This window comes from Diuraphis noxia, unplaced genomic scaffold, assembly GCF_037042655.1.
Source record: "Diuraphis noxia isolate RWA-SAM2 unplaced genomic scaffold, SU_Dnox_SAM2 contig0003, whole genome shotgun sequence".
Lineage (NCBI taxonomy): Eukaryota > Metazoa > Arthropoda > Insecta > Hemiptera > Aphididae > Diuraphis > Diuraphis noxia.
This window is the reverse complement of record NW_028301713.1, coordinates 80,135,739-80,257,556: the sequence shown is the minus strand read 5'-3', so window position 1 is coordinate 80,257,556 and position 121,818 is coordinate 80,135,739. Positions and strand designations below refer to the sequence as shown.

Genomic DNA, 121,818 nt, shown 5'->3' with positions numbered 1-121,818 from the left:
GATAAAATAATATATTCTATGCATTATTCACAGCATTGGTACATCTCACTAGTCGACACAAATATTTTTGAAAATCTAATAAAAATATATTTTATAACTAGATAGCTATTTATCCAATTCGAAAGAGATTTTAACTACTTAAGCTTGTTAAACATTAAAGATTGTTATTTCGAGTAGATAAAATAAAGGTACCTATTAATATATATATATATATATTTTAATATACAAATTAATTTCTTAATTTAAAATTATTAAATGCCTTCATCTTAATTTAGTAGTTGCCCTGCCTATATTTATTTATATTTACTATATTTACCCTACTCACTTATTGATTAAGATGTACTAGAAAATCGTAGAAATGTTATATGATAAAATTTACAAACAACGTGTAATATAAAAATGCAACATAATTGTAACGGAAGATAAGCTGACTTACTCTCCAAAATATGGCATTACCTAATTGGTTACACACATTACAACCGACTCGTTCGGAGGATACGCGCGATGGTTGCAAGCATCGCAGTCAACAGATAAAAGTGAGTATATAGCGATAAGTGGCATCCGAAAGTATGGTGATGCCGCGGAAGAAGGGGCTTTTAAGAAAACCCATTAATATGATAAAAAGGGTTCGGTCCGTTCCGTCGAGCTTAATCAATTCCCCCTCAGAAACAGAACACCCGAAACACTGCTACACTCCCCGGGCAGCGGCTGGCGCGTCTTCAATTAATTACTGTACGGCCGCCGACATACACACAGCTATAACACTACACAACACGCTGCACGCGAATAAATATTGCATTAACAGCGGATAGAGGTTGCGTTTATTTTCGACAAGTGCAGCCAAGTGTGGGTGAGGGATTATGATAGGGGTAAGTACATTATATGAGGTTAGTATTATTATGCAGGTTGCCCGGCACCACTTCGTGTACGAGAACGAGGGAATTATAATGCTTATACGCATAATTCATGATGGAATTGTAGGCGCGATAGAAAACGGATAACACGTACAATCTACATAATAAAATCGTATCCGATACCCGTGGTTGTAGTTGTAAGTGCTTCGTTTTTGTTTCAGTTTTTCGAAGAGTCGAATGTATAGTACGATTTCGTAGTAAAACAATAACAATATACAATATATACCCAACTTATTTTTTCAATTTTGTTTGAGTCCACACCCACTATGACCGTAAATATCTCTTAACTATTTTAAATATAGGGAAATTTTTACGTGCCATTATAATTATTATGTTTTTACCCACTCAAATTATTAAGTAAGATCCTTCAAGGTCTTTGTCGATACTTACAAGTCGGTAGTCGTTATCTATTTATCTACGTATATATCACTGGGCATGTCCGTTTTCGATCAAAAACGTACCCTTCCCTTTTCCCCCAATTCACTTTTCGACCAAATTTAAAATAGATCGAATCACTTTTCGACCAAAATCGTACCCTTCTCTTTTCAGCAAATTCACTTTTCGACCAAATTTAAAATAGTTTGATTACCTTTTCAACCAAAACAAAAATGTATATAATAAATTTAAAATAAAATGTAGAAAATTATTTAAAATACTATAAGAATATCTATTTATTAATATTATTTTTTGTGTTAATATGTCATAATATTGTAATGTATGATATTATATTAAAAAAAAGTAGTCATACATATGCAATAATAATGGCATATGTTAGTAATAATGATTAATATTATATACTTTATGCTATACCTACTTATGGAAAATTATTAAAATTATTATAAGTTACATAAAATGTTATAAAATGAAATAAATAAAATTATTTAAAATGTAAAAATACCTGTTTATTAACATTGTTTTTATACTAATATTATACTTAATAATAATAATTATTGACAGTAATTGTATTTCATTATTTTATTATTTTGAATTTATTATATAAATTTTTGTTTTAGTCGAAAAGTGAATTGGAAAAAAGGGAAGGGTACGATTTTGGTCGAAAACGGACTCGCCCATATCACTATTCACGTGATACTGCCCCTTTCTTTAAGAGGTGACATGTGAAGTCTTCGTCCCTCTCCACTAGAGTTGTATCTAGTTAGAAACCGGATGACATAATCGAACGACAACACTAGGAATTCGTGCTAGCGTAGAACCACACAATGTTTTGCACCTTGCTATAATATTCCGTTCAACTAAAGATGATAAATGTTAATTTTTTGAAACGCGAATTATAGTCCTAATGGAAAAAAAAACTTTAATTTCGATTTTATATTTATGTATTTGTTTAAACGTATTTGAATTATAAATAATTCATCACAATACCATTGATGTTAATTAAGATAAATCGAGTCTGTCATTAGTTTCGAATAAGTAGTTCGTGATCGTGTTTTTTACACTCCCAATTAGTATTATGTCATAAAATATAAACAAAAATACATTGTAATTATGTTAATTTGTTTTCCACTTTTCCGATTATTTTTGTGGATCCAAATTTCAAATTATGACTTTGATCATTTATAATTATGATAATATTTAGATACTTGAGTCAATATTCCCCGAATAAAATACCAGTAAACAAAACTTGTTTTTTAAGTGCTAAATGTAATACCTACTTAAAAAATAATCACGAATAATAAATTGGTTAGAACGCATTTGTTTTCACCCATTAATTTTGGATTTTCAAGAATTACAAGATATGAATATAATACAAAGCCTCGAATACAAAGAGCATTTGCCACTATTGGTGTGTTATATGATAATTATATATAATATTTATATATTAATCTATTTGTATAAAAATGATAGTTGGCTTAATCGAAATGAATAGACTAACAATTACTGGACCATTTTCAATAAAATTTATTTAAATTGATTCCTGAGACTCGAGGCTCGAGCTCGTAATTTTTGCTTTTAAACCCTCATATAGGAACTTATAAGTAATTCACACAGTCATACATGAATTTTATTTCAGTTTACGAAAATCGAATATTTTTTTGTTTATATAATATCTATATGGGTGCCCATGTTGATCATGAATAATAAAATAGTTATTATGATTGGATATAATTTTCTGTGTAGAAATATATTTTCAATAAAGCTATTTTATATAAATGTAAAAATGAGTAAACTTCAATGAAGCTAGGAAACACTTCGACATCCCCGACAGCCTGTACGAAGCAATTGGTCCATATTCCAACTACCATAATATAATCTAATATTTTAGTTGATGCTTAACTATAAAAAAAAAAGGGTAACAACTACTAACAAGTATTATATATTTGAAAAATGAAAATGCTGGGTAATACAACTATTATAATCACTTTGTGATACCTATAATATACCACAAATTATGGGTAGCAGTTATTAAAAAAATATATTAATACATTTATATTGCTAAGGAAAAAATAAGAAAGTATTATAGAGCTCTAAAATATATTTTTCATGATTAAAAACTTAATTAAACTTAATGTTTGCTTAAATAAACTATGTTGGTGGATCACTATCTGTATCATTTAATTAATTCAAATTTAAAAAAAATATCTTTTATTTATACATGAAATTGTATTTTTAACTTGTTGAAGTATCTTAGATATTTGAATAGTGGTTGTAATAAACATAACACTATGTTTAATTGATATCGATTTATTATGGATCGTATAAATAATTATTTATTTATGGGTTTCAAAAACAGATATGAAAATCAGAATGACAAATTAAAAATTTTCTAATGGACTGATCAATGCGTGAACCAACATTTACCGCTTTTATGGGCGATAATGTATTCCACAACCAGCTTAGGGATAAATTAATTTTACTGAGTGGGTAATATTACCAAGAATGTAAAATTTTTCATTGAAAACATTTTAACGTTGTATGCGGAATTAACATTCTTTAATCCTATCATAACTTTAAGTAACCTATTATAATCAAGAATATACTTAAAACTATTCATAACCCACAAGAGCATTAATTTATTGGTCATCGAGTAACTATAATATGGTACTACAAGTAACTTTTTACATATATTTATAATACTTAATATTTTAATTATAATACTATTTCCAAAACATTATGCATTACAATACTATAAAATAATACGTTGATGATTTTCAATAAATAAATAAATAAATAAATAAATTCAATAAACCAAGAAGTGTAATGAGTGTATGAAGTATGAACAATTATAATAACTATTTATATTATTACTAATATCGTGTATATTATTTTTTAAGCTTACAGTATTATAGAACATAAAATACCATAATATATTAAATTTAAATTGAATAATTTTGTCTATATATATAATAATGTAATCCCTGTTTAACCAAATAAATTCTATAAGCAATATAAATAAATACATTTTTTTAAATTGAATTAATTTACTTTATTTATTTCTGTTATACATAACAATCATGAATAAATTTTCATCCCCTACCATATTTTATACGTTATTTGCTCTGTAGTCTATATACTCGTAACAGACTCCAGTGGCATTTCTATTAACTATGTCTGTTCATGTTTTTTTCTATACATATATAACTCATTAAAATTTACTTCACTTAAGATCATCTCTAATCTATGGTTTTAAAACGAATATTTACAGTAATAGTTTAATATAATTATAATTGTACCAAATTATAACGATTATTTGGTCGTTCAAAACTTACAGAATGACTAATAATAAACACACATTTAGCAAAAAATAGCTACAAAAAACTATTTTATATTAACTTGGTAATAGGGGCTTGGGTAGTTATTTAAATTATTCGCATTTTTCAACAGAGTCTTCATGAACGGTACACTTCCTTGTGCAAACGTCTGGGAAAATGAAATACCAACGTTTCACTTAACTCAGCGTCTCAGCCAATAATTTGTATTGTTAGATGGGTATTTTTATCTTTCTACTGTCTTCCAATATTTTTATCATATTACGAGTATTTGCTTACAAAATACAATCATGATTACTGGTGTATGTTTTTAATTTAAAGTAACGTTCTGTTAAAACTTAATAGCATGTGACACAGTCAAACACAATATAGACATTTGTTGCAGGCTTGGTGTACAATTAATTAATAGTAATAGGTTGAACTGTTCAAAAATCGAACTTGAAAATATTTATAATCAAACAATATTTAAAGTTAACTATCCCTGGTTTATAATAATTGATTTGTAAGTAAATGATAGTATTGAACTATTTACTATTATTTTTATCTTATTACGACGTTACTTAACATTCAGTTAGGTTCAGGTTCGCATTATACTCTAACAATGTTCGGTTCAACACCAAAAAATCAGGTTCGACCTATCATTATTTTAATTAGCTATAAAAGGACTAGATAATATATAACTACGATACATTACACACAGTGGCGTCGAACCCTATTATGTTAAGGTCGGGCCATGGCCCAACATATTTTGAAAATTTAGGATAGGGCCGCTTCATATTCACCACTTGGCACTTTCTTCTCCTCGGTACGCCATTTTTGCCGATATTAAGATATTGGGCCTCTTTAATTATTTTTCACCCTACTAGATTTTTAGGACTTCGGTGCCACTAATGATACGGATTTATTTTTCTTGATTTGATTTTTTTGTGTTTTCTCATTAATTTTGCATTTAAGCAATTCTCCTTTTAACACGGTATTTATATAGTATTTATATAAACGTCGCGAATAAGATGTGGTGTAGAGAAACGAGGACACTTCGTTATTTGATTTCATTTAGTAGGTAGAGTGTGTGCGTGTGTGCGGGTGCAAAGTCAGATTATGACAACGATAATGATACGAAGTTGCAGCAGTGAAAGTGGTAGTGGGTGTATCGCTGATGACGGTAATAGTCATATATATATATATACACTTTATAGAAAAGTGGTAGTAGTGGTGGTGTGAACCGCAAAAACCATAAAACGCACACGTGCAATTTCGCTGTATAATATTGGTTGAGGGCGGCGACGGTGAAACTGTGTGGTCTACGGAGGTTGTCGAGAGGGTAAACTATGTGTTAATCGCTCGGTTGGCCAGCAAATGGCAACGGTGACGCGTGTTCATATATATATATATAAAGTTCCGGAACCACACGACGGCGACCGAACGCCACTGCAGTTTTACGGCGGGTTACAATTAACGCCACTAACACACACGCGAACTAGACGCGTACACACGTGCAAACGCACACTTTGGATACAATAATTCGACTCCAGAATGTATACACGGCGCAAGCATTATTATTAACATTCACCTCGCATAAATGCCAAATACCAGTCGAGGATATAGTTGTTTCCGTTTTGCATATAATTTGCATGTCTCCGGCGGAAGACAAAGTTTAATCGCCGATTTATGTGCTCCCCCAGCCACGACCCGATTACACCCACCCACAGCCACACGCCCACTCCCATGGCTACTAAGGCCTGCATGACGAGAGAGTGGCTACATTATATTCTTTAAACGCGCACTCATTATACCTGTACGCTGCAACGCATAATATCACCTCACAGCGACCTATACACAACTATTTATGTATAGTACAATATATATTAATGTGGTGAGGGGTGCACAACTTTACGCCCATCACATTACCGCCGACTGATCTGCCGCAGTAACCACTATTACACAACCACTATAGTGTAGGTATACACATACACACACACACACACGTAAACAACGCCACGGAAAGCAGCCGCCGTAAACTGTCGTGTGTCGCTATATATATTACATGTGCATATACATAGATGTATTATATAGTTTTGTATCTTATATTGTAATAGAGGAACACGCGTAATTAGTCGCACGTGCGTATGATAAATAGGATCAACCAAACAAATCGGTTTTTATTTCAGATTCAAAGTAACCGAGAAATATATTTGGTTTACAATGGTTTACTTATATTATTTTTACTCAATTTACGGGGCGATCAAAAAACGCCAAGAGTTTCATTTATATGCCTGTTTATTGATTCGAAATCGATTCCATAAGGTGCATGGTTCTTTGAAGTGCTAATGTAGCGAATTTCTCTAAGCGCGAAGAAAAACGAAATACGCGTAGGTTGAACCGTTGAAACATATCGAACAAACCTCAAAAAGAATGATTTCAACAGTATAAATTTCGCTCAGAATAGGTTTTTGAATACTTCAGGGATAATCGTATTATTGCATATTCAAATGTTCGACGATAATATAAACATCATACGCAGATAATATAAACGATTGTATCTATAACGTATAATTTATATGCATCTATTCTGTTTTCAATTCGTTGGCCATTAATTTAAATGAAAATCGTTTCTTCTACAGTATAATTAGCGTTTACTTATATCTACGTTCTATATTTCTACTTCTAAAAGTCTAATAGTTTTTCACCGCGATAATAGTTTTGTTGAACTGCTGCCTTGTCTATTAAAAATACGCCTACATAACTATAGTTGTTAAGAATTTATAACTTATAATTTGTAGGTTTGTGATTTTTTTCTGTAATCTAGTTTCCCATAACGTATGTTATAATTACTCATCTAATTATATATACATATATGTATTTTATATATACCATGTGGAAAAGCAATTGATGGCTGTTCGTTGTGGTAACACCGACGACTATATGACCCACACGGATACACAATTTATGCGCAAACCCCACAGCACCAGTGGCGTTGATATCACGCAATTAATTAATTTCCGTTTGTTTGAGCCGAGATTGGATTGTAGGTATAGGCAAATTACATTAACGGGCAGCAGTTTCGAAAACGCCTATTCGACAATTTATAGCCGACGAATAACATAAATAACTATAGGTACTCTCTGTCTGTCAACCGTCCAAATCGTATACTTTGCAGTTATAACTTATTTGAGGAAGTTTTAACGGTATATAATATTATAATACATAGCAAATAATTTTTAAAAAAAAACATGTTATAGTAAATAAAGCATCAAAGACCTAGGTAATACGAATTTTCAGGCAGCATGACATGTTACTTCAATAAATTTTTAATGTTAAGACTCTGCTGCAAGTCGATTGGAATTGACGAAATAATCAAAATGAATACAATATTTACGAGCATTATTAGCTTTTTTTTTTTTTAAATTATGTGTGAAAATAAAATTCAAATAGCAATTCATCATGTCTATAGTCTATGAAATGTATAAAAAGAGAGATCAAAAGAAACTGAGGTACCTATAATAATTATATCGTAGATTAGATACACCGTAATATATTATGATAATGATAATGATAATGAAGGAAGAATGCTGATAGGGATATTTTTAGAGTGGGAAAATAGCTCGAGATGATTCGGTTATATTATTATGAATAAAGGTGACTGTGACTCGTAGGCATTTAGAGTAGCTATTGAAATTTATATAGAGAAAAGAAAGGGTGAGGAAGAACGAAAAATAAATAGATAGACAAAATATTATAGAATGAAATAGAAATAGGTAAAGAAGTGAGGAAAGAAAAATTAACGAATAGAGTCCTATGGAAATGTATTGGTCAAAAGAAGTCAGCCCCACATATTTAGGTGGAAAAGGCAAAACAAAAATAAGAAGATATAGCGTGTATACGACAAGCATTTATAAGTAACAACTAATAGCAATCACTCGAAGTAATTTTTTTAAGTATAAAATAATAATTATATATATACCACCATTACTTATTTATTAGGAAGTTAAACCGAGTAAGGTTAGTGATTAGAAATGAAACAACGTTTCATTTCAAGGGTTATTATAAGAAAATAGTATCGACATAGCTATAATTCGTGAGTGGGTATAGTTACCTACTGGATTTATTTAGATAAAATTAATTTACACAGATAAACCATTTTAATATTTTATCATTACAAACAATGAAAAAAAAAAACCCGAGGAATTCGATCTGCTGTATAGAATGTGTCAAATATGAGATACCTACCTATATGCATTGAGTTGGCCACTATAATAATGAATATGTCAAATTTTAATCCAAAAAGAAATCGATTTCATGCGAGAAATGATTTTGAGCGAAGACGGTCGTCAGCCTATATTCCTAAGTATATTTTACTATAAGTAATACTATAATAAGTTGAATTAATAATATTAATTATAATAATAGTATAATAATATTATGCTTAAAAAGTGAAAATAATGAATTTAATATAAAGTTAATGATTAGTTATTATTATAGTACAGTAAGATAACTATAATTGATATAATGTTATTAACTTTTGAGTCAATACCGGCTTGCAGCAGATCAATAAGAATATATTTGAGGTACATATAAAGGCAATAAGTTATTACGTAAAGTGTATAAAAAAAGCAAGGACGTATTTACTCTGATGCTATAATATATTAATATGTGCAGTAAAACTCAAAGCAATATATTAAAGAAAAGTTCGTAATATGAGTCTTATATATGTTTTTTTAGCTCGTTCTACTATTTTAATTTATATTGAATAATAGGTATTTTCTTTAACTAATGAATATGCATAAAAACATTTTTTGTTAACATTAAATTAGGCATATCAAAAAAAAAAAAAGCAATACTAATCTACAACTGCGCAATGCCACAACCATAATGTACATTAATCATTATAATGTTAAATTATTACAATTATTATGTGCTTAAATTTTTGTTACTTTATATTATTTAAGTTATATTATACAATATTAGACAGAATGATTAACCATCTTTTTAATAATTTAATTATTCAAAATCAGATTTTTAGAATTTATATATAAATTTTATAAATTTGAGATATTACTTATCCTGTGAATATAAAAACTTTTGTTTTTCTAATTTTTAAATAGAACTCATTTTTATACTGTATAATTTACAGTATAAAAATCGAAATTCATACTAAGTATAATGGTGTATAGAAAAATTTTTTTTTAAATATAGGAATTTTAAAATATAAGTAATTAATATTAATCCATCATAACTTATAAAAATGATCAAAGCTTAATAAATACTAGATCCAATATTAATCTTTATTACCTATTATTTTATATTTTTGAAAAAAAAATTTTTTAAGAACTATATTATTCTTAGAATAAATATTTCAGTAATTGAAAAAACATTCTTTCGAATTTTAAACTAGGTAGTAGGTACACCAATATTTTCAAATAAATTATCCATTAAATAATTTACCGTAACAACAGGGGTTCTCGTTGAAAAAAATATGTTTGCGTCGCCGCGAGATATTCTTTAGTAGTAAAAAAAATTACAAGAATTTGAAAATGTCGTCTTGAGTAAATTTCAGAATCTTAAAAATCAGAATTTGAATAAATTCATTATTAACGAAAATATGTGGTACCGAGTGAATCGACCTGAATAAATATGTATTAATTGGTTAAATTGGGAAAGAAGTTACAAACTACAAATTGATAGAATATCTTTTAGAAGTAGAGAGACATCGAAAACCATTAGCACTGGGTGGCTTCATGCCTAAAATACGTCATTGATATTGTGGCTTTGTCTTTTTTCACAGCTTTTCAGACTCGAATGTTTCAACAGACAAATATCATTGTCATATGACTTCTATACATTTTATGTCGTCGGTCAACGCAAACTTTTTCTATTCTAAAGTCTAACCTGCGAAATCCGCTCGCAAAAGAATAAACGATCCATACAAAAGCAATGAAAGAAACGCAAAGAAACAAACAAAACAACACAATACAAACTATTTTACGATTGTTACCGTCGTGAGATTTTACAGCCGTACTCTTGTATAGTTGAAATTGTATATATTATATTCATCATAATATTTTAAATAAATGTATAACAATACTAACTATTATAATAATAATGATAAAATTCTAATTCTAATAGATACCTATTAGTCCTATTATATTATAATATATACCTGCCTCACATATTATAATATAGTATATTAATTAATTTTTTTCAATTGTTATGGTCATGTAATTTCTGTGCCTACATATATTTATTAACGATTCGGGGGACAAGTATAATATGTACTGTATAATTTTATATAGCTATAATACTATAGGTACACATTTTATTCGATAGATACATATCCTCCCATACTGTTGTAATGACTAATTAGTAATTAATAATGACGTTCACACACAATATTATTGGTAAACAATGAAAAATTGTAAAAATATTGATTACATAAATATTTGAATTGATATTTTAGGATGAAAACTCGTTAAACGTTTTTTTATTAATTTTAATAATTTACTACTACCTACTAAAGAATTTGGTTAATGTTTTATCAATTCTTAATGGAACGCTCTATTATATATATTTTTTTAGGTTCCTTTCTTTCAATGAACAAAAAAATATATATAATAACTATTAACAATGATTGGTTTTCAAATGATTTTAAAAATGATATTTCACTACATTTATTTTATAGTAATATTTTTACGATACATTAATTTTGTAAAGTAATGATGCAATTATAATTCCAATCTCTTCATTAAAACCAATCTACACCTTATTATTGGTTTCGTGAGGTAAAATCTTACAGTGAACTATTTTGTATAACAAAATGCATTTATTTTGTCACTGGCCATTTATACGAAGGAAATGTCACGTACGTGAAACGAAAAGTCTGTTAAAGTGGAAAAGCACAGCCAGAAGCTTTAAAAATGATTTATTTTTAATAAGTATTTACTCTCCGTATGTCCATTTTTGGTGTAAATGAATCAATAGTCTTAAATATAAATCCACAGACATTTAGAGAAAACTAACTTTCAGTTAATTTTAATTGATAAATAATTACCCGATTGTTAGCATAAATATAATGCTATCAGTAATACACTAATATATATACATATTAATTAATTTAGATAAAAACTATAGAAGTAGGTAGGTACATATTAAAGTTATGAGATGGCCAATATATATTCGTGAACATAAGATTCAACGTATATTTTATTGTTAATTTAGATCCAAGGTTTGAAGTTAGCAATGTTTTTAAAATAATATTTATTTTTCCCAAATTTTTTTTGTACATGAATACATTTTCACATTTCTTGAACTAGATCAGAGGTAGGTATACAAGTAAATAATTAAAAAAACATTAATTAAATGATCAAATATTTTCATAGTGATTTATTATTTATTAGCTTTGGAATGTAACACACATATTAACAATAGACCATCTACATTCTACATTATTGTAAAATGAATTAAAAGTATCCATTGCATATTACTAAAGCTATATAATGTGCCTATATGTATAGAACTCATTCCCATATCCCATGTGAATATTTGAAGATACATTTTTAAGCTTCAATTTTATATGTTTTAATTATTGAGAGTAATACCAATAAACCTATAACTTTCAATTAAATGTATAAATTACAAATTTATATAATCAAAATTATATAAATATATTATATTATAAAAAATATTTAGACATGACTGATGAGTAAATTATATTGTAACTTGAAAAAACTTTGAAGTGCAAGATTTAAGATAATAACTACGTACTTAAAAAATGTAATAAACAAAATAAAATACGCCTTTATTATTAAAGTAGTAAGCAGATTTAAAATTACTGAAGACATTGCTAAAGTAGGTCCCTGTGTAACTCATGTTACCTTTGATGTTAATAAATTCATCATAGATGTATAATTTTTAGAATAAATTATAGACATAAGTTTATGAGTGTATATTATTTAGGTTAAATTATTATCATCTCGTAAATAATGTCACTTATGAACTTTAAAATATGACATGTAGAAATGTTCACTTAGGCTTTTTTATGTTTTTCAATTGATAAATTTGATGTGTTCAAATTGTTACTAAATATTTCTGAATCTTAAATTCTTATCCGAAATATAATCAATTCTCTATCAGTCGCTGTCATTATCTTATAAACATGCGATACTCATAATATGTACAATCGTATACATATTTATATGTATGTTTTTTACTAAACAAATAATAATAGTAATATTACAATGTGTTAATTGTTACTTACATTTAATTAATTATCATATTTCAATAATCTCCGATAAGTTTCATTTAGTTACAGACATATAGGACATAGGAATATTATATACGTAATAATAAAATTCAAACGTAAATTTTGTGAGACATGAGTCGTTGTATAGAAAGTGGGTCACTTAGTCTATAAAATTTCACACTTTGAGCAGAATTGATGTGATCGAAGAAGTTTATTGCTAAATTTTTTTATGTACTCAGTTATTGTGGGTAGCTGGAAGTCTTTGTGAAGTGCATCTTTACGTACAAACCATGAAGCATTGGATATGGTCTCAGAACTTTTGGTTGGAAAATTGGTATTTTGTGTATGTGGGTCTTAGCACAATTTCCCCACACAGGGGCTGCGTATAGAAAAACGGTTATAGGATTTGCTTGTATAGCATAACAGAACATCTCCAGGTTAGTGTAGTTTGTCGATTGATCAATGGGTATAGAACTTTTAGCCTTTGGTAGCCTTGTTGTATTTTGGAGGTGATATGTGGATTCCATGTTAGTTTTCTATCCAAAATTATACCGAGGTACCTATTTGATATTATGTGCCCAAGGAATACCTATATTACCGAAAATTTTAAATTACCAGGGGTTTTGGGGATACGATTAGTGAAAAGTACCGCTATACTTTTTGAGGGTTTAATGTTATTTTCCATTTTCTCCCCATTTTTGAATTTCGTTCAGACAAGCTTGAATATTTTGGATGTTTGTTTCGGCGTCTTTAGAGATTGGATATATAGCACTGTCATCAGCGTATAGTGCTACTTCAGTATTATTCGTTGTAGGGAAGTCGGAAACGTATAAGTTAAAGAGTAAAGATGAGAGTTTTGAACCTTGAGATACTCCTGCGTTAATTTGTTATATTTCAGATGTAGTATCGTTGATTCGAACTTTAAAGCAACGATCGGAGAGGAAGGATTTAATTAGTTTATATATTGTAGTTGGAGTGCTTAATGTTTTTAATTTATATAAAAGTCCGTCGTGCTAGACCCGATCAAATGCTTGGCTTTTATCTATGAAGGCTGCACCTATATTAGTTTTTTTTTTCAAATCTATGATTTATATGCTCCGTTAGGTTCAAAAATCTTGGAATAGAAACATTCGCATTTACTGCCACCTATCTTCAGAAGGTTCAGTGGTAACTTCAAATTTGATTTTTACCAAAGGCATACGTATTTTTTTCAATTCAATTTAAAAGTTTTCGATTTCTATATTTGTGGAGAATATAATATCCCGCAGAAATATGTAAAAACCTACTTTGAACACATAAAAGTCTTAAACGTACTACGATAATAGTATAGATTTTTTCATTTATAAATAATATAGTTGTATAGTGTATTGTTGTAACAGTATTTTTAAAATATAATATTAGGTATTATTTATTTTATATTTATGGTTATAGTCATCAAGAAGCCATTTCTTAAATTTTCTATCAATTAATAGGAATAGCCAAGAATTTATGTGTAATCAATTTCTATCAAAAACATTGTTTCAGATTGTATTTATTATTGCTTCTAAATTTTAATATAACCCATTTATAATGATAATCAGTTTTAATACTTTTCATATTTTTTTTTTTTTAATATTAATTTTATATTTTAAACACACATTACTTAAGTATAATACATGCCTATCTATATTTATAGTTAACAAAAAGTAAGTAGTTACAAAATTAGATAGAAAAGAAAGAGTAACTTTTTTATAAGGAACTTTACCACCACTTTACTAGTAGATATATAAGTATACATATTACATAAAAGCAACGAACCCGCATACGTGAATATTGTTTTAAATTTAAATAATACACATTTGAATATATTGAATTTGATATTATATTTCGCTTTGAGTTCAAATAATACATTATACATGGATGTAGATTCAAGGTAGTACTATGCAAAAGATAACGTACATTTTTATTAACATCCATCAACCATGATCAAAATACTATAAAAACCAACAAACCTATTATTGTTAATTCTGTTAGATTATTAATGAAGTTATGTATACTAATGGATTTATATGGTTTAAAATAATGGGGATTTTAATTGACACCTTTTGGAGCAGAAAAATACTTCAATCTCCGATTATTAAGATATACCTAAAATATACAGAACCTAAACGAAAACGTCATCAAAAGCCAGTATTAACTTAAGAGTTAATAACAATAAGATAATATTATATGGCATTAATTAAGTGTTATACGAGTATATTATAATATGTATACAGTTAAATATGAAATATGTATATATAGTAATATTAATCAATTATAAAAAAAAAAAAACCTTAGAATTAGAGACAGACCAAACGTTCAACTTAAAATAATTTTTCATCTGCAATTATTTATCATTCAATTAAAATTTAACCCACCCATTGCACTGATGTATTCAAAAACAAAGAACACAAAAAACCAGCATTCAGTCTTGGGTAGTAATCCAAATACTTTTCAAATACTTTTCCCGAAAATATTCTGAACAACTGTTTAGAATATTTTTTTAAAGTATTTTATTCCTATAAAAAAAACTTTTTATTTAGAATAATAATTATTTTTCTTTTTCAGGATATTTGTACAATACCACACATTTTAAATCAAATATCAACAACTTAAATTATATTATTTTTAGAATTATTAAATTATAAATAATGGCACTAATTTAAAATATTCTTCAAGAGAAGTATCATTGGTTTAATATTTAAATCAAAAACTAAAAAGTATTTTAAAAATATTTTAATTGATATTCTAAATACTATTTTTCATAATTATTATATTATGCATATAACATATTCCAATTTCCCTCATATAAGTTTGTTGGAAATTAAAAACATGTAATACACTAGTAATTCTACATATTTTCTAAACAGATAATTTAAATATTGAAATAATTGTTTTTTTCATATACATATGAATTTTAATTTAGAAATAATTACTAGCATTTGTATTGATTTTTTAGTGTAATATATTGAAATATTATAAAAAAAAGTTAATTAATTTAACCAAACAAAAATTGTTTTAGATATCCAAAACATTAAAAATAATTATATTTTATTATTTTATGACAAAAAAACTTCATTATACAGAGTAATAAATTTAAGTGTCTTACGATAAATTGTTATGCAATATCTAAAAATAGATAAACATTCAAGGTCAGTGAATAAGAAACCAATAACACAAATTCAAACGTTCAACAGCTCTTAACAAGTAAAAAAATTTAATTTTCCATATGATTTATGTGAAGCGTTGATGTTAAGTAATTTTTTGTTACATACAATAAGCTACATTCATTTCCGACTATTATTGGAAAAGCTCACATTCAAAGAAATTCCAACTGTCTCTACTTTACGTAAAACATTAAGTTAGTGATTTTTAGTCTTAAAACATGTCATGGTAATCCGTTACTGTTACACTTGTGAGTTGTAATCGTCATGAATAATGATTAATGGTACCTACTACTAAATTTAAACACCAATGTATACATAGTTATGTGGAAAATACTGTATGATACTCATTTTATACATATTATACCTACATCATAATACTGTACTAATATTATATTTTGTAATAATCTGATAAGTATTTTATATTTTATATCATATGATAACATACTATATAATTAGTTCAAATATGAATGAAATTCACAAAATATACAACCTTGAAAAATTCAAAAACACTGCAATTTAGCCGATGGGGGGGGGGGGGGACTGGGATGACGTAGTTTTTTAAGTACCTATTTGTGATTGACATCGAACGATGGTCGAACAAATTTTGAAAATAACTATTCAAATTCATACAAATTACATATTAAATATTGGTAAAGAAAATTTTCAAAAATTTTAAATAGGTGAGGCTGGGGTGGTATTTGTTTTTCTACGAAGACGTTATGGAAATTATTAAAAATGTTGTAACTGATAAAAACTATGGGTGTCCATTGATGAGTCAGCAGACTCAAAACGCCGTTTTATAAGTAACGTTATTATTTGAACCCTAGAATTTGATCAGTAACCTGGTAAAATATTTTTACTCACAACAGAATTTCTAAAAAAATCAAACTACTCGATCTACAATAGTTCAAGTTTGAAAAATCCATGCTTATTTTATGGCTGAAAGTAATGTAATACGCCATGACAACGTTTTTTCGTTTTTATCAGAGTAAGCCCCTTATAAGGTAAAATTTACTACCACAATAAAGTTTTCACTTGACTAGCTCACGGTATTCATAGAATTGCGGAAAGCATAAGAAACAATTTAACAACCTAAACTTACCAAAGTAAAAAAAAAAAAAGCTAAAACAAATATTTTTAAAGGCACCCTCTCATATTTTACTTTTTAAATAAGAAGCTCCGGATGTTAATTTACCATCTCAGCCTAGTCCTCATGGGCCCATGGATAAATGCCGATTCTTACTGTTGTGAACGTTTTGTAGAAATAAAATGAGTAATACAATATTATTAAATTCAAATGATGATATTTCTATTAAAGAAAACTATTTCAGATAATTACTCAATGGGGACCAATTTAGTACTCATTAATTTCAATTAAAAATTTATAACAGCAGAAATTACGAAGCTCGAATCACAACATGTTCCATTAATTTAAGTTTTATCTATAGAAGACCTATAGTTAATAAAATCGAAACTCATATATTTTAATAAATCAGAAATTCAAATTACTTTACATAAATATTCTATTGATTGACTGATAGTATTTTAGCTGAAGAAAATTTCAACATAATTAATATCTTAACCCAACTATTAACTAGTCAAACAGACAACGGAAGACTGTACATGCATAAATAAATATTATATTGTATACCTACTAAAGAAGTGTCGAGTAAAGTGCACCCATTTCTTACACAATAATATATTAATTATTCTTCATTTCTTCTTATTATTTCGTGTAAAAAATCGTAATATCATCGAAATATAATATAAACGCTTATAGAAGGGTCACAAAAGTCTATATGTAGAGGTAAGGATAATATATTATGTAATAATGTGTATGTATAGATATATAGTGAATTTACACGTATGTGTGTACTAAAATATTTTTTTTCGCTCTCACCATATCCGAATGAAAGAAATTGTTTTCTTGTTGCGTTTTTGTGTAGTCCGATAAGACGATTTATAAGAACGGCATAAAAGAGGGGGGAGCTCTATAATGCTGTTGAGCTGAAGACTTGCGCCTTGATACAAGAGACCTGACGATAGGGTGAGAGAAATTGTAGTTTTGTGCACACTACCTACGATACCGATATACTTGCACATACGGCCTGCTGCGAGACAATGAGAAATGTGAAGTTCGGAAAAACGCCCGCATAAATCGTTTTTCTCTCTCTTCTTTCGTTTTTCTTATTTTCTGCACATAGAAAAACGTATTGTTGTAATGGATAAATCGAATGTTTTATTACTATTTTACACTATCAAAAAGGTTATGCCGTGCGTTGTCGTTATTTCTGTCGTAAATATCAAAGATAATTCAAACGACAAACTGCAGTGGATAATATTATTAATGTTTTTTTTAATAAAAGAACTGCCGATATCGCGTTTCGTCACAATACCTAATAAAACTATTTGACTTTTTAACTTTCAAATAACGCGACTGAGTTTGAAATAAACAACAACGGTGGACTGCATACCGTCTTTAGCCGATCATAATTCCATATTTAATTAAACTAAAAAGGATAAATACTTACTACACAACTAAACGTACGCAACGCGTTTTAAGAGTTTCACGACAAACTAACGTTTTTGAGCTAATAAGGAAAACAAATTTAAGTTTTTTATAATAACTTTGTTTTGTACGATTTATTCGTATCAGTACAGTTTTCCGCATCTTATGTATGCACCAGCACGGCAACACTTATATAAACAATGCACGTATACACGTACTATATGTAAACTACAACAAATAATACATTTTCGAAATGTTAGATAAGTAAACTGAGAGACTGCCTATTTGTGATTTTGTGGTGGCTTGTATCACAAGCATAATATTGGCACCGACTATTTTGAAATTGCCGTGAAATAAATTTAAAAAAATATAACAACACTTTTATAGTTTATCTATCTATAAATGGCCGTACGTTTGTAACTACTCGTTAAGCTTAGAAACCATAAAAACTTTCAAAACTATATTCGAATATTAAATTCATTTGTCACAAAAAAACATTTTTAGTTATATAACACATATTTTAACCTTTATGTAATGTATAATGGGTGACACATCGATAAAATCTTCTACTAGAAGAACATAGGGATATGGGAAACCAAGATTTTTATCTCAACGCTTTTCATTAAGATTCATTTGTTTAACTAAAACTATATCATCAGATATCGACATTATTGATTTTGTCAAAAGTGAAGCCTCCTCAGTAATATTAGTAGAGCATATAATAGTATAAACCCTAATATCATTTTGCCTACCGATATAATTCTATATCATAAATATACCTCCTACAATCTACATTCTACATTATTGTATAAACGTAATATAAAAACATTAAATGTTACCTGTATAACCGTTAAGTCAAGACGAATCTTATTACAGTAATTATTATTTCTCCTTACGCATGTGCACATCAAGCATCTCTGTTAGAGACTAGTCGCTTTAAGTTATCGGGATGAAATATGGCCATATGGGTCCACCCATTATATATCATCCGGCAAAACTAAACAGTATCTGGTGATTGGTATAGTCATAACATAAAACTCATGATAATTATGAAGAAGACGATGACGATGGACGACTTCCCAAAATTGTTTAAACATTTTTAAAGTGACGTGCCTACTATTTTTATTTTTACAAATGCTAATTAACCTGTTAATACCTAATCAATTCAATCAAAGATATTATTATTGCGTGAATGACATACGTTCGATATTCATTATTCAATAAAATATTTTTATATTTATATTGACATAGGGAAATCCACAAGAATTTGTCACGGGAAGTTTTGATCATGGCTGACCATATAAACGACGAATTAGACAAAAATGTTGAATCCTATAGAGCTGATATTTTTAACGGGCAACGAAGTGCACGGTGATCAGCTAATTTTATGATATAAGTACCATAAACTGTTCAAGAGGAAAAAATGGCAAAGCTATAGCGTTTATCGACAACTGTAGTAATGCAAAGAAAATGTATTTCTATATATCTACCTACCTTATATAATTATTGATTTCACTCAAGTAATTTAGTTAATTTTGAGAATTTCAGTGATAGTTATTGCCTATTGCATAGTCTCGGACTAGTAAAGTTATTGTTTCGTAGTAGCATGATTACCAACCACTGAGTAGAATCAAAATATTATATCACTAGGGTGCACAGTGTCATGTATTTTATACGTAAAAAAATGTTCGGTATTGGTAAGGATATTATTGTACACACGAAGTACAACTTTTTATTTTACAGCTATTTCAATTCATAACAGAAAAAAGAAAGTTATCCCCTATTTATTTAAAAATAAAAATTTTAAATCTTAAAAAATAAAGTTTTTAACCACCAAGGTATCAAAAATATGAAAACAATCATGTAAATAAATTAATTGATTCGTTTATAATGAATTTTATACTAACTATAGACATTGGTTATCTTATCATTAAATATAATTCCAAAATTCGTATGTACACTCAATTATGACTCAAAAATGATCAAATTATAAACATCTATTTTTCAATCCAATAAATAACATATTTTAGATTCTGAGCGGAGCGATGAATGTATTGATTTTACCATGATGTGTGTTTTTTTTTTTTTTGTCTGTCATCACGTTTTGGGGCAGTAAAAATGCTTCGAGTTTTGACTTCAGTACCTCTTTCGATCAGAAAGTGAATCTAGTTGGTACTTTGGGGGGTCAAAAGTAAAAAATTCTTAATACTTTTCTAAATAATTGAGAAAAACAAACTAAAAATTAAGGGAAAAACGGGAAATTTTACGCACACTCATTTTTCGACAAAATCGATTTTGGTTTTTGATGTAACTTTAAAACAAATGACCATAGATACATGAAATTTTCACCTAATGTTTATATAAGTATATTCTATCCACCATGCAATTTTCAAAAAATTTCGACTTAAGTTGAACTATTCATAGACATTTCAAATTTTCGATCATTATTAGTTTTTTTTAAATTAATATCGATAAAAATTTATTTGAAAAGCTTGAAAATTTAATACAAGGCTCTTAACATATTGTTACAATAGCAGTTGAAAAATAAAAGAAATTCATAGTCACAATTTTTTTTTATAAGCATTCAAAGTTTGAATTTTGTCAAAATACGTAAAAATCACGAAAATTCACAAATTATTTTAAGCTAGAAATTCATAAAAAATTTTCTTTTTAAATCTAAGATTTAAAAATTTAATACAAGATTCCTTACAAGTTTTTCAATGTTTATCACAAATAAAAATTCCACCTGAAATTCAAATTAAATTTTTATGAGCATTTGAAATTTAAATTTTTACAACATTGGATTTTCACTTTTAGCGATTTCCTTATTTTGGTGTAACTCTAAAACAAATTACCGCAGATACTTGAAATTTTGACTGAATGTTTATATAGGCGTTTTATATATTTGATAAAATTTTAAAAATATTTAGATTTGTTTTGAGCTGTTTACTGACATTTTAATTTTTCAACTTTTTTATTTTTTTTTTCTATAAATATCGATAAAAATTTATTTGTTCGGTAGAAAAGCTTGAAAATTTAATACAAGGCTTCTAACACATTGTAACAATAGAAGTTAAAAAAATATTAAAAATTCGTAGGCACGACTTTTTTTTATAAGCATTTAAAGTTCAAATTTTGACTAAATACGTAAAAATTACGGCAATTCTAAGATTTGAAAATTTAATACAAGTCTCCTAACATATTTTTACAATAGAAGTTGAAAAATAAAAGAAATACATAGTCACAATTTTTTTTTATAAGCATTCAAAGTTTGAATTTTTACAGCATATTATGTAAAAATCACGAAAATTCGTAAATTATTTTATGCTAGAAATTCATAAGCGAAAAATAAGCGAGACAGGTATGTTTACCTGGAAACCGTTATCACTCGGGATTTTAGAACTTAGGCATATATTGCCGTTGGTGATCGAATTGAAAGTAATTTTAACTTTTTTTGAGCCGACTGGTTTAATATTGGTAATGCCAGTGAAGTTGGTAGAAAAGAATTTTGCTATTTTAAACGGATGCAAATTCCCTAAATTTTTGTTTTGATCGGTGCATTCGGCGAGTATAACTATAGGACCATTATAATCCGGCGAAAAATATCTGAGACGAGTGTTAATGTTATTATTATCGATAGCTGGATTTTGGTTTGTTAATGGCATAGTGATATCTGTAGATAACGTGGTGGCTGAGGCAGACTCATTAGAACGGTCGTAGCCGTTAATAGCATCATCGACCATAATTGGCTCGTGCGCGTTATCGGGAATGTTATAATTGAAAGTAGTGTTTGATGTATCAAGAACCGGTGGATTATCCATAATTTGTTGTAAACCTGGAGAGACGGGACTGGTTGGGTTTGGTTTAGTTTTAGACTTACGTTGGTACGAGACGAGTGTAAATTCGGAGCCGAGCCCCGAACTTCCATTTTGAGAAGTCGATTTTAGTCTGTTCGTAGACGAATTCCGGCCGCCGCCCGAAGACGACGACATAGATAAAACGAACTAACTAGCAATATACGAAATATATTACACAGAGCAGGCCTTATCAGCAATGCACTAAAAACAACACACGACCGTTCACCACGGCGAGAGAACGCAGATGGAACCTAACCTAACCTATACTTGATAACATTTTCAAAATATTTTTACTTGTTTTGAGTTATTTAATGGCATTTTTTTTATGTCCACAACAAGTATTATCAACATCATCAACTAGACTACTAGACAGCGTGTGTGGATTTCAACACGGATTTCATCGTCTGACTTGTGGATCGGAGCAATATCTACTTTTACGTAAACACTAATGACAATGCGGTATTCATAGAACAATAACAAAAAAGTAGTTATTGATATTTTAGATTCTAAGCCGACTAATAATTAATGTATTGATTTTACTATGATATTGTGTGCGTGGTGTTTTAATTTTTTCTTTTTCTTTTTTCTGTAATCACGCTTAATCTTACCACACCGATAAACTTATAATTTTAAGTATGACGTGTCAAAAATATATTATAATATATTTTATTGAGATTTGGTCGAATTGATACGTAACAAAAAAACAAATTTTTAGTATTCCTTATGGGTCCCACGCGACACCATGATTTTGCACAGTGAGACCATCGTTCTGTTAAATTAAAAAATCGTACTTTTTAATGCTAAAAATAAAAAACAAAATGTTACTGTATATAAACAAAATATATTTTATTGAAAAATTTAATGAAAAATTTAGTGAACATAACAAATGTGTGCTTTAACATTTTGAACAGATTATGTCGAAAAGATGAAGTATAATATATAATACAATGCAAATTGAAAAAAAACAATAACTAATAATTTTAACAAAAACAAAAAAAAAGGCATCAGAGAAGACGTGGCGATGTGAGTGGTACGTAATGGCGATTGAGTGATAATCGCAGAAGATGCTAGTAAGGCTACTGGTCACCTCTACAACGTTATTCGGTCGGTCCTGAGGGGCGTTCGAGAATCGTTGGCGCGTTTGCCCGGGCCGCGAAGACGACCATGGCAGCGGATGGAGCCCGACCACGACGGTTGCGAGACGAACAACGATTGACGACAAGTGGCTAGTGCGCGATGTTGTGCGCTTGACGATACTGCAAATGTTTAATACGATGATCGTTGTGCCGGTGACGACGGTTACCTAAGCTCCCGGAGCGAGCGACGAAGACTATAAAATATGATGGGTACTGTGGAATGGGCGGTGACCTAACCGAGGCGTCGTGACTAGGCCGACAGTATCAGACCACTAGGCGAAAAGGGGAGAGAATCAGTAGTGAGACTCTCCGTGATTTTCGCCCTGGCCACATCCGTCGGCGCCGTGCAGTCTGCCGCTGCCAATGGTCCCGCCGTGGAGTCGCGCACCGCCGTAACTCTGAAACGTTTAGTTTCTTCGAGTCCATCAGCGCTATACTGACATCCGTGTTCCTATCTACCCTACATAAATTATAATCATCTACTACCCGAACACTTTGAGCTCTACGGAAATCCGTCGTCACCGTCGCAACGAGTCGTATTCGTGCATTGGTGCATTGCAGTCGTTATTGGTATCGACGGGGCGGCGTCGATGCCCGCGTCGATATGGCTAGCCTCACCGTCGTCGTGTCGTCGTCGTCGATCGCAACCGAAGCAGCTAGGCGTCCACCGCGCCGTCAGAGGGTCTCGCGTGTCGGCGATCCCGAGCACCCGACGTCTGCGATCCCGTTGCGCCACAGCTGGTGGCCGAATAACACGTATTGGCGACTTACCGCCGATCACCCTGCAGTGCTCTGTCACGTACCTTCCTCGTCCTCACATCGCCACGCCTTTGTCTGCTGCCCTCAACCAGGGGGGGGAACTTTCGTACGGTTTCACTTCGGGAAAAAACTCAATAAAAAACAACGAATTCCGCGTACGGCTCTTGTTACGCCTCTCCACACCGCGCTAATGATTCTCATCAAGATGCCCGGGCGTGGATGTGCGCGTATCGCTGGAGTGTTTCCCGGGTCCAGCCAGACGAACAAGCCCCAAAAAGGGAATGTGACCTCCTTTCCCCTGGTCGGCGTGACGTCCAACGCATCGTCATTTTGCTTAATATGTTCTTCTACGGCCGCGACCTGCTTGGTTGACGACGTCGCAATCACGTCGTCTGCAATAATGTTTATCTCAGCCGGTCCAATGTTGGAGGATTCGTCCGGTTGAGCGATTATGGCAGTCGACGCGTCGTCGCCTGTGAACTGCTTTGCATAACTCAGTAGACCCGCCAAATCGTCATAAGTTATTTCCTCGTTGTAGTTATCGAATCTGTGTAGCTTGGTTTCCATTTCATCGTATTCGATGTTGCTATTTGTTTTGTCGATAACTTTTCTTATGGTGGTCTTTTCAATGTGGTCGGATTTCTCGATATTATAAGATGCAGCCATTTTGCAGGTGTATTATGCGCGTGTAGGTAGACAGAAAAAAATAAAATGAACCATTTCCGGATTTCGTCGTAGACCAAAGCCGATAATTTCAAACAAACCGTTGTTTATTAGTGGCCAGCTAGTACGCAATAATATTATTATAATTGGCCAGCATCAGTTGGATTTTGTTACCGTTTATTTTTTCAAACATAATTATTATTATTATCTATTAATATACCAACTACACTTGTGTAAAGATATACTATTGTATATTTGTATTATAACAATTTTATTATACCCACAACCCGTTATAACAGTTTTCGTTTGGAACGCCAAAGTTGTTCAATGTTCTTAATTATCTAATAATTATTACTGGAATTAAGAAAAACAGTTGAGTATTATTTCAAATTATTAATTATGATCAATGATCAAAAAGTACGAGTATATCCATTGTCAAAACAATAAAAATACATTTAAAACTAAATTAAAAACATATGCATCCTATTATTTTTTTAGATTCTGAGCGGAGCGATGAATGTATTGATTTTACCATGATGTGTATTTTTTTTTTTTTTTTTGTGTCTGTCATCACAGACACAGGGGCAGTAAAAATACTTCGAGTTTTGACTTCAGTACCTCTTTCGATCAGAAAGTGAATCTAGTTGGTACTTTGGGGGGTCAAAAGTAAAAAATTCTTAATACTTTTCTAAATAATTGAGAAAAACAAACTAAAAATTAAGGGAAAAACGGGAAATTTTACGCACACTCATTTTTCGACAAAATCGATTTTGGTTTTTAATGCATTTTTAAAACAAATGACCATAGATACATGAAATTTTCACCTAATGTTTATATAAGTATATTCTATCCACCATGCAATTTTCAAAAAATTTCGACTTAAGTTGAACTATTCATAGGCATTTCAAATTTTCGATCATTATTAGTTTTTTTTAAATTAATATCGATAAAAATTTATTTGTTAGGCAGAAAAGCTTGACAATTTATTACAAGGCTCTTAACATATTGTTACAATAGCAGTTGAAAAATAAAAGAAATTCATAGTCACAATTTTTTTTATAAGCATTCAAAGTTTGAATTTTGACAAAATACGTAAAAATCACGAAAATTCACAAATTATTTTAAGCTAGAAATTCATAAAAAATTTTCTTTTTAAATCTAAGATTTAAAAATTTAATACAAGATTCCTTACAAGTTTTTCAATGTTTATCACAAATAAAAATTCCACCGGAAATTCAAATTAAATTGTTATGAGCATTTGAAATTTAAATTTTTACAACATTGGATTTTCACTTTTAGCGATTTCCTTATTTTGGTGTAACTCTAAAACAAATTACCGCAGATACTTGAAATTTTGACTGAATGTTTATATAGGCGTTTTATATATTTGATAAAATTTCAAAAATATTTAGATTTGTTTTGAGCTGTTTACTGACATTTTAATTTTTCAACTTTTTTAGTTTTTTTTTCTATAAATATCGATAAAAATTTATTTGTTCGGTAGAAAAGCTTGAAAATTTAATACAAGGCTTCTAACACATTGTAACAATAGAAGTTAAAAAATATTAAAAATTCGTAGGCACGATTTTTTTTTATAAGCATTTAAAGTTCAAATTTTGACTAAATACTTAAAAATTACGGCAATGTTCAAATTATCTTAGATAGAAATTCATAAAAGTTTTTCTTTTTAATTCTAAGATTTGAAAATTTAATACAAGGCTCCTAACATATTTTTACAGTAGAAGTTGAAAAATAAAAGAAATACATAGTCACAATTTTTTTTTTATAAGCATTTAAAATTCAAATATTGACAACATATTATGTAAAAATCACGAAAATTCGTAAATTTTTTTATGCTAGAAATTCATAAAAAATTTTCCTTTTATATCTAAGATTTGAAAATTTAATACAAGGCTCATTATATATTTTTACAATAGCAATTGAAAAATAAAAGAAATATATAGTCACAATTTTTTTTTTACTAGCATTCAAAGTTTGAATTTTGACAACATATGTAAAAATTACGAAAATTCGCAAATTATTTCAAACTAGAAATTCATAAAAAATTTTCTTTTTAAATCTAAGATTTGAAAATTTTTAATAATCTATAATATATCCTAGACAGATAAACCGTCTTCGCTCAGAATCGTGTTTTGTATACAATGATATAATATCATTGGATTCAAATTTAATTCCATCCATTACAGTAACCCACTTGTAACCTACTGTACAGCAGAGCGACATACACGACTTACCCGCTTTTTCATTTCAACTCTACTCGTTTTATATAAACTTAAAATAATTAGAACAAAATAATAAACTATACAGCTTTTTAATTTATGTACATCGCTGAACATAGTATATTAATATACTCAAAAATAACCATTGGTTATGGATAAATGAATCCATCCAGTATCTCCTGCCCTCGCACTAATTGATTTAATAATACGCTTACAGCCCAATAAAGGTTTATTAATTCTGGAGAAAAACGATTTTTAATTTTATCTTATAAATGTAATAACGAGAATCGTTTATACACTAATTTTTCCTAGCTATTTCTATTTATGAAAACAAATAATTAAAAATCTTGAAAAAGAAAGGTTTTTTTTCTGAGAAAAAATTCAAACTGTTTTATGACTTACAAGTTACAGTCTACAAAATATAGAACTGTTAAAATTTTTAAATATTTCTAAATAAATAATACAAAAGTATGATATCAATTTAATTATACGAGTATATGCTATTGTACTAAATAATTTATATTTCAAACTACATTGTTGTGGCTTGATGAGGCACGGTCGTACGCTCAATCTGCAGTTTCTAGCTCCCAGATGAATCACCCCCCCCCCAGATTTTGAGCAACACATCCTAGCCACATATGCACAAATACGTGTTACAACATACCAACTTAAAAACCTACAAACAATTATACAAAAATAACCCCTATCGTACCACCCCACACCCAATTACCCATGTTGCCACGGGTATTCCCTCTTTCACATAAGTTGAATGATTAAGAAAATTAAGTGATGATCTAATCAGAGAAAAAAAACTATGTCAAATTTTGTCTATATGTGTTTATTATGCAGTATATATATTAAATATATATTATATATACTTATATTATGAAGACGAATAAAATAAATTAATGATATATTGAATACTCGCCTATTAGGAACAAAGATTTTTTATCTATATAATTAAAATAACTAGTATTGATTTATAATATATTAATAATATAAATTAATTTGTTATAAGGATTACAATCATTTAATAGCATAATTAGACAGTTCTATTTAACACTCAAACGAGGAATAAATTTATAAACTCAAAACGTATGTAGTTCAAGAAATATATAATAATTAGGTACAATGTAGCAATTTTCCAGTGCTTCACTTACCGTGTTTCATTAACTGTGACAACCAGTATTATTAATACCAAGTCCAAGTAAATTTGTTGGCCGTAAAAATATTATTTCCCATACAAACTTTACCACACTCTTTTGGATTGATTTTCTAAAAACCCTTCTTAAACAACACCTCCAATAAAAATCAACACCCTCCCTAAATTTAAAATGTTTACCCATGCAGTTGACTTTCAATTACATTAGATTGATTATTTAGTATCACTCCCTAGGGGTTGATTAAAAAAAAAAAAAGTAGCCTATCAAAGTTTTCTGCCGGGTTTAAGCTATCTTCATACCAAACTAAATCGGTTCAGTGGTTTAACAGTAAAAACATAACAGAGAGACTAAGTTACTTTCGCATTTATAATATTATTATGAATAAATATATTATTATATACACACAAAGCTGAATAGAAACAAAAGATCATTTGCTTTATATAATATTTTTAATACAATGGCATGTAGATACGCGCGTGCATGAGTATTCAAATTAAATTTATTTTGTTATTAAAAGCAAGCTAGTTTTATACCCAAATTAGCCAAACCCTTAATACTTTCTGTTAAACCTGTTAAAACTCAAATATTCAAAAACCCGTGTAACTCACATGTTCTCAACTTCTCAAGTGACTCTACACACCAAAATTATCCAAAATTAAATATTGGTACGCTCTAAAGTCCTAATGAATTAAACAAAAAAATATATAACGACACTACATTATTAAATTTGAATATCACGGAACATATATCTGCTCCAGTTTTTAATTTGAGATCATTAATGGTGAGTATAAGTATACCTATATTATATTTACACAGGTACTATATTAAAATGTTTATTTTATGGAAATCTTAGTTATTTTAATTACTTAACATTAAAATAATTAACTTTTATGTGTTTTTGAACAATTAACTAAACGAAAATAAAACGTTTAATTTTTTATTCTAGGCTGTCCAGTTTTTTTTTTTTAAAGACAACATAGGACAGTGCAATTCTGATATAAACTTCCCAATAAATATTGTGTCTAAAAAAAAAAAAATTATGATTGTTGAATTATTAGATTTTACGATAATTCATCCACGGTAAAAATATTTAAGTTTAATAAAAAATGTTGCCATTTAAATTATACACATTTGTTCATGACGGTGGATTTAATTCACGGTTGAGACACCTGCAATGGTGACGTTGGGTGTGGTTGAGCAACATATACGTAATATTTAATTACTATGGATAAGTCGTTACTTACCCACAAGGATATAAGTATATTGTTTTCTTACATTACACCATTATATACGCTATAACGTGGTCTAATGCTTGTTTTATTTTACCATTTAATACAAAATAAAGATTGGTACCTATTAGAATATATATCAACCCTATTATAGCTATTGGGCGCCAATCGCCATAACGTATTTGTCGGCGGCAGGGCCGGCTCTAGACAAAATGTATACATAGACAAAATCAGAATTTTCCATCCTTTCGTTTGTTTAGTCTAAGTATCAACATATTACCATAAATACGGCCCTGCTTACCACCAAAGAAATGCCACCTCTTACGTCATAATAGCACCCCTTGCAAGGCATAGGCCTGTGTTTCCTGCAGTACCCTTGCTGAGCATGGTGGTCATTGGGATAGAAAACTACAATCAGGGTTCAGAGTGCAATTAATAATACATATAGGTAAACTGTAGATTCATCTTTAGAGGTGGAAGGAACATAATATTATATGGACCAAATTAAATACTAAGCCACATCATACAAACATGGATGCATTATAATATTTACAGTATACATGCTTATTGCTTATAATTACCATTACCCAGTATTTGTGTAATACAAATGTATAATATCGTATTCTACATAATGGTTTCATATTTATTATAAAACTGTACACGAAGTATACAAAAAACTAAAAATAATAATAATAATAACTCGTAAAGTTATTTTATACAATAGTATAGAACGCGCGCAAAAAAATGAAAAAAAATTATTATTACTACACAATTATTTTAAAAATTATTATTATTATTTATAGACATTTCATTGCTATTTCTTTACCCATCAATGATTATAAAGTGCTTTTTATTTTATTTTTTTGATTTCTCCAAATTGTATTAACAAGATTCAATTTTTAAACGGCCAATGATCGAGAACCTAATCAATTCTATGTTTTGTATGTAATTTAAAATTTGCATATTTTTTTAATAGATAAATTTTAAATTTATACCGTGAACAATTTTATTTTAAGCCACGTGATAAAATCGCACTCGATTAAAGCAGAAAAGTACAAAGGAATATAATATATTTCTATTCAATTTTAAGAGAAAATATCGCGTATTCTAGTATTTCTCTTATAGTATAACCTATAGCTCTCAACAATTATCCTTACCTAAGCGTTTTTCGTCATGCAATTCTTGTGTGAGCGAAGTGATATACTTAAAGGACTATATTTCAATTTTTTAGATCTTCTATACCTATACCATTTAAACAATTTTCTGTAGATATTTCATTTAAAAATGTTGATGTAAGTATATATAAATCAAAATTTCAACGAGTGGTTTCTGAAATCGGCATTAGATTCTGAGCGGAGCGAGGAAGGAATGTATTGATTTTACTATGATGTGTGTTTTTTTGTTTTGTGTCTGTCATCACGTTTTGGGTCAGTAAAAGTGCTTCTATTATCGACTTTAGTACCTCGTTCGATCAAAAAGTGAATCTAGTTGGTACTTTTGGGGTGGACAAAGTAAAAATTCTCAATAGTTTTCTAAATAATCGGGATAAACAAACTAAACATTAAGGGGAAAACTGGAAATTTTACGCACAATCAGTTTTCGACAAAATTGATTTTGGTTTTTGATGTAACTTTAAAACAAATGACCATTGATACATGAAATTTTCACCAAATGTTTATATAAGTATATTCTATTCACCGTGCAATTCTCAAATGTTTTCGACTTAAGTTGAACAATTCATAGGCAATTTTCGATCATTATTAGATTTTTTTTTAAATTAATATCGATAAAAATTAATTTATTGGGTAGAAAAGCTTGAAAATTTGATAAAAGATTCCTAACATAATGTTACAATAGCAGTTGAAGAATAAAAGAAATACATAGTCACAATTTTTTTAATATGCATTCAAAGTTTGAATTTTGACAAAATACGTAAAAATCACAAAACATCGCAAATTATTTTAAGGTAGAAATTCATAAAAAATTTTCTTTTTAAATCTGATAATAATCTATAATATATTCTAGACAGATAAACCATCTTCGCTAAGAATCGTTTTTCGTATACGATGATATAATATTATAAAATTTCCATTGGCCACGTTGATAACATTCTATCGGATTACGGATACGATACAAGTGTACAAAATACAAATAGGTATTATACGGATATTTTTACTGCATACTAGAATAAGATACAGAAACACGAGTGTCTATTTTATATTATTCTGTGATATAATAATAAGCTCGTATTTAAAGCTAATAAATAAATAAAAATCTTGTTGCCATGGCAAAAAAAAAGTGTTGAAATATATATTTTCGTGATATATAATTGTATCATTCTTTATAAACTAATCGTAGCAGTCACATATTTTATATCGCTCATTTGTAATTAAAAATTATAAAGTCTATTTGTATTTTTGTACCCATAGAATTGTTGAGCTTTACTTAATTTCGTTAATCAAAAATAAACGTAATATTTAACGATCACGTCAATCAACAGCGAATTGAAGATGTCAAAAGGGGATAATACGCATAATGTATCGTCCAAAAAAGAAGTTTTCAACGATCTTCAGGGAAATAAACAGAACATTTTGGTAAGTCACGGTCTAGGTGGTTTGCAGCCGGGCAGAAGACTAAGCTCAGTGCCAGAGATGGAGAGATCTTCTGCCGGCGGTCCACTCATGCCATCCACGACCAATTGTATGTTGCAGGTTTTCTCTGATCTCCGTACGAATCAGCCAAAAGAACTGGAAAGTCACGGGCCAGCGGATTTACGGCAGAGCAGAAGATTTAATTCAATGCCGAATTTGCCAGTGCTTCGGACATCTTCTGTCGCTGAAAACTGCCCCGAAGAGTCGAATGTCGCGATTGATACACTGCCCAGTGACGCATCAAAGCTAGATGATTCAGTGATGGTGACTCCAGACGAACCAACTACAGGACCGATCCCTACAATTATAGCGGCTTATGAGAGTCCGACATTTTGCTATCATATTGGATTCATGAGTGCGGCGGCACCAGTGATGCCTACCATTGCATCTGAAATTCATGATCTCGAGAATTCGCTACCACACAGACGAGCAGCATCGATGCCCAACATTTCAATACAGTTTGGTGAGGTCGAGTCTGGAGGCGGCTTGACGAACCGTCCAGAGTCAGTTAATTTCCTGGAACCGACAATCGACGTCGGTTGTAGTGACGATGCAGAGCCGACGATAACCCCGGTTATTGCAAAGCGGCGTAAATCATTGTGGAGTAGGACAAAGAAATTCTTCATGCTAATGATTTGTTGTGGCTCTAGTAATATGACCATCAATTAAATGTTAATTATTTTACAATATAATATATGACGCAATGCGTATATTTTAATAATATTATCTATTTAATCGTGTTGTATATATTCACGAAACTTTTCAAATTAATTTAAGTTAAAAATAAATTTTTATTTTTGCTTCTAATATTTTAATATTTAATATCAGATACCTTAAAAGCTCGTATAAATATATATCTATTGTCTACTTTAAACAATTTGAATGTTTTGACAGTCGACACGTACAATATGTATTTTCGAAAATTCTATATGATTTTTAAATCATTACATTTAGTTTACATTATCTATACATACGACTATTATCAAAGTTTTTATATTATGGTAGGTACTTAAGAATAAAGTTCGTTTTTATAAGAACACTTCACTTGAAAAGGATTTGTATCAATGTATACTTTAATTCTGAACATGTAAAAATTATCAATTTCTAAATGTACGCAAGGACAATGATTTTAAAAACTAATTGTCATACAAATGATTCTCATTATGCATAGATTTTAGGTAATATTTCTTTTGTTGTAGTTTATACGAAAACCGTGACTTTCACAAACCCTGTACTATCCATACGTTGCAGTTATAACCACTCAAACGTACATATGATGGTGATAAGTAGTACAGGGACTATCCATACGTTGCAGTTATCACCATCATATGTACGTTTGAGTGGTTATATCTGCAACGTATGGATAGTACAGGGTTTGTGAAAGTCACGGTTTTCGTATAAACTACAACAAAAGAAATATTACCTAAAATCTATGCATAATGAGAATCATTTGTATGACAATTAGTTTTTAAAATCATTGTCCTTGCGTACATTTAGAAATTGATAATTTTTACATGTTCAGAATTTGGCCACTAAGTTAGCATTAAAAATAAATTAAAGAAGAATATGTCACCGAAATCCTAGACAAGTATACATTGATACAAATCCTTTTCAAGTGAAGTGTTCTTATAAAAACAAACTTTATTTTTAAGTACCTATCATAATATAAAAACTTTGATAATAGTCGTATGTATAGATAATGTAAACTAAATGTAATGATTTATAAATCATATAGAATTTTCGAAAATACATATTGTACGTGTCGATTGTCAAAACATTCAAATATTGTTTGGTTTAAAGTAGACAATAGATATATATTTATATGAGCTTTTAAAGTATCTAATATTTAAAATTAAAATTTTAGATATAAAGAGAAATATTTTATTTCTAACTCAAATTAATTTGAAAATTTTCGTGATTATGTCGATTTTTTTCAAAATCCTAACTTACTCATAAAAATATATTCTGAATGTAGGTACGCTATTATTTTTAAAATTACATTAAGAACAACTGCCTCATGAGACTTTGTATTACATTTTTTCAAGTTTATTCAAATATTTAAAAATTATTTATTGATGGAAAAAAATTACTATTCAAAAGTTCCTAATTTAATAAAAAAAAATAAACTAGGTAGCTATAAATTATGGCGCAAAAGTCCTATCAATCTATAGCAGAGTGAAAAACATTTCAAGATGCCTAATATCTTAATATCGGTAAAAATAGAATACCGTGGAGATGAAAGTGGTCAATATGAAGCGTCCCTATCCTAAATTTTCAAAATGTAACCTAAACATAAGGTTCGGCTACACTGCAATAGTGCAATGGCCATATCCGTGTTATTTCCCCCTATCACAACCATGTTACTTTCCCTTGTCTCCTTTACAGCTCATTCCGCCCATTAATATTTTTTCTCTTTGTTTTTATTTGTTCATTTAAAACTTAAATAACACCTCCATACAACGTTGTCTCCTCACCACCAACTACAACACCTGCGTCGCAGAACTCCGTCGAAGATTCGGCCAACCCGTGATTCGTGTCGCGAGCTAAACTCCGCATCTAGATACGAGACGGAGGACTCTGATACGTTGTTTATGCCAGTTTATGGTGTGGACTGGTCGTTTTTAAATGAGTTATGAGTGTGTAAATCAAAAATATTATTGAAAATTACACACGAGTTCTGTAATTCATTTAAAAATTTAAATGTTGTAAAATATCAACGAAAGAAACTAGATAATTTTCTTACCTAAAAGTTCAATAATAGGTCGGTTAGCTCTAATATCAAAATTAGCAGCACACTATTGAAACTAGTGAACAACAATTTGATAATATTATGACGTAGTACGTGAGTAAAACGGAGACGACACACGCGGTTTCGACATCCTCTCAATAAAATAAGGCAAATATTTTAAGTATAATTACATGTGATAATTGATTGCACATAATTTTAAATGTGAAATTTTGATTTATACGATCATCATAATAATTGTAGGGATTCATTATATTAAATTTTTATTTATTTTAAATAAAATGTTTATCATTCTTATTTCCTAAGCATTTAAGACTTTATGAAGAATATTACATAGGGTGTAAGTAACAGAAAATTAGAAATATAATTTACTAAATATATACCTCTGAATAATATTCTATGATCAACAAATAAATGTTCAAACATTTTTTTTTATTACTAAAAGTAAGTGGTAGTAAAGCTATTTATAAAATAAGATGAAAATAATTGTTGTTTAAAATATTTCATGTACTTAATTAGCTGCAGAGGTTGAAAAAACAATACAACAAGAAGACTCCCGACACCCAATGTACGCACACCCATTTCAACCAGCCAGGCTCAAGTCTCGGAAAAGTTTCTTAAAATTAACAAGTAAACTGGAAACTCAGCCTAAAGCTCGACGACTTGACCTGTGGAAAGATAAAGTGACCAGCTCCCCACTGGAAACCAAGGAGGAAGGATCCGCTGGCTTCCAGCTACCCTTCCTTACATGGAAAACCCTTAACCGCTTCAAAACGGGAACTACCCGGTGCAAGGCGTCGCTATTGAAGTGGGGTTCAGCGCAGATGATAAGTGTGACTGTGGGATGACGCAAAACTACCAACATTTATTAACATGCCTCAATCTGAACTCTGAAGATTAAGTGCACGAAAGACGATCTGATTTTGGCAAACGACAAGGCATTATATGTTGCTGACATAGACGTCATATAAAACAACTAGATAGCCGACTACGGGATAATATTGAAGTCAGCCGCCATATGCCAACAGGGCAATGTTTACAAAATCGCATGGTTGATAAGCATATTTATTAATGATAACAAAATTAATATTAATATTTATACTGTATAGTATATTATGTACTTATTACTACTTTGTGTAATTTAATTTGTAGTTGACATTTTTACTATAGAATATGAAAAGAAATTCGTTTTTTCATTATTTGAATTATTATTTATTATCACTTATCAATATAGGTATCTTATCTATTGAGTTTTTATGTAAACATTGCCCCGTTGGCATATTATGGCGGCCCGACTCCAACGTTCTTATGGGAATGTAATTCACAGTCGGGTTATCTAGTTGTTTTATATGTCTATGGTTGCTGATTACTGGGGAAACGGAATTTAATTTGGTGATTCCGGACACGAGAGAAGAATGTACTTAATTTTGTCAACGATTTTTTTTATAAGCATTAAAAGTTCAAATTTTGACTAAATACGTAAAAATTACGGCAATGTTCAAATTATCTTAGATAGAAATTCATAAAAATGTTTAGTTTCGAATCTAAAATTTGGAAATTTGATTAAAGATTCATGATACATTTTTTCTACATTTATCAAAAAAATTTCCAGCGGAAGGTAAAATATTTTAGTAAGAATTTATAATGAGTAATTATAATCTATAATATATCATATACAAATCAACCGTCTCCGCTCAGAATCGTTTTTCGTATACTTACAATGATATAATATCATTGGATTCAAATTTAATTCCATCTATTACAGTAACCCACTTGTAACCTACTGTACAACAGAGTGATATCCACTTTCCCACTTTTTTTTTTTAAACTGTGATTGTAACGGACATAAAAATCACCAAAACGTGTTCCTCATTAGTACCGTGTTAAATTATTTGCTACTTGAGAGACTTTCAAAATGACATCCATTACCACCCGTCTTTCCATCACAAAAAAATTAATATATTTCCTTGGCTATTTTTTGGAAACGGTACCAGTTAATTTTATTCACCTTTACAAAAAACTTACTACTCCACAAAATATTATAAAAAATCCTTTGGCGTCAAATGAAGTTACCTACTTTTCCATCATCTATCGGACACGACTGTTGTCACATTGTCTCAGTGAGAGATTGAAATGTATTAAACTTATTATGATAAACTGTTTAAGTACAAATATAACATTTAAAACTATATACCTATATCAACCCACGTCAACTAACGATTTTACTTGTCAAATTGTCGAATGAGCATTGAGCAATATTATATTAGATTTTTATTAATTTTTATGTTAAAGCAGAGCGTACACGAGACATAATATTATACAGTCGATGTGTTAATTAATTTATAAAAATGACTAAGCTTTTTAAATTATTTAATTAATGTTGGAAAAGGTCAGGTGACTAATTTATATTTGATACGAACAGCATCGCAACGGCCATGCTATCGAAGACATGTTGTCGGTTGTCAAACCACATCACTCTGGTAAAAATCACATTATGAATAAAATCACATTTAATCGTATTGTATCGCGGACTCGCTGATTTCACCAAAACTTATTACTTAAAATGTGAACATAACATTGCACAATAATAATTAAAATCAGAATCATGATTTTAATCTAAAAAAGTAAAAACCAATAAATATAAGCAAAAAAATTTTACTAAAAAATGTTATTTACTTATAAGTCTCAACACAAATTAAAATTATAAGTACTGTTTTAAATTTCGAACACTATCCAATACTGCAATATTAGTCTGTAACATTGTGATTTCTGGTAAGAAATCCGTACATATTAATACATTTTAAGACCTCCTTTCTAGGAAGCAGGATACGGAGAATGTATTCATATAGATACCGAGTGGGCCACGGGAATAGGGTTAACAATATATAAATATAAATCTATTTTTAGTCCTATTCCCATGGCTCACTCAAATATTTTTAAAATTAGGCCTGATGAGTATAGGTACTACTCGCCGAGTTATAAGCACATCCACGTCAGACTATTGTATATGTTGTTTTCGAAGAAAAAAAATTGTAAGCCACAACTATGTATACTTGCACCGATAATATTATGAGAATAGGTTGGAATGTGGAAAAAGAGATTCTTAATAACTGCCAGTATAGTAAAAAAAGGATTCTTGTTGGCAAATAACCATAATATTATTGTGTTCTACAGTAATAATATTATAACTTTCAAGACTAGCAGACAAAGACACCAAGACGGCAAGACGTACCTAATATCTTCGAAACAGCAATAATAACAACAATCAACAATATAATCAATAACGAATAATACGGGTGAACAGAAAATAAATAATAATAATAATAGTATCTCTAAGCAGTATTTGATTGTGGTTTCGTCCTGCTTACTATGCGATGGCACGAAACAATACATTAACTATGATCATAATTCATATAGGCGCAAATTACAGAGGGGCTAAGTTCCCTTAGCCCCCCCAAAGTCATAATTAGCCCCGACAATTTATTAGTGTCCTACAAACTATTAAAAACTCAATGTATAAATAGTCAGGGCTTAACCCCCCCCCCCCCCATCAAATTGAACCAATTTGTACCTATGTACCTATGACTGCGATTAGCTTGTAAGATTATATCGCGGGAAAATTAATCTTATGGTTTTGGTCAAAAACGGCTTGCCCCACGAAATATAGTTTAATAACATCACAATAGTTACTGGGGAACAATAAAGTTCTAAAACCTATACACAATGGCATTTTAAAAATAATTAGATTGATTATTGTAAGCTGATGTTGCCTTTATTCATACCGTATCTATAATTGAAATTCGTATATTATACTGAATTCAATTTCTAAAATAACACTATAAAAACATACGATAAAAATATAAACTTAATAATATATTAATATATAGATATTACCTAGGCTAGGCAGACGACTATCTCCGTAAAGAATTGTTTTTCGAATACAATGACAAATCGATTACGTCAAACGCGTGGACAAGGTACACTCGAATCTAATTTATACACAACAGAGAGGTTATTGCGTTTATTCATCCACTTTTTTTCTTAATTTTTTTCGCCATCTGCGAGTGCGTATACATACGCATGTGTCACGTCACGTGTCAAAATAGTGACTGCAAATGTCGATCTATCGTTCAATCGTTTTCGCCGCACAGGTAGGACCTGTAGTATCATATAATAATATAATTACTATCTTAAATCTATGCAAGAAGAAGTACTTCGGCTTTGGTCGTTTGTATATGAATAAGCTGGTGATGTATATATGCGATTTTCATTGTAATGCTACAACTTAAACACGCGAGAGTATATTATGTTACTATACTTAATATATTATACTGTACCAATCATTAGGTTCGCGGTACATCCGATCCGGACTTTGTCGATAAAATAATGCTTTGGTATGATATTATTTCAATTATTTTTCAAGTGTGTCTAGTGTACACTATCGGTACGCACCCCAAATAACCCCACACCGATAATATCATCAAATACTCAAATAGATAGATGACTTATAGATAATTGATAACAAAATATGTTTTGTATACGAGTTTATCAAATTGTATGTGTTCATATTTTTTACCTAAACTAATCTATATGACTAAAGACTATATAGTACCTACATTATACATTTATACATGGGTACGCATGTAATATAAATTTATATCATAAACTATTTACCAAATCTGAAATATGATTTAGGTCATTTAGGACCATAACTCATAATAGCGTCGAATTAAAAATTTCCAAAACTATATATTATCCAGCCCAAGCAATATAAGATGTGATCCGCTGATAGGTTGAAGTATTATAATAATTTATTGTTATGTTCACGATTTCTATTACACCGAGGGAAGTATAACACTGTTTCGAATTATTATTTGGTCTAAAACGTTAACCAACATTTAAATAGGTTTATTTTTAATTAGCCGAAATGGCCGATCCTGCCTGAAAACAATACATCATTGTAAAATTAATAAACATACATAAGGGATCACGTCATATTTTAAAAATTCTAAAATAACTACAATTCATGTAATATAATATGTATAAGAGTAAGTGCCAAATAAAACTTTCTACGTCGTAAACGACGGTTAGTTTTATATATAAGTATAAGAAGAAAAATTAATAATAAAAAAAAATCATAACTTTTAGTTTCTGTGTAGTAAATGCATCCCCCAAATGAGCCAAACGGAAACACCGTACGGCGTCGCCCTCACCGCGACCATAATGTGGTAAGATTTCCGTAACCAAATAAATTTTAAACGTCCGCCAGAAATTCCATTTTTCTTTAATTTTTTTTTTTTATTTTCTCGTTGAATCACTGCCACCTAACTCGCTTTGCCACCGGTGTGCCCTCGGGCGGTGAAAATTTAATTAATAATTTATCGTTTACCGTTCATTTCGACGGCAGTTGGTGACAATAGCCTGGCCGACACTGCACAGAGGTTCGCACGGTACCTACCTATACAGATTTAAACTGTTTAAAGTATATAATATATATATATGTAGTATACAAATATATATTTAATATATTTAGTGGAGCTCTGTAGTAACGCGATATTGTTTTTTAATAAACGATCACGCGTACCTCACATCCTCACCCATCCTCTGCAAAATCAGTTAACGAGTTACGGAAATGAAAACAGTATAAAATATTTCCCTTTTTAATAATAATAACGTGAATAAACGTTGGTGGTATAGTGGCAGGTTATACGCGCACAGGACGAACGACCGACGTCAAAAGTGGTTACCGATTGCAGCGTATATAGGGTATTGATGTAGTTGGGGGGGGGGGGGGCTCCGGTTATGGCGAATCGGTAATAGCGTAAATTAACTATTTCTGTACTATAACTGCGCAAAGTAGAAAAGTGCTCGCCACATCGGCGACAATATTTTAATACTGCCACTGTAGATTTACACGGTTAATAGTGTTAATACGCATAACAAATTGCGCTGTAGCAGAGCCTGCGCCCTGCACACACACCTAACGCACCCAGGGGCGTATTTAGATTTTTTTTTTGAGGGGGGCTGTGGTATTTTCTCCAACTGAAATTCCCAATTCAACCTATATGAGTGTTAGAAAATTTACATCTGACAGGACATAATAAGCAGACTTCATAAATAATTCCTGGATTTCGGGGGGGGGGGGCTGAAGCCCCCTCAGCCACCCCAATAAATACGCCCCTGAACACACCTGATGAGTAAAGACGAACCTCCGTAATGCGGCCCATACAGCGTAACCACATGGTCACCGAATGTCACCAATATAACCAAGATCGCAATCAATTCCATATCTCCGAACAAATCTGTCAAGCACAATAAGGACCAAATCTATACGGTATAAACAAAAACTTAATTTAATTTAAAATATATATATATATATATTTAAAAAACACATAATCAAAAAATGACTTAGTTGTCGACGTATTTTTGGTCAATAGAAAAAGAAAAAAAATAACACTGCAGTATATGCGGGGTGTACTGGAGCTGGAGTTGCAGCAGGTTATAGGACGGCTCTAGACACTCGTGTATTAATTTCTTTTTCGCATAATATCATCTTTTTCAATTATTATTATCTGCCGCCGTTTCCGCTCAGCAAAAGGCAGCCGCAGTTTCTCTATGGTCACCGTCGTCGTCGTTTCACGTATTTAATGCGTTCGTTAAAAGCTGATCGTAAATCAGCGCGCTAGGACCACAAACGAATAGAACACACGACGGACAACTGACGAGACACAATATAAGATTGTTATTGTTATACAAACTCGCTGTGGTGTATTATAATAATAATAATATGTTCATAGTATGACTCGTATATATAGGTATACATATATAACAAGGGGCTTCACGTCTGTTATACCCGTGGTAACCCGCTATCGGTCAAAACTGCGGTGTGATTTATGAACTCGTTTAGTATTATTACGACGACGACCGTCAAGCGCACTGTCCGCGACCACGCCGTCGGGCTTACGTAGAACATTATATACATATCAGGGCCTAAAATACTGTGTCCCCTGACACACATTGTGTCCCCTGAAAATCAAAGTGTGTCCCCTGAATGACAAATGTGTGTCCCAAGTTTTATAACACGTTTTTAGTTTTGATTGCGGAATTAAGACGTAATAATAACAATTTAGGAATAATTTCAACACAATTTTGTTATAACTTCATTTCAAAATAAATTGAGAATAATTATTATCAATTTTATACAAATATCGAGTGATAAGCATTTATATCTGATATCATACACTTTGGCTGGTCATTACACATTGTTCCACAAAACACATGTGCCTAGTTCCAATGGACTTTTGTTCCACAAAATTCTTGTTTCAAACGTGGGATTTTGTCTATAAATATACTATGTGGGTATTTTAAAATTGTTGAACAACATAATATTATTATGGTATTAGTGATTCTGAATTCTGATAGTAATAATATTAATCATTATTCATTATTATAATAGACGATAGTTAGTATCAACTAGTATTGTTAATAATTTAATATTTTTATTTACTGAACTACTCTAGCCTATTTAGCATTTTGAACCTAATTACCTATTTTATTTCTATACTATATTATTATGGACAAATATGTTATAAAAAAAAGAAAAACTGATAATGTTTCAATACAAAGTAAGTTCATATTAATTCAATATTGTGTAGGTAGTGTGTACTGTAACCTACTAAAAAAATAACTAGTAAGAGCATTGTAATTTCTATTTTATAGCACATTAAGTTATAATATTCTATTATGCCTATAGTGATATATAATTTAGTATATTAGGTATAACTCTACAGCATATTATATACCTAAATGTATTTTAATATGTAATATGTATTTATTTGAAGCCAAAAATATGTTGAAATATTTAAAAAAATTAAAGTTAGGTATTATAATTTATTATTTATTACAAATTGGATTTTAAAGAATTGACTAGTTATTTTGTCTTGTTTAATAAAATATATAACTGGCTAAAGGATCTACACACATAATAATGACTAATTTATTTAAGTCCTGATTTGAGTTTTCATTGTATTTTGTAGTTGGATTGTGTGCTAATGAACCCACTGTTTTTCACCAAAGTTTACCAAATAGAGTTGTTAGTGAAGTATCAAGTTCATCAAAAATTTGTGAATCTAAGCCATTATATGAAGAAATTGATGATGAGCCTGGTGATAATATCACCCAATTAGTAGAAAAACAACAATTTATATTAGATCCATGTTTTGAAAAGTTACCAGTTACAAAGGGTAGAAAGATGGTTAGGTGTATTATTTGTTACAGACAATCAAATACTGCTTTATTGTTATGTAAGAAAAAAAATCATTTGCCACCTGTCTGTTCTGAAAGTGGTTGTGCGCCTCGAGCATCCAGATTAAAAAAACATATTGAATCACATATGCATAAAGAATGTGTAAAAGTTGACCAATTGTCAAAATTATCTGTTTCTGAGAAACACAATACTGCTCCACTCAATAAACTAATATTAAAACAAAACAAAGTTCTTGCGTTAAAAATTAGTAAGCTATTAGTAACAGTTTTTAATGATTCTAAACGTGGAACTTTAAGCGCATGGTCATGGCCTTCCAGGGAAGTGGTGAGTCTTATTTGCAACCAGTTGGACCCAGAAAAGCAATTTCAACCGTACAAACCAAAAGAAGGTGACCTACAATATATAAATCCTGGAACACATTCAGTCCTTCTAAGGCATATTGTACAAGCAGATATTCCAAATCTCAAGTCCAAACTTAAATTAAACGTTTTCAGAAACAAATCCAATCAGATGATGTTCTTATATATGATATAGCTGAGAAAAGAAATATATTAATACATTCTATTGAAAATCTAAGAGAACATCATTTACTCGGTGGATGGGAAAGTATATTAGAAAATGAAATTAAAACAATTGATGTTGAACCAGAAAATAATCACTCAAATATTATGTTAAAAGACATACAGTTATATGAAAAAAAAAAAAATTCCCGAAGAAAGTCCCATCATTTATTCGTCTCTGATACCCGTTCATTTTCTGCTGTACGAAATGATACATTGGAACATATTAAAACATTTTTAGCTGATCGACTAGATGCTGAAGAATGGAAGGCATTTAAACCGTTGGAACGCTTAAGCAATACAGTGACAGATTCGGAACTTAATGAATGCCATAAAATGATTTGTCCAGATATTAATTTAGTTGACTTTGTCACTAGCTACAGAGAAGCGTCTTACACATCAGAAGTTGCAGAAAAGAAAATGTCTATACAATTGTTAAAGTTATTATTGTTAAATGAAGCTTGGAAACCATTAAGTATATCAGTGGTATGTACCAAGTGGTATATTGATTTACCTAATATTAAATATATTTTTTATTGTTATTTATTATTTTTTTAATCACATTTATACATTTAAACTATAAAATACAAAACAACTATTCTAAGTTAAAGTATTTTTTGCAGGGAAGACTGTTGGCTGCTAAACCCCACTCAGCCGATGTGGAAAGGTTAATTTCTTATTATAATGTTTTAAAAACGTCAGGTCGATCTTCCTTGTCACCGAATACTATTAAGGATTGTTTGTACGTCAAATTAAATATGCCATCCGTATCAGAATACAATCCAAAGGAAGCTGTATTGTTATGGTTGAACGAAAAACAACGGCATAGTAAGGTGCATGAAAAAGCGACCAACCAAGAGTGGTATCAAGGTGTTTTTCCTGAAGCTAAAGCTGATCGACTAAAGCAACCAACTGATGATTATAATAAGTGTTATTCATTTTAAGTTGTTACATATTAGTATATTACTATAATAAAATATTTTTAAATTATACTTGTATTTATTTTCTGTATTTTTAGTAACAATATCATATAAATATTATTAATGTGTAAGGTAATAAGTGGTACATAAAAGAAGGGGGGTTTTGGAAGTTACAACTTACACAGGTTTTTTTTTGCTATAAAAATGTGTCAAAGTTCAAAGTCAACAGTTAAATTAATAAGTGTGTCCCCTGAAATTAGATGTATTTTAGGCCCTGATACATATTATTGTGTGTAATATAAATACGACGCGTGGCATCATATAGTATGATGGGCATATACATATATATATATATAGATATATGTAGGTACACATTTATATACGTGATCGGATATACGATCCTCGGCCATTAAGTCGGTGATGATCGGGGGTAGTCGCGGGACTAGAGGGCAGAGTATACGGTGGGTACACGCGACATCTAAATCCTGTGCATGTCTCACACATACACACACACACACACACGACACAAAGTTAGGTAGGCATGTTTTGGTGTATGTTATTATGTGTTATGCATAATATATATATACAAGGTGAAACGGATAGAACTGGCTTTGGGACTAACTTTTTTTCACATTAATATTTTTTTTTTTTTTTTTGTTCATTAAGTGAACCTAGCACTACATGTATAATACAATTTTTTATGTTTAATTTTTAAGTACTGAAAAAAAATTAATTACATAAAAAAAATATCGGATAAATTCAAAATAGCCTATTTGTGAATCTGATTATAAAAACAATTTTGATGGTAAAAAGATTTATGTAAGTTAAGTAGTTTATTTTTTAGAATTTTTTTTCAAAATTCAATATTTTTTTGGTTAAATTAATTTGGAACGCAATAACTTTTTAAAAAATATGATTTTTGAACATTTGCTGACATGATGAGTATATTTCTTAAATTATTTATTCATCATCATATAATATTTAAAAAGATTGTCATACGATGAATTAGCATGATTTTTTTTTTTTTGGTCAGGTCTTTCTATTACACCCTGTATTATATATTTTATATATACATATATATATATAGCTGCACGAGCTACTTACGGTTTATCTGTGTGGAGGGGAGAGGGGATGAATTCCGTCGCCGGTGCAAGTATGAAGGCACCACCACCTCTCCACATCTGCACCGTCTGCAGATCTTTTGGCCAAACTCTTGCTACCTATAAGGAGGTTTGTTATAAAAATCTACATATATTTATTTACATGTGTATCCGGCGGGCGTCTCCAACTCGACGATCCCACCGCACTCCGTAGGAATCGGTTGATTTCGAGTGTGTGTACAATATACGCCGTCGTCATCATCATCATCATCGTGGGTAGACGGGCGCGTACATAATATATGTGGGTGTGGGTAGTTAAATTTTGTGTCACGTACACGCTCACGAACGGTACGTGTCGACTGGTGCGGGTTCGTCGGCGGGGGAGGAGGATATAGGGTTGGTGAAGAGTATAGGCGTAGGTGAACGAAAATGGGTCGGCGGGGTTAAATACGAGAGGGAAAAAACGGGAGGAAAATCGCGTACGTTTACCGAATTCTACAATAATAATAATAATAATAATAATAATGGTGTATATATATATTTTTGTCATCCAACACGAGCACGGGCGCAACGGGCTAAAAAACAAAAGCGATTTACTTTACGAGTGATACGACTCGCGGGGCACCGACTGTGCAACATAATATTTATTTTTTTACGTACGTGGAGCCCGTGGAGGGTTAGGTATATACAGAATGATTATGATGATTACTATACTATTATTATTATTGGTGCGACAAAAGTTTAATCTGAATCGCAATCGAACGAAAATCGGATATGGTCAACGAAACGAATATAGATTCACGCATCCGGAATCGGGGGATATCGTTTTGCTTCCTGTTTTCCAAAAAATGTATATATTTTTTGAATGGCATATATTATAATGCCGACACTCGTGTATTATACATTTATATTATGAAAGTGTACCGACGCCACTTTCGTGAGTGCGTTAGGAGCCCGATGGGTTAAATGTATTTACAAAACGTCCGGTCGAAATGGTTTAATAGCAACCATAATAATATTATGTTCTAGTTTTATAATAGCCTAAACGCGATGTATGATATACGTTTCGCATTGCATTTTTTTTTTTAATTAGAGCTATAGTAATACTTATTTATGCTTGTTTGGTAACATTTTTTTTTACGAGTGGAAAGCTGATTTACATTTGACGCCCATCTTTTAAAAATTCACGAGTTAAAAACAATTACACTCGAATTATTTTTAATTGAGGATTCATGGTTACCATTAACCGTGAAAAAAAATAAACATTAAGCAAGCTCATATTTTTTTTATGAGGAAATTATTTAAATATTTTTTCAAAACTGACAATAAAAATGTAATTGTTTCAAATACATTTTGTTGTGTATCGTACATTTTGATTTAGGTATTGAAAAAAATTATAATTTCCTCAATTTCAAAAATATAAAATCGAAATTGAACTTAACAAAATCAAAAATTACTTAGGGAATAAAAATGTTTAATTCAAAGAACTAAAATAATGCACAAAAAATATTCTTAAGATGATTATTTATAGGGATTTAATTCATAGATGTTTTGAATATTATGTTAACAATATGTTTCTCGGGAAAAATTTTCTTTTGTCTCTGCTTTTATTCTTTTAACGAATGACAGCTTTTATTCTTATTTAATTAAAATAATAAAATAGTTTCTTAAAATAAAAAGAACAAAACATTTTAAAATTCCTTTAAAAATGTTTTTTTTTCAACAGCTTAAGTTTTATACAAGGAATAATTACAATTAACTCTATTTCAATGTTTTTAAATACGTTCCTTGGCTGTACAATCACCCTTAAAAGCTATAGTATGAGAGATTAGTACAATATTCATTAGTCAATTACCATAGTTCAAGAATAAAAGCACTCAAAGTTATCTAAATGTGTGCTAAAAAATAAATTAAAACAATTAAAAAATAATTACCCCCACCCACCTCCATTATTTAAAAACTTCAACAAATAATACAATTAGGATTTCCCCTGAAAAATTGCTGTTTTTATTCTTAGTTCTTATATTTTAAGATACTAAAGGTACTTGTTAGGTGCTTGTATTAATCATATAATTCCATGATCACAAGAACTAGGTAATTTTAGTTTTTTTAGTGGTTACCAAATGTATCGTTTTAAAGTAGAAAATAAAAACAAAAAAACTATACTTTATTCAACATAGGAAATGCCTCAAGAGGTGACATGTTTTTGTCAGTTGTACCAATTAGACACAAATTTCCATGGCACGTACTAGATTTTAATAGATTACAAGAAGTCAAACCAAAAAAATAAGCAAATATTTAAGTTACTAACCCTGATCGTAAAATTTTTCGCTCATATCTCGAAAACCATTCCTACATAATCCGATATGGAAGCATTGGAAGCTCATAATCATTACAGTTTTGCATTAAAACTGGTGTGCCCCAAGGTAAGCTAACCTAACCTCTCCCCTGATCGATTTAATACTAATACGACTGACATTCCAGTTACAAAAAACACCATCATGGCTACTTACGCAGACGACACTGCAATACTCTGTGCTAATAATGACCCTGATGAAACATCAACACTCTACAAATACACATAGATTCCATTGACAACCGAGCAACCAAGTGGCGAATAAAAATAAATCCAGACAAATCTGTTTAGAACATTCATTTTAAAAAGAACTAAACCTCCACCTATTTACTTTCAAGGTTATCAAATTCCATTTTCTACAAATATCAATTATCTCGACATTATTATGCTTGATAAAAGACTAACTTGGGACCCGCACCTTAAACTAAAAATAAAAACCCTAACCAGCTGACTACACCTACTTCGATTTTTAAATCAAAACTCCCAATACACACTGAGCTTGTTAAGTAAAAATCTCTCTTGCGATCAATATGGGCATATGCTATCCAAATCTGGGGCTGTGCTAAGCCGTCCCAAATTCGTACCATACAAGCATTCCAATCCATTACTCTTCGAATGATAACGTCTGTGCCCTGGTTTGTATCCAATTCTACACTATACTTTGATCTAAAAACTGAGTCTGTCGACCAATTAACCACAAAACACTACAGATCTTTCTATTCCAAGCTACCTGCCCATAGTAACCCATTAGTGTCGCAAATCTCATCAAATATTCAACCTATTAATCCCATTCATAGGCTCAAGAGAAAATACTGCAGAGATTTGCTAATCTAAAACAAATCTAAAATAGTTTCTTCATGTTATTTGTGTTAATTATTGTAAATAAATTAATTATCAGATTTACTTATTGTTTTAACACAGATTGTAAATATATTCTTATTAATAAAAAAAAAACCCACGTCATTATGGTTTTTAAATCAACTGCTCTAAGCTTACTAATCAAAGCCTCCAGGTATGTTTCTAACTTTTCATTACAGTATTACACAATAACTTAAAAATAACTATTACCACTGAGGCACTGAACTAGCCAAAACAGTGTACAAACATTTCCACCAAAATTTAAACATGCATAACAATACCCTAAAATCACATATTTTATATTTTAAATTATACTTCCACCATTGCCCTCCCAAAAAACCCACCTGCAGACTAAAGCGTAGATGGTGTAGAGATATATTAAATTAGTAAAGGTGGTGTTGCCAATGAATTTCTTCCTCAACATTCATGCTATTTTATTCTATGTAAATACATCAAATTTACTTATTGTAATATTATTATGGACAGATTGTAAATTGTCTTTCCTAATCGAAAAAAAAATCCTGATCATTAAATATAAACTCACACATATAATACCAAATAGGAAAATATTTTAGGAATAATAACAATCAACAACATTGGTAGTATTTTTTATAAGTAGATTTAATTTAATTTAAACAACGAAAGCGAATTATTTTGAAATTTGGTAAATACTTTATGTCACCATCCCAAGTGCGCAAATACAGTAATTGACTGGCTTCAAGTATATTTGGCACTTCTAAAAAATATTTAAAACAAATAAAATAAAATAAATTATAACATATTATAGTAACAACTATCATTCTTAAGATTATTAATATACGAATATTTTACATAATTATGTCAAATTTTCAAAACAGTTTTGAAAATTATTGGATTTAGCGATTTTTACATTTTTTTATTCATATAGATATAACTATTGAATATACATATTATGTTTAAATTAAGATGAAAAATAAGGTAATTAATAATTTTAATAATCGTATAGATCAGCGGTCAGCAATTAATTTATATTGAAGTCCAGAAAATTAAAACAATAAATAAATTAAGTCTGGGAAAAAAGGTTTAAGTTAAATCTTTAAATTTTTATTATATAGTAATATGAAGGAAAAAAAATTGTAAGATATTTTTCAACGGTTCAGTTTTCTGTCTTCCACAATCCGAATTTGGAATGCGGTCTGTCAGTTGCCGACCATTGGTATAGATAAACAAATTGGTTATTGTTTAAAATTAACTCCTAACTATTCATATTACCTATAGGGCTATTTATATTGTATTAAATAGTTTATATGTTAATATTAGGGATTTCGGTGGCAGCTATTTAATAACAAGAAAATTTGTAGCTTGAGTAAAAATATTATACATTATGAATATTCCAAAATGATGCATTACTCATTGAAATAAGTACTAAAATAACTAAATTAATTTTTTCAAGCAATTTTGAAGGTTAAATAAAGATTTTGAGTTCAATATAAATGTATGCTAAGTCCTTTCCAGATGCAGATATTTACACTTGAGTACAAAGAAACATAACTTATTTGAGACAAGGCCCAATCATAACATTATTACCCACATAAATAGAAATATATTTACACCATCAGAATCCTCAAGAAATATTTTCTTATTTTGTTCAATTCAAAACAATAAAATTTTTGCTGCCCATATAGATTTTAAACATTTACAATTCACTTATTTATTACTTATAATAATTACCAGATTCCAAAAAAAAATGTTTTAGAATTTAGGTATTCTTTAAACTCACCAATTCCAGCAGTATTATACTCTTCTCTTTCTCGTTCTATTGTGTGTCTAATGACATCTTCCCGACTGGCAAATCGTCGATTTCCCTTATCTCTATGTCTTGCTTTAATTATACTAGCTTCATGGTCAAAACGATGAAGATACCTAAAAATTAATTATACCATTTCAAAATTGTATTGATCTTACTATTACATAAAGAATAGACAATATTTCTAAATATACCAAAAACAATGCTTATTATTACTATTTGTAGTATCTATTTCTATTAAATCAGAATGAAAAACCCTTTCAGCACAAAAAGGTTAAAAATTAGCAAATAAAATTTAAATGTAAATTTTTTTGAGAGATGAATAGATGCAATATAAAAATTGGTAAATATTCTTTATTCTTAATGAAACTACTGAACAATTTAAAACATGGCATGTGTATCTGATATTCAAATGTTTTAATTTTAGTTTTTTTATTGTTATATAAAAATATTATTGGTTATGTACTAATGTAAAATCTTATGTAAACTGATAAAAGTTAACATGGTTAAATATTATAGTTGATACTTAATTTAATATATTTTTAATAACATTTTAGCCATTTACATAATAATTCCATTTTTAAAAATGTAATTTTTAAATTCTTATGATAGGTATTTAGTTCATCAGTATGCAAACTAAATATAAGTACAATACAAAATATAAATCATTTTTAATTATTTTTCCAAGTACCTAATCATACTCTGATTAATATTATTAGTCAATAAATACATACTTTTCAATTAATAATGAGAGAGTATCCTGAGTATATTGCTCAATTGTGTTATCAATATTATCTCTGAACCAAATTAATTTTTCACATAGTGAACTTGGTTTTGCTAAATTAATATACTTCTTTTTGTCCCGAAATGCAATCCTAAAATCATAACAAATAATGTTACGATCAATTATACTAACAAAAGAAAACTTTTCGTAAAAATACTTGTGAATCTATTTAATAAATTAATTTACCACTAAAATAATACTCGATAATATACACAAAAACCATACATTATTAAATTTTAAGCGACTTAACAAAAAATCTGTTGTAATATAATATTATATAAATATTTTTAAACGTTATTTTTTCTCATAAACAAACATAAAGAACAGTTTAAAGTACATTGAAGATATTATCATTCATATATTATACATAATTCAATAAACCATGAAGTATGAATTTAATATTTAGTATCTTACTTGTGTTTAGATTTAATCAATTGCTTTGTCTTTCTACTGTTTGGATGATTGGCATTTAACACAGTGGTTTTTGGTTTACCCTAAAAATTATAACAGGTAAATGGTAGTGATTTATGCACATAAATTATATAAAGGTAAACAATTATAACCAATACTAATAACATGAATCACAATATTGTAGAAATAATTTATTATATCAAAATTACTTTGTAAAAATTAATTTACCATGATTATTTGTAGAAATTTAAAATCAGTATACTGTTTCAAACTTGGATAGTGACAAGATTATAAATAACTGCATAGGTAAATATGAAGAATTCACTACAAATTATTTTGATATTCACAATTACCCAACTTGCAATTTACCATGGCATAAGAACTATATTATGAGTAATAAATAGGTATTAACACGAAATACCTGTAACACTATAAAAATTAGTACTTAGTAAATAGTATTTACTACTTGTTTAACGTCTTAACTACAGGCTACACTAACACGTTCTGTGATCATAAAATACCACGGACAAAAATTTAATATATTATCACATAACATATCATTTTCAATGTACATCCATAGATAATATATATTATCTATGTGTACATCACACGTGATCTTGATTTTATATTTTGATAACGACTTAATATTGCCATGATAACAGGTATCAGTAGGTATCACATTCAACAGCTAATAAACCACCATTTAAAATAATATGTCTTAGCGCACGAATCGATGTAGAAAAGATAGGTACATTCTCTACATAGTGACCGTAGCCCCGATCATCACTCAATTTATATATGACACATTATGTCATAGTAGATTTTTGAGATCTCGGGAGGGGGGGGGGGAGGCACCACGAGATTGTGCTGTGTACTACATCCAGAATATACGATTAAACGTTATAGGTATTACTAAATGTTTCGATGCTTTGATTTATATCTCTGTTAGTTAAATTATAAAAAAAGGGGATGATGGTGGCCCCTTGATGTATGATGCCGTAGCATATTTTAAACACTTCGGCGCATCGTGATGCTGGCCATACCTACATCGTAATAACGACATTTTCAAGTGAAATAATTACCTATGCGTCGATTTTAACATAGAACAGTATGATTTTAATAAACAATGTATCGATATATTTTTTTTTTTTAATAAAAAATAAAAATCAATATGGAAATTAATTCAAATATCAGTGAACACTGTTATTAATTTGTTATGACCATTGGCTATTGAGTTGTATATTGATGTTTGAATGTTGAAATTGATTACAGACTAACAAATTACAATAGTAGGTACATTAGTTTTACCAAATAGTTAATACATAATTTTATACCATTATTGCCATTAATGATTAAGAAATTTAACTTAATATGAATATTAACAGTAGCCAATGCCCAATAGTAATAAGTATAAAAGATATATATTTTTATAAAGACGTATATACTATATAGTAAACAAATCCAAATAGGACAGTTCTCAACGATATACCCAAACACCCAATTACAATTTATCTTTTTTATACATTACACACATCCCCACCCATTCCTTGTGTAACTGGACTTGTCTAAACCAAGAACTATCTTCGAAATGGGGCCAGTCCCTAAAATTTAACATTTAACTTAGAAGGTAATAAAAGAGGATGTAAAACCATTGATTATTATATTATACATATTAAATTATTAACAAAAAAAAACCTGTAAAAAGGTAAAATTTATACCTAAGACCAGAGTTTCTCAAATTTTTCCTCCGCTGGACCACTCGGCGCAACTGAATTGGCTCCTCAATACAGGTACTCAATATTTTACACTTAATAAGTACTTTTTAATTGGCTCCTACTATTTTTTTTTTTAAATATATTGGTTACCAAAATGTTGTTAATATTTTAAAATGGACATTATATGTACTAGAGTAGTATAGCACATTTTTATAAAAGTATATACTAGATGTAATATATTATAATATTAATTAAATAAATTTTAATCATATTTTTATGCATATTATTAAAGTTCATTATGTAATTATGTAATTCACTGAATATGTATAGGTATAAAATATGTATATAATAATATAGGTAGGTACTAGGTATATCCTGCACTATACTATACTTGAGTGCAAATTTTAAGGCTATATTATAGATTGACGTCTTAAAATTAAACACGTATAATATGAGAACTCCTAGTTAAATAATAATGTTTTATTTTTATAGTTTAAGGAACCAATTCAATAGTCAAATTCATATTTATACAAAATTGGGAGCTAATTCAATAGAGCCCGGATCACTTAGGGCTTAGAGTATCTATAACAAAAATAATTGCAAACTCCGTAATAAAAATAACCTAACCTAACAACAGGTAATAAATCATAATAATTCTTTTGAAATTAACCTTGTCCATCAGTAGCAGGGTTAAAAAAATTATTGTTAAAAACTAATTTATACATTGTTTATTATTTGAAACTACGAATTTATATTGGAGATATGCTTAAATATTAGTTAAATATTATGAAAAGCATACTGTTAAATTAAATAGTAAATAAATATTTTTTTCAATTATTTAATAACTTTATTATAAGCACAAATAGGGTATACTAAGGGGCAGGGGCTAAGCCCCTAAAATCTATTAAGATATAAGAAAGATGTTTCTTGGATTTCAACAAAATAACGTAATCCCGCTCTCCTAAATGCGAAGCTTAGCTATTAGCATGTATGAACATTACAGAACACTATGAACCTTTATGATGACTAATGACTATATTTTTGCCTACTATCATAATTTACTCGAATCATAAAAAATATACATAATATTCATACATTTTTATAATTATTATATTATATAATATTCCTTTCATTATAAATTAGTATTCAAAAATAAATATTGAATATTTATATTTAAAAAAGGAGCAATGGGAGTACGCGAAATCCGTTTACGGCAACAACCCTCAATGCCTCAATATTCGTATTTTTAATATTTTTATATTATTTATCGCACTTAATACGCCAAAATGTATTTTATCTTTCATCTCTAGGTATAGATAGCGCAAGCTAGTAGTACCTTATTGTATTATAATAAAAAAATATTTTTATAAATATGTCTATATATACTACTATACTATATTATCTATTATGTAATATGCCTAAATAACTACATTATATTTTAATACTTTATAAAAAACTAAATAATGGCGAAATTGAAATCATACCTTCTGCAGCAATGCAAATAGGATTCAAACAAATATATTTACTAATATTGGTATTGAAATTCAGATTGCCTGGTCTAGTGGTCTGAGTATCAGAATACAAAATTTGTATTTAATATGATGAATTACGTACTTAATATTTCATATTTAATATGAAATAAAACAAGAAAACAAATGAAAACATAGACATGTAACGCCAATGCGAGATTAAATCATAATATTTCATTATTATAGTAATGTTAATCTAAACATCAAACGTTAAGGATAAATTGAAAATATTAAAAAATAAATAATTAAATATTTTCTCTATCATCAGAATAAGAGCTTCGAATTACCTACGGTAAATAATAATATGTATGTTACCCGTATGGAATGTATGATCAATTGGTAAATAAATTTTAGTATCAAAAATAAATATGCTTATTTCTACAAAAATGTAAGAATACCTATAGGTTTATTTATATATAACTATATAAGTATACATACTTTGTAAAACTATAAAGAAATATTCTGTTCGTATTGTTCGTAATATTAGGTTCAGTCATAGCATACATAGAATAAAAATAAATGTTAGAAACATGATTTTTATTTATATTGTATTATATTTAATTACGTTTAAGAAAAAAAAATACGTCTAACTACGTCCGTATTTATAGGTATGGAAATATTGCTTGATAAGTAATTTATTGCTCGAAAAAATATGATGAATTTTAATTTCCTGATTATTTTGTTTACTGCTATATACCTACTATCCAAATGAATTTTTTTAAATATTTTTAAGAATATATTTATTGGTTTAAACTCATATTAATTTATCAAAAATACAAATAATAAAGTGTAAACTAAACACATAATATTAACTAATGTAGTTTAAGTTAGCAAATAATTAAAATCGGTGAGCAAATGGGAACTATTCTGCTGTACAGTAGACGTCGGTAATTTGAATTCAATATGGTGTTTAAAACGACTAAGTGAAGATGGCCTATCAGTCTATAATAACATTTACCAAGTGTATATTTTATAATATGATTACTATTGAAGTAATTTATTTTTACCATTATTAGTACAGTAGGTTAGTTTACCAACAATCTACACTGTGTCTAGCTAATATATGTAGGTATAAAATATAATAAGAAACTTAAACAGTTTCATGTATCTACCCTTGAATAATATTTATACATTACAATAAAATAACTAAAGTTGTTATTCTTTGTTTAAATATGTAATCCTGTTCAAATTTAAACTTAAAATATCTATAAAATTAACCGTGTGTATATATTGTTTCCAGTTTTTGCCTTTCAAGAAACAACATTTTTCTTTTTTTGAGTATTAACACATGCAACATAAGTAGGTATTTAGAATTTTAATTCCAATTATGTATAGCTACAGCTGATTAGTATTATAAAATGATTAGGCTTCTAAATTTGATTTCATCTTTGGCTCTGGGTCTAATCGAGGTCGAATTTCCTAAAAATTTTGTTTTTTTTTTAATTTTAACTTCGTCATAAATAAAAATATAAAAATTTTAAATTTAATTCAGAATTTTCATATCACGCGTTGTTATACTCGGAACGAGATAATACTCCTAAATTCTTAAACTGCATGTTTGTTTGTCAAAAATGGAAAATCTTAACTTTATTTTGCTTGGTGCAATATATATCATATATTCTGTGTTGATACAATCAAAAACAATGATTTCCACAAAAAATATAAACGTTGTTGCAGTGGCGCATTTAAGGGGGGGCAACTGGGGCAAGTGCCCCGGGCGCCAGATTCCCAAAGTGCTAGGGGGCGGAAATTTTTTTACAGTTTACCACTACATAGAATTGAAATATTTATATTTTGTTTGATATAATTATTACACAAAATAGAAATAAATATTATAAATTAAACATAGACATTTTACTCATAATTCATTAGGTCTATGATTATAAACGGTTTTCATACGGGTCACGGCTGAACGGGATTGCGACGATCATGGATATAAATATCTATGATTTATTTATATATATATATATCGGTATATCACCCGTGGCGGCAATTACAATTTATTAGTTAATACAAGTTAAAAATAACATAATATCCATAAATATTTTCCCTATCGCCGACTGCCGAACGTTGTCGATCACTTATTTTATTTTTGTCAATCTACTATTAACAGTAAACTGTCTTCTGACAGCGTCTTGTGTATCAAGTTGACGGTGATTACGGTAATTGTACAGTGTTATTTGATTTACCATTTATTACTCTTTATTGTTTATAATTCGTTATACTTTCCAACGTATATGGTTCTATGCACTGTACGTGATTAAGTATTATAAAGTTTTATATTACTAAATCCTGAAATTAAGATTGGAGAAAATGAAAAAGAAAAACCAGCTATTCGATGTGAAGCAAATGGTATACTCAAAATACTTAAATCATTAGAAACATCTTTCTTGTCAATTTTTTGGGGAGACATATTACATAGGTTTAATACAGTTAGCAAAAAACTTCAAAGTGTAGATATTGATTTAAGTATTGTTGTTGAGCTTTATCAATCATTAATTATCTATGTTGGTGATATTCGTACAGATAAGGATTATGAAAATTTTAAAAGAAATGCTATTGAAAAATGTGGAATTATAAACTTTAGAAATACTGAAAAGCGACAAAAAAAAATTAAAAAATTTAGTGATGATCATTCAACGGAAAGTATTGTAACTAATTTTAAAGTAAATACCTATTTTGTTATTTTAGATCAATTAAAGTCGGAATTGTTAAGAAGAAAAATTGCATACGACCACCTTTTAAAAAATTATAATTATTTTTTTAAACTTACTAAAATGACAGCAGCAGACATAAGGATATCTGCTGAGCTGTTAAGAAATGAATATAATACAGATTTGGGATCTTCATTTCCCAATGAATGTATTCATTTTAGCAGTTATTTGAAAACCATATCTATTCCTCCGAAAAGTATTCAAGATATGTTAGTGTTCATAAGAAAAAATAATTTGAAGGATATCTTTCCATATATAGATATTGCTTTAAGAATGTTACTATGCACTCCAGTTAGTAACTGCTCAACTGAGAGATCATTTTCCGCCCTAAAACGTATTACATCATATTTAAGATCAAACATAGGCGAAGAAAGAATATCTGCGTTAGCAATTATGAATATAGAATCTGATATCACTACATCAATAAGCTACGATGATATTATTCAAGAATTCGCACAAGACCGTTCACGACGAAAACTATAAGTACTTTTTTTAAATATCGTTTGTTGTAGTGTATTATTAATTATTTTAAATATATTTATATTTATTATCTACAAAAAATATTTTTTTTTTTCATTTATTAATTATAATTGTTTCAACAAAATGTTTGTTTTTACAAATTTTTTTTTCAAACAAAAATATTATATGTATATTTCTTGGGGAGGGGGGGGCGCTTGTAAAATGTTGCCCCAGGGCGCTTAACGTCTAAATGCGCCACTGCGTTGTTGTGCTTATCCTCTCACACACGTGATTTCCTGTTAAACGATTACAAATATGCAATAAGCTGTTGTGTCTTGCATGCCGTTACATAATACTATTTTAATTATTACAGTTTTAAATATAATGTATCACACGTCTTCGCTCAGAGTCTCACATATCGCTTACTAAATATTTTGGTGTCGGGTAGATAAGTACCTATATGTTACCGAACTGAAATATTCACTAGTAAAGAATTTAGTAATTTACAATATCGCAATAATGTTTAATTTTCAAATAATAAATATTTATACATCAATACATGTGGTATTGTGGTCCGTGTTCCATAACGGCATAACTTACCCTGCAATAATAAATTAATGCATTTAAAATTTTAAACACACACATTTTGTGAATACTTGGAGCGATGAAATTACGACTAATATAAGGAACACAATCATGAATACCAATAATACCATAATGATATTATGTATATGTATTATGTAACTATAAATGATATAAACACGTCATCATTAAAATGAATACAAAATTAAATCTATACACAAGAAAAGAAGAATCCAAATCTAAATACCAGTGCTAAATCGGTACACATCAAACTATTCGAACTAATTTTTTTCTTATTGCTATAGAGAAATTCTATTAGGGATATTAAGGAAAATTAACACTTCAAGACAAGTGCTATACAGATTCAATTTATTGCTATACGTGGGACATAAAATATTTTGAACAATAATTTTACACGAAAGTGTCAACAGAAAAATATTTGTTTTTTAAATAATCTTTTAATTTATTATTTTTAAAATCAATAGGTAAGTACGTAACTTTATTCAGGATAAAAAAAAATGATTTCATACTAATAAATTATAGAATATTATATATATTTTCACAAAAGTTTTTTAATAAACGTCGGTGCCCTTTTAACATATTTTTCAAATATAATTATTTTCACGCAAACATTCGTTTCACTTAAACAGACTGGACATCACAGATTGAATAATAATAAAAATAAAAAAAACGATAAATATTTTTGTTTAATTTCGATCCACAGAAAAGCAAATATATTTTGATAATAAAAATTACAAAGTATAGTTTTGAATTAGTTATAACACTATTGCAAATACAATGATCAACATACCTAAGCATAAAAGTTGTTTAATAATTTTGCGTTGATACGTTATTATTCTTGCACTTGTACAACGTGTATAATAAATAATGATATAAGTTAAATATATTTATTTATTCTTATGGCAATAATTTAAATATTAGATATATTGCAATTGACAATGGTTAGGAAAATGCAAGTACGAAAAACAATTTAGAATTTAGTGCAATATGATATTAGCAAACAAAAGTTAATATTATCTTTTAATATTAACACTGCTCAAAATATGAATTACGCGTATGATGAGGTTTTATAATTCTATTGTTTGAATATAAATATTATATTGTATTAACTTCAAAGAATTATTATGAAAATGTCGATTCCCCGAACAACCACAACTATAACGACAGCATAAAATATTAATTTCAGAACTACTCGTATAAATACAAAGGAGTATAATAACTAATAAATATACATTTACCAGTGTCAGTATCGTACCTATACCCATCTTGATAACAATGATAACCATGAATGGCATCCTTCATTGAAACGTTTGTTAAATTATGCAGGATGTGACGTAATAGACTCCAGTGGCGGTACTTGACCAATTCCAGGGGGGGGAGGGCGAAATATTTTTCACATTAAATACAATAAGTACTCAAAAATAGAAGTCATAAAAAAATTTATTTCATGTAATAATTTTATATTTTATATTTAACCAAGGAGGGACGATCCATCCACCCCCCCCCCACCATAGGACCGCCACTGATAGACTCTCACACTTCCTAGGTGAATTAAAAAAAATATTATACAAAGTTTTTTTTTAATTTAATCGTCCAAATAATTACCATCATTTAATGTAAATAAATTGATCATTCTGTGATAATTGAGTCACCATAAGTTGGATTTAAAATTAATTAATTAACGTTTACACCGTTTACAGTAAACACTATATAATTAGTAGGATAAAAAAGAGAGTTCAAACACCTCACCCTCACCATCACCCTCACCCTGACCCTCACCCTCACCCTCACCCTCACCATCACCCTCACCCTGACCCTCACCCTCACCTTGACCCTCACCATCATCCGAGTGCGCCGCCGCCGCCGCCGGATCGCGTACGTGTGAGACGTATATTATCGTTATCATTTATTATGTTATCACACCTTATCATATAATTGTTATCACTTATCACTTATCATGTTATCACTTATCATATTATTGTTATCATATATATCCGAACAAGTGTGAAATTGATATATGACGGTTAGGTTCAAAAACCTCACCCTCACCCTGACCCTCACCATCATCCGAGTGCGCCGCCGCCCGATCGCGTACGTGAGATACATTTAACCAGTTATCATTTGTTATCACATATTATTGTTATCATATACGATGATTATCTTTTACCGCCGTTATCACATCGCCGTTCTCCCACGGTTATCAAATAAATTGTTATATTTATCATTTGTTATCAGTTATCAGTTATATTTTTATTTAACCCAGTGGAAATCGAATGTTATACATTATTATTGAAATATGCTATAGCCGTTTCTACTAGTAAATTAAGCACGTTGGGCGTCGTATTAACAATAAGATACATTAAGTAGGTATATTTTAGCGCTGTTTCGATTATTTACAATAATAGATATATTATCCGTATTCAATTAAATCATTCCACCTGGACATTAGTGATTTTTTCCTGCCAAATGGCAGTAATAATCACAAATAAATGCCTTCTTAATGTGCCCTATCGGTCGCCTGGATGTCGCGGACTCTTAATAGCCGCTAGCCACCACCACCACCACCACCACCACCACCACCGCTGTCACCACCGCCACCGCCGTATATTTCCTGTCATTTGGATTATTCGATATTAAAATACCTATTAGTGAATAACTTAGTAATGATCGGTTTAGTCGCCAGGATGTCGTTAATAGCCACAATGGGCGTTTATATTGAAAGACACTTATATAGGTATCCTTATTTAAATAAAAATATACTACACACTGTAAAACTATTTATATTGATAGATGTATTGACATTAAGTTTCAATCAATTTATTACATTCCAGAAAATCCATTAATATTGAAAAATGCCCACCACATATTATAGTGACTACTGACTAAAAGAGCCGTTTGGCGTTTAGTCCGTCTGCTGCCTTAAACCGTTGCTCACGTATACGCTCCGTCTTTATAAATTTTTGTGAATTTAAAAGTATTTTTTTCAGTGTTTATTTCTTTGCGTATTAATTTTTAAGCATTATTTCCACCTAACACTGTGTTTTTATTTATTTTTTCTTTCATTCGCTCTTACTTTATAAAATTTTAAAATGTTTAAGTGCGATCAGTGTGCATCTACGTTTACGCGTAAGGACAATTTGGTTAGACACGGAAAAACACATACTGGTATACGTTTCCCGTGCGCTGTTTGTCCATCGACATTTTCATACAAGTCACATCTTCATAGACACCATAAAAATTTTCATGGTACGTATTTATATAATATTATTTTTAATCATTCATAATATTAATTTTTCCAAGATATCGTAAACGTACCCATACTTCGTCAACCCGCTCCAGGAGAGAGCGTTATTCAGGTTGCGCCTCCTGTCGCTCCTCAGATCCAGATAGCACCGCAAATATTTGTTCCCGATGTCCCGGCCGGTACATCAGCAGTCAACGATGATGACGACGAGATGTGTTTGGAAGTGCTTGATAACGTTGAAAATCTTGGACTGTATGATATCCAAGGTAAGTTTTTTTTTTTTTTTAACTATATAATGATGTATATCAATATATTTATAATTTTAGGTTATTATACACAGCTAGGAAATAAACGTATACATGCAGAAAATACTGAAACTGCAGTGAAATTAAAAAAAGTTAGACTTCAAGCAGTAACCAATTTAGGTTTCATAGAAATTCAATCGACACACAACCGTAAGGTTGTGTGGTATTATTATAAAAATATTAATAATGTACACAATTATTCAAAATTCTTCAAGTCCATCAAATCCGCATTAGTAGAGACCATTAACAAACATTGCTTGCCGATTAAATTTAATTTGAAAATAGAGGCTACATATAATAGACCTAACGTAGAAAATTCTTCCGAGAATAGAGCTTTTAAAACCTCAGCCAGGGAGATTTTTGCAGATAGCGATTTATCGTCAATTTTAGAAGATTGTTTTAATAAATTGAAACGTGAAGAGGAGGAATATACCAGTAAGGGCTCTGGATTTTCTTTCCAAAACATCGACGGCATTTTGTTGGGAATATATAAATATTCTCCATTGTCAGGCTCTTCGTTTATTCAACTACCACCATGTATTGAATATAAACGGGCTACTATTAACCCTCAAAACTCAGATCAGCAATGTTTCAAGTGGGCTATATTAGCAAAACATGTTGTAGGAGAAAATAAATTTCGTGTCAATGAAAATTATCGTCAACACGAAGGAAAATATAATTTTGATGGTATCACCTTCCCGACACCTCTTCACCAAGTAAAGATTTTTGAAAGAAATAATCCGAACGTGTCTGTCAATGTTTACGGCCTCGAAAATAAGTTTCAACCACCTAAGAAATATCCGACATACGAGGTGTACCCGCTACGCGTAGTCGATGAAGAGAAGGCGAACCATTTCGACTTGTTGTCGGTGACGGACGACGACAACACACACTACGTGTTTATATCAAATTTTTCACGACTTATGAGACATCAAAAAACTAGACATAACGGTCAAGTTGTTTTTTGTAAGCGGTGTTTCACGAGTTTCGACAATCAAATATATAAACACAAGTTGAGCGGGCAGGAGGCTATGAATCAGCATAAACTAATATGTGGAATACATAAGCCCATATTACCGGTGATGCCGAAAGAAGGTGAGTGTCTGCAATTTGATGCGTGGAAAAACACAGAGAGACACCCATTTGCCATCTATGCTGATTTTGAGACACTGCTAGTTAAGAAGGACGAAGTGAAGGGGGGAAATACGAAGATTGTTCACAAACATGAAGCGATGAGCTATGGGCTCATTGTGAAGGCGAGTGAAGATGTACCGACAGAGCTATTAGCGAGACACGAGATACCAACAGCACCAGTTATCTACCGAGGAAGTGAGAGTCGACCTGATGTGGCAAGACATTTCGTCGATACCGTGACGGATATATCGTTAAAGATTGAAAAATTACTAAAGACCAATATAGCCATAAACATGTCCGCGGATGACGTCCAGACTCACGAAGCAGCAACGCATTGCAATTTATGTAAAATAGAGTTTAGCCCACCCTCGGAGATACTATATCGCAAGACAGCTGACCATTGCCATCTCACAGGAAAATATCGTCAAGCACTTTGTAATGTATGCAACCAAAAATTGCAAACACAAAACTTTGTGCCGATATTTTTCCACAACTTGTCCAACTACGACGCACACCTGATAGTCACAGAACTTGGTCATGACACCCAAACTATAAAAGTAATACCCAACAGTGAGGAGAAATATATTTCGTTTACGAAATATGTGTCAAGCAAATTTTCGATTCGGTTTATTGATACTTTCCGTTTCATGGCAACGAGTCTATCTTCACTCGCTAAAAATCTGATAACACCAGCTCTTGAAAACTTTCGAGAAACCGCCAAAGTATTCACTGAAGATGATATGCCACTCGTGACGCGGAAAGGGGTGTACCCGTATGAGTACACCGATAGCTGGGACAAGTTGAACGATAGGCTATTACCACGGAAGAGAGACTTTTACAGCACATTGACTGAGTCGGGGATAAAGGAGGAAGAGTTTGTATACAAGTCACCTTCCTTATATAATTATTTTTGTTATATTGTAAAATACCATGTATATATATTGAAAATGTTAGGTTATCCATGTAAAATAAAAACGTTGTAAAAATATAATATTATTATGTTTATTAAATAAAATGTATATCATTTTTAAGAATTATTTATAAACCATTTCCTTATAGCAAATACTTTATAAAATGTACATTGTTTTGGATTAAATCCCATATGAAAAATACAGCAGGGTAGAGTTTCGTCATCACATATTTGATCCAAACGAGGGCAGCCCAAGTCTTCAATGTTGACGAGTGCGACGTGTGGTATATACTCCATAAGAACTTGTTTTTTCTGTTCGCCTTTGACGTAAATGCATCTAAATTTTAATGAATTCAATATTCTACCGACTTCTTCATACTCTATGTCACCGTATTCTATAGATAGTTGATGATAATTACGTTCCAGCCACTTGTTAGTTTTACGACTTTTGTTATCCTCCATGGATTTTGAATGTTTAAAAATCCAGTGTTGGGTCGCCCAAGTTTCTGTGTCTACTATAGACATTTCTTTAATCATGTATTTATTGTTCAAGCCAAGAACGCATTGCATGTCCAAGATGGATGAAGACATTATGGCTTGTCTTTATAATAAGTTTCTATAGTGTTAAGACGGCTCAGTATAGCTGGTATAATTTTTTTAATATCATCTATACTTTCTTTGATATATTGTAATGATACTTCGCCTCTTGTCATATGCTCTGTAATCTCTATGCACGTTAATTCTAACTTTTCTGTTTGTTCCTCTTGAAATAGAATAGATTTATGATTTTCTTCAAGTAAATGCTCAACTTTATCGAGTTTATTCGAATACGATTTAACAACTTGTTCGAGATTTACTAAAAATTTATTAGTTTCACCAGACTGAGAACTACCAAACACGTTCATGTCTGTAGCTAGACTGACACTATTTTCTAATGTCACTTGTATTTATCCAACTATTGTGCGTATTATCGAACCCGAGCCATTTGACGAAAATTTTGTTCCCCTTCTTACGTATAATTTTCTCTACTAAATAGTCATTTGGATAGTTTGTTTTCAATATTTCTTCTGAATAAAAGCAGCCAGCAATTGGTTTTCCAGTATAATCTTGTAGCTGATAAGTAGTAGGTAATGTTTCATTAATTTTAACAATTTTAAATATTTCTGTAGACCAGCTCGGTAAATAGCCTTTTGCAAATACACCTTTATATGTGCTTACACGAACATTATCACCAACGTTAAATTTAATTTTTCCAGTAATAATTTTTCTTTGTTTAATTTTTACTGACGTAGGATTAGCATCAGCTTGCACTGGTGTCATGCCTATGGTCCTGTGTTTTGAATTGTTGTATTCGTTAATCAATGAAGGTAAAATAGAAACCCATTCGTGTGAACCTCGTGCCGTAAACTCTCTGAACATTTTTTCTTTCAATGTGCGGTTGAAACGTTCTACAATACAAGCCTTCATAGTACTGTACGTAGAATACTTGTGTATTTTGTGCTTCCCCATCAACGCGTCAAATGTTGAATTGTAAAATTCTTTACCATTATCGAGCTGTAATAGTTTTGGTGAGCGTTTGAGCAGTATTTTAGACATTGCACTGGAAACTTCTTTAGCAGTTTTGGATTTTAACGCTATTGCCCATGCAAATTTAGTAAAACAGTCTATAACACATAAAATATACTTGTACCCTTTATTTTTTTTCGAATATGGTATCATTTCGACCAAGTCGGCTTGCCATAGATCGTTTTTGCCATAAACATTAACCCTACGCCTTGTATAATTTTTTCTAGCTGGTTTGTGTAATTCGACTGAGATTTCACGTTTAGACATTTGGAATATGTTTTATTATCCCTGCTTCACGCAATTCTTCGAAAATCGAGAGTATTTCGTTTGAAACTCCTGTATTACCAGCTGCTTTTGACGCTAATAGTAACTTCAACCTTTCGACTAGCTCGTTAGGGTCGTTCCAGTATACTAAATTATGTTTTTGTAATTTGACTGACAGTCCAGCGCCCGATGGAAACAGATTTTGGATTAAATCCGTGTATTTATTCCCACCTCTTTTAATTTTTGTCCCGTCTGCTGTGAGATGGGCCGACGTTTGAATTAATATTGATTTATATGTTTTTAAATCGTTTTTGGTATACAGCTTAGGGTTTTTTGAAAATATTAAATTACCAAGTCCTTGTGTTAGTGGATATGACATATCTTCAATAGTTAGCGTATTATCAACGAGTTTAATATCTTTTTTACCCAAGTGTACACTTCCATTTGTTTGTATTTTAGGCCCATACGTTTTGTCTATATCGTAAGACTTATACCAGTCGTTTATTTTGAATGAATCCCCAACACTATGTTCTATGCTGTCTTCATTAACGGATGGAGCTTGAAATGTTGATGGATCGAAACGTTGTTTCAATGGTTCGATAATCGGACTTAATGTTTCCGATACTAATGAATGAATTTCTGCTTTTCCTTGTTTTAATGCCGTATACTTGCGTTTAATATTTTCTTTGGCTTTAATCAGTTCCCCGAGTACATCACCGCTAGCAGCCTTGACTGTGAATGAATCATTTCTACAATGACATCACTTTATATAACTACAAATGTGTCAAAACCATGACGATATCGTCCATTGTCGCGTTCACAGTCTTTGTTTATCACGATAAACTCAAATCTCCCCAGACGCCAACACGAAGTGCAAAAGTCTTTAAACTCTGAGTATGACATGTCACCAGAGCAATGCTCATTGTATACATGCTTTAAATTAGTCTCATCTTGTTTGAATAATACAATAAAATTAGCATTATCGCGCAAAAGTTGTTTTGGCACTTTTGAATAACTCTGAGCCAGATAGAAAACATCTACTAAATTATGACGACCTCTGGAGAAGTAAGTTCTCGCAATCTTTTGGTTTTCAGTAATAATATCGTCGAAAATAAACACAGAGTTCGGTAAAGCTTTCTCAGGTTCAATAACTTGTTCGTTTTCATAGAATGTAAATAATTTTATACCATCAATATCTGATAATATATCACTTAGCATTTTATATTTAGGTTGATCCAATGTTTTTGAATATATGTATACGTTGTGAAATCGTATTCCGTTTATATGCGTTAATAAGGTAAATATTAAATTAGTTTTCCCACAGCCAGAAGGGCCCACGATAAGCGCACGTATCGTATTAGGTAGTAGCGCTCCATGTCTTTGTTTCATAAACGTTGTAGGTGGATCCACGTTTTCAACTGTGAGTTTTATTCCTTGTTTGATGAACTTCATTATAAATAACTGAGCAACGACGAGAATGTAATCAGTACACAATGTCACTCGCTCGAAGAAGCAACAAGAATAAAGGCAGTGGTCTGATCAACACGCTTATAAACAAATTGCCGTTGGAAGTTCACGTGCCTGGTAAGTCCAGAATTTTAAATAATAATAATTTTTATTTTAAATAATAATAATATTTCTTTGTAGGTTATCAATACTGTGGACCTGGTACAAATTTAAAAAAACGATTAGCTCGAGGTGATAAAGGTATAAACCCACTGGACTCTGCTTGTAGAGACCACGATATTGCGTACGAACATAGTAACTCTATCGCAGATCGTAACAAAGCTGATTATATATTAGAGCAGCGAGCCTGGGATAGATTCAAGTCGAAAGATTCCAGTCTAAAAGAAAAAGCTGTAGCTTGGGGCGTAACTACCGCCATGAAAGCAAAACGTAAAGTAGGTGGTGGTTGTGGATACAAAGCAGCACTTAAAGCAGCTAAAAATGTTATCAAGAAAAATGTCGGTGAAAAAAACTTGATGAAATTGACTAAAAAATGTGTAGCCGTTGCGCGAAAAACATTCAAAATTAAGAAGACCAAAGTTCCACGAACAATAAATATTCCGAAAAAAGGCGGTGTGCTACCACTCATACCGATTTTCGCCGGGTTGTCAGCTCTGGGAGCCCTGACTGGCGGCGTAGCCAACGTTGTGAAGGTCGCCAATGAGTTTAATAGAAACACTCCATCCCATTTGGGTAAAGGTTTATATCTCACGCCGTATAAAGGCAACTCGTATAAAATAGAAACACCGCATAAAAGTGGTCCAAAAGCGAAAAAGTATAGAAAGTCAAAAAACTAATTGCCACGTTACCCAGTAGAGCGTTGTACGATTACGAACTTATAAAATATGCTCGTATGATGAAATTACCTCATTTCATCGGCGTGTTTACCAGAGATAAGTTGCCTCTACGTCCTAAACATCAGGAATCAGCGATTATTAATTTGGACGCGGAAACCGGTACGGGAACGCATTGGGTAGCGTATAAAAAAATCGGAAAAAAAGTCGTATATTACGACAGCTTTGGAAATTTACCACCTCCACTAGAAGTACAAACATATTTTCACGGATGCAACATACATTTCAATTACAGCAAAGAGCAGAAATATAATACTACAAACTGTGGACACTTGTGTTTAAAATTTTTGTCATGTTCACATTAACGTTAAACGGAAACTCTAGTGATTTGTCATGCGAGATCTTTCCTCCGTTGGAAGTAGAAAATACTGCACAGATATGTCTTTTAAGCTTACAGACAAATAATTCTATACCAAACATAGAACCTGGTTGCAATACTATTGCCTTCCGTAATTTGATCAATAATAACGATAACGTTATTATACCTACGGGGACGTATGAGTTGGATCAGTTAGAGTCTATTATACAAAAAATGATGCCCGACTATGTCAGTTTTTTTGAATTAAAAGCAAACAGCAGAACATTAAAGTGTATGATATCGTGCAGCCATGAAGTCGATTTAGGGGTTGAGAATAGCATAGCGAAATTGCTAGGATTTAGAAATGTGCTATACACTACTGGCGCTACTCACGAATCTGAAAATATAGTCAACATAATGAAAATAAACTCTATAAAAGTAGAGTGTAATTTAATCACCGGATCATTCTGTGACGGAGCACCGAGCCAGATCATACACGAGCTTTATCCTACTGTACCTGCGGGATATAAAATCGTTGAGGTACCTAGGCATCCAGTTTTCTACGGCCTCAACACGACTTCAATAACTAAAGTGAATATCGCACTAAAAGATCAAAACGATTGTATGATTAATCTACGCGGTGAGCCAATAACAGTTCGTTTACAAATAACCCGTGGATATGGCGCTCAAATTTAATATAAAAAGAGCCACAATCAAAAAACCTGTCAGTATACCGCCCGCCATTAAGAAATCAACATCTAAGCCGAAAAATATCAAGCTCACGAAAAATAATTTAAATTTTCTTCGTTCTTTACAATGATGGATGAGTCATATTTAGACGTGACGGCCGACTATGTCGACGATTGTAAAATAACTCAAAAGAGTTACCATTCGTTCACACCGTATTCAAGCGCCGCTCTATCATACAATGAAGAAATTAGAATTAATGTTCAAAACATGGATTCTTACACTTTGCCGTGTGAGAGTTATATTTACATCGAGGGGAAAATAAATAAACCAGCCGATGCAGTTGGTGAAGTTCGTTTTTCAAATAACGGATTGGCATTTTTATTCTCTGAGATGCGATATGAAATAAACGGGATAGAAATACAGAAATTGAAATCACCTGGAGTGTCATCATGTTTGAAAGCATACTGCTCGTATACTCCGAACGATTTGAATGCGTTAGAGAACGCGGCTTGGGACTCGGCAATGGATAGTGAAGATAACAAAAATTTTATGACCAACAATGTATTTTCTGGATGCATTCCACTAAAACATGTATTTGGGTTTTGCGAAGATTATAAGAAAATATTACTCAATTGCAATCAGCAACTGATTTTAAATCGCGCATCTACCGACCTCGATGCGATACATGTTGTGGGTACCGGAGCCACCGAAAACGTTGAGAAAAATAAGAAAATTACTATTGAACTGACTAAGGTGACTTGGAAGATGCCTATTATCAAAGTCAGTGATAAAGAAAAATTAAAGTTATTGAAAGTATTAGATTCTCGTAAAACACTGTCGTGTGCGTTCAGGACCTGGGATCTATGCGAGTATCCCGTGCTCCCTAGAAACACTTCTCATTCGTGGACTGTAAAGTCTAGCAGCTTGCTCGAAAAACCTAGATTTGTTTTGTTTGGATTACAGACAAGTAGAAAAAACAATATCGAAGTCGACGCTGGGCGATTTGATCACTGTCAACTAAAAAATCTTAAAGTACACTTAAACTCTGAAGTGTATCCATATGAAGACTTTCGAGCCGATTTTAAAAATAATACCACCAGCATACTTTATAAAGCTTATACAGACTTTCAAAAATCGTATTACGAGAGAGATTATTGTGAACCATTGTTATCAAAACATATTTTTCAAAACTATGTGCCAATCGTCGTTGTTGATTTGTCGTACCAGAATGATAACGTGAAATCATCGACCGTAGACCTAAGAATAGACTTTGAAACGGACACCGTCATTCCAGAAAAGACTGCAGCTTATTGTTTAATACTACATGACCAGATTATAACTTACAATCCGTTTAGTGGAGATGTTAGAAAATTGTAAACCTTGTATATATTTTGTAATTTTTTTATATACTTTATAAATATCTTGTTTTAAATATAAATTGTAAACCTTAATCTAATAAATGAAAAAACTTGTTTAAGTATCACGCTTGTTTTTATTTTACACAAAAATTATTTAAACAATATTATTCAAATAATTTGCGTTTAGCGTTCCGCTTGGTTGATTTTTTTGTCAACTTTTGACCCGTGAAGCCGAGAAGAGATGGCGAGTGGTTAAAAGACGTCGGACCGTCGTTCTCATCAACTGTAGGGCTAGATTCAATATATTGAGGCGCTGGATCAAAGTATTGGGGAAGAGTGTCTGTGATCGACGGTGGTAGACTGCCAGGATCATAAATAGGCTATACAAAAATAATAATTTGTTAATATATATATATATTTATTTTAAAAATTAAATGTTACCAATGACTTGGCTGGTGCCCATGTTGCCTGTGTAAGGTTGATTTGGTTTAAAAAATCATCTATACCACGATCCTCGTCAGCTGCCTAAAATAATTATTATAATTAATACTTGTATTATTTCAATATATATAAGTTATAAATTACCTGTGCCTGCGAAGGGTTGAAATCATCATACATTGGAGACATACTCGAGTATCTCGGAGGTGAAATGAGCCTCACTTCGGATTCGGTGAATAACTATAAAATAATAATTACACGTTAAATATTTTTACAAACGATATAATTTAAAGGTTTACCTCGGGTGACGTTTCACCATTCCATCGTTGCGCCCATTGTTCAGCTAATTGAGTAGTAGCATTTATTTTGAGCTGACTGATGAAGTTCATGTCTCCTTTAGGAGTTGATCCAATTATTTTATCGTCATTTAAATTTTTGATAAAAACGATCATTTCATCGTTGTTTTTCGGTTGTGATTTCACATTGGTGTATTCCTGGTCCAAATAATTTCCAATAACCTCAAACTGTTGTAAGACAACTGGCCGTATGATGGTTGACTTTCGAACGACCGTTTCATGAATTGACCATTCTAAATATTGCATTTTCATTAAATCTGTCCTATTTAACAATATTCGACACCCGGCTTGTCTTTTCGACTCAATCACTAACACATTTTCTCCTTGATACGTCATGTTAGATAGCGAAATAATTTCTGTTTCCAGAAATAAATTTCGCTTGTATTTTTTAGGTTGCTCGAGTATAAACGACAATATATTTCCCATAAGTGAGAAAATACGTTTTAGAAATTCGGTAGACATATTTACATATCGTGAAGGTGTTATTATTTGCACTATAGTGTTGAAATCATCTGTAGGATCAAGACCTACATTCAAAAACTTACGGCCGGTGAAGTCTAGTGTAAAATTGCTACAGTCGATGAGCTCTGCAGGCGGTGTTGGTGGAATATATGTAAAATTCTTCTTCTGGTAAATTGTTTCCATGTTTCTGATTGATCCAGCCATGATTTAAACACTAAAACACACTTTTAAACGACTTGCTGCTAGAACGGATACTCAACTACTAACGATTTTGATCGACAATATAAAGTGGGAAACATTGGTAGCGGTGGTGGCGGTGGTGGCGGTGGCAGTGGCGGCGGCGGGCGTATGTATGATATGTAAATATCTTATAATTATTTTTATACCTTGTTTTAAATTGTAATCCTTATTGTAAACCTTAATCTAATAAATGAAAAAACTTGTTTTATGTATCATGCTTGTTTTTATTTTACACAAAATTATTTAAAACAATAATTATTCGAACATCTTGCGTTTTGCGCTCCGCTTGGTTGATTTTTTTGTCAACTTTTGACCCGTGAAGCCGAGAAGAGATGGCGAGTGGTTAAAAGACGTCGGCCCGTCGTTTACATAATCTACTAGATTCGTTGGTGATGTATACCATGGAGGGTACTGCCCACAATTATCTAAACAGTCAAACGATGATGGTGGACTGATAGGCTATACATAAATAATAATTTGTTAATATATATATATATATTTATTTTAAAAATTACATGTTACCAATGACTGGGTTGGTGACCATGTCGCCTGTGTAGGGTTGATTTGCGATAATAATTCATCGAAAGCATGAGCATCCATAAAGAGATCATACCCATCGTAGATTTGACCGTTAAAAAAAAAAAAAAACTTACCTTGGATATCATACAGTCCAAGATTTTCAACGTTATCAAGCACTTCCAAACACATCTCGTCGTCATCATCGTTGACTGCTGATGTACCGGCCGGGACATCGGGAACAAATATTTGCGGTGCTATCTGGATCTGAGGAGCGACAGGAGGCGCAACCTGAATAACGCTCTCTCCTGGAGCGGGTTGACGAAGTATGGGTACGTTTACGATATCTTGGAAAAATTAATATTATGAATGATTAAAAATAATATTATATAAATACGTACCATGAAAATTTTTATGGTGTCTATGAAGATGTGACTTGTATGAAAATGTCGATGGACAAACAGCGCACGGGAAACGTATACCAGTATGTGTTTTTCCGTGTCTAACCAAATTGTCCTTACGCGTAAACGTAGATGCACACTGATCGCACTTAAACATTTTAAAATTTTATAAAGTAAGAGCGAATGAAAGAAAAAATAAATAAAAACACAGTGTTAGGTGGAAATAATGCTTAAAAATTAATACGCAAAGAAATAAACACTGAAAAAAATACTTTTAAATTCACAAAAATTTATAAAGACGGAGCGTATACGTGAGCAACGGTTTAAGGCAGCAGACGGACTAAACGCCAAACGGCTCTTTTAGTCAGTAGTCACTATAATATGTGGTGGGCATTTTTCAATATTAATGGATTTTCTGGAATGTAATAAATTGATTGAAACTTAATGTCAATACATCTATCAATATAAATAGTTTTACAGTGTGTAGTATATTTTTATTTAAATAAGGATACCTATATAAGTGTCTTTCAATATAAACGCCCATTGTGGCTATTAACGACATCCTGGCGACTAAACCGATCATTACTAAGTTATTCACTAATAGGTATTTTAATATCGAATAATCCAAATGACAGGAAATATACGGCGGTGGCGGTGGTGACAGCGGTGGTGGTGGTGGTGGTGGTGGTGGTGGTGGCTAGCGGCTATTAAGAGTCCGCGACATCCAGGCGACCGATAGGGCACATTAAGAAGGCATTTATTTGTGATTATTACTGCCATTTGGCAGGAAAAAATCACTAATGTCCAGGTGGAATGATTTAATTGAATACGGATAATATATCTATTATTGTAAATAATCGAAACAGCGCTAAAATATACCTACTTAATGTATCTTATTGTTAATACGACGCCCAACGTGCTTAATTTACTAGTAGAAACGGCTATAGCATATTTCAATAATAATGTATAACATTCGATTTCCACTGGGTTAAATAAAAATATAACTGATAACTGATAACAAATGATAAATATAACAATTTATTTGATAACCGTGGGAGAACGGCGATGTGATAACGGCGGTAAAAGATAATCATCGTATATGATAACAATAATATGTGATAACAAATGATAACTGGTTAAATGTATCTCACGTACGCGATCGGGCGGCGGCGCACTCGGATGATGGTGAGGGTCAGGGTGAGGGTGAGGTTTTTGAACCTAACCGTCATATATCAATTTCACACTTGTTCGGATATATATGATAACAATAATATGATAAGTGATAACATGATAAGTGATAAGTGATAACAATTATATGATAAGGTGTGATAACATAATAAATGATAACGATAATATACGTCTCACACGTACGCGATCCGGCGGCGGCGGCGGCGCACTCGGATGATGGTGAGGGTCAAGGTGAGGGTGAGGGTCAGGGTGAGGGTGATGGTGAGGGTGAGGGTGAGGGTGAGGGTCAGGGTGAGGGTGATGGTGAGGGTGAGGTGTTTGAACTCTCTTTTTTATCCTACTATAATTATTATATACTGTACAATATTATATATATATATATATATATATATATATGACTATAGTTTAGTTATCTAGTATCCTTACCTATCATATTATTATGAACACGATATAAGTAATAAGTATAAGTACCTAGCTGCTTCTTTGTTGTCATTTAAAATATTATTTGCTAACAGAAAATAACTCGTAATTACTTAATAAATCGACGATTACAGTATGCCATATACACATATTTTATATTATTTGTATATTATTATTTGTAATTTTAATAAATATTAAAATTTTCTGTACAATGATCATTTTTAGCGACGACGTCAATGAATAATTCTACCGGCGAATAGAACGTCGCATAATTATTCGTCATCATCTCATACACAGTATATGAATAGGCCAACATTATGGTTCAAAATATGTGTCGTATCGACGGTCAACATTGGTTGGAAACCTCTCATTCCGAATTAACCATCGAAACGAACGTAGCCTACTGTTAAGTATTTAATGTGAGCCAAAATTGTGGTGGCTTGCAGCAGTCTTGCGATTCGGCATTTTATCTTCGATGGTGAACGTGGCTACAGTAATGACGCCTTTAGTTTCCTCTGCAGCAGAAATAAAGATCAACACTCCGTTGTCCACCGTCTCGTCGATGCCGGAAGTTTGGCAGGAAGCTCCGGACGTGCGGTCTAAGCTGCGGTCTCACGGGTCCGCCGTGGAGACATGAGGCATCCCGCCATTCTATACTAAACACGATGGCAGTGTGGTTTGGCGCGGCTGAGACTGAGGAAGAAACGCCTGTTAGTACAAGTTCTATACTTAAGGAAATTTTTTTATCCCCGAAAATTAATACTTACCCGGTAAATATGACCAAGGAGTAAAAATCGACTGTTATGCATTTTCGGTTTATTTGTAACCCGTGTAAAAAATCTGACGAGAAACCTTTGAAAATAAAGTTTTTGTTCTAATTAAAATCATGTAAAAGAAATATTTTCAAAAATAATGAGTGTTTATCATTGAATTGTTTTAGAAATGATATCTCATCGACGAAAGTGTATTATAATAATATAAAACAATGCTTATAAGTATTTTAACTATTATGGTGAGAAGGTGGTCCAATCGTTCTATAAATGATATTTTAAGTCGACCTAAATTCGAAAAATCAAAACTTATTTATCCTTTTATATAAGTAAGTTGGTAAGTATAGGTAAGTACTGGAAAATATTTAAATATGTAATTACTAATGCGAGTGAATATAAACACAGATTACAGATGTACTATTATATTATAATATGTTAAGAGAATTGTGTTCCTAAAACATCATTCTAATATAGTAATATTATTGACTAATATTAGATGGATTACCTAATTCTAATAATTTAAACTTTTAAATCGAAAATCAATGAAAGTTTAACCTTCTCAATTATATTTGTAACAGTTCATTGAATTCTTCTCAATAATGCTTTATTGTACTGTAATTGTTTTTAACCTTTATCATTAAATTAATTAATTAATAAAAGACTATTTCAGGACTCTGGGTAGTAATGAGGCACATTTTTTTTATTTAGACTTATTTATTAATTTATACAATGTAAAACCGAAACAGAAGATACCTAATCATTGTAATTAGTGTAAATAATGTTAGCTAAAAGTAGTCAAGTAGATAATAGGGACCTTTTGGCAGCCCATTGATAAACATAATATTGCTATTAAGCTAAAAAATTAAAAATACCTTTTAAATGTAATTTAAGTTCTCTTTAAAAATATTGTGACGGTGTTTTTTATTTATTTATCAGGTAAATTAACATATTTATAGTATATTATAATTTATAATTTACCTACCTAATAATTATAAGCCATATAGTTTCAGTTTGGTATTTTGAGAAAACCATTAATACATAGGTATTCAACAAATAATTTATTTAAATAAATTCCTTATATTTTTATAGCTAGTTATTTAATTTAGATTAAAACATATTATTCAGTACAAGTATTTTTGGTATTTATGACATACTTACTCTGAAAGTTTTATTTTAAATTATTAAATGAAATATTTTCGTAACTTTGGTTTTTTAATTTAAATTAATTTGCACGTCATATTTTTTTTAACTACACATTGACCATGTTAATTTTTTTATATTTATTCCTAACCGTATAATATATTATTATTATTCATATTTGCAAACATGCCGAACTTCAAGTTATGACTTATTATAATCTTGTTCTCTTTGATATGGTTTACAACAATTTCTTTGAATTATTTATGATACATTTTACATATTTGCACAATTCTTTTAAAAATTACATAAATAAAAATTATATATATATAATAGTACGATGGGTATGTAGCATGCGTGTACAGTGTCACGTCAATATAATAATTTGCAATACGAAATTGGAAATATATTTATTCACTTTCTTTAATAAAGAAGAATATTAATCTTAATATTCAATCGATTACGTGGATCTAAATTAAATGCATTCAGTATTCAACTTGTTTATAACAATTTTATTCATGTAATTATTTAAAAACTTAAAAGAAAACTTAATAACATTTATCACATTATGCAGTTGGTACAAAAGTGGCACAGTAATTTTGCTGAGGAGCGCACTTTCGCTTAGGTCAGTTCGATTATACGCGATTAGCTCTGTGGACAAAAATGTCAACGTGTCTATTATTCTCCGTGGTTAGTAAGACAGATCCAAATCAGAAAAAATGTTGATATAAAAATCTAAGCATTTTTTTTTAACTAGCCAACTAGGTATAACCATGCAAGTGTAGAAGACAGTAAAAACACACATCATTAAGTATACAATACATCCATCGCTACACTCAGAATCCTAAATTATAAAATTATTCTTAAACATTCAAAACATAAAATTTGTTAGAAATATAATTAAAAAGAATTTGAAAAAAAACACATAGCAACTGTTATTATTATAATCAACCAAAATAATAACACTCCGTAAGATGTATAGGTATCTGGTATAGCCATGATTAATTAATTAGTTAATCATGGGTATATCATGATTATAGAAGGTATATATTATATACCTACAGTATTATTTTTTTAAATTAACAATGTCTCGATGATGACTTAACATTAAACTATTATATTAATATTTTTTGCTGTGCAAGGAAAACACTGCAGAATGCAATTTGATCGCATAAAATAAGTAATTAGGTAATAATTTTATTACAACCGACAACAATTTAAAGAATGTCTTTCGGGATAAAAAATAACAATAAAAATAACTGTAATTAAACTTAAATATATATATATATATATATATTAATCTAACTTATTTTATTGAGTATCATCATACATTTATTCATTGATGTTATTTTATCGAGTTGTGATAAAAATAAAGCTTATAATAATATAACATTATAATATGCTAAGTTGAATGGTTTAAAATTATCAAATAATATTATGTAAAGTAATTTTTTTTGTCATAATTAAATGAAAAATGTATCCAGTCAAATATAGAATTATATCTGACGACTTACAAGTAATAAAAATCAAGATATATTTAAAATAAATATACATTTTTGCATTGGATTTTCTAAGTGTTCCAAGAGGGCTTGTGATTGTGCAGCCGATCAAGCAGTAGCTGGTTAGGTACCTACCTACTACAGATTCTAGTACTTACAATTTATTTTAAAAATTTTGTAGGCGAAATAAAAAATTAATCTACTCGTATACTTGAAAGACTCGTCTGAATTATCTTATTAGAATTCTAACTGGCAATTATCAATATTTTTGTAAATTTCCTTCTTTCCTTCTAGATCTGGAGCGGAACAATTAATGCATGCATGTTATGCTCAAATATTCAAATAGAATGTAGATACAATTAACCTAAAGTATAATGAATAACAGCCAGATTGTCACGTGTAAAATTCGAACATCTCTAAAACAAATATGATTAGCAATGACAAAAGGGACTATCCCTATCCTGTGGTCACGTTTTAAGAAATTGGAAGGTAGGTATAAAAAGGTATTTTCTATGCACAATGCATTTGAGACTTGAGCCATTAATATTTTTATTAAATATTGTTAATAATAGAATAATAAAAAAATAGTGTAATAACTATTATTAACGTTTATTAACAATTCCTATATTATATAATCTAACAGATCAATTTAAATTTATGTAATTCTATTAGATTTCAATTGAGGTTTATTGTCAATTTGACGAACCATACAGTGGTATCATTATAACAAATAGCAAATATTAACACTTGTCAGTTTCCCCAGACTACAGAGAGGGGGCTATTGTGCTCTACGTTTGTTTTTACTTATTATCTGTTAACCTATAACAATTAAGCTTCCATTAAAAGCTTTCTATACAATATATAAATTTATCTAATTAGTAAACAATTTAATATTGATACAATTAAAACTAACTTATCTAATGAAATTGTCGGACCTTATCGATAAGATGTTATCTTCTAAACCTTTTACTTAAACTCTACCGGCCACTGTTGATGCAAATATTTATTTTAATTTCCAATTCATAATTACATTCTGAACGAAAAAATTAAAAGGACAAACTTCATAATTTTAAACAAATATAAATAATGTTGTAGGTACCTACACGTTTTTTGTAATTAAACTTTACACTTATACAATTTAAACAAGATAGTGTCCGAAATTTGGACCCAGTGACCCTCTACTACACAATTGAGATACACTGTACATATTGTATACTTAATATTCTTCTGGAAATCTAAAAGGAAACATTTTTATTTTATATTTAACATATTTAATACGTTATTGTGGCCTTTATCATTGCAAAATAATTTTTACTTTACAAATATTAATTTAAAAATAAGCAAATTACTGGAAAAATAATAATAAAGCCATAAAAGTATTTTGTTTTTTTTTTATGAAATTTACAATCTATGCATTACGGCACAATGAGTAAATGTGATACAAAATAGACATATAAGGTATTAAGACATAGTTAATATTAATAAACAGTTTACAATAAAATACATAATACATGTTACATTTGAGGAAAGCAGCACCGTCATTAGTGACACTTTCACTTGCCATAAAGGTATGGATATTTTAATGAACGAATAAATAACTGTTAATATTTTTATTTTTAAGATTTAAATATTTAAAAAAATTTAAAGAACAGTTGAGATGAAAAAAGTTAAAATAATAAATCATACTTTTGTATACTACCTATTCTATATTATATAAACATTAATATATATTTCATTAAATCCAATAAATAATTTTTGTCCTTTGTATGATTTCATTTATTTTAACATAGTATTATATACCTAACAAAAATAGTTTTAACTTTTAAGTTCAAAACGAAAATGGTTATCATTATTTAATAAAAACTTTTAAGAACTTAAAACAATATGTTAGCTATTTTTTATATTATGTCATCATACTATGAATTTTTTTATATGAAAAATGGTAAATACTAAATTGTATTTTCTATAAATCAAATTCCTCTTATTTTTTATGCTTCTTAAGTAAAGAAAAATAAATGACGTTTTTAATAAATAAAATTTCTATTACATAATATTTACGCGTACAATCATAATTCATAATAATAGCCGAGTCTATGATTTTTAGACTAAAAATAAACTCACGAAAATTTAAATTTTTCAATTGCCATTTGCTTACCATTCTTTTTATAAGTTAATTTTATCATAAAAATTATTTTTAGAAGTTTAAACCTGACAATTCTTAAATACATCCTTGATTTAATTATTGCATAATTTGTTCTAGATTCACCAAGTAATGTAAATAGATTTTAACTAAATATAATAATTATAGAATTTAAACTTTAAAAATTCAACCATTGTTTTTTTTAATTTTAAAATTATTGTAAAGAATTACCTATTTTTTTTATATTTTTGCTGTATGGGTTGGTAATAGATATATTAATAAATGTTTAATTATATGCGTTCCCACAAATTAGACAAAATTGAGATAATTATTCAATTTTAGTTAATCACAATATTAAAAAAAGTGTTGCCATGTTCAGAAAAGTTTCATTGAAACAATACATATGTAATATGTATGTATATATGATATTTAATAAACATTTAAAGACAAAATTGCAATTATTGCAATCATGGTAATATTTTTTTTAGATTTATATCTCCGCAGAGTTACTGATTAGCATATTGATTGTATGTAACGTAACTATTTCATGTTTATATTGAATTTATATTTTATGATTGATGGTTAAATAAATATAGGATTATTAAAATTAAAATAAATATACAATTACATTCAGAACACACTAAATATTATTAAGACCGCACACGGGAAAGTGGAACTGAAATCTTAACTAAAAATTTGATGTTACCAAGTTAAAAATAACCAAAAGTAAATGATAATTTATTGTCTATTATTAGGTATTGTATTTTCATTTAATTAAAATATTATATTATCAATTGTGAACAAGAACAATATTCACGTTTATACGTCATCAAAAATTTCCGTTTTAGTCGAATATTTTTTTTGCCTTTTCATTTTTTTTTTTTATTTTTTTCCAAATTACCTACATATTATTATAAAAGTATTTCTTTTTTTCTTTTAATTCCAAAATTATAATAAGATTTTGATAAACACATCATCGTCACCTTGCACTGTAACGACCTATCTAAAAGAGCTATAAGTCACCTAATCAAATTTAAAGAACAATTTTTTCAACTAATCCTTACAACCTATGTTATTATGTTTTTCTATAATTTTATAATCCTTAAAAATCTCAAATCTGTAAGTATTACCTACTGAAACGAAAATAAATAAAAATGTTTAGTCACTTCATTGTTAAAATTGTTTTTTTTTTCATTTCCGGGCTTTAAATGTAATTTTATAAATTGATTATTCATTAAAATTCTTTAAATGTTGTGTCTCGCGCCTATAACATATTAGAAACACGATCAAATAATTAACATACCATGAATTTGTTAGTATAATAAATTAATTTTTTCCGATACATAATTCAAAAATACTTTTTTAAATAAATTTTCAACTATAGATAATTAACAAGATTATTTTAATCTATTGAATTATAAAATATAAATACATTTATCTAATATCATTATGTATACGATTAAATTAATCGTTTGCATATAGATCATACCTAACAGTCATTTATAATGTTCCTGACAAGGTTAACACTTATAACATTAACTTTTTTAAAAATTTTTTATAAAAATATACACAACCTGTATACTGAGTTACAGTCACAGAAATTATGCTATTTTACAGTGACATTGCATACTTCATAGAAGAAGCCACCTTGAAATGATCCTTACTTTTTTTTAATTGGTTAAATTCAAATAGTTATTATTTAATTGTTTAAGAGGTCTCTGTACCATTTACTTTTAGATGTTATGAAAAATTACCTACATTACATTGGATGATAAATCTTAGATTAATGGATATTTATGAGCCATACAGCCTACGAAACTATTGTGAAAACACTTTAGAAGTATTTTACTTCTTGTACGATTTTTTTCGGAGATTCGTGTAAATGGTGTGATTTTTAGATTTGTTATGTATGCCAGGGAGAGTTGGTAATTTTTCGTTCAGTAATATTTTGAAATATCTGTATTTACTATAGTTGAATACCATAGGTCCATAATAATATTACCTAAATAAATACTGTTCATGATAACCATATTTCATTAATTTTCCGTTTTAGACTAATGAAACTTTCTGTTGACATTATATATGTATGTATAATGTTTTAATAACATTGACAATTAAATATATAAAATAAATATGTATATCCTTTATGGTTTTATCCATAATATAATATAAATATATAATAGGTAGAATCGTGGGCATTCGGCAATTCAAATTTTATTAGGTAAGTCGTAGGTATATATTATCCTTTATAGAGATTACGTATATATTATCGTTTATATAAATAATACCTAGTAAAATACCAGGGAAATCGCTCTACTTAGTATTACTATATTATTTGTTGAGGGTTCAACGTAATCGAATACAGTGGTGTCATTTCAGTTTTTGTGAAGGGGGTAAAAGTTTTGACCAGCCCATCATAGTATAACTAAAAAAAAACCACTCTCTAACAATTACATTACAATTACATTTTTATCTCAATACAAATAGCCTTTTTACATAATTTTATACATACTATAGTTACTAATTTACCATCACGTTTATCTAAGATAAGGCATAAATAACTCGCTTTTTGAGGATAATAATGACTAAATAATACATATTATTAAACATATATAATAATATATACTATGTACATTGTAGAGGGATACCCAATATCACATATGAGCTATTATGTGATGACTTATTTTGAGAGGAATTTTACCCCAATAATTGATGTCCTATTTATGCCAAATTTTAATATAAATGTATTTACAAAAAATAAATTAAAACATACAATAAAATTACTAAATATTTATTATTAATTCATGTTTTTAAAGAGTTACTTAGATAGTAAGAATATTAGATGCTAGGCATTAACTGGGTATCTTCTAGTCTTCATAGCACTAAACATGTCAAAATCTTAATTTAAATATATTAGTGAAGCTAATGAAATAATTTGAAATATTAATTCATGGCGGGCTTGCAGCCCGACAGCGGCCCGCTAATAATAAGGGAGGGGGGAAAATGCCTACCCTGCCCCCTTTACAAATGACGTCATTAATCGAATAGGTCACTGTAATCTAAGAGCAAAATTTTAATCCAAAGTTAACTGATTGCATATAATAAAGAACAACTCTGAGTCTCTATTTTTAAGGATATTTTATAATTTGTTCATGTACTCATAACTCTAAGTACCTTATTTAATTTTTAGCCGTAGATAATTCAGTCAGGGTTTAAAAATATTTACAATAATTTATAGTAATACCACCTATATCATATATTATTAACTTTTATGCCAATAAAAACGTATCGTAGAGGCGTAGAACACGGGTACGAATAAGTACGTAATATCAGTAGGGGGCAAACAGGTGGTAAACTGGTGTATACTGTATATGTGATGGTGCGGTGACGGGAGGAGGTGATACAAATTTAACTAAATGCTGATAATAACAATTTATAGGATATTATTTGAGTGTGTATTACATTTTTATATGTAATATATCTATCAAGATATTATATTACATATAATAGTTTTATGTCAATAAATAAAAATATGTCATAAAAGTTTCTTTCCATGTCTAATAAAGAATAATTTATGTTGTATGTATTGGCTATTTTAATTATTTAATTATTTGTACTTAATTAATTTGGTAAGTAGATCATAGGTAAAGCAACTGAACTAGTATTGGTTAGTATACAATACTAGCAGGTTACATTTCAACCCAATTTTTGTCTATGTATAAATCTAACTTATTTTATAAACTCAAATAAGGGTTATACATTTTGTACTTAGAATGTAGGACGTAGGTACATACAAAAAATTATTATTATAACCCGAAGAATAAAAATGTAATAACTTTAAATTTCAAATATTTAAATATATCATCATTTATGGTATTAAGAAACTATATTGGTACCATAGCCACTACCCAGAGTTTAGAAGCTTATTGAACGTTTCTCTTACGTTATATAATTTGTATAAAACGATACAAAACATATTATGTAGTATATGATGTGTTAATTTATAAATCTAGAATATTTTCTATCATAAATTTGATAAAACACCATAGTAATTGAATATAAATATTATCCTAAGTATTGGTGAGTATTAAAATATATACTTATATGTGAATCAAACCAAACGGTTTTTCTTTTTTTTTTTTGAAAAAAATTCCTCAATTATGTAGGTACTATAGTAGAGGTATGCATATTGTTGTTGTCCTGCATTTTTAAAACACCCAACAACAGTAATTACATAAAATTAATGCAACGCAAAGCATTTTAATACAAATTCAGACGTCAATGAATGAAGCAATATTTCTATTAACATGATGTATGTATTGTCATTTTTTTCGATTTTTTTTTTCGTATTATGTGCTACTAACAAGTGTCAGTTCAGCAAATAACTGCCCTCAGTCTTTCATACGTATTCGCCAAACAACTATCATCGTGAAATGTGCGGAGTTCCATACTAAATATATTTTAATTTCTAAAATAATTTTTTTATAAATTCGTTAAAAATATATATTTTAATTTGTTTTTATTAAATACGTATAATAGTTTATAGTGTACTGAAGTTTTAACTATTATGAGTTGTATCTGAAGAAAATCTATACCACCACCAACACCAAATTAATTCAACAATATTATTAAACAGGTCAGAAATATTCTAAATTCAAATAATTATAAGTGCAAATTAATGTAGTTCGTTCGTCCACATATAGGTATAGGAATGTCCAATATCAATTCTTCCACTATAAAATTGCTATATGAAAATAATATGCCGTTTTGGAAAAGAAAATACTTTATTTTATTAATATTGATTTCAACCACTTTTATCGGTTTATTAACATTTTACGCTGTAAATGATATTTATAATCAAGGTACGTCCCACAATTCTATAATTTTATTGACTTTAAAATAATATACATATATATATAGCACACTGACATATTATTTTCAACGAGGATTTCAATATTTCAGGTAGGGATTCAAATACTGATAATAATTTAAATAGAACATTACGATCACCGCTCAACGTCGAAAATCTTGTTAAATCAGAGAGTTCCAGCACAATATCTTATGTAACCCAATCATATAATAATAGTCATTTTCAGACGGTTTCAGATGACGTTAATCAACAAGAAATATCTTTATCGTGTGAGATAAATAACGGATTAAAAAATCTTATGTATGAAATTAAAAGGCTACACAATAGTCTAAATCGGTTAGATGTTCAGTTTAATCGGGATAAACGGGGTTTGCGTGAAGAAACAACGGTTGTCGACTGTGTACAAATGAAAGGGAAGTTCAATAAAATCTACGAGGACTTAAATCGGATATCTAAAGCATTATCAACGATTGATGATAATGGCATATGCCGTTGTAAATGTCCACCAGACTCTATCACGACTGTCGACACAATAACAGAAGACTCAAAATTAACCAAACTATCATATGATCTAACAACATTTACACCAGTAAATTTAAATGAACATGCGCCTGTCATGGGTGAAAAAACGAAACAACTAAAAAAAATTATATTTTCTAAGTACACACCTCAAAGTGCAACCAATCAATTAAGTAGTGTTTCGGATTACGAAATTATTACTTCAACTTTGAACGAAGAAGAATTCACTACTATGTTATCATCGACACCTGAAAGTACCACTAACCAAGAAAACACTGATAGAACCGTCGACACAAAAGGAGACCTATCACCGGAAATGTCCATTGCGGTAACTAATATAGTGAACCGTGAAGATGATACTCGAACAACTTTTGGACCAAAAATAATATATTTTACCGGCAGTCTAGATAATGAGGACATGCAAACACATATTACTTCCGATACGGCAACAAGTTCAACACAGGATCCAAACGAAACTATTGGAACGACAGAATTAAATAACGACAGAATAACCACTATACACACAGATAACTATTCGAATAAAGACGTAATTTCAAACTCGACATCTGAAAATGAAAATATTTCTGAGTCAACTACAGAAATATTGGGACCGGAAAATAATCATAGCAATATATATAATATTATTAAAAAAAATTCGGGATCACTCTATGAAAATGAAAATATTTCGAACTCGAATATTCTAGAAAAATCTTCAGAATCGACTTCGGAAAATGATAATATTTTAGGATCTACTACAGAAATATCAGAACTTGATATAAATCATAGCAAAACATATTATGATCTAAAAAAAACACCACAATCGATAACAGAAAATGAAAATACTTCAGGATCAACTACAGAAATATCAGAACTCGAAAACAATTATTCAGAAACATATGTTACAGAAGAAACTTCAGAATCGACATCCAAAATTGAAAATACTACGAAATCAATTACAGAAACATCAAAATCCGGTGGCAGCAATAATTACAGTAACACTAATAATACAAACAAAACAGTTGATTTGATGTTTGAAAACAAAAACATTATAGTATCGGAAATGCCGGTTTCTAATAAAAACAATAATATAACAATTGTAAATGAAAGAAATTCATCGGAAGACCGCGATGAAAAACATTTCGATAATCATAAAGACGGACAAAACACTAATCAATCGACAGGTAACACTAACACAGAAAACGTTAAACATTTGACATTGAATAACAAAGACGACGGCGACAAAAGTGCCCTGCAGCAACCTGAAGTGATACAGCAACTAAAAGTACAGCCGAAACCGTATCCAATATGCTTTTACCCAGCACCGTGTTCACCAAACATAGTTAACTATCAACAAGTTAATGAGCTGCAAGACACAAGCAAAAATCCAATACAGTACACGGCACAGTCGCTGAGCACGTACAAACGAAAACCACCCATGCCCACTGTCATTCAAAACGATTACCCGGTGTTGTTGATTTGTCGAACGGACGTGGTTTGTTCGGTTGCCGATTTCGCGGGACAACCGAACAGGTTGCACTGTATGTATTCCGTGGACGTAAACAAAAACAACGAAAATAATTCAAACCAAACAATAAAAAACCTTTATAACAGCACGAAAAACGCAGCCGCGGTGACGAGCGACGCCAAAAGCGTTGCGAGAAACAACGGCGACATTTTGACGGGTAATGAAACAAAATATATAAATAATTCCGCCTAATATCACTTAGTATATATTATTTCCTAATAATAACATATTGTAACATAATATTAACTTTATAGTATTACATTATAATCGAACTAATCGACTACGTGTGTCTGGTCCGCAGGTAATCTCGATTGTCCGTCGAATACGTTTCCGTGTGTAGACAATTCCGGATGCGTGGACACCGAAAACTGGTGCGACGGCCGAATCCATTGCAACGACGCGAGTGATGAAAGCCAGTGCGATTGCAAACAACGAATAGACAAAGACAAATTGTGTGACGGATATTACGACTGTCCGAGTGGAGAAGACGAATTGGGTTGTTTCGGTACGTCACATAATATATTATATATTTATAGGTATCTATATAATATTATATATTTATATAGCACTGATTCCTAACAATTAATATTGTTACCGACAAATCATTTTATGTCCCTCATATTATGTAATGTGTAATGTGTATCCAATAAAATAGATATTACATACACGCAATATAGAAATATTATCATCTATAATTTTGGATTTTAATTTATTAAATTTTATTTGAATCATTTATTCAATAATAAATTCAAATTCAAATACATACACGTATAATTTGGAAAATCTATTATTTATAGGTTGTAATAACGAAACGTTTAGTTGTGGCGATTGGGATAATGTTTTACAGCGTTCTAGCTGTTTCGAAAGAAAAAATCGTTGCGATTACATTACAAATTGCCCCAACAGCCGCGATGAAGACGAATGCACTTTGTTATCTAGACACCTCGAAAATCCGAATCAAGTAAGTATTAATGAGAATTTTTTTATATAAACCATACATTAATTTAAGATAGCATTGTAATTTAATTTAATTTTTAACATCCATCTACTATTAAAATTTTTTTTCCCTATTTATAAACTAAATTCCTACCCCCGTATGTACTCTATATCAACTGTAGCTTTTTAACTAGACAATACTTTTAATTTCTACTATTAAAACGCTTTATTTAAAATACATTTATTTAACAAAATCGTTAAATTGCTGTTTATGTATTATCTATTATTATTAACTATTATTCATAATATCAATCCAATAATTTATAAATTAAATAAGTTACGAACGAACGAAGGAAAGCAAGTAACCGCTATAGTGGTGTACTGTACTGTGTCGAGTGTACTGTGTAGGTACCTATACTTAATCACTAACAAATCACTTTAATGTACTATGTATGACGTGACATTTTAATTCAATGATAAATCATTACATGCGAAAAACCGTTCTGCACAAAGACAGTCTGTCAGCCTATACTACTAAGTGTATTTTATAATATTTATTTTATCTATTATCACTTTTAAACATTGTATTTATTAATATTTAATTATTTTTATAAACCTAACAGGTAATATAATATTTATATTTTATTATTGTTTATTAACTTTTGAGTAAATACCGCCTAACCGTAGAACGGTGTAAAATTGTGGTGAATACAAAATAGGCTCGTTGTATAAATAGGAAATAGCTTAAAATTAATCTTAAAGTTTTGAAAATTTCGTTTACCTAAAATATAATTATGTATTTACCTAAACATTTTAAATCCACATAAAAAATATTTTTGAATAACTACAAAATAACTAATAATGTTATTATTTGTTTAAAATTTAAATGTATAATTTTGTACAGATTTGAACTTAAAATGATAATAAAAATATTGAGTTTTGGTATGAACTACTTACGTGAAACTTAGCATTACATTTTCAAGCCTTAGCTTTAGATAAGACTTTAAGTAAAAGATAGGTATAATAATATATGGTGATAAATGCCCAAAGAGTTTTTAAATTTGTAATATTTACACCTATACAAATACAATTTAAGCATTAAATGATAGCAAGCAATTTTAACTAGTTATATCAGAATAGAATAATGGTATATTAATATTTAAAAATATATAATAATTATGATTATGATTAAAAAAATAATGTATTCGTTTTTAACCATTTAATAGAAAGAAGATGATAATATGTATAAATAAATATATTCAGTATTATATTTATGAAAACATTTGTTAGTTGTGAAAATGCTTCAATTATAGTAAAAAATGATGAATGTTTCGTGTAGGTATCTATAATATTTACTTTAAGTAATGTTTCTATAAAATTTAATCTTTTAAAAATTATATACATGTTATAGGTGTATGCAATACATTTATACATTACATATTATATTATAATTTATATACTTTGTGTTTTATACATATTAGATATTTTTCATTTCATACTCGTCCGGTTATTTGCACCATAATTGGAAAGGAAATTGGTACCCAATGTGTGGTAACGATCAAATCCACACGTGGGCGGAAAAAGCGTGTATGGTTGAGTCTGGAGAGATGTCCAAGTAAACTATTTAGTCATATAACATTATACTGTTCCGTTGAAGTTATAATTTATTTTTTTAATAAAAATATTTGATTTGATAATTAGGCCAAACAAAATACGGTATATGAATGAGCTGACTGCTTATAACGGTCCGTATATCAATATCGACGGAAATAATCAAATTATATTACTAGACGATTGCAAACAACAAGGAATATTTGTAGAATGCGAACAAGAAATGTGTGGCATACGTTCCGATCTTAAATTCAACAAAAACATTGATCCCGATAGAATGAGAAGAAGCCCGTATTTAGAATCATCAAGTAACATCACCTCGCGCTTTACGAGATCCAAAGACCCTAGAGTAGTTGGAGGTATCGCCAGCAATCCTGGTGCATGGCCGTGGCTCATTGCACTTTACCAGGACGGCATATTCCATTGTGGTGGCGTTATATTAAGTGATCAATGGGTGTTGACCGCAGCGCACTGCGTTAATCAGTAAGGACCGAACGTGATATACTCTACGCGTGACTATTATCATTATATTGTTAAAGTTTTAACTAATGTCATATTTAATTTAAATGTTCGAATTAATGTTTTGATAATCGTTTGTAATACATAGGTATGAGAAGCATTTTTATGAAGTGCAAGCCGGAATTTTGAGAAGATTTTCGTTTTCGCCCATGGAACAATCGAGGATAGTAACGCATGCAATAATCCACACTCAGTATAGTAGATCGACGATGGTAAATGATTTGGCCGTGTTAAGATTGGATCGCAGTCTAGAATTTAACCGTTGGATTCGTCCAGTGTGCTTGCCCGATAATAAATTGAGTTGGATTCCATTCCCGGGAACAATGTGTACAGCTGTTGGTTGGGGAGCTACGGTTGAACACGGACCGGACCGTAAGTCAAACATAACAGTGGAAAACGGTCGACTGTGTTTTTATTTTCATTTTCATTTTTTAGCCGACAACATGCGAGAAGTAGAAGTACCGATTCTTGCCGAATGCACCCATAAATCTGATATAGACGGTAGAGAAATTTGTGCAGGATATTTGAGCGGTGGCCACGATACCTGCCAAGGAGATAGTGGAGGTCCACTGCTCTGCAGAGAGCCTAACAATCTGAATAAATGGTATGTGGCCGGCATAGTAAGCCACGGTGAAGGATGCGCGAGGCCTATGGAACCTGGAGTATACACTAGAGTCGCGCTGTATATGGATTGGATTTTTAAAGCTACTGGTGAGTTGAAAATTAATTGAATCGTGTTTTACGTTTGTATTATTTCTATTCTTGTTGATGCTTTTTGCAATATTCATTTTTCCCTATAAGGCTAATCAAATAAATGATGTTTTGTTTCAGAAGAGAGCAATTTGCCACAAAACCGTCCACTACAATATTGTCCAGGAATCAGATGCAAAACCGGAAAACAATGTATTCCGACTAAACGTCAATGCGACAAATATGTGGACTGTATGAACGCGGAAGACGAACAAAATTGTGATTATACCGGTTCTCAGTATCATGTGAATTTATATCGGTCGAGAAACACTGATCACAGCAATTTAAAGTACAGTAAATTAAAAAGTGCTGGACAGCCACTGCGAGATATCAATACAAATGTCACGATCTCCACTACAAAACGGACGCCGACAACTTTAGCGTCTGTAAGAACAAACACAACACCATTACTAAAATACGATGTCAACGCTAATCCTCAGGACAGAGACGTCATTAAAATCGAAACTAGTACGACTGTAGTAGTCGTCAAAGAAAAATACAATAGTAATAATATTACTAGACTAAACGATACGGTTTTCAGTGCTTTGAGTCAACTTTTCGACAACCAGTTTACCGAAAAAACGTTCAGTTGTAAAAGGTAAAATATAAAAAATGATGCTAAAATTAACCGGGTTTAGAACTAAACAGTAAACACTAAATCCCAACACAATATATTATTGCATGTATTACCACCAGAACCGTGAACCATCACGATCAAAAAAAAAAATATTAGTAATTTATTCATCTAAAATTATATTTAAAACACATCATTATTACGATAAACTCTTGATACCTAAATCCTAATAATAATTCTTATGATGGTTTTAAATTTTTTTTTTTACTTAAACAAATCGATTAGCGGATTAATGTTATGTAAAAGGGTGTATTTAAAAACACAATAAAGTATAAACCAAAATCAGAACCACGATCTGCAGAAACCAATGTTTAAAATTAAATCGAAACCCAGAGCCAATAGTATATCTAAAAGTTCGAAGTCACGGAGTTAAAATTAATGATAAGATTATTGCGTATAATATTAAAGCTCGTTGATGTGTCTGTCTCTAGAATAACTCAAGTGGTGTTGTCTAATCATCGTTGCGACGGTACGGTAGACTGCGAAGACGGGACGGACGAAGAGTCTTGTGACTGCAAAACGAGACTGGCGAATATGTACAATTCGTCGGCCATCTGTGACGGGATCGTGGATTGTCACAATGGCGCGGACGAGACTAATTGCGTAACGCCCAAGTGCAAAACTGACGAGACTACTTGCGGCTGGCCTATAAAATGTGTCAAAAAAAGCGCATGGTGCGACGGGCACGTGAACTGCAACGACGGCAGTGACGAGAAATACTGCGGTAACTATACCACCTAAAATTTATAACGATCGGGTTGAAAAACTTACCATATTTTTACCGTCTGTCCGTTTTATTTTCAGTGGCGATCACGAACGGCACTACAGCTGTGACGTCGGATGCGACCGGACGGCCTACGTTACGACAATCTGGCATGGTGACCGTGAATCGCAACGGCGTCTGGAGGGTGAGGTGCATAAAAGACGAGGCGGTTGTTAAGATGGCACACGACACGTGTTTCGACCTAGGTTACTCGTACGTACCTATTCAATATTATATTATATAATTATCGTGTAATACAATATTAAAATAAGACAGTGAGGCTCGAGGATTGAAACCGAACTGAAAATAACCATAATAGTACTTGTTTTGGTACTGAGATTTCAATCAAAACTGTTGTTTAATTATTTATGAACCAAAAGCAATATTTAGAAATATATTTTTGGCTGTTACGAGGTTTTTTTTATAGTCTTAATAAATCCCCGGAACCTAGTACTTGCTTAAAATATATTTTTAAAATAAAATTAATCATTCCTAGTTGAAATGTTGTGCATCATACTCAAATATATAGGTACACAACATTTATATTTACCTACATGGATATACATACGATTTCAATCTAAATCAACAGAAACATAAAATACAGTCTGACAATTTTCATTTTACTATCAAAATATATTATACACGAACAAATTATTATTTTAAAGTACTAGTATACATTAACTATGTATTCATTTTAGAAAAGGGTGAATATTTTATACTCTCCTATAAAAATTTATTTACGAACCCGTAACTAAAATCGAATATCTTGTTTTAAGTCACAACTTATAAAACCACTAAAATCGTTCAAGTCCTTATGCTCCCTATTTAAATGTGAATAAGCACAAAAATAAAATAATCAAGGCTCAATAATATAGGCCAAAGTAATAAATTTGGCAGTTTACCTACTTATTTGATTTGCGTATAGCTTTGTTTCGTTGGAACCGATTTCGTTGTAATGTCCATTGTTTGTTATTGTTGTTGTCCTCAGTCACTCGGAACACTATGCCAAGAGAATGTCATGGGACAGTGCTCTGCCTTTGAAAACGAACAAGTTGAAGATCACCGACGTGTGCGAAGGACTCTTCGTGAAATGCAGTGGCAGGAAGACGGTAGACGAGAAACGGTACCATTGGCACGCTGACATCGTAGTGGACGGTACACTGGTTCAGTCCGGAGTACTGCTGAAGGACTCTTGGGTGCTTGTCAAAAGAACCGGTTTAAAGTGAGCGCACAACAAACGCCCGACGGAAATCATCCCTGAATAATTTTTATTATGTCCAACGTTATATTGTTCGTTTTGTATTATTTTTCAAGTTTAAACAAGTCGTACGCGACGGCAGTGTTGGGTGGCAGCACGTATTCGATCATATGGATCAAGTCGCCGTACGAACAGATCGTCCGGATCGACGGAGTCAAAGAAGTTCCCGGTACAGATTTTGATTTACTTCATTTGGCTCGTCCAGCAACCGTGAGCAGAGGTGTGGCCCCGTTGGGAGTTCTGCCGTTCCAGCCGTCACCGTGGCCGAGTGGTACTTGCTACGCGGTCGGCTACACCAACGATCAGCACAACAAAAAAACCGAAGTTGCTTTCCTTCGGCCAGATGCCGGACAGTGCGACGAATCTAACGAGTTATGCTTTACTGTGTTACAAACACCCCGATCGTGTTCAGTAAGTGTACACAACTTTTAACCATCATTGAGTCTTGACCCATTAGATACTGTGGCCGCATTATGTAAATCCATATTATTGCGCTGTAATAACCAAGGTTCGTGTATTAGACTCGGACAACTGACAAGCTATTGAAAGTGCGTATAGGTAACCTGCAGATCACTTTTTCTATTTCACTGTTAAAAGACAAAAATATTATGTATGGAATAATCAATGAATGAAATTAGGAAAAAATTACCGAAAAAAAATATTTGAATAGTGCAATTCGAAAGTTTCAAATTGAAATATAATTTCTAATATGAAATAATGAAATATCAAAGTTATTTGGTACTTTATTTGTGTGGATAAGAGAGAACGACATTCATTTAAACAGATGCATGTAATTAGTATATTACATACAAGTACCCATACCCGTACACTGGACCACCTGCAGTGCATTATAGGATTTCATATGGTTAAAAATCAGGGAAGTAAACCCCGGGGTTTGATTAAGACAATGGATATGTTTTTTGTTTTAACAGGGATGTCTGTTAAATGTTCAGTGTGTGTATATATAGAAATAAACAGACATCAGAGTCAATTGAATTGACTAAAAGGTTCATTAAAATAACTAAAACAATTTGTTAAAATTATAAAATATTGGTAGTTTCGTTAAAAATTTTGTATACATATTATTAACAAATTAAGTTTATTGAAGTTGTCAAAGATTTTATTAAATGAACAATCAGTTTGTTATATTAACAAAATATTTTTATTTTCAACAATAATTAGTGTGTTAATAATTAACAAACCTACTTTATTAATTCTACACAAGATATTTCTTTGAGTGCCCTTCAACCATGTATATGTACTGCAGAAAAATGTATTATATATGCATATAGATATAGGTATATATTTGATAATATTTAGGTCATCAAGATATATAATATTACCGTATATAAACTTAGCCGTAATCGTGGTCTACGTCATTTCAGAATGGAAACAATATGTCGCACGTGACTGCGGTCATCTGTGAATCGAATTTCGGTTTGTTTCTAGCCGCACCGTCGATCCAGTCTGACATGAACCTATGCGATCGTAACGTGCGAATCCGGCTACCCATGGCTGAATGTCTGATGAACAAAATCGCAGAAATCATTGGTAAATCATACTCAAGTATCTAATTTATAAATAAATGCCCCCAATATTAATATAACACGCAACCATGCTTTTTCGATTCACAGCTATTTATTAAACGTCAAATTAAACCGTATAAGGTAGGCAATTCGCATCATATTATATAGGTAATTAGCAATTACTGATTATTTATACTATATGATGTATATCCGGAGAGTTAAAACATTTTCCACTGAAATTCAATTTAAATAATGTGTCGTCTTCCAAGTGTCAGATACTCCCTGTACATAATTTATAGGTATATAAGTACATAACTTTTCAATGTGTGCGACATAATCACTGCCATTTTTATCACACGCGACATTACGTGTAAAACCCTGTTTAATATGATATGTCCGTTTATATTTCGTGTATACGTTTTTATGTTTTGTAGATGAAAGTGTGAAAATAATGCCCATCCCCTTTTGTGGTGGCAAACGCTGTGAGCTCGGTGAGTGCATCCCGTGGAAAAGAGTGTGCGACGGAGTACCAGATTGTCGTGACGAACAAGACGAAACCATTAAAATGTGCCATGAGCGAACCGAGAAATGCAAAACCAACAACACTCTATGCAGTAATGAATTTAACTTACGTAAAGTGTATTAATATAATATTGAGTGAAGGGTACAGTGCGGTAGGAGAGGGGATGATGGCTAATGCTCTATAACAAAAATTATCCTTAACTGATTGTATCATAATTTAGGTATTTATTTAGTAGTTGCCAATCAGTTATAGTAATCTAGCTTACCGATCAATAATCTTACTAAGAAATATTGTCATTATTAAAATTATAACAATACTAAAAACCTTTAAGAGGACGACTCACTAATGACTTTTTTTAAATCACGTTAATGTCCTACAGACCTACAATAACTGCTGTTAAAAAAGTATTGTAAGATAAGAAATTTGTTATTAAAATGTAAGATACCAAATATTTTGGAAGGGACCGCATATAAACTTTTTGTTTAAATATTATTTAAACAAAAAGTGACAATTTTATTACTGGTTTAGTCGACAGTAGCAGAACGTCTGTAAAATTAAAAAAATAGACATGTTTTGAAAACAAGAAGAAATATTACACTTATTTTATATACTCGTACCTATAAAAATAAAAATTATAAAAATATTGTCTTAAAGAACGATTGGAATACGTTTATGACTCTGATCGGATAATCCGCACAATTTTTTATTTTGATTCTCAAGTACAAAAACAAACAAAAAAAGTGTGCCGTTTTAATGATTCACGTATTCGACGATTTATTATATATATATATAAGATTTAGCTTAACAAAAAATGTATTATTCATGACACACTGATAAGTGATAATATAGTAATAAATGTACATACTCAATAATGACACTTAAATGCTTAACATACTTAGGTAGGTCGTACTGTACCGCAACAATGTAGGTATATAATGTTTTATTATATTATGTAATATAATATATTAGTATAAGTATTTAAATACGAAACTATTCCATAGTATGCGACGTGGGCAGTTTTCGTTGCGCAAACGGCAAATGTGTGGAGAAAACTGCATTTTGCGACGGACTCAACAACTGCGGCGACGGGACCGATGAACCAAAGACATGTGAGAATAACACGTGCGTGGATTATCTAAAGCTCACGGCCCCGGAAAGATTATGTGACGGACGTTGGGATTGCTTGGACAAGACGGACGAAGAGTTCGCCAACTGTCCTGGTTACTGCAACAGAACGAACGTTTATCACTGTCAATCGTAAGTAATACAAAATATGCAAACATAAAACATGTGTAACACGCACTATATATAGGTGTTGTATACATGAATAATTTAACGAGGGTTTCATACACATCTCTTCTATATGTAGATCGAACAAATGTATATCATCGGAACTCGTGTGCGACGGCGAAGAAGATTGTCCCGAATCCGACGACGAAGCCGAATGCATTGGCTTAATCACCCCGGCCGGAAAAAAGTATGACTGACTATATATTGATACTTTTTTTATTACCTAATAATATAATAGTAGATATCTATGATCCATCATTAATAGTTGCTTATGCACACAAGACTTACTCTATAATTCAAACATAATATTATTTTTTACATTGACAATGTTTATGAGACCATTGAGACCTAATGACGCATACTTACTTTCGCTGTCATTTCTGTTCTATATTTTAAATATTGATATTAGGTACTTAAATAATAAATATATATACTGTATAATACAGACATACAGTTATAGGACATATAAATAGATATGCATCCATCATCCACGTGGAAAGGTAAATTCGATTCCAATATTACCTATTATTTAATATTTATATAAGAATAATAGGTACTATGAAACTTTCATAATATTATGATATCTCATGGCCCATGAGCAAAAAAATCATGTTTTAGAGGAATTTGTTATATATTAACTAGGTAAATTAAAAAACGGTGACAAATATCTAAGAGTACTATAGTGTCTATATAGCGTTAAAATCTTCATCTGCACAAAACCGTTTGGAAACACGTTCCGAAAATATCGGCCCGTTTTAATAACTGCAACACGGAACGACGGAACTGTAATGCTAATACTAACTTTACTGTACTTAGTTGCAGTTGTTGTAGTGTTGGTCTTTCAGTAATAAGTGTATACCCAGTGTTGTAAAGTATTTGAGTAAATGTAGGTAGTTTAAATATTTTTATAAAAATATAGGTACTTTTGAAAATTCAAACAAGAATTATTCGTCAATGGTTACATATTTTTTTGAAAATTGTTATAGTATTTTTTCGTTCATAAATGTTGAGAACCCCGGTTTCCTACTTCCGATGTCTGGTTCGTTTGGGAATGTGATTATTACCAAATTTTAATATTTCATTAACAAGTGTTTACTGTTTACTTAATAATTAAAGAATTGCTTTAATATAACAAGTTTTATTTATTTAAATTTTTCAGTTTACATTTAAAGAAAATGGTGCCTAATTGAATGTAACATGACAATTTTAAATTTTAAATTTCAAAATTTAAATATCAACTAACTAAATAAATAATATTAATTTGGCGAACTGACTAGTAGAAAATAAAAATAAAAAAGTACCACATCATTGATACCTATTATAGGCTATAATAAAGATTGATGATGGCTATACGTTACATACGGTGTTTCATTTATGCTGCAGAAACGAAGGCGTATTGGCTGTAAGGTCGTACGGGCACTGGCACGAGCAGTGCATAACAGAGGACTACACAGACGTCGATTACCATTCGCTATGCAGAGCACTGGGATTCAGGCATGCGGTGGCCATAAAAAAGGCGACTGGCACCGGTGTGGACTTCGAGAACTTCATGGTAGTCCAGCTGAACGCCGGCACGGACGTCACCATCCGGTCGGCAACCAAAGACATCTTGCAGCGGCGGACTGACCACGCGTGCACCGCAACGTACGTGATGTGTTCGAGCACGTAGACGAGCTACGACGATAATATATAATTTTTAACATTTAACCATGATATTATTCATTATTATTTTATATACCTAAATGTATTTTATTATATAAATTTTTTTTGTATATACGCACATATATAATACATATTATATATCGGGTACCTATACCTACTTATATGTTATACATAATATAATATTGTTATAGCCATATAGGTGTTACTGTATTAGGTAATAGAAATCCTAGATCTATATAGAGCATAATATTATATAAGATCGTCATACATCATGTATCAATTTTTGAGCTTCTTAACTGAACGCTACCAAGTGCAAACATATTTATTTATATATCATAGATATTGTGTTATAATGTTATAATATGACTAAAAAATTAAAAAAGTGTTTTACAGAAACATAGAACGAAGTTTTACATTACCTACAGGTAGAGGCCTACCTATTCAATACAGCCAGCTTGTGCTATTGATTTCAACGTTGATATATGCACATCTAATATGTATTAAACAATATACCTAATTATAATATAGGTTTACGGGTTTATCTTTATCCTATTATCTATACTAATAGATTATAGTAGGTACCTACCTAATAGATAATAATCATGAAATACAAAATTTAAAGTATGGAAAATAAAGAAAAACGTATGCTATTAAGGATTTTTTTTTGTTTATGGAACATATTGCCGAGTTATTTATTTGCAATTCTATACAATTTCAAAATGGTATTTTATATTTTAGTTGCCATTTTTATTTTAATATCTACGTTTCTTCAAGTCTACTAGCTGTCTGATACCGATTTAAGATATGGTGTTAATACGCGTATAATAAAAATTATAAGCTAGCCATAACACAAAATTTTCAAAATTGTACAAAGTAATTGGTAGGTACACAATAATTATACCAAAATTCAACGATGTTCAAAATAAACAATTTTTCTTATAAGTATAACAGTAAGCTGTGTTATTATATGTCGCTCAGGTATATTTGATACAACGGCATCGTGCTCATATCTATGAACCTTTTTTAAATGAGCAACATTTCGAGGTTAGTACATATGACTGTCAAATAAGAACTTTTCTACCATCTAAAAAATATCTGCTGATGTAGGTTTACCACAGTTTACCAGGGTGATATTTTCTCTTCCTTCATGTTCAATATTGATTGACATTATGGACCTTAAATAATATTTAATATTATCCTTGCTGACATCACTCAAGTATTAACCTTAACATTAAATAGTGTTCTATAAAAACTTCAATCTATTTACAATAAAATGTTTGTTTTTAAATTAACGAGTATATTAACTTTGTTTTACCTTCTCTGACCCAAACATAGCAAATTCGCGTGGTGATTTAATACTATAATTAAATAATCTTTAATTGAACTATAATACTCGTAAAACTATGTTAAATTATCTGTGATTGTAAGTAGGTAGGCTTTTTTACGTTATTTCAATTTTTGTGTATTTTTAAAAACCTACTCAACTTTTTATTAAAAATGTATAGATAATCTTCTCACCTTTAAGTTTTATAGTAGGTCAATTCACTCTAATATTCTAAATTAAGAACACAAAATTAGTTCTACTGAACGTACATTTTCTAGGTACATGTTACGTGTGAGTCTAAAAATTAAAATAGAAAGATATACTATATAGTGCACTCAGCTCTAACATCTTTCTAAAATACTAGAAAAGTTCTACTGCACTGCTACGTTTCAAGACAGCCAATCACAGAATTCATAGTTCCATCTCGCCTTCTAAAATTCCTAGTGATAATTAAAAATACACCTATAAATCCCCGGAAATCACTGAAAAATTGCTAAAAATATATATAAAATATAATATTAATGATAATCGTAATTACTATTTGCTTAATACATTCATAATAACAAATAATAAATATATATACATATTATATATTATATTATAATTTTACAGATATTTTAATGTTTCATGTTTATGTTTGATTAAAATAATGTTGAAATTTACTTACTCAAATATTTTTCACACTTTTTTTTTTAATTGGGATGTTTATTTCCGACCTGGATGAAAAAACCTATTGTTCCAACTTTCACAAGCATTGATTATTTTTATAGATTAGTTTTATAGGTGTTTGATGAACAACTAATGGTTGTATTCTTCTTAAAAAGTGTTTAAACAAATTTCTTTAAAACATTTTAGTTAAAACCTATTTTCATAATATCATACAATAGAAAAATACATGTAGATTGTAAAATGTTTTCTCATAAAATTTTTAAAAAATCAAGAAAAACTGTACTTTTTCTTACTGTAATCATTTTGAAAGAGAAATTCTTGTTATCGATTATTTCTATGAAAAATATTTTTCAAAATGAAATATTAAAAAATAATAGGATATAGGACATATTCATTAAAAATCAAGTAACTTAAGTATTGTTGTAAAGTTTTGATATATTATAACAGAAAGTCCTCAGAGCTAAGACAATACAATAATATTCAGATAAAATATTTTTAAATGCCTAAGATAAACACTCAATACCATAAGATAACATAGAATTGATAAAAAAAACAAATTTAATTTGTTATTCCTAAAAATAAATTGCCTAAATTATTTTATGTAAAGAATAATATATATTTTATAATGAGTGTTTTTTTCATCATTGTTTGAAGACATTTAAAATTAAAATTGACTACTTGAGTAAGTTAAATCATAACTATCATATTATAACCAACAAAAGATTATAACTTTTTTTTAGCAATCATTGGAAGAAAAAAGTATGAAATAATTGGAGTATTTACAGAAAAATTTTAACATACATTGGTAATGTTTTTCCTCTTAACTTGACCGATTAATTATGTTAAAACTTATCATTATTAAGGGGTTATTTAACTAAAGATTCTTGACATTCTGGAATTTATAGATTCGTATATTTTAAAATGTAGCAATTTTCAAGATATGAAATGCTCAATAGAATAAGAAGCTTAGACAAAATGTACTTCATACATTTATCAAATGAATCTATTCTAATTATGTATTAACTGTTTAAAATTAATAAACCTGGCATATTTAGCTAGTGTTTGAAGTAGCTGAACACTAAATTTTAAGAATTGAATTTTCATATTATAAATGTGTTTAATATATTAATTTATGACAAATTAGAAAAGGCTATTTATTTAGTTAATACCATTATTATAATATTAAACATAACATTTTTAAATAATAATTACAATAATATAAACAATAGGAGCATGAAAATACAACGTGTATTGTTTTATGTTATGAATTTAATAATAAATTTAAAAAGGTAATATTACTTCCTATGGTATTATAACACTAAATTCAAGAACCGTACATAAAAATTAATTAAAAATACAACTTACAAAATTTACTTAGGTATAACAGACGGATTAAATTTATTTTCAATGAGACAATTAAAAATTAAAAACATTACATGTCACGACAAAAAAGAAGTCGTACAGAATAGGAAAAGATTGTATTAATCCGTTATTGTTACAACAAAGAAATAATACTTTACAGTCAAATAAATTACAAAATTAATACATTTATATGCAAATAAAAGGATAAGTTTCATAAGTAAAAATATTAAAACATTAAATTATGCTATTCTTGGTCCTAAAGAATATAACCACTCTATTTAGTTATGCTGAAGTGCTAGGTAGATCAGATGCATCAGCTTGTAGTTTTTCACATTTTGTCAAATGCTTTATAATCATTTCAACAGATTTTATTCCTTTGGTGCCAGGCTAAAATATAATAATATAATAGATCAATAATTTATATTTCACTTTAATTACATATAAACAGGAATTAAGTATGAATTGTCCAATTAAACTTACAGCAGTAGTAAGCTTCATGAAATTTAAATATTTATCCAAAACAGCCAACATAGCTGTAAACCGACCATCTGGTAAATGCTTACCAACAAATTCAAGGTATTCCTATAAATAAATATACAGAGTTATTTTACTGCAATTGTTAAAAGTTTAAATAATTACCTTGTTATCCATTGTAATATAACCAAGTAAAATTGCAATAAATGAAGCAATCATTGTGTGTTGCATATTTTGACCCGCCTTTTCAACGACTATAAATTAGGAAAAGAAATTTAAAAAATCACATTTCTCAATTGCATGAAATTCATTACTTATTAACTGCTAATTAATATTCTAAAGTAACATTATCTTGCAATACAAATGACAATGTAATTTAATTACTAATAGACAAGTATCAATGACTAATATTGGGGTAGTTTTTTTTTTTTAAATTAAATTACATTTCAAAATTGTAATAAAATTAATCTAAGGTTAATATTTTTAGATTCTGAGCGGAGCGAGGAATATATTGATTTTACCATGATGTGTTTTTTTTTTTTTCATTGCCTGAAAATAATGGCCATAACCATTATTTTCTAGTCTGTAGTGTCTAATTGGATCAGAAATATTGTTATTGACTAGTCATTATCGTTAAGAGGACGTGATATCTGCATACTGCATGATTTTTCTCCGTCTTAAAAGTATTTTTAGATTTAGCAGAACACATGTAGTTCTGTTTGTTTAAAATTTAGAGTGAATTGACTTCTTATAAAATTTAAAGGTAAGAATATTATCTAGAAAACCTCATATGCTTTGTATCATATTTTAATTTTAAAGTAAGCTATGAATATTAGATATTAAATTAAAATATGATAAAAGCATATGAGGTTTTCTAGATAATAATCTTGCATTTAAATTTTATTAGAGGTTAATTTACTCTACATTTTAAACCAACAGGGCTACACGTGTTCTACTGAGCATAAAATTTGGCAAGTTACTCACTTGTTAGACGGAGACAACACATACGGGTATCACATCCTCTTAAATTTTTTATTTACATTTTTGCCAATAACATTAATATAATATAATATCAAATACATATTTTTATATTACTTCTCTATAATTATTTATATTATACTTACGTAATGAAATTGTCTCCTCAATATATTGTGTATGTGCTTTTAATGGAGCGTCTTTAGCTGGCTTTTCTGTTTGTTTGTTCTCGCCATCTAATATTTCATCAGTCTTTTTTTCCTCAGTCTTAGCCAATTCTTCTTGTTGGAAGAACATTTTCACTAGTGCTTCGATTGCGAATGTTTTTTTTGCTACTAACACAATTTTATAATGTGTATTTAAAAACTATATTTAAAAAAAATGTAACTTACTGTCTTGAATATCACTAGTATCAGGAGCTTTAGCTTCTGCTATAAGTTTCCTATTTTCCACATTGATCTCAACTAGATTAATCAGCAATGTTAAGGTCTAAAAAATGATTTTAATTTATATGACAAAATGCAATTATAATTAAATGAGCACTATGTTATATAATTACCGAAAACATTATATCAAACTTTTCATCATGAGGGACATATTCTGGAACTTTAAGAAAAATATGCAAAGTTGTGTCAATAACTCCATCTTTTTGTCCAATTTTTGAGCCATGAGCTAGTTAGTAGTAAACATAACAATAGTATAGTACTCAAATTTATTTTTAACTCACAAATATTTAATTACTTATATTAACACTTACTTATTTGATTGGAATCGTGTGACAAATTTATAAGCACTTTTAAATTAGCTCTTAGACATTCTCGTAACACTGCACTTATTGAGTCTTTGTCATTTACATCATAACTTGGATATAACGGTATCTCATAATCACATACTTTAAACAATCTAACTAATGTGTCAATCAAAATTCCATTTTCAAAGTCTAATAAATACACATTATTTTCTTCATTTTGTATTGTTACCTAAAAAATGAAATACAATAGATAATAACCATTTAATGAAATAAAACTTACTCAAAAATAACTAACATATGTCTTACATTTTCAAGTATCCTTAAACAACGATCCACCTTTTTAATACGATCGAGTAATGTTGAGGACCACACATTTGTCATCGAGTCAACATGATTACAACATTGTACAACTGTACGTACAATATGATCAAGACCTCCAAGCTGTCGCATTTCTTCTTTAAACCACTCACCAGCTCGAACACTAGTAAGACTTAAAAGAGTCTCCATAGCTAATTGTCCTACAGTGATGTTATCTGTGTTTAAGTATTTAGCAGCTCCTTGAGATTTAATCTCAGAACACAACTGAATAACTCGTTCACGTGTCTTTTGTAATTGATGATCAGTAAGACCACAATCATCAAGAGCTTGATCATGACTCGTATCATTCTCCAATAAATTTAACATAAGTTCAAGACAATCACGGTCTAAATCCATATTTAAACGATCTTGACTTAAAACAAACATAACGGTAGCTGTACACATTCCTAAGCTCTAAAAAATAATAAGACATAGTTACTTAAAATTATCTAAAAAAATAAAAAAAAAATATAAATACTTGATCTTTAGTAGCATCTTGTAATGCACGAAATATCTTAGCAACTGTTCCATGTGCCTTAACATGCATCCTGAAAGCTGGAGTCATACATTTAGTGGCCAATGTTATTGCAGATAGACATCTAGAATAATAAAACACTGTGAGTACTAGTATTAATAATCAATGCTAATACCAATAATTAGTATACCTAGTTCCAATTGGGTTGTTTGGTTGTAAAGCATCTAAAATATACTCAACATCATCATTAAACTCTTGAAATTCTCCAGACTCTTGAATTTGGTGAGCTTTTTTAACATTTCGGACCACAGTATAATACTAAACCAAAAAAAAAAAAAAAAATTGAGGTTTCTGAGCAAAAATATTTAAATTTAATAATTTAAATTGTATGATACAATCAATAAAACATTATAATATAATTAAGGTTGCGTCAATATTTAAATTATGTTTTTCTTTCAAATATATTTATATAACTTTAAAACCAATAAAATAGTAAATAACTTGTAGGTAAGTAAAACAATCTACTTATGTTATTCAATTTGTAGTAAAACCATTATTGAATAATTTTACTTTAGCATAAATTTGTTTTGCAATACTGATTAATAATAAAATTTACTAACTATATTTGGTATCGGTACTAGGACATTTTTAAATAGAGCAATATTTTAAGTTAAAAAGGTATATCCACAAAAATATTTTCAATAAAGATCAAAAAAAGTGCAATAAGGTAATACCATTATTTTTTTAAGGCCATTTTCTAAGTCTGGAGAAAATATGTTTTCATTTTATTGATTAATTTCTGTTTATACAGATACGTTTTCAAGCAAATAAAAGATCCTGTAGCTTTAAATTGATTTAAATTATAATTATTATAATTGGTACTTAAAAACAATCTATAGGCTTTAAGTCATTATATTAAGAAAATAATGCAGAAAGAAGTTTAATTCAAAAATTTCATTTTTTCAACATTTTTAATTTTGTCAATTTTCTACATTTCTAAATAAACTCTTGAAATATCAAAAACTGGCTACTTTAAATAACAAACTAAACTGAATTCAAAATTAACCAATAGGGTGGGTTCATTAATTGAAAATACAGTGAAAACTCTCTATAACAAATCTGAAGGGACCATGTGATTTCTTTCGTTATTGAGAGTTTTTGTAATAGAGAGTAATTAATAGGTTTTAAATCAAACCAACCATTATAAGTTAACTTAACGTTATTTACGTAATATAGAGTTTTTCGTTGTAACGAGTTTCGTTATAGAGAGTTTTCACTGTATCAAGAAAATCTATTCTGACAAAATAATGTTCAATAAAAAAGAATATTTTCAAAAAACCAATATGTTCCTTGCTTTGCACAAATTCTAAAACTAATACAAGATATCATATACAGGATAATTGTTTAGAGTAAGACACTCATTATTTCAAAAACAATTAACATTTTTGAATATTATTTTTTTTATAATTGAAGACATTAAAAATGAAATTTTCAAAGTTTTTACTTTTTTGAATCATGCCATAATTTTTATATTTCAATCAAATAGTTTTGGATTCAATTTATTATTTTTTAAATTTTTGATGAGTGAAGTGTAACTTTCAAGTTACAGTTAATAATCCAATCTTACGAAATTTTATTTTTATATCAAAAAACAGCACCATGAAAAATATTATATTTTGAAATATGAAATTAAAATTCTGAGTTGTCATTTAAAAACATAAAAACTTGTAATACAAATATAATGATAAAAAATATTAAGTTGTAGAAATGATAAATATTAAAAATTAATCTAACATTAAAAAAATCAACCTGTGTAATAATTAAACTTACTCCTTTTTCTTTTTTGTCACATTTAATACTTGTAACTGAATCAAAATCATCATCAAATACATCAGTTGATTTTGTAATTCTTAGTAGAGGTTTTTGTTCAAAACTACCAGGACTTGTACTTGGAGTAGATTCTTCTTTCTTTTCTTCATCAATTTTTTTATCCTTATCAACCCATGAATGTTTATAAAGAAACATACCTTTCTTATTTCTCTCATTCCTAGATTTAAAAATACTTTTCTTTGCTGGTATTACTGTTTCTGGCGGGTCTACTACCATTTTTTCTGTTACTTCATCTTCATCAATCTTAATTGGTTCAGTTTCTACAAATACTCCTCGATGTTTTGAAGAAGGAATATCAGACTGGACCTTGACATCTTCTTTTTTCTTCTCAATTTTCTTACTAGAAGTTTCTTTATCAGGTGTGAATTGCACTTCAAGTTGTTTTAATAAATCATCAGTTGCATCGAGTTTTTCTTCTTCATTTTCTTCTGGAATATCCATTTTAGGGCTAGATAAAGAATCATCACTACCCTCTAATACAGCCAATAACTTATTGCGATCATTTTCTAATTGTTCTATTTTAGATTTATCAATATTCATGTTAGTTGTTTCTTTCTCATTTATTTCATATTTCAATTCATCATCTTGATTAATAACAGTATGTTTAGATATATTAATTTTTAAAGTGGGAACTGTGAATTTAGCCCTATCTTGACGTCTCTTTTTAGGTATATCAATAATTGGAGGAGATTCTTCAGTTTCTGGCTCAGTATATGTAGTTTGTGGGTTTCGTCTCCGAAGACTTCTTGTAGTTATAGTAGGGGTAATTTGATCATTACTTTCTGGTACTTCAATTGCTTGAAGAGGTTTTTGAATAGAATTAGGCTCATTCACTAACTGTGATTTACCTTTAAATATTCGAAGAACGATAGGTGGCTTACTCGGGTCTTTAGTCGGTGTTAATGATGTAAAAGACAATTCTTTTGATTCTGGACTTCGGTCTTCTTTTTCAGGAGAAGATTCTGGGGTTTTTTGAATAACTGTTTTGGTTTTCTTTGTCACTTCTGATCCACCATATTTTCTGTCAGATCTATTAGAATCAGCATTGCGGCTTTTAAAAAATTTCTTAGGTCTTACTACATTTAAAGTAGGTTCTGGTATAACAATTTTAGGAGCAGGACTAGCTTCTTGATGTTGTCTTTTCTTTCCTACACTAAATCGAGATCCTGATGTTTCTTCAGGTTTTCCTTAAAAAATATAAATTATTTAATTAAAAATGTTTATTATTAATTATTTAAAACCAAAATAAATTTATAGTATTACCTGTATTTGTATTACCTGTGACAAAATTAGTACTTCTAATTGAAGTAAATGAAGTAACACCCCATTTGCCAACAGTACCTGAAGATTTGGCCGCTGTAGGCCTATTAGTGTTTTCACACAAAAGCTTATCAAAATTTATGGCTGTTTGTACAACACTATTCGGATTATTGGAGTACTTTGCACGGCCATATGACTTCATGTAAGACCTAGGACCTTTTGCAGTGCTCTAGAACAACAAAATAAAAAAATAAAAAAATAACTAATTAGATATATACGATAAAGGCATCTAACATAGAATAATAAGAACAAATAAATGTCAAACCTGATCTGACATTGTAAATGTATGATATTGATGATAATAGCTTAAGACCATGATTTATAGAAAACTTGCAACATATTTTGTATCAGTAAATGCATATAATTATACACCGAAAATTAGTTATACATCAAAACATTAGTATTTATTGAATATAATTGGAGACTAGAGTACTAAGACACTAAGTAGACACATTAGAAGCATAAATGTATAATGTACTTGAAATAAATCTTTAATTGTATTAAGTATAAATAAATAATCTTTATATTATTGTAATAGATTATTCTGATAAAAAATGTGTTCTGGTGATAACTCAATACCGATATATAAATCGTCTGACTAATCAATTATATTTTTAATAAATATATAAAACATTTAGTCACCTATATAAAAAAACTTGATTATTAATATCCAGGGCTCGAGACTTCTACACTAAAAAACGGTAATATATGCCCTATAATATGCCCAATAAAAAAATTAAATATGCTCTAAAAAACATTTAAAAAAAATTATTTTCATTAATTCTAATAATATTTATTTTTAATCTAATTCTAAAAAATAATTGGCGTCTGCACTGAAGTCATTATGTAACCGTGGCTTTATACGTTTTAACATTTTACTTTTGTAAAGTAGGAATTTAGCCGCTCACTAAGTATAAACCACAAAATTACTTCATTTTTTTTCAAATTAACAAATTATATGCAAAAAATAGCACGATACTTATAAAAATAGCAGAAAAAATGTAAAAATCCTAAAATATGCAAAAATATGCACTAAAAACTTTTAAAGCTGCATTTGTTTTAGTAGGAAACGGATTTGTAGCTTACTCTATTATATTTTAACATATTATTATAAATAAATATACAAATGCTAGAAGTCTCAAGCCCTGTTAATATCTAAATACAAATATATGATGCAAATGAATGTATACATAATATAATGCATTGTTGAAATGTTTAATCTAAGTAGGTATACTTTATACATAAGAGTAATCTAGTATTAGGTAATATAAAAATCCAAGCATAACATAAAAATATTGAAAAATACCGTTTCTAGTGGTCACATCGGAAAGATGCAAAATTGTTATTAAAATTTTTGTAAAAACCCAATATCACCCATCACTATAAATGACCAATATCAATTAATTTATTTGGTAGGTAATGAAAATGTTCTGGAACAGTACAAAGCCAGGCAATTGACTGCCTGATAGTCAATATTTAAGGGACATATTTCAATAGTATTGATATATATATATATATATATATTATGGCATAGTGTAGGTTGAATTTGAAAAATAGTTTCCATTACTGTATTTTGTCATGCAATAAATATTGATGTACCTGCATGTTAAGCGTCGTAGGCGTAATCAACTACTGGATGCATCTGATCAACTCCAACCGTTTTTTCTTTATTTCAACGCACAGGAACCAACGACGATATATCTGAAATAGGCATCAGACGCATTTTACTGGGCTTGGGGAAATCTTACTGCAAATTGCGAAACGAGATAATTAATTTCGAAACTTCAAAAATATTAGTGAAGGTACTCGACTGGTGGCCGAGTAGGTGATCAACGATCTTGTATGCATTTAATAATAATTAAAAAAAAATGTATTATGTATATTGTAAACAAAACACACTCATACGCACGTACACATATACACACAAACGGCACACAGGACACAGGACACAGGCGATGGACGATATGAAAATAAAAAAATTACAAATGCGCACGCGTAATGGCTTACAGTCGATAATAGTATCGATTAATTTAATGTTCCATGAAATTATGCGATCTTTCCATGACTTTTTTTTTTAAATTTCATTTAAAAAAATACAAGCGTTTAAATTTTAAATTTAAAACCTAGTAAGAGAGTAAGACCATGAAAAACCATAAATTCAGTTATAATTATTTATAATTACTAGCCACTAGGTAATATTATATTTAATATACCTACCTAGCTACTTAATAATATTGGTTTAAGAGTAGGAAAGTACCTATATTATTATTACTGTTCTGCAGCTGTTTGTATTTTAGTGTGTAATGTATAAGATGCCTGTATGTATAAAACTCTGTGGATATAATTATATAAGCATCCAACTATTTGTAAATTAATTAGAAAAATAACAATGGAACTTTCCATAGATGAAGCGAAATTAGCTTTAGATGCTGTAGGAGATTCCAGAAAGTATTGAAAACTAGGACAATTTCGGAACATAGAAAAACATCTTCAAAATGTATGTAGGTAGTATCACAGGTACCTATACAAATAGCTAGGCAGTATGCAAATATAAGCAGGCAGTATCGGTGTGTTAGATTTTTAACGGCCGTAAGTCATCATAACATTCATAACCTAAGAAAATGGTGTGCCTAAATACCTATAATAATTACCAAATGGCTTATTATTATAATTATAATAATTTATATTATTTTTATTATATATTATTATAATAACTATATAGGTATTATGATTGTATTAATTTAGACATGTGCAGGTTTGTGGTCTGTCACTTATAGGCGTTAGGGGTATTTAAGCATTAAGCTGTACGTTGCCATATCATCACGGCTTTTGGGGACAAGGGCGCCTCAAGAGTTATCGTAGGGTAGGTAATATTAATGATTCCAAAATTAAAACAATTTATTAATTTACAAAAATGTGTAGGTACCTACGTCATGGCTACACAGTTTAATTGGTACCAACTATCAAAAGCTGATGCCTGATACTAGGAAATACTTTAAATCATTTGGTTACCTAGCATATACCAACTTACAATTCACAACATTAAAACTGTACACAATATACTTTATTATTATTATAATTAATAAGTTTATGTTTAACACTAATTTCAAACAATGATAAAAATAATATCTTTGAAATGTTTTACATTATAATTTGTCTTGTGGTTATTAAATTCTTGGTTTTTACAGGTAAAAAATTGTATGTTTTCAAGAATCTATGGGTATCAACATTGATTATAGAATGTCTATTCTATTCTACAATCAATTGTATCAACAAGTTTACTAGTTGCTGTACTTTAATACTTGTTCGCCATTGGATGCCGAGAAAAGTTTTAGATACATTATTAGTTTATTTCTGTCTTTTTTTATAATCCAGAGAAGTAGACGTTGAGTGCATGGGATTAATTGTGCAATTGTTGCACTTAAATTAATTCTGAAATAATTAAATAACATTTAAAACATACAATTACTACTGTTAAAATATTTTTATTAACACTATAATATTGGTTAAAAATTAATTTTAATTATATCTAACAAAAATGTATCATATATTTACGCCACATGTAGATAATAATAACAAATATGTAATAACTAAAAACTCATAAATAATAATAATACTCAAGTCTCAACTACAATTATAACCAGAAGCAGATTAGCAAGGTTTCAGCCCCTCAAGTTTTAGAATTTCTAATTTTTACTACAGCTACAATTACTAATTTACAGTTTAATAATTTGATTTAATTATATTTTTTTTTACTTATATTTGTACCAATTCTTCATTATCATATAAAAATTAAAATTACGGCCAAGCACTTATGACCGACTACTGTTACTACAATTTATTTATAGTTCTCTATGGATAAAAGATAATTTTTATAATTTATTTTTAATTTTTCTACTAGTTAAGTGTAGTAATATTAGGTTTGTAAGCTTGTAATAACTTAAAACCTGGAGATCCCTCTGGTTCATTTTTAAGTATATCTAATGCTTTAGATAATAACACTTTAGCTTCGTTAAGCATTCCTTTACTTTCTGCTTTATTTTCTGATATTCTTGCAGCTGATTCCAACAAAGCCAAATGAAGTTCATATAATATCACTGAAGTATAAATGTTCAATCGTGTGTATAATGGATCAATGATGTTTAGTACGAAAAACATGTCTCTGCATAGTTCTATAAAATAATATTAATGAATTTCTTATTTTTTTGTTAAAACTCATAATTTAATACCAATTTTTCTTTTCAATAAATCATCAGTTAGCATTGAATGTTTGTAACCCATTGAATGACCATATAGCTGTATTAATGTATGTTTTACATTAAAACATAAGTAATGATTTGAATGAACACGTGTTTTTAATTTTGAAAAAGCATCTTCTAGTGAATTTATACTTGGATTCTAAAATTAAAATAATATAATTTTGTTGTTACTGGGTAATAATTAACTCAATATTATATACTAATACTTGAAGAGCTTTATCAACAATGTGATTTAACCCTATTAAAATTGCATCAATTTTATCTGATGAAATAGTTGTCGGACACCTATCACACTCCCATTCACTGAAATCATCTAAAGGATGTATTGGAGTGAGATTTCCTTTACAAAAATCTTTCACCTATAAAATATCCAAATTATTAAACATTGCATACATTATTATTAATATAATATGTTTATCAAATATCAAAATAATATATATTTATTAAGCCAGTACATTGATTAGTAAGTAGAGTTAAAATATAAAACTTACGTTACATACAATAGTACTAAAATTAGTACCCAGTTCTGTAGCATCGGAACATCTTTTACAATTACATTTAAAATATTTTGTTGACAAAAGATGAGCTCTTCGTTCTCGGGTTCCCCATAACGCGTTAGTGTACATGGTAGTTATATGTTCACCTCTTTCATTAATTCATATGTATAAATATTTCACTATTTTAGTTTTTTTAATTTAAATTTAAATGTTCTTACTTGGCAATTTTACGAGAAGCGTAAACATAAATACGTCCACATTTATCAAATGATATGCCAGTGTTTGGTAAACAGTTGTGTTCTAGTTTGCTTACTGTAGGGTATATAGCAGTTAACTCTAATCCGGCTACTAGAACGTCTAAAGCATTTATGTCTAAAATACCACAAATTTTGTGTATAAGGTCTGACGAAGTATCAAATTCTTCTCCACTCAAATAATTATTTTTTAAATAATTATATACTGAATTGATCTCCCTAAATAATATTAATTATTTGAATACTATGTTATTTTGAAAACTAAAAGTTTTTAACATTTTTTTATTATGTATACTACTTACTCGTATACTTCTGATTCTGGGCCTCTGTATTCCATGTGACTCTCTAATTCCATTAGACAATTCCATTTGTTTTTATTTGTGAATTGTAATAATAGACATTTTAAAGGAGTAATAGCATCATACATGTAATCATTATTTTTGGCGATTTTTTCTGATCCTTTAACTAACACTTTACATTCATTTTCGTGAGTATTTTGATTGATTGATGTTGCACATCCTGTACCACAAATGGGCCATAAACACTTTTCACACAAAGACTCAACTACAGACTCTGATCTTTTCAAACGTTGTAAGCATTTAATGCATATTGGTTCTGAAGTTGGAAACTTAGGACCTATAACTAATGGTTCTTCTTGAATTATAATTTCAGATGGATTAATAATACGTTTAGCTATCAGATGACGACCTACAATAGAATCTATATGTAACTAAAAAAAAAAAAACATAAATATATTGTTTTTAAATATCAATAAATTTAAATACCTCATAAGCTATACATTCATTTTTATGTTGTTTCCAATGAGCTTTTTGATGTTCCTTTGAACAATATACAACCAATGTGCATGCTGCACATTTACTACTTGCACTAATGCCACAAACTGCACATTGACTATTAATTTCCAAATATTTAAAAATTATTGCATCAGACTTCGCCATGTTTGATGTTCACACTGACTTCTGATTTAGTGTTTCATAAGTAATGTGCAACAAATATATCCCCCCGCACAGCATTATAGTACTATTATCTATTTTTGAAGACACTATAAATACACTGATCAAATGGTTCCCAAACTAGATGAATGAATAATACTTGAGAATTGATATCATAAAAAGTATCATTTATTTTCATATTACTTAAAATTATATACATATGCATTATTATTGCTCTAAAACATAAAAACAGCAAGAAAAATTTAAAAAATAATAAAATAATAACACTGTATACAAAATATTTACATTAATTTAATCTGCATGTTCATGCTGTGCTTCAGCTTCACGCCATATGTTTTTTATGTCTTCAACAAATTTTCTCCAGAAATGCATAGTCCTAACATAAACTAGAGTCCAGAATATAATTACAAACCATGCTAACCAAAGAGAATAATCATAATCACGATTCCCATATCCAGGGACAGGCTTCACAAAATCTGTCACAGAAATTTCCACCTTTTCATTTGGAATCAGATCTATATAAAAACAATAAAACATAGGTATACATTTTTTTTTTTTTTTTTAATACCTATAACAAAATAAAACTATCAATTATACAAAAAGTATGTAAATAATGTATATGTCATAATATGGATTTTAATTAAAATAATAAGTTGAATAATATATATTTGTATTAAAACATTTTAAATTATTTAATTGTTTAAAAATATGCCGGTGTAAATATTATTATTATAATTAATATTAACCAAATACATGATATAAAGGAATATCACAGATACTCTTATATAAACGTAGAGTGCAGAATAAGAAATTTTGTGAACAGGCATGTGACAAGCAGAGGGCCAGCAGAGTAGGCCGAGCACACCCCAAATTCAAAATAATATGAAGTGATAAAAGGGCCAGTAATTATTCTCTCCCCCCCCTCCTCTTGTAGACATTTTCTGGCTACATGCATGTTTGTAAATGTGATCCAATAACAATAAATGATCCATACGTAGACAACTAAATTTTAAAATAGAGGATTTAGTAAAGTTTAAGTTATTGAATAGAGTTTTTTTAAGGATACTGAAAATTGTATATATTATACACTCATATATTTGAAAACAATTTACTATGGCCTTTTTCTCTAATTGTATCTATAGATATTAGGCATGTATAATAAAAAATATATTTTTACAAAATATTATATTAATCATTATAATAATAAAAACTAAATACTTAATAATAATAAATAAAAATGTTTATGCATACCTGTATGTCTAATAACAAACTTAGTAAATTCATAAAGTGAATAATCAGAACCATTGTATTTGGCAATAGGTTTTCCATTATGAAAAAGAACTAATGATGGGACTCCAGTTATACCATACATTGTATTAAATCTAAAAATTAAAGTTTTAAATTTAAATAATTATTATAGATTTCAAATAAATTTACATTTATATTTTTATTATTTACCTTTGTTCAGATATAGCATTAAAAGCTACCATTTTAATTTGAGGAAATATTCTTGGAAGTACATTGAAGTGAGGTGCAGCTAAAGTGCTGAATTGACATGATCTAGCATAAAATAACACTAATGAACAGACACCAGATTCACGGCGATTAGTTACTTCAGGATCATATTTTAAGACATATCCAAGTCGTGATGAATTAACAACCTAAAGAATAACTAAAAAATGTAATCCGCCATACATAAATATTTTAATTAATATTCAAAAAAATTATTTTGGTTCTGGTTTGATATAGCTATGCCACTACACCGTACAAAATTGATCTCCCCACCACTCTTATTAGTTATTGTCCTGCTGTATAGTTAATGTGTAATTATTGTTCACACAACTATTTAACCTAACCTGTCAAATTTTAGTGAATTATTTACAGTTGTAATTAACAATAATTCTGGAATTATATTTTTACAAAATAATAATGTAATTAAAGTTAGTGAAATGAATGAAAATTGGCCATATAAATATATAATGTTTGTTAAGGGATCGCGAAGGTGGTGTCAATAAATAAATTGCCGGAAGGAAAGGGGATTGAGAGTTGATAATTAGCTAACTGGTTTTAGAATACCAACACCCACAATTATCCATTTCATATACTACTGGGCCCAGCCCAAGAAATTCGGTAACATTTTGTAAAATATATTTTATTTATGATGGGACGATTACAAACAAGAATATCGGGGACATAAATTTTATACTGTGTACTGACTGGGCATTAACAAACATGTACCATATTTTCATGAATGTCTTATATTTAGACTCTAGATTAATAACATAATACTGTTGACTAAGTAATTAATTTGTAACCACTAAGTAAATTGTATTTATAACATTAAATTTATAATTTATATTCAGTTGCATAATTATAGGTAGGGATGAAGACATAATTTAAAACTAAAAATTACAATGATAAATATGTAAATAATTTGCTCATAAAAACACTATCCCTATGCACAAAAAAAAAAAAAAGAACTCTAAATCAAAACTTCAACTCAAATATATAAAAAAAATGATTCCTTTCTTCTAAAAATATTTATTAATTATCTCAACAAATTTTGATTTGCATTGAATATTTGTGTTTTAATTATTTTGATTTTGAATATTTTGGATTTGGTTTCAAAATTTGATTTATTTTTAATATTAAACGAGCACTTGTATAGGTAGGTGTCACCTAGCTATCATTATTATTATTTAACAACAGTATTAAATCTAGAAAATATTACCTCAACTGAAATTTCTGTTTGATTTAAATGTGTAAGTGTAGTACAATTTACAATTCTTGAATTGTTAGCAGCAGTAACATTAGCCAATGGTTCATTAATGGATGGTTGACTAGTATTTGTATTGTCAGTGACAATTTCAGCATATAGAACTGACGATAAAAATGTACTTAATTTAAATTCTTTCCCACCATTACTAGCAGTACTTGTAGTTAAATATGCTTGCATAGTTGGCAAGTAATTATGTTCTTCTTCCATTTTTTTCTAAATAATTTATATGTAAAATCAATTAATAGTTTATATTTTATATCTTGATAGTAAAAATCATACCTGAAAGCTTTTAATGGCATTACTTATTGCTAGGATATCAGTAAAGTCTGTTACTTGCGGTGCAATTGAAACATTTTTTGGAGAATCTGGTTGTTCCAACGGTCCAAATTTACTATCGTCAATGTGTACATTTTCCTCAAATTCAGCTGTAATATATTTTTCAACATTTATTCTTTTATAAAGATTACATTGAATAATTATGTCTTACCCAATGCCAGTCTGCAAACAGATATAAATAACAAAATATGTGGAATGTGCATTGTCTTATCCTTATTAAATATGACACGCTCAATGAGCATGAATCAAAATTAATATTACTGAAAAACTTTTTTGTTTTTTTTTTTTTTTTGGAATTACATAAGTTTATTGGGTAAAGTCAATCAGCTTGAAAATATAACAATTTAATTTTTTACTTGATAGTTCATTGTTCAATACATTATTATAAATTGTGAAACTTCAGTGATTTATTTAGTTATTTCTGAATTTTCAATTTTGCCTTCTGACTCCTGAGTAATGTTTATAATATAATAATAGGTAGTATAATATTTGTTATTTATCATTCTGCCTGATAAGTGATAAGTGTTTCCATCATTAAAAACTTGGTAACCACTTTTTTGACATCAATTGTTTTTTTAAACTTTTTGACCACAGCTGATATAGATAATAATATAACCACAACATAACCATATTTAACCAAGATGGATTGATAAAAAATAATAAGAATTTTTCTCATAGATAGCACTGTTTTGTATACTTTAATAAAATGAGTACAGTAGTCAGACTATAGTACCTATTAATCTTTTATAGAAGATTTTTTTATAATTTTGTTGTTAAATTTTTTACAATCTATTATGATTTATGAATTCGTATTTTTTTATGCCATTTTCCTGTATAATACCATTGCCTACATTTTTTGCATGTACCTATCCTAATTTACTATTAATAACTTCATTATGATTTTAAAATAATATAAATAATTGAGTAAGTATTTCTTCAATAATTCAATCTCGAATCAACAATTTTTATTACAATCTTACTAAACTCCATTCAGTTTAAGTTGACCCGCTTTCGCGCATGCATACTGAGCCGCCGAAACAGTCTGACCCCCCTGGTCGGTGAATGGTGTTCCGTGATTGGTCGCTGCCGTCGCCGATCATCGTTTACGATTGGAGTCGACAGCCACCGCCAGGCATACGACATTGTATACAGAGTATTAAAAAGAATGTCTTGCTTTTATCTTTTATGTATTTATTTTTCATAATATCTGTAGTATTATTCTTAAGTATACACATTTTATACAATTTTAAAACATCGCAATATTTACATACATTTTATACAATTTTTAAAACATCGTCATATTTACATACATTTTATACAATTTTAAAACATCGTCATATTTACATTCATTTTTTTTCAATTTTAAAACATCGGCATATATTTACTGATTATGTGATTTTAGTCAGACTCGGACTCAGAATCTGACGATGTGTCACCGGTAATTGTCAATGTCAAATTTGATGTTTCCGCTGCCAACACTTCGTCTACAATATTGTCTATTTCCCAAAATTTTTTTTCTTCTTTTATTGTATGCTGTATAAAGTTTTTCCACATTACTTGATCTACTCGTTCTATACCCTCTAATAATAAATTTTTTACATCTGGTAATTTAAAAGTACTATTATTCATTTTTACGTGATTCTTAATAGATGACCACGCGAGTTCAATGGGATTGAGCTCGCAGTGGTAAGGAGGTAGTCTCAAAATTGTTTTATTACTAGCTTTGGCGAGTTCGTCTATCACATACTTGTTATGAAGTGGCTTGATTCTTTTAACAATTTCCAATAATTCTGGGATAACCATGGTATAATCAACGACCTCGCCTTTATCTTCTAACCATTTTATTATATCGGCCTTCCTTGTAGACGATGTCGGTGATTTGTCTTTCTTTACCGAGTGATACGGCGCGTTGTCCATCACTATAACACAGTTGTCTCGCAGTTGAGGTAAAATGTTTTCCATCCAATCATAAAATGTCTGACCGTTCATCTCATCATGATAATCCCGTGAATTTTTTTTCGATTCAAAACATAACAACCCACCGGGAACAAATCCATCTTCGGAACCGATGTGTAGAACAATAAGGCATTCGCCAGCATTTACCCATGTCTCGTCTAAATAATAAATGTGACGACCCTGTTCTCGGTATTCTCGTATTGCCCGTAAATGTCGTCTACGCCATACAACGATTTCGTTTTTTTCAGTTAGAGCACTATTACGACTGCGCTTACAATAACGGAAATCCAGATCTTTAATAAGTTTGAACAAACTAGTTCGCGATATAGCCGGTAAACTTTTGTCATCAGAAACTTCTTTATGTATTTTATCGATGGTTGGAATTTCACGTCGAAACCAAATATTATGGACATGTCTACGGACTGCGTTTCTCGAAAAGTCATCGTATAAATGGAAAACATTTTCTCTTACCCTTTTGCGTTTCGGAGAAGTCACTGTACTTGTCTCCTTGTATACATTAATTGTCCTGTGCACAGTTGACTCGCTAATTCCCATATTTTTTGAAATGATCTGTCTCATACTCCTCATGGACATGTTGGGATCTTCCTCCAAATTTGCCTTGTACATGTTTATAATCCTTAAACGTTCGGAAGAACTAATTATCTAAAAAACAAAATATTTTTATTTTTTAAATATGTAAATATGTATATAAATGTACCAATAGTTCAGGAAATATATTGGAAAAACATGTTGTATAAGTTAAACAAAAGAAATAAATGAAAAAAATGAATAAAAACTAGGACTTAACATCTAATTCTTAAATATATTTTGCATAATACTCACTTTTCCTCGTTTATTTTTTTTTATTGGTGATGGAAATAATTTGACTGACGGGCCTGCAGTCTCTGTGTTGCCACTATTATCCATTGTTACAAATAAATTGTAGATAAAAATAAAAATTAGGTTTCAATAAAATGTTCAAACGAATCAGCGGAGTGTACAGGAATATACGTGTACGCGCGGAGTAGCAAAAACGTTGTGTTAATATAACACACGGTGTATAGTGTCATATTCACCAGGTGGTAATGCGACATTGGACACTAGCGCTGCGAGACATGCGCGACCAAAACCAGTTTTCGTCTGGCGAGTGGGTCAACTTAAACTGAATAGAGTTTAGTTGAAAAAATCTGTGATTTGTGAACGCCATGTAGGGAATAGGTATCTATATTTTAATAATGATATTTATTATGAACATATATTTTTTATAGGTAGGATTTGTACGGTATACCATGGGTGGCCACTGGACACCGATAACATAGTTAATAGGCGCACAAAATATCTAATTTAAAATAATATGACGATAAAAAAAGCGGGTAAGTCGTGGATATCGTTCTGCTGTACAGTAGGTTACTGTAATGGATGAGATTAAATTTGAATGCGATGATAGGTATCATTGTCTACGAAAAACGATTCTGAACGGAGACGATTTGTCAGTCTAGGATATATTATATTTAAATATTGTCAGATATTCTATTTTGAAACAAATATTTTATTTTTCAATTAAGACGCATTTTGCATAAGGCATGGTTAATCAATTAGTGTAGTTATCATGTAGTTATCATAATTCATAATACCTTATATTATCATAGATATACGAATACCTGGTTTGAGGATAAATCGTTATCATTACGCGATTTCATAAAAATTTAAAACTCAAACGCTCAAAACATTTTTCCTATAATGACGCTTCAAATTTTCTCTATAGCTATTTGAAGCAAAACTTATAGAAAACTTGGTGTTAAATTTTATAACCTTAGATATAAATACAAACAATATTATGAATTTATATATATATAAAATATTCATGGTTTTGACGAATTTTTGTCAATATTTGAAATTCAAATGCTAATAAAAATTTAATTTGAATTTCCGGTGGACATTTTTTTTGTGATAAACATTGACTAATTTGTAAGGAATCTTGAATTAAATTTTCAAATCTTAGATTTA

General features: G+C 29.8%; 13 protein-coding genes and 2 long non-coding RNA genes across 21 annotated transcripts; 8 read left to right on the top strand and 7 right to left on the bottom strand.

Moving 5' to 3' along the window:
- The first annotated feature begins 747 nt into the window (after window positions 1-747).
- Window positions 748-32,939, top strand: LOC149057846 (uncharacterized). Its single transcript, XM_089222081.1, has 3 exons — window positions 748-869; window positions 32,049-32,213; window positions 32,331-32,939. Exons 2-3 carry the CDS (start codon window positions 32,130-32,132, stop codon window positions 32,937-32,939), a joined length of 693 nt encoding a protein of 230 aa, XP_089078207.1. The 5' UTR covers window positions 748-869; window positions 32,049-32,129.
- Window positions 32,940-42,031: 9,092 nt separating this feature from the next.
- Window positions 42,032-43,816, top strand: LOC149057845 (uncharacterized). Its single transcript, XM_089222966.1, has 2 exons — window positions 42,032-42,641; window positions 43,053-43,816. Exons 1-2 carry the CDS (start codon window positions 42,590-42,592, stop codon window positions 43,814-43,816), a joined length of 816 nt encoding a protein of 271 aa, XP_089079092.1. The 5' UTR covers window positions 42,032-42,589.
- LOC149057844 (uncharacterized) lies at window positions 43,807-44,834 on the top strand. Its single transcript, XM_089222967.1, has 2 exons — window positions 43,807-44,328; window positions 44,466-44,834. The coding sequence occupies exons 1-2, from the start codon at window positions 43,951-43,953 to the stop codon at window positions 44,784-44,786; spliced, it is 699 nt and encodes a 232-aa protein (XP_089079093.1). The 5' UTR covers window positions 43,807-43,950; the 3' UTR covers window positions 44,787-44,834.
- A 4,845-nt stretch (window positions 44,835-49,679) lies between these two features.
- Window positions 49,680-52,595, bottom strand: LOC107162677 (translation machinery-associated protein 16). The gene is made up of 5 exons (XM_089224272.1): window positions 52,286-52,595; window positions 52,061-52,140; window positions 51,597-51,737; window positions 50,836-50,978; window positions 49,680-49,812 (listed from the first exon to the last, which is right to left on the bottom strand). The coding sequence occupies exons 1-5, from the start codon at window positions 52,286-52,288 to the stop codon at window positions 49,703-49,705; spliced, it is 477 nt and encodes a 158-aa protein (XP_089080398.1). The 5' UTR covers window positions 52,289-52,595; the 3' UTR covers window positions 49,680-49,702.
- Window positions 52,596-55,625: 3,030 nt separating this feature from the next.
- LOC149057843 (uncharacterized) lies at window positions 55,626-58,498 on the top strand. The gene is made up of 3 exons (XM_089223508.1): window positions 55,626-55,640; window positions 57,605-57,947; window positions 57,993-58,498. The coding sequence occupies exons 1-3, from the start codon at window positions 55,626-55,628 to the stop codon at window positions 58,496-58,498; spliced, it is 864 nt and encodes a 287-aa protein (XP_089079634.1).
- Window positions 58,499-62,166: 3,668 nt separating this feature from the next.
- Window positions 62,167-64,727, top strand: LOC149057842 (uncharacterized). Its single transcript, XM_089223507.1, has 4 exons — window positions 62,167-62,323; window positions 62,378-62,587; window positions 62,648-64,634; window positions 64,715-64,727. Exons 1-4 carry the CDS (start codon window positions 62,167-62,169, stop codon window positions 64,725-64,727), a joined length of 2,367 nt encoding a protein of 788 aa, XP_089079633.1.
- Window positions 64,728-67,993: 3,266 nt separating this feature from the next.
- On the top strand, window positions 67,994-68,803 carry LOC149057841 (uncharacterized). The gene is made up of 2 exons (XM_089223505.1): window positions 67,994-68,084; window positions 68,148-68,803. The coding sequence occupies exons 1-2, from the start codon at window positions 67,994-67,996 to the stop codon at window positions 68,801-68,803; spliced, it is 747 nt and encodes a 248-aa protein (XP_089079631.1).
- Window positions 68,804-69,974: 1,171 nt separating this feature from the next.
- LOC149057840 (uncharacterized) lies at window positions 69,975-71,225 on the top strand. Its single transcript, XM_089223504.1, has one exon. It carries the CDS (start codon window positions 69,975-69,977, stop codon window positions 71,223-71,225), a length of 1,251 nt encoding a protein of 416 aa, XP_089079630.1.
- A 98-nt stretch (window positions 71,226-71,323) lies between these two features.
- Window positions 71,324-72,666, bottom strand: LOC149057839 (uncharacterized). The gene is made up of 4 exons (XM_089222968.1): window positions 71,944-72,666; window positions 71,792-71,884; window positions 71,648-71,731; window positions 71,324-71,586 (listed from the first exon to the last, which is right to left on the bottom strand). The coding sequence occupies exons 1-4, from the start codon at window positions 72,664-72,666 to the stop codon at window positions 71,371-71,373; spliced, it is 1,116 nt and encodes a 371-aa protein (XP_089079094.1). The 3' UTR covers window positions 71,324-71,370.
- A 2,753-nt stretch (window positions 72,667-75,419) lies between these two features.
- Window positions 75,420-95,630, bottom strand: LOC149057838 (uncharacterized). Of its 2 annotated transcripts, none has more exons than XR_016191094.1 (5): window positions 95,502-95,630; window positions 93,803-94,652; window positions 92,909-93,121; window positions 75,995-76,079; window positions 75,420-75,920 (listed from the first exon to the last, which is right to left on the bottom strand). It is a non-coding gene; the product is annotated as an uncharacterized LOC149057838 (long non-coding RNA). The 2 variants fall into 2 exon arrangements; XR_016191093.1 differs by having other exon boundaries at window positions 75,421-75,920; window positions 93,807-94,652.
- Window positions 85,190-99,562, top strand: ndl (serine protease nudel). Its single transcript, XM_015509699.2, has 19 exons — window positions 85,190-85,409; window positions 85,477-85,635; window positions 85,736-87,844; window positions 87,989-88,192; window positions 88,485-88,648; window positions 90,105-90,238; window positions 90,325-90,717; window positions 90,842-91,125; window positions 91,189-91,464; window positions 91,585-92,101; window positions 92,569-92,861; window positions 92,942-93,113; window positions 93,889-94,122; window positions 94,215-94,569; window positions 95,544-95,709; window positions 96,119-96,298; window positions 97,209-97,464; window positions 97,577-97,684; window positions 98,881-99,562. Exons 2-19 carry the CDS (start codon window positions 85,485-85,487, stop codon window positions 99,164-99,166), a joined length of 6,282 nt encoding a protein of 2,093 aa, XP_015365185.2. The 5' UTR covers window positions 85,190-85,409; window positions 85,477-85,484; the 3' UTR covers window positions 99,167-99,562.
- LOC149057837 (uncharacterized) lies at window positions 97,293-98,964 on the bottom strand. Its single transcript, XR_016191095.1, has 3 exons — window positions 98,860-98,964; window positions 97,511-97,720; window positions 97,293-97,431 (listed from the first exon to the last, which is right to left on the bottom strand). It is a non-coding gene; the product is annotated as an uncharacterized LOC149057837 (long non-coding RNA).
- A 2,841-nt stretch (window positions 99,563-102,403) lies between the features above and the next one.
- Window positions 102,404-110,701, bottom strand: wapl (cohesin release factor wings apart-like). 4 transcript variants are annotated; one of them, XM_015509704.2, is made up of 13 exons: window positions 110,356-110,701; window positions 108,700-108,925; window positions 107,377-108,623; window positions 105,737-105,864; window positions 105,550-105,670; window positions 105,021-105,485; window positions 104,721-104,943; window positions 104,523-104,635; window positions 104,356-104,452; window positions 104,113-104,298; window positions 103,154-103,242; window positions 102,995-103,096; window positions 102,404-102,901 (listed from the first exon to the last, which is right to left on the bottom strand). In XM_015509704.2, exons 1-13 carry the CDS (start codon window positions 110,359-110,361, stop codon window positions 102,797-102,799), a joined length of 3,108 nt encoding a protein of 1,035 aa, XP_015365190.1. In that variant the 5' UTR covers window positions 110,362-110,701; the 3' UTR covers window positions 102,404-102,796. The 4 variants fall into 4 exon arrangements, with proteins under 4 accessions (XP_015365190.1, XP_089080332.1, XP_089080333.1 ...); XM_089224206.1 differs by lacking the exon at window positions 110,356-110,701 and adding an exon at window positions 109,022-109,048; XM_089224207.1 differs by lacking the exon at window positions 110,356-110,701 and adding an exon at window positions 109,022-109,048 and having other exon boundaries at window positions 104,113-104,295.
- Window positions 110,702-112,221: 1,520 nt separating this feature from the next.
- LOC107162687 (SET domain-containing protein SmydA-8-like) lies at window positions 112,222-114,866 on the bottom strand. 2 transcript variants are annotated; one of them, XM_089224203.1, is made up of 7 exons: window positions 114,552-114,866; window positions 114,069-114,496; window positions 113,731-113,985; window positions 113,507-113,660; window positions 113,216-113,374; window positions 112,986-113,154; window positions 112,222-112,928 (listed from the first exon to the last, which is right to left on the bottom strand). In XM_089224203.1, exons 1-7 carry the CDS (start codon window positions 114,723-114,725, stop codon window positions 112,654-112,656), a joined length of 1,614 nt encoding a protein of 537 aa, XP_089080329.1. In that variant the 5' UTR covers window positions 114,726-114,866; the 3' UTR covers window positions 112,222-112,653. The 2 variants fall into 2 exon arrangements, with proteins under 2 accessions (XP_089080329.1, XP_015365182.2); XM_015509696.2 differs by having other exon boundaries at window positions 113,222-113,374.
- Window positions 114,867-114,886: 20 nt separating this feature from the next.
- On the bottom strand, window positions 114,887-121,073 carry bug (thioredoxin domain-containing protein bug). Of its 2 annotated transcripts, XM_089224205.1 has the most exons (6): window positions 118,007-118,321; window positions 117,799-117,944; window positions 117,472-117,732; window positions 116,199-116,401; window positions 115,992-116,122; window positions 114,887-115,255 (listed from the first exon to the last, which is right to left on the bottom strand). In XM_089224205.1, exons 1-6 carry the CDS (start codon window positions 118,095-118,097, stop codon window positions 115,032-115,034), a joined length of 1,056 nt encoding a protein of 351 aa, XP_089080331.1. In that variant the 5' UTR covers window positions 118,098-118,321; the 3' UTR covers window positions 114,887-115,031. The 2 variants fall into 2 exon arrangements, 1 of the variants encoding a protein (XP_089080331.1); XR_016191092.1 differs by lacking the exons at window positions 114,887-115,255; window positions 115,992-116,122; window positions 116,199-116,401; window positions 117,472-117,732 and adding an exon at window positions 120,655-121,073 and having other exon boundaries at window positions 118,007-120,474.
- Between the last annotated feature and the right edge of the window lie 745 nt (window positions 121,074-121,818).

Bases quoted from the DNA above. Each gene is read 5' to 3' on its own strand.
- LOC149057846 (XM_089222081.1), top strand. From the start codon at position 32,130: ATGTCAAAAGGGGATAATACGCATAATGTATCGTCCAAAAAAGAAGTT. The intron at 32,214-32,330 runs GTAAGTCACGGT...TGTATGTTGCAG, and splicing joins GAAATAAACAGAACATTTTG to GTTTTCTCTGATCTCCGTAC.
- LOC149057845 (XM_089222966.1), top strand. From the start codon at position 42,590: ATGGACAAATATGTTATAAAAAAAAGAAAAACTGATAATGTTTCAATA. The intron at 42,642-43,052 runs GTAAGTTCATAT...TGTATTTTGTAG, and splicing joins TGATAATGTTTCAATACAAA to TTGGATTGTGTGCTAATGAA.
- LOC149057839 (XM_089222968.1), bottom strand. From the start codon at position 72,666: ATGGCTGGATCAATCAGAAACATGGAAACAATTTACCAGAAGAAGAAT. The intron at 71,885-71,943 runs GTAAACCTTTAA...ATTATTTTATAG, and splicing joins ATGGTGAAACGTCACCCGAG to TTATTCACCGAATCCGAAGT. The intron at 71,732-71,791 runs GTAATTTATAAC...TAATTATTTTAG, and splicing joins TCAACCCTTCGCAGGCACAG to GCAGCTGACGAGGATCGTGG.
- LOC149057843 (XM_089223508.1), top strand. The intron at 57,948-57,992 runs GTATTGTAACTA...TTGTTATTTTAG, and splicing joins TGATGATCATTCAACGGAAA to ATCAATTAAAGTCGGAATTG.
- LOC149057842 (XM_089223507.1), top strand. From the start codon at position 62,167: ATGTTTAAGTGCGATCAGTGTGCATCTACGTTTACGCGTAAGGACAAT. The intron at 62,324-62,377 runs GTACGTATTTAT...AATTTTTCCAAG, and splicing joins ACACCATAAAAATTTTCATG to ATATCGTAAACGTACCCATA. The intron at 62,588-62,647 runs GTAAGTTTTTTT...TTATAATTTTAG, and splicing joins TGGACTGTATGATATCCAAG to GTTATTATACACAGCTAGGA.
- LOC149057844 (XM_089222967.1), top strand. From the start codon at position 43,951: ATGTTAAAAGACATACAGTTATATGAAAAAAAAAAAAATTCCCGAAGA. The intron at 44,329-44,465 runs GTATGTACCAAG...TATTTTTTGCAG, and splicing joins AACCATTAAGTATATCAGTG to GGAAGACTGTTGGCTGCTAA.
- LOC107162687 (XM_089224203.1), bottom strand. From the start codon at position 114,725: ATGGCGAAGTCTGATGCAATAATTTTTAAATATTTGGAAATTAATAGT. The intron at 114,497-114,551 runs GTATTTAAATTT...TTTTTTTTTTAG, and splicing joins ATGAATGTATAGCTTATGAG to TTACATATAGATTCTATTGT. The intron at 112,929-112,985 runs GTATTAAATTAT...ATTATTTTATAG, and splicing joins TTTATTGAAAAGAAAAATTG to AACTATGCAGAGACATGTTT.
- LOC107162677 (XM_089224272.1), bottom strand. The intron at 51,738-52,060 runs GTAAGATACTAA...TTATGATTTTAG, and splicing joins TTGATTAAATCTAAACACAA to GATTGCATTTCGGGACAAAA. The intron at 49,813-50,835 runs GTGAGTTTAAAG...AATATTTTTTAG, and splicing joins GTATAATACTGCTGGAATTG to AAGTGCCAAATATACTTGAA.
- LOC149057840 (XM_089223504.1), top strand. From the start codon at position 69,975: ATGATGGATGAGTCATATTTAGACGTGACGGCCGACTATGTCGACGAT.
- wapl (XM_089224206.1), bottom strand. The intron at 105,865-107,376 runs GTAAGTTTAATT...TTTTTGGTTTAG, and splicing joins GTGACAAAAAAGAAAAAGGA to TATTATACTGTGGTCCGAAA. The intron at 104,636-104,720 runs GTAAGTGTTAAT...ACTACTAACTAG, and splicing joins ACACGATTCCAATCAAATAA to CTCATGGCTCAAAAATTGGA.
- bug (XM_089224205.1), bottom strand. From the start codon at position 118,097: ATGCTCATTGAGCGTGTCATATTTAATAAGGATAAGACAATGCACATT. The intron at 117,733-117,798 runs GTATGATTTTTA...TAAATTATTTAG, and splicing joins ATGCCATTAAAAGCTTTCAG to AAAAAAATGGAAGAAGAACA. The intron at 116,402-117,471 runs GTAATATTTTCT...GTTATTCTTTAG, and splicing joins AAACAGAAATTTCAGTTGAG to GTTGTTAATTCATCACGACT.
- LOC149057841 (XM_089223505.1), top strand. From the start codon at position 67,994: ATGTCACTCGCTCGAAGAAGCAACAAGAATAAAGGCAGTGGTCTGATC. The intron at 68,085-68,147 runs GTAAGTCCAGAA...ATTTCTTTGTAG, and splicing joins GTTGGAAGTTCACGTGCCTG to GTTATCAATACTGTGGACCT.
- ndl (XM_015509699.2), top strand. From the start codon at position 85,485: ATGTCCAATATCAATTCTTCCACTATAAAATTGCTATATGAAAATAAT. The intron at 88,649-90,104 runs GTAAGTATTAAT...TATACATATTAG, and splicing joins ACCTCGAAAATCCGAATCAA to ATATTTTTCATTTCATACTC. The intron at 96,299-97,208 runs GTAATGAATTTA...ACTATTCCATAG, and splicing joins AACCAACAACACTCTATGCA to TATGCGACGTGGGCAGTTTT.